This window comes from Haemorhous mexicanus, chromosome 13 (assembly GCF_027477595.1).
Source record: "Haemorhous mexicanus isolate bHaeMex1 chromosome 13, bHaeMex1.pri, whole genome shotgun sequence".
NCBI classification, from domain to species: Eukaryota; Metazoa; Chordata; class Aves; order Passeriformes; family Fringillidae; genus Haemorhous; species Haemorhous mexicanus.
Window position 1 is genome coordinate 14,814,097 of NC_082353.1, and position 139,902 is coordinate 14,953,998.

Here is a 139,902-nt window from a genome sequence, read left to right on the forward strand (position 1 = left end):
TATTTTAAGTCCTTGAGACTGTTGGAGATTTCTCTGACCTGAGAGAGGCTCAGCTGTTAGAGGAGAGCATTGTTACAGACCTGTCACAAAACAAAGCAAACCAACCTTGCTGCTCACTTCTTGCTGAGGAGAGGTGAACATTAAAGAAGTGACAGCATAAATTTACAGGTGGCTGTGGCCGCAGTAGCCAGAGTCCTGAGCTGCATTTATTGCAAGGAGGGAAGTGATGGAAAAGGTGCTGTGTCTCCAGAAAGGGAGGGGAGAACCAGTGCGGGTTGTTGGTGTTTTACTCTGGACAGTGTTGAGGGGTTCCAGCTGCGCCTTGAAGTGTGGCAGCAGGGATGTCTGGGGGGAAGCAAGCACATTTCACATTTTGGGAATTCAAATCCGACTTTGGGCTGTTAAAACAGCTGGTGAGCTGTGGCTTGTGAAGGAAGCTGCCTGCCCTCTGAGTGTGTGGGGAGTTGCTGTGGCCAATGTGCTGGTGGGCTCTGCAGGGTTGGGGCTGCAGCAGCCCTGTGTGCCTGTGCCGTGGGTGGAGCACTCTGGCCCAGGGGCAAGCCTGTGCCACTCACAGTAAACAGGTCATACCCAGAAAATGCTATCTGAACCTGAGCCATCCCCAAAGGAACAGTGCTGGAAAGAGCTGAGCTTTATTTCCAGCCTTCTAGGGAGGGATTTAGCTGCTTCAGCCCGGCAGGTATTTCTGCCTGCTGGTATTGCTGAGAGGTGGAGTGGGAGTGTCCAGGAACACCCTAATGCTTTGGAGGCAGGAGGATCCCTCTCTGAGCCGTGTGGACGACTGTACATGCAGGAAACTGCAAGCACAGGAAGAAAGCAGCTTTGGCTTGTGCTTTGGGCAGGCAATTACCTCTGTACATAGAGGCCAAAAAAAGGCTAATGAAAATCCCACCTTTTTAAATGCAGCAATTGGAAAGAGAGGCAGGCACAGAGAGCTCCACGTGCTGCTGAACCAGCCCGAGACACCCCCGTGCAACACCGTGGTGACAATCACCTTTTGTTCTTCACATCCCTCTCTCTTTTGGCTGTTGCTGCCACAACTCTGAACTGTTTTTCTGCTTCATTTCCCCATGCCCAGCTTTTCTCCTGCTCAGCAAACGTGCTGTGCACTGAAGGACTCCTGTGGACTTTGCACCCCTGAGGAAACCTTTTTGCCAGAGGAAACATCAGGGTGTTCATTTATGGCAGTGTGTAGCAGGAGCAAAAAGGAAAACACCTCTTAGGCAGGGTTTGATTGCCAGCTGAAAATAAGCGAAGTGCCTCTCAGTGACATGTGAGCACAAAAAAAGCTTTGCAGATGGAAATAAAGGCAATGCTTTTTCCTCTTCTCCTGCTCTGCCTTCCCTGCAGTGCCAGTGAGGCTTTGGCTTGTGGGCTGCAGAGCCATGCTGTTCCTGAGCCTGTTGGATCTGGAGGCACCGTGCTCTTTGGACTCTTACATATTTTCTGAAAATGGTGTCTAAAAGAGTAATGGGCACTTTGCAGAGCTCTAAATAGACCAGCTTCTGTCCTGAGGAGCTGGCAATGTACAGAGGTAAGTGCTAGGGATGGGAGAACGGCTGCATCATACAAACCAGCTGGGGAGGTGGCATGTGGCCCACCTGATCTGTATTTTTCCATCACATTCTCATTCAGCTGCTCCTTGCCAACTTCCAGCTCCGTCACACTTCTCAGAAGCTTCTACTCTGGGTTTATTTAGCATGCTATTTATTTCCTAATTATAGAACTGAAGTGACTGACCTCAGCCTTTCTGGGTACTGCTGTCCACCTTTTTGTCCCCTCTAGACCATAGACTCTGGTCTCGTCTAATGGCTGAAAGCCATTGCTAGAGACTTTATGACTCATTTTTTTTTTTGTTTTCCTCCCAAACCCCAGAGGGCTCAGACTGCTTGTACAGAGAGCATCACTGATCATTTCAGTGCAGATGGGCTATTGCATTCCCAAATTCTTTAGGCCAAAAGAGAAATGCCACTGGGCTGAGCACTTTACCAGGCTGTGTTCTGCTGCTTCTTTCCACAATTTCCCAGCAGCCAGCTCACTGCTTTTATCCCACATCCAGCCACAGCTGCTGCCCAGAGGAAGAGGTTTTGAAAACCACTCCCTGGCATCAGCAGTGCTGCTGGTCCTGCTTTTGGTTGCTCCATGACACTTGAACCTGGCTCCACAAACAAACTCGGTGGTCTGGGAGGAGGATCCATCTGTATCTCCCTGAAAGGAACCTGTACCACAGCACTACTGAATTTTCCAGGGAGTCTGGTTAGGTGAAATTCCTACTTACAGAATACCTTCTGCACCAAAAGCTTCCAAGCTGAGCAGACTTGTTCTCTGCAGCCACCTCTAATGCCACCTCTTGTTAGGGCTGTTTCTGCCCCTTTCACACAGTTTGGAAACTTAAGATACAGCTGCAGGAGCCAGGCAGTGCTTTGGTGTGGCTCCTGTCCCTAGAGCCACCTGCAGAAGCAGGGGAGTTTTGTGCAGGGACGATGGCATCAGAGCAGCAGGTGTTTAGCAGGCAGTGAGAGCAGGGAGAGGAGGCATCTCTGAGGGAAAGCAGGGCGGATTCAGATAAATGGATGTACTAGAACCAGAAGGATGTATGAGCTTCTCCTGGACAGTTTCCAAGATGTCTTGCTGAATAAAGGAAACCACTGGTCTTTTGTTTAATCCCAAGTGGTCTGTCTGACATTTGCCACTATTGCCTCAGTGTGTTGCTGAGGTTGGAGTCTGGAAAGGCTGTGATTGTCCCACCTCAGAAAGCTGGCAAAGGAGTCTGCTAAGGCCATGGTTTTATGGGTTTTTTTTCCAGTGGCTGCTTGCAAAATGCTTTCTGTGGAAAGTTTCCATAGAAGTAGTGGTGCCTGAGGAGAATGCAGGGTTGCAATCCTGCAATCTGAAATGCTCCGTGAACTGAACAATGAGATTAGCAGCCCCTTGTAAAAATCCAAACTTTATTATTGCCTGAGGAATGGGGAAGGGCCTTTTCCTAGAGAGCAATATTCATGGAAATAAATTGAGTGGAGGCAGAAGATTGATTTTGTGCCAGAATAGTGGGAATTGGGATAGATTTGGGAGGAAGGGAGGGAGGGAGAACACAACAGTGTTTGGATGATGGTGAGTACAAAAGAAATGGTTACAGTTGTGATTTGGGAGAATGAGTGATGGTGTTTGGGAGCAGAGAGTCAGAGCTCTGTTTCCTGGAGGTGGAGAAGGAAAGCAGGGGTGAGAGGAAACAGGCTTGATGCTGGTGCAGGGAGGAGGGTTGTGGGTGAGGCTGGTGGGATCCATGGGAGCCACGGTTTGGCAAGGCGGGTAGGTGAGCAGGAAGCTGCAAAGAGCAGTGGGGTGGCTGGGATGAAGGGCTAATCCAGAGCATCTCCATCTGCCTGATGGCTTCCTGGAGATGCACTAGCAGTCAGCCAAGCAGTGAAGGTCTGGCACCGTGGCCAGGGGTGAGCTGGGGGTGACCACCCTTTTCCATGCACAGGCACCTGGAAGGCTGCAGATCAGTGTCCCAAGAAAACAAAGCAGCTGCAGAGCTACTGCACTCCATTCCTCTTACTGACCTTACCTGGCTTTGCAGAAGCAGCACTTCTCTTTCTACCATCTCTGAGTTAAAGTATTGCATGGGCTGGAGGAAATAAACAGTGCTGCTGATGCTGTGTAATGACCCCATCTCCAGGCTGACTCCACCTTGGCTCATTGTGGGCTCCACCTTGCAAAACTGATGTCTCAACTTTTAGGAAATGACGTCTGATTTGCCACGTCTCCTCAGAGCGGACCAGCTTTAAGATCCTGACCTCTGGAGTTCCCATGAAATCCATCCTGGGATTTGGCAGTAATGCTGCAGGAGGATTTTGTCGGAGTTATGCAGAGCTGGACATATGGGGAGTGTGGCAGGATGGGAGGATGCGTGGCTGAGTGATGATGGTGAAGGTCCTTCCTTCCTTCCAGCTCAGGAAAGAGCTACCGCCCCGGTGGAGGCTAGAGGGTGCTGTGCTGCAGGGAATGGGTGTCCTCCTCCTTCCCTGCTCAGCATCCCTTCAGAGCCAGGTAGAAATTTGCAGGAAATGCTGCCTCCGAACTGGGATGAAGACTAAGGTGCTGGCTGGAGTTAGGAACACTTTCCAGGGCTCTTTTAAAGACCAGAATAGTTCATTAGTTCATTATTTAGCACCCAGAAGGTGACATACAGAAAAGAAGGGTGGCTTTTCTCAGATGGGTGTAAAAACAAAAAGTGGGTAAAAGGAGTGAGAAAATGAAGAACAGCTCAGAAGATAAGGAAGCTGAGTGGAATAAAAGCAAAGAATAGGAGGATGAAGAAAGAAAATAAAAGGATAAAGAAAGAAAATAGAAGATGAAGCCAATGCAGAGGATCACATCCACTGCTGTGTCTAATTAAGGGCTTCAGATCTGCTGAATGATGAAAGGGAGATTTACTTGAGAGAAAAATAAAGGAGCACTTCTTGCTTGCGGCAGCTTAGGCTGCAAAGCCCCTGGCTGATGGGGCAGGATCAGCTCCTGTTTACCCAGCTGAGGTGTGGCTAATCCTGAGCACCACAAAGAGCAGAGCTGAGGAGTGAGAAGAGGCCGGGGGGAGATGGGAGACAGGGCTGTGTTTGTACAGCAGCTGACAGGCAGCTGCAAGCCCAGGCAAAAACACTACATGCTCCTGAACAAGCAGCTCTGTGAGCAGAGGGCTGCTCCCTGGAAAGCCTGCCAGGAACCACAGGCAGCAGGAGCAAACGTGCCTCCTGCGTGGGGCTGCACGCGCTCTGCAAAACACAGCCCTGCTGCCAGGCCTGCGGTCGGGGGTCACTGTCCTCACAGCTGGCAGAGCTGCTCTCCTCTCCCTGCTTGCAGCAGGCGGGGCAGATGTGCAGGTGTAGCTGGAGCAGGAGGAAGCACAGGTAGATATGTTTTTATGTTCTCAGGTCTTGCAGAAAGCAACCTAGCAAAAGTGAGAAGATGCAGTCAGACAACAGAGGAGGAAGACTGCAAATAAACCCCATTCACAGCTAAAGGGACTGCACTTCCCTCTGGGCCGTGGGCAGGTTCTGGAGTTCTTTCAGGTGGGTGGTGTGTACAGCACAGTGTCAAGAAGCCAGCCCTGCTCACAGAAATAAGCCACATCAGATCCTGATGCCAATGACCTCCATTCTATTTCCTACCTCAGTCCTGAGGTGGGTTAGCAAGGAGTGGAAGAGAGCTTCCTAAATTGGACACAGATTACCACACAAGCCCCTAATAACTGCTCTGGCCCCACCACAAATGCTAAAGGATGTGTTGGGGCTGCATCCGTAGGTCCTGAGGGACATCTTAAAGAGGTACAAACAAACCTGTCCCAGAGCATGGAACAAAGGGAATCCTGCAGTAAGCTGCAAAGCCCTGTTAGGAGCTGAGGGGCTGTTGAACCCACATGTTTTCACTCTGTGTCTACTCTGGATGTCTGCAGTGAGAGTCACTGGTTTTACTGCTGGGGCTCTCAGGGCAGCAGCCCATTGCCAGCTGGGGATGTAGAGGGACTCAGCATTGGAGCTGCAGCTGCTTAACTCTCCAAGAACACTGGATGAATGCAGAATAGGTGGGATCTATTATTATTAACTGATCTGTGGGGCAGAACATGGAGGTGAAAGAGAACAGTAAAATGTGAAAATGCCTGGAGGGGGAGTTGATGGCAGAAGGCAAATGGGTTCACGCTCTAATAAAGGCTCTGTTGGAGGCTGGACAAAGTAGTTGATGTGATGGGAGATCCCACTGAGAAGGAGGGGTGGTTGCAGAGGACATATGGAGTATGACTAACAATGCCTGTTGTAAAAACATGTTGGTATAAACCTCCTGTCAGGAAGGGAGAAACACTTGGGAGTCTTTACAAGGGTCACACAACTAAGCGCTAGGAAAGATCCCTCGGAGGAAATTTGTGAAGCAGGTAGGGGAGATGGGTGTATACCCCTGCCTATCAGCTCACTCTTGTTTCTTCTAGGGAGCTCTTCACCACTCCAAACAGTGTGTATGGGAACTGTATGGAGACATCTGTGGATGTGCAGAGCTATCAGCTGGCTCCTTGCCTGGAAGTTGTTGTCGCTGCTGAGAAAGGAGGTAGCACATCCCCAGGCAGAGTGCTCAGAGAGGACACAGCTGCCTGGCCATCCCGTGGCATCCCCTGCTCCAGCCTCGTGTCCCCTTGGGTGCGTGCTGCCCCTGGGACTGGCTACGTGCGCTTCTCCATGGCGGGGCTGGACACCCTGACCAGGCAAGAGCCCGGTGAGACTGTGGCGATGGCTCTGACAGATGGCTTTCATTGAGGACACATGGCTGCCTTGGAGCTTGTTTTTATTTCCTTTTGAGGGCAGGAGAAGCCATGGGAGAGGAGTAACTGAGTGACTGAGCCGGCTCTCCTGGACACAGAGCACGGTGCCAAACGAGCTCTTGCTGCGGTTTCCGCTGCGGCTCTGGAGGCTGCAGCCCAAGGGGCAGGAAGTGGTTGAGAAGGAGCTTCAACTGGTGTGCCAGCAGTGCAGGATTGATCCCGGATGGGAGAGAGACAGAATCATGAGGGGAAGGCTCTGATGGGTCACGGGATGAATGGGATGTTTGGCTCTTTGCCAGCACAGGAGCTCCTGCAGCAGCTCCAGCAGAAGGCACCGGTCACCAGGAACTTCCTTCCAGAGCAGAGGTCCTACAGGAGCCAACGTCCTGCATCAGTGGTCACCAGCCCCTCCATCTAGGGGCACAAGTGGCTCCAGGTGGTCTCCAAGAGCTGCTTTGGCCTGGGGGAACCAAGGGAATAAGGAGCTGCTTTTGAGGTGTGGTCACCCTGGATTCCCTCTCTCTCACAGGGTCAGGTATGTGTGTGAGAGAGAGGAAGGTGTGCAGGGACTGATGCTTTCCTGCTACATCAGCCATGGTTGTGGTTACTGAAGTGTGTTTTAGAAGGCCACAAATATGCTTCTCTCCAGGAAGAAGAGAATCCTAGAGCTGTGGCAGTTCTCCCCTTGCCTGCCAGGTTCTGGGGGATCAGAGCAAGTGGGAGGTATGGAGAGGGTGGGACAGGCAGAGTTCAAACCTTCTCATTATGCTTCGAGATACGGAGATCAAAAGACAAGTTTACAAATTAATAAGGCCTCCACCTGGGCAGAGCCTCTCTCGGCATAGATGGGCGGGAGGGGAGCATGCAGTAATGAGCAAACTGCCTCTTCTCCACCAGCCGGTAGGACAGGTTCTGGGCTCTTGCAAACAAACCCTGTGGTCTAGCTCGTTAGAGTTCATTAGTGTTGTTCCATATTCATACAGCATTAGCGCCATCAGGCCTGTGTTTAATCAGACTCTGAGTTTGCCTTAAACCCTGCAGGCATTGGAGGACCTTCCATGAAGCGTGTGCCAGAAGCACGTGCACCAAAGTGATGGCTTGAGTAAGGAAGGGTCTTGTGAGCCTGGTAACAGGGTGAGGATCAGCAACCTGCCACAGAAACCCGGGTTATCAGAGGGACCTGGATAACAAAGCTATCAAGTACACAATTTAGTGCTTTGTGTCAGGGCAGGAGCTTGCAAAGAGCTTCCTGAAAAAGAACAAAAGAGCCATGGTTTATTTTCCTGTGGTATCTGCTCAGTGCTCAGGCAGGGTCAGGCTGCTTGAAGTTTCTAATCCATCAGGGATTAAGCACCCTGGTGCACCACGGAGTGTGGGCTCGTGTTACTCCCAAGCAACAGGCTACAGAGGGCAAGGCAAATCCGGGATGTGGACTGTGCCCCATCTGGCCTGGGCAGTGTTCTGAGATGAGCACCACAGGGAGCCACCACCACAAAGGGCTTTAATCCTGGCCTGAGGTTGATGCTAATCCATCATCAGTGAGAAGACAGGTATTTCCCAGGGTAATTCCTGCTGTAGCATTTACAAATGACCTTAGGAAGTGGTGCTGTTACCACTGGCTGATGAGGCCATGTGTGTTAAGAGGCCAAGCCTTCATGTCTAGCTTTTGGATGGACAAAATAAAGGAAGATATGTCCTTCCCTCGAGCCCTTCCAGCCCTTGGTTTCCCATCTGCCAAATGAAGATGAAGGCAACACCTTTTCTGCTGGAGATAAGCATGGATAAATCCTTAAAGACTGCAAAGGATTCAGAGAGGGGGGTTATATAAAGGTGCTTATATTAAGTACCTTACACAGACACACCAGCTCTAAGCTGGGTATAATCTTGTTTATTTAGGTTAGAGCAAAGGACTTGAAGTTAAACTGGCTGGAATCTCATCTGAGCTCCGACAAGATCAGCAGTGAGCAGCAGAGCGAAACCAGGGGATGGTGCTGCCCTTTGCCTTCTTCCTTTCAAATCAGAAAGTTTTAGAAATCCTGAAGGGCTCTCAGTGCCTTATGGAGCTTTCCATGCCCCCAAGGATATTCAGTAAATAGGTTTTTTATTAGTCCCGAAGTTCCCAATTCCTAAAAAGTAGAATCCCCAAGTGTACAGCCTATGTTTAAAGAAGCTATTACCCTTTTGCTGGAAAGGGCAGAGAGTGTGGAAGACTTTTGTTCCTCAAGAAACTAAACAGAAGTCTGGCTACATGCAGGAGTTGTCCCAGCCAGTGGATGTCTTGGGCAGCTGTTGGAAACCTTGTGCTGGTAGGCCAGTGAGCAGTGACGCTGGCTGGGGCTGCAGGAGGTTAGAGATGCTGGCACAAGCCCTTGGTTATCCTGTTAGAGGGATTAAGAGCAGGCTGGGGCTTAATCCACTGCTGTGGTGCCACAGATCATTTCTCCTTCCCACTTGGAGCGGCTAACACGTGTGGCAGGATGGATAGCTTGGTCCCACGGGGCAGGAAACTTTCCCAGGACCTGTGTTGTGGCCTGAACCACAACTTTGAACTCTAAAAAAGAGTCATGCCTGTGAAGGATGAGGGCTACCTCTGTCAGGGATTTTTCTGGGGGCTCTCAAAACTGGGGTGGGAGAGGAAAACCACTTTCAAGGAGTGTTGTGGGAGCATTTTGGGTGGGGAATCCCTCTGGGGTGTAACAACTGACTTTTGAGATAGACCTAAGCCAGTGAACTCCTTTACAGAACAGATAGTTGAAACAATAGGAGCTGCTACCCAAAACAAGATCCATTCAAGGGCTGAGCAGGGGGGTGGAGGGGCATCTTTGCTACCTGAGTGTGGTGGGGAGAGGTCCTGTGAGTTTCTGAGAGGGAGTGGAGGGAAGGAACATGAAACTGTGCTGATACCAAAGCTGTCACTGCACATTCATCAGCCATGAGATGCGCCCTGGTCAGTTTTATGGCAGATGGGGGCTTTATGCTTGGGCAAGCAATCACCTGTGCATTGTTCACCTCTCTTGCTCACAGGAAAACACCTTTGTATAAGCTGGAAAATAAATAGGATTGCATCAGAGAAATGCATGGCCCCATCTTCACCTATTTTCCTCTTTATTACCCCAGCTACGGGAACCAGGCTATCTGCTATCAGCACGGCTTGCAAAGGGTTATGCACAGCAGAATCTGGCAGATCTCTGCACAGAAGAAACCAAACCCAGTGGTAAATACTGCAACAGCAAGGCCTAAGTAGTCCCTGCAGAAGGGAGTGAAATTACGCCTGACCTTTGACCTACCCAGCTCTTTCAAGCAGAGCCGTCCCTTGCAAAAACTTGGCGGCTGTAGGAGCCCGGGTGTGGTGTTTGCCTGTGGGAGCTGTCTCTGCTTCTCGTTTGTTCCTGGCCTTGACAGGTTGTTCCTCTCTCTTCTCTGCTGCCCGTGTCCAGAGCTTCCTTCTGCCCCCTGGGACAGCAGAGACACTTCCCAAGTGTAGTTTCTCTTGGGATGCCCCTCTCCATAGCATCATTCAAAGAGCCGCTAGAACTTGCAAGCAGCACCGTCCCTGCGGAGAGCATTGCTCCATCTGGCCTCCACAACTCGCTTTTTAATATCCTTTCCCATGCACGCTCCTAGGACATTGGCATTCATGCCTCTGGGGACAGAAAGAAAACATTTTGCTTTCTGTTTTTAGAGAGGCTGATGCTTTTTGTGCAGCTCCCTCTGGGTCTTGCATTCTCTCTGAGACTAATCCAGGCAGTAGCCCCTCAAAAGGCTGAACAAACACCCTTGTCCTAGTTGCTTGTGCACAGCCCTGGGAATCTTGCCCTGAGCTCTCCTCCTCCTGACCTTGTTTTCCTCAGAACACCACAGCAGTAATTACCCTGAGGTTGAAGGGTTATTCGAAAGCAAGTCCTGTGTCTTGTGGGCTCCCTCCTTTCCAGCTGTTGTTTCTCCCTACTCTGGAGTTAAACTCTACCTGGAGTTTTCTTAGTGTTGTTACTAATTTAGGGAAACATCAGCAGCGAGGGTGGTGGGCGTGGGTGGGAATACGTGTCCAGTTCCACGTGTTTCTCATTTTCTGGTGCCCTGAGTAGTCACCAGCGCAGCAGGGCCACTGGATCTGCCACTGGGTCTCTCCCTAGGATGCTGCTTGTGCTCTGGGTGCTCTCATGGGCACTGCATCTGACAAAAGCATTAGCTGGGCACTGGAGTGGAGGTGGGAAGACTGGTCAAAGTGCATGGCATGCAGCTGGACTGCCCAGCTGATGGATGTCTGCGTGGCTGCATTGCCAAAGGCAGAAATGTAGCAACACTCTGCCAGAGTCAGCACATAAATATGAGCAGCCCAAGTGTCTGAAGTGGGTTAGTTAATGCTGAAATGGAGGGTTTTGCAAGAAGAAATAAAATCAGCTTCACCTTTAGGAGGAGGAGGGTTTGGAGTGGATTTCCATGACAGGGTCAAATGATCCAGCATTCCTGTGCTGTGCAGTGCTCTTTTCCAAAGAATTTGCTGCTGAATATGGATTTAGCCTGAATATGCTTTAGTCTTCCAGGGCTAAATATGTTTTTGCCTTTCAGGCCAGAGCTCCCCACAGGGCACCAGTTCCTCTAAAGAGTGTGGCTGGGCTTTTCCAGCTCTTGGTGGCCAGGCACAGCTCAAAAAGGAGCTAGTTTGTGGCCAAACCAGTGGAGTTGTGGCACAGTGCTCTGGGCAGAAGGCTGTTATGTCACTCCCAATCCCTTTCACATATTTGCAGGACCTGTCTGCAAGCTGATTTCCTTGATGCTAGTCAGAAGGAACTTGGGAAAACCCCATGCCGCTGGCATGCTGGATGACAAGGATGGCACAGGGCACTTTTGTTCACTGTCCATCGGAGGGGAAGCCCTCTCCAGCTTTCATCCCACCCAGGGAGAGAAAAGTGGGGTTTGTGCTGCAAAACAGCTCTCCCTTTGCCAAGGGCTGGCAGCCCCCAGTACATTCCGGTCCAACTCTGCACCCTCTGCCTGCCAGCCAGGGCCAGGAGCCATGGGCACTGCCAGGCTCGGGAAGTCCCTACCAGCCACCCGAGGGCCAAGATCTGGCATGGGGCGAGCCAGCGGTCCCCTCACTGAAGCATCATCAGCGTGGCCGTAGTGGCTCTCATTTCCAGAGACACCTTCGCTGCCGCGTTGCTGGACCCCCCCGTGCCGCCTGCACCCCGGGGCGCGGACCCTCGGCCGGGCTGTTCTGGGCCGGTCCCGCCCCGGGGGCGGGCGGCGGAGCACGTGGGGCCGCGCCGGGCCGGGCTGAGTCACTGCCCGCCCCGAGCCCCGCGGCGGAGCCGAGCCGAGCGGAGCCGAGCGCTGCGGAGCGGCTCGGGGGAGAGCGCACGGCGCGGCTCGGGACGCAACATGAGCGCGGCGAGGTTGTTTCGGGCGCTGCTCGCCGTGGCGGTGGCGTTCCCGCTGCTGCTGGTCGTGTCCGGTGAGTGCCGGGGGGACGGAGTGCCGGGCAGCAGGGCTGCCGGAGAACCGGGGATCAGGAGTGCCGGGGAGCCGGGATCCCGGGGATCTGGGGTGCCGGGGAACCAGGGCTCGGGGGATGCGGGGTGCGGGGAAACCTGGGTGCCAAGCGGGCTGGAATGCTGTGGATCCGGAGCGGTGGGGATTTGGAGTGCAGGGTTGTCCGGTGTGCAGGGATTCCGGGGTGCAGCCAGAGTGCAGAGGATCTGGAGTGCAGGGTTGCCTGGTGTGCAGGGGATCCGCGGTGCAGGAGAGGGTGAGTTTCAGGGGATACAGAATACAGGGGAGCCCGGAATGCCGGAGATGTGTAGTGCAAGGGATCCGGGGCGCAGGGGTTGTCCGGGGTGTAGGGGGTGTGTGTAGGGGTTGTCTGGTGTGTAGGGAAACCCGAGATGCCAGGGATCCGCGGGGCCGGGGACCCGGGACGTGTAGCGAGAGGAGCTGGGGGTGCAGGGTGAGTGGGTCCAGGCTGCGGTGCGGGTTGCAGGGCACGCAGTGCGAGTGGGACAGCGTGCAGACCCAGGGCTGCTGCTGCCGGAGCGGAGGATATCGGGTCCACGACCCCGTCCCTTCTTCCAAGGCGGGAGTCTCTCAGCCGGGCTGTCCTGTGCTTTCAGGCTCAGATAACCGTGCTGGCAATGTAAACAGCGTCCCTGGGACCGCCTGGTACGCGCCCAGCTGGCCTGGCCAGGGCAACCCCGGGGAGAAGCAGCTTCATCATAAGCCCGTGGGTCATGCGTGGGGCGCTTGGCTCCGACAGGGATGGATGAGACCAGGGAAAAGGGGAGCAAAGCCTAAGTGCAGGCTCCAGATCAGGGACAAAGGGCAGCAGGAGGGGGTGAGAAAGGCCTTGTTTATGTTTGCTCTCCCTGGATGGCTGAGGTGCCCTTTTTGCCCTCCCAAGACCTGACTTCCCCCAGCCCCGCTGGGATGAGCTGTCCCAGTATTCGGAGGATGTTATTTTTGCCTCCCAGCCAGGCTGTGGGTTCATATAAGCAAACATTTCCAAAAGCGGTGGTTGATCTTTGTTGCCTTAGTTCCTGAGTGTTCAGCCTGTGACAGCTCTGTCCTTGACTGGAGAAAAATGTGTGTATGGAGGATGAAGATGCTGAACAGCTCTGAAACCAGGCCTGAAACAGCCCAGAAACAGGAGCATCCAAAACTGCTTGCTACAGTGGAAAAAGTGACCTGTGTGCCTCACTGCTAGGCAGGGGGCTGGCTACCAACACCCACTATGTAAGGGATTATTCCTGGGAGGGGATAAAAGGGAGTCCAGTTACTTGCAATAACTGAAGTATAAAACTTGGACCCTTCCTGCCCCAGCCCTGGGAGGAGACCTTGGTGCTTTGCTGCCATGTCACACCCCAGACACTCCTGTGCTGGAGGCAGCACTGATGCTGGGGAGCATCAGTGCTCCTTGACACTCTGTGCCTGGTGAAGCAGCCATGTCCCACTATTGGGACAGACAGAAGTAGCTCAGTCTGTGTGGCCTTGACTGGCTGCTGGGAGAGATCCGTGGGATGGGGTGGATTGATGTGCCGAAGACCTGCGGAGCGGTGGAGGGGTGTGGAGCAAAGGCATCCCCACTATCAGCAGGAGCCCTCTCCTCCCATGCTGTAGCTCATGGCAGCGCATTGATGGAGCATGAGGTCATGCAGAACAGGCTGGGCAGCACAGGCAGTGATTTGAACTGGTGCCCAAGTTTTTCTGCCTCCTGAGGCTGGGCTAAGGGAGCTACAGCATCCTTATGGAAACCTCCACCTGATGCTGGCCTGCCTGCCACCAGTGTGTACCCTACACATGTGGAGTGTCAGGAAGAGTAGGATTAACTTGAAGGAGTCCTGCTATTAAAGGACTAATGAGTAGGAGCTCACTGAGTAGTAGCTTAGGCAAATGAGAACTGCGTTGTTTGGTGTTCGTCTGGGCAGTGAGCCCACAGCTCATCAACTTCCACCTTCTCCAGGTCATGCAGGCAGTGAAGGGTTATTCCTAGGTCTCCACCTGGGTTCAGCCCTTGTTCTGGCTTCTGCAGGGTAGCAGAGAAATGCTTGGCATCAAGAGATGTGCTGTCCTGTTTGACAAGGAGTTACTGAGGCTTTCAACCAGTCCTGAGGAAATCTGGTCTAGGTTTATGGAATGTTGTTGCCTTGCAGCTTTTAGGCAGAATAAATTGAGGGTGGGAGGAATTTCAGCCCAGCTCTTGCAATCTGATTCAGCCCAGCAATGGAGCGTAGAAGGTTGGAGGGTGCAGTGGGTTGACATCATTCACTTCCCTCCTCAGCAGGACAGGGTGGGGAAAAGAAGGAAAAGATCCAGAGTGGGTCCTTCCCATGGGCTGCAGTTATTCATTAACTGCTCTGGTGTGGGTCCTTTCCATGAGATACAGCCCATGAGGAAGAGACTGCTCCAGCCTGGAGTTGTCTGTGGGCTGCAGTGTGGATATCTGCTCCCCTGTGGTCCTGCACAGGCTTCAGGGAGACAGGTCTTCTCCATGGGCTGCAGTAGAATCCCTGCTCCTGCACCTGGATCACTTCCTTTCCCTCCTTACTCTGTGCCGGGGGTGTTTGCAGGGCTGTTTCTCTCACATTTTTCTCACTCCTCTTCTACAGCTGCTGTGCAGTATTTTTTACTTTATCTTGGATACATTATCACACAAGCCATGCTGGTGATGGGCACCAGTTTTGAGCAGCAGAGGGTCTCTTTTGGCATTGGCTGGGACTGGCTGTCTCCAGCATGAGAGCAGCTCCTGTTGTCTTCTTGCTGAGCCACCTTTGCAGCCCGCTGCCACCACCACCTTGCCACATAAACTACACCGTGGCAGATGCTGGAGGTGGATGAACAGGCAGGGAAGATGGTGCAGCCCCACCAGCTCCCTGGGGGAACCTTCCTGTGAGCCAGGGCTGCTTTGTGGGAGCTGCTCAGAGAATGATGGAGGTCTGGCAGGCGTCCTGCAGAGATGGACCTTGTGCTTCCTCCTTGCCTGACTCCAGCATCTGGGAACTGAGGAATGCGAGCTCCCCCTACAATGATTTTTCTTTTTGGTGTTCTTACAAGTACAAACTTACATTAGCAAAACCCAGCAATAGCACCAGCCCCATTCCCTTGAATCATTCTGTCCTTCTCGTGCCTGAGCAGGCCCCAGCCTGGCCACTCACATTTCCCAGCCAAGTGTCAGAAATATTTGATGCACCAAAACCCAGGTTTCTCCTGTCTTCACTTTGTCAAGCAGGTCCTTGCTGCTGGTTATGTTCCCAGTCTCAGCCATTGCTTTTGAATGCCAGCAGCCCTGATCAAGATCCAGTAGCCTGTCCCTGAGGTGCTCCCTTCCCTATGGGGTTTGCAGCAGACCAGTTCCTGCTGTTGGGCTGGGATGCCTTTTTGTGCGTGGGGCTCTGGTGGATGGCTGCCTTAGGGAAGGCCTGCAGTGACACCTGGCTTTACTTCCAGGTGACTTCTGTGACGTGAACCACTGTCAGAATGGGGGCACCTGCCTGACTGGGATTAATGAGGCCCCTTTCTTCTGCATCTGCCCTGAGGGCTATGTTGGGATTGACTGCAATGAGACAGAGAAAGGTGAGGAGCTGACCCTTTCCCAGGTGCTCCCCTTGTCCTGGCCCTGCACCACTGGCCCTGGTGTTCAGCCCTTCTGATGGCTGATGGACACATAGAGCACAGATCTGAGTAGGGATATGGTGATGGGATGAACTTGGGGGCAATGCAATGTCTGTGGGGAGTGGAAGCCCACTGGATGCTCTTATTTTCCACCTGTGCCTATATTAGAGTTGCTTTTCCCCTTCCCCAGGGCCCTGCCACCCCAATCCTTGCCACAACAATGGTGAGTGCCAGCTGGTCCCAAACCGGGGCGATGTCTTCACTGACTACATCTGCAAGTGCCCTGCGGGGTACGATGGGGTGCACTGCCAGAACAGTGAGTACAGCAGGGGGGCAGGCGGGGGAAGGTTGTACCCTGGCAGCTTGGGGACCCCTTGGGTGACAGCTAGGGGCTGTGAGTAGCTGTGACTGTGTGGGGCACCAGGCTTACAGGGATCATGGGCTGTTTTGGAGCTTGCAGGGTGGAGGGAAGGACCATGGTGTGTGCACAGGTTATGTCTGAACCTTGCTCTGCATCTCTGGAGGGACTTGGTGTCTCAAGTAATAACACAAGGGGTGCCTCAAGGCTCAGCCTGCTCCATGCAGGTTCCCAGCCTTGATGTGACTCTGTGTCCTGGTGCACCTGCATGGGGACTCTGTGGGGATACAGCATAGATGGATCCTTGCTTAGAGCTTCAACCTGTGCCACCCTCTCTTCAGGGACCCTGCCATGGCCCTTGTTCAGGGGATGACTCCCCCTGTTCTTGTTGCTCTGAATGAGGGGTCCCCTCTCAGGGACTCGTTTTGGGATTGCCTCCTGAGCTCTTCCTCTCTCTCTCCCAGACAAGAACGAGTGCTCCTCCCAGCCTTGCAAAAATGGAGGCACCTGCCTGGACCTGGATGGTGACTACACCTGCAAGTGTCCTTCTCCATTCTTGGGGAAGACCTGCCACAGTCGTAAGTCTTTGGCACCAGCTGTACTGAATTCCCTTTCCCTCCTGTTCCCTACTGTCTGTCCCTCATTGCCAAGAGGGATGTCACCAGCTGGTTTAGGGAATCGATCCTTAATGCCAGCGGGACTGGTCCTAATAGAGGGAACATCCTCAGGAAGGCGCTGTCTCCTCTCTGGAGTGCCCCAGCAAAGTCCTTTCTCCTCCAGACCTCTGTGCTGTGAGGGGGACTGATGGATGGTGTGGTTTTGTCTGAGGGATGAGGAGGAGAGGACCCCTTGGGGACAGCCAGAACCTAGGGCTGGCCTCCCTCTCCTGTTCTGCCCCCAGACAAGAAACAAATGACCCCTAGTTCTGCTCCCTGGTTACTGTCTCTCTTTGATCCTGATCTCCCCTCTGCCCCCAGGCTGTGCTGTTCTCCTAGGCATGGAAGGAGGAGCCATCTCTGATGCCCAGCTCTCAGCATCCTCTGTCTATTACGGCTTCCTTGGCCTCCAGCGCTGGGGGCCAGAGCTCGCCCGCCTCAACAACCACGGCATTGTCAATGCTTGGACCTCCAGCAACTACGACAAGAGCCCCTGGATCCAGGTACCTGCAGCAGGACTGGAATGCCAGCACAGAGAGCAGCCCAGCAGCCATGGCTGGTCTTGCAGTGCTGCTGTCATGGGATTTCACTGCTCCTGGTGGCAAGTGTGGGGCTAAATTGCTGCATCAAGCTGCCACCCAGGGGTATCTTGGGATATGCCTGGAGGAGGGAAGTCCATTGGAGGAAGGTGGGACATGGGTTGATGATCCCCTTTGCTCTGCCCACCTTGGGATGCAAGGCTGGAGGGATGGAGGGCTTCCTCCCTAAGGAAGCTCCAGTGCCCTGGGCAGCCCCTTTCCTTGTCCCAATGCGCACGCTCCCACCCAGACTTGGTGGTCCTGGTGGGTGCAAGGGCTGTGCACCCCATCCTCACTGCACCCCGCTCATCCTCTTCTCCCCCCCACAGGCCAACCTGCTGCGGAAGATGCGGCTGAGCGGGATCATCACGCAGGGCGCGCGCCGCGTGGGGCAGCAGGAGTTTGTCCGTGCCTACAAAGTCGCCTACAGCCTCGATGGGAGGGAGTTCACCTTCTTCAAGGATGAGAAGAAGGATGTAGACAAGGTGGGCTGTGATGCTCTGTGTAGGGGGTGTCCCAGCTCCCCTCATCCTGTGGTGCTGTGGGTGCTGAAGTGGCTGTGAGCTGCATCCCTGTGTGTGGGAAAGTGCTTTTGACCTGGGGCAAAGCTGCGTTGGGAACCGATGGGAACTCTCCTAGCAGTGAGATGGCACAAGCGGTTCCAGTGCCAAGCAATACTCTCTGCCTCTGTTTAATTGACCATAATAAGCATAACCGAAGAAGCAGCACTGCCTGATTTAGGTCATTCAGATAGTATCTTTATCACTGACACCCTGTGGGAACTGGGCTTGGTCTGGGAGTGCTACTGAGCAGCTTGGGTAGCTCAGTGTTGTATCTGCAGCAAGAACCAGCTGACAGTGTGTCTCTCAAAGTGGGAATACTTGTAGATTGCCATGCTCTCCACTTGCAGTTTTTTATGGCAAGCGTCTTCTGCTGGCTTTCTGAGCATCAAGGGAATGGTTGGGAGTATCTGCTTTGCTTTAAAAAAAATAGAAGAATTCCTCTTGTTTCTGCAGCAGTGGAAAAAGTGTGTGAAGGCAATTTAATTCTATTTATTATGTTAAAAAGGAACAAGTGAGCCACCTCTCTGCTTGTCATGATTTGACAAGCATTGTAGTAGTGGGAGTGGGTGTTGCTGCATGTGTGGCTCTGTGGGGGTGAGGATGAAGCAAGGAATATTGCAAAGCTCTGTTGGGAGTGTTGGAGCTCCTCCAAGGTCCTGCACTGTTCCAGGGCACAAAACCAGAGCCCAGCTTCCCCCTCTGTGCTCTTTTGCCATTGGCAGTGCCACGATCTCTCTGTCTGCTCTGCAAGGGATTTGCTGCAGGAGACTGTGGGAGAACTGGGGCACTGAGCCCTGGTCCCTGTTGCAGGTTTTTGAGGGGAACGTGGACTATGGCACCATGAGGACCAACATGTTCAACCCTCCCATCACGGCCCAGTTCATCCGCATCTACCCTGTGATGTGCCGCCGCGCCTGCACGCTGCGCTTCGAGCTCATCGGCTGCGAGATGAACGGTAAATGCCAGTGCTGTCCCCTCAAGGGGCTGCAGGGCAGGGGGTGACATGGGGCAGGGCATCACCCCTTGGCCTGCTTCTGATCCCTCAGGACAGGGGATTTGTCAGTGCTTGCTTTTCCTCACGCTGATGCCTGGGAATACCCAGGGGTGTGTTTGGGGAGCACAAGCCGTTAATCCCATTGGCTCAGCCAGCTCGAGCTGCATTCTCACGCTGCTAACACCTTCCCAAGGCAGGAGTTTTTACTGTGCCCCGTCTCCCCGTGGTTCTGAGCTGTGAAGCCCCTGCTTTTCCTGCTGGAGAGCTTGAAAAGCAGCAGAGGATCAAAGTCCTCTGGGAAATGTAAGGGATCATCAGCCTGAGCCCTTTCCCTGTGCCTCCTGCATTCCTGCCCTGCAGCACATCCCTGGGAACTGAGTGGGACTCGCGTGTCAGTGTGGGAGTGGGATGTTGTGGGGGCTTGGGTCCTGTCCTGCTGCTGCGTGGGTGTGGTGCCATCCGTGCTTTTGGCTGGGGATATCTTTGCGTTGCTCTTTCCACATCCTTCTCTGCTTCCTGCCAAAGCTTTCTGTATTCCAGGGCTGGGCTGGGCTGGGCTGTGCTGTGCTGTGCTGTGCTGTGGGGACATCTACTCATCCTTGCAGCAGGAGGCACTGTAAGCCAGGGAATATCTGGGAGCTAAAAATCCCGGGAAAAGACCACCCTGCTCATCTGCTGAGCATTTCCCTGCCTAGCCCTGGTGCCGCTCTGGGCAGTGGAATGAGATTGTGGGGATGGCTTCTGACAGGTCTGAGGGGTTTTGCTTGCAGCAGTGCTGTTGTCTCTTTCCTTTTCACTGCCTGTGTCAACTGTTGTGTTACAGTGTATTTCAACACGGCAGGTTGCTCGGAGCCTCTGGGCATGAAATCCCGCCTCATCTCCGACCAGCAGATCACAGCCTCCAGCGTCTTCAAGACCTGGGGCATCGATGCCTTTACCTGGCACCCTCATTACGCTCGCCTGGACATGACAGGCAAAACCAACGCCTGGACAGCCCTGAACAACGACCAGTCCGAGTGGCTGCAGGTGGGTCTCTGGTCTCTATAACCTCATGTCTCCTCACCAGCTCCTCAGCTGTGCCTAGGGCCATCTCCTGTTTCAGGGTAGCTGGAGCAGCTGGGTTCGTGTGACAAGAGCCTTGTTGTGGGTCACAAAGTTCAGCAATGCTCTCCCCCAGTGGGGATAACAGGGGCAGGTCAGGATGGGACCACAGCTACAGGTATTAACAGCAGTCCTGGAGCTCTGGCTCAGAATCAGCCCATAGGAACATGGTAGTGTCGTATCTGCACCTTCTTGAGGGGTGCATCAAGTCTGCAGCACCCCAGTTCTGTCTCACCCCCTGAGGAAGTGCCATCCCAGCCTGGAGTGACCATCCCAACACACTTTGGCTGCCCAGAACACCATGTTTCTGTTTTGCAGGAAAAAATCAGGCTTGCTTTTCTCTTCTCAGTCTGGAATAGAAACAAATAGTTTTGAAATTTCCTTCTCAGTTTCCCTTGCTCCCCTGTTTTTGTACTTTTCACATGATTCCATGACATAATAGGACAAAGCAGTTTAGATATTTGTCCCGCTTTTTATTTGGGAAATGATTAAAAGCAGCTGTCTCACAACTCTAAATAAACCAGCTTATCGAGACATTGCCTGATGACGGGGTCAGGATGACACGCTGAGCTGGGCTATTGCACCACAGGCTGCTTGTTTGTATATATGTGTATAGATTTACATGTACACTCAGGATTTATGTGTATTGTATCGCTGGAATTGCCCTCTATGAGCATGAAAACAGAGCTAAATTAATGAGGCTTTCAGCTCCCTTGGTGGTTTACCCTGTGTGCCTGCAGCAGTAAACACAGTGTGGCAGAGTAAAGAGAATAGAAACTGTCTCGCTTAGAACCCAAATGTCAGATTGTGTTCTATTTTCTCAGCCAGAATTACTTTCCAGTGGAAATGCATTTCCTCTGTGAATCCTGTATTTTTTTTGAGTTGAGATTTTTTGCTGTCCTTCCCACACTGGTGTTTCCGGCACAAAATGTGGAGGTGGCAGGGGTGGGCAAGGGAGCTGAGATGAATTTGTGCCCACTTTTGGTTGCTTTGAGTAACGCTGTGAGTGTTGAAGGATCAAATATTTCACAGTCATGTTTTATGATTTGTCTGGCATGGGGGTCAAGTGGTGTTTTCTCCATTCTTGACCCTCGGGGGCCAGCTCTTCCTGGCTGCCTCTGGAGCATGAAGGGTGCTGTAGGGTGGGAGTGCTGCTCCTGCAAGGAGTTGTGACTAGCCTTATCTCTGCCAGATTGACCTTCGGGACCAGAAGAAGGTGACAGGCATCATCACACAAGGAGCCCGTGACTTTGGGCACATCCAGTATGTGGCAGCTTACAAGGTGGCCTACAGTGACAACGGCACGTCCTGGACCCTGTACCGGGATGCCCAGACAAACAGCACCAAGGTGGGTGTGGGGAGGGCAAGGCGATTTCCCAGGGGGGGATGAGATCACAGAATCACAAAAATATGCTGAGTTGGAAGGTAACCACAAGGATCATTGAGTCCGACTCCTGGCCCTGCGCAGGAGTCCCCAAGAGTCACACCATGTGCCTGAGAGTGTTGTGCAAAGGCTCCTTGAACTCTGTCAGTCGGTGCTGTGACCGCTGCCCTGGGGTACTGGCAGCACTGATTGCCCACCTTTCTCTTCTAGATCTTCCATGGCAACAGTGACAACTACTCACACAAGAAGAACGTGTTCGACGTGCCCTTCTACGCCCGCTATGTGCGCATCCTGCCCGTGGCCTGGAACAACCGCATCACCCTGCGCGTGGAGCTGCTGGGCTGCGATGAGTAGGCACGGGGAAGAAGGACGGGGCTGCTCTTCCCCGCTGCCCAGCCTGCACCCTGCCTGCCCCTGCCCACTCCTGCTCTGACCTCACACCCCCCTCTCCATGTCCCCACACTCAGGAGGCGGCCAAGAGGGCTCCCCTGCCCCGCGGTGGTGCTGGGGCTGCAGCACTGCGCTTTACGGGGCCCTTGAAGGTGGGATGTGGGGATGGCTCCTGCCCTCTTGCTGCTCCAGCCAGGGCTGACACCCCCTCCTGCAACTGGGGCTTTCTTGGGGACACCATCCTGCAAATGAGGCCTTGCTGGGGAACCCTGTCCTGCAACCAGGGCTTGGCTTTTTCTTCTCAGCTAAACCTGGGGACAAATTTTCTCCTACCTGCTTCTGCTTCCAGCAGAGAGACTACACCCTGTGGCAATCCCTTGCCTGAGCTGTGTCTTGGGGCTCAGCCATTTTCAGGGTCTTAGGGCAGGCTCCTCTGGTTTGCAGCCTCCAATGTCCCTCCTGCTCCCTGCTTGTCTGCAAGCAGGGGCTGTGAAAATCCTCTGATAAATCTCAGCTGTTGTCCCCTGCCCATTTTGCCAGGCCCTGAGTCTCCTTGCCTGCAATGTCAGCACCACGTAGTGCGAGTGGAGTGATGAGACAGTTCCTGTCAAGAGGCACCAGGTCCCCACTGATAGTGGCTCTACCTGCTGGGTACTCTGGCAGGCACCACAGTGGGCATTTTGGCAGGCACTGCCCATTCCCCTTCCTGGGATGCCGGCTCCAGCAGCCTCCCAGTCTCAGCATTGCCATCATCCCCAGTTTACTGCAGTTTGGTGTGCTTGGCTGTCCCTTGTCCTCAGAGCCCAGTGGTGACCAGTGGGACTACGATCTGGTAGTGGGGAGAGTTGGTTTGTAGCCAGAAGGATGTGAAGAAAAGATGGGAAAGGTGGTAATTAAACCACCCAAATGCAGGGGGCAGAGAGCTGTGCCATGACCCTTTTTGTAACCTGACTCTTTTCCCTTTACATGGGGTGGAGGGGAGCCTCTTGCAATGCTCGAGCCCTTGGGATTTGCAGTAGGAGATGAGTGAGTCCCAGGTGGGAGCACGGGCAGGCTGTCCTGGGCTGGCAGCAGTGCTTCCCCTGCCGGCTGGGATGTGAAGCAGCCATGGGGCTGGGCTGGCAGTGGGTTTGCTTTGGCAAGGGCTGAGGGAACCCGAGTGGGATGGCAGCGATGGCCCCACTCTGGGGTGTCTCTGACAGTATTAAAACCAGCTGAAACTTTTGGGGGTGTTGGTTTGTCTGATCTGTGCCTCCCCAAGACCATCTCCCAAAGCTTGGCTGGTCTGGTGATCTTCCAGGATTCCCTCTGAGCCCCTTGACTCCTCCACCCTGGGGTGGCCAGCTGCTGTGCTGGCCCTGCACCTCTCCTGCCTTCACAGACCCTCCCAGCTCCCTTCCCTGCCTGAAAAACAGGGTATCTCAGGGCTTTGTGTGCATCTTTCCCACCGTCCCCACCCTGCCGCAGCTGCTGGAGACTGCTCGCAGCTGGCCAGGCGCAGCGGGATGGGACTTGGGGAGGGGAAGCCTCTATCAGCACCCACACCCTGTGTCTCCTCCTTTGGCTTTGATCCTGGAGCAAATCCCCCAACTTGGAGCTAGATCAGCTCTTACACCCAAGCATGCTCCCAGGGCTGGAGGGGGCTGTGAATTTTGCAAGAGCTGCCTGTGGGGATGTTCCCAACAGAGCCCTCTTGGGGAGGGCTGGGGCATGGATGCTGCTGGAGCAGGATCTGCCTGCCCTGAGGGTGTGATCCCATGTAAGGAGGGGGCATTGTGGTAAACAGGACAGAGGAGCTTTGCTTGTGTCCAGGATCTGCCACACCGGGCAGGGACCCCTGAAGTTGGCATGAATAGCCAAGCGTCTTACCACAGCTCTCTGTCCCTGCAGCTCTGGACAATCTTCCTGCACCTCCCTGTGGCCAGCAGTGCCCTGCTCAGCCAGGCATCTCCTCCTTGGGCCTTGTCTATGGGAGGTGGGCTCTTGCCTTGCCCTGGGAGTACCAGATGTGGGCATCAGAGGAGCTGGGGATCTGCTTGCGAAGACTGGGCTGAATTCATTGTGTCTGTGGCTGCAGCTGCTTGGTGACAAATAGCAGCCACAGACAGAGACAGGGACAGGGGGGACGGTCTGCCCAGTTCACCTCCAGACATGCCACCCTTATCATCGGGAAGCTGAGGCAGAGATAAGAGCAGTTCGCTTCGAGTCCAGCCAAGACAGCCATGAGCCAGGGATATGGCAGAGGCTCCATGAGGAGGGTGATGGGAGCAGATGCTGCACAGCAGAGTGGGGGAAGTGTCCTCAGCCCCCTGCTGCTGCTCCCCCTGCCCATTGCTGCCCCCCAAGCAAGCCCCTCTGACGGATTCTGAGTGCCTTCCCAGCCTTGTGGCATTTCCTTCATCCCCCAGAGCCCCAGGATGGGGGGTCTGGGAGAGCCATAGTGCCCTCCCCACCATGCACAACCCCTCAGGGCTTGTCCCTATCCCTCGGATGCTCTTCCCGGACATGGCTGGGTTGCAGGGACAGCAGGAAGGCTGGGATGGCCGGCAGGCTGTGGCACCCTGCTGACTGCTGCCAGCCTCTGGCAGCTGGTTCCTCAGGAAGCAGCCATCAGGGAGAGCATCCTCTCACCACCACCCGGAAAGCCCAGCACAGATCACAAGATCCTCCATCCCACCAGGAATGTGAGTGTTCCTGCTGGAATCATCCTGTGCAAGCAGCATTTCATGGACAAATCTCTGGTGAGGCCACAGCAGAGCTCTCAGGTGCTGGCTTTGAGGTGGGGAGGATGGGGATGACACTTTTATGGCTCCCATTCAGCCAAGTGCTCAGCCAGCCCTAGACACGTGCCCTAAACATGTGCTCCTGGGTCAGAGCTTCCCTGACCCTGCACAGCTTTGCTCAACCTGAAACCTGTGGTCACACCCAGGTACATCTGTGGGAATAAAAAACAAAGGAGATGAGAGGTGGGAAGGAATGAAGGAGATCCCTTCTTCCTCAGGGTCTGCTGGTGGCCAGATCCTTCCTCACGCCTCTGCCCCCTAGGAGGTGATGGAGAAATTGCCGGCCACAACCAGACAAGAGTGGTCAAAGGTGAGGCAGGAGCTGTTGCTGAAAAGAGGTGCCAGAAAACATCCCTGTCCCCTTCTCTGCTGCTGCTCCCCTGCTCAGGCCGGGCAGAGAGAGGATGGCTGTTGGCAGGTGCTGTGGCGCAGGCAGTGCAGGACACTGTGGGGCTTGTTCCTCTGTTCTGGAACAATGGGAGAGCCATGCCAGGGAGCAGCGTGCCCCAACAGGGCTGTCTGTTTTCTGTACAGCCCGGGGGTGGAGGGAACCATCCCGATTGCTGGATCACCAGAACAACTTGGGCAAGCAGCTGCAGCGGGGCACTGACGGCCAGGATGCAGCTGGGACACCATCCCACCACCTCCTCCGGCTAAGTGGCAGGGCTGGGGGTAGCAGCGACCCTCGGCCAGGATGCAGGCAGCGCAGTGGCCCCATGCCGGAAGATGTAATTGTCCCTGCATTGTGGGCTGCGGGACAGGCTGCTCCGGGCAGGCGAGCAGGCGGCGCGCCCGGCCGTCACACTCCCGCGTCCCGGGGCAGCCCGGCTCCGCCGCGTCCCGCCTCGGCGAGGGCTGGCAGGGCTGGGGGTGTGCAGGCAAAAGGAGAACAAGGAAGAGCAGTGCCTCCAGACCCTGGGTCCCGCAGCCATCCCTGGTCGGGGCTTCCCACGGGGAGCGCGGGCTGTCTTGCCGGCGCTGGCGGCTGATAACGCCGTTTCCTTGCTGGCTGCTCGCTATCAGCGTGGCGGCGGCGGGCAGGCAGGATCACACCCCGAGCGCTCCGTGCTGGGCGCTGTCCTGTCGGGAAGGGCTCCCGGCCCCCTTCACCCACAGCCAGCCTCGGGCCGTTTATTTTTACACGGGTTGTTTTCTTTCCGGCTTGAAGCCATCCTGCACGGCGGCAAGAGCTGGACCGGGGCCCCCACGCCTCATTTCCTTGCCGTAAAATAACAAAGTGGGGGGTGAAGCGGCGCACTGGACTGGGACGGCGGGTCGATGGGTCAGGGCACACGCCGCATCGTGGTTCCTCTGTTTGTCCCTTCTGTCTATCCCCTGACCGGCATCCCCTGGCGGTGCCGCCGCCGTGCTGCCCTTCCTGAGGACTCGATCCTACTGGAGCTATATCTGCCTGCCTGTGTGCCAGTGGGAGCTGGCATGGAGGGCATCACCCAGGTTTAGGGATGATGCCCTCCCAGATGGGTGCAACTGGGCACCCCGGAGTTTGTGCCCTGGTTTCTGTACCTCTGCTTTGTCCCCACAGCATCAAGCAGACCCTGAAGAGGCTGAACCCTGCAGCTCAGCTGTCTCTCCTGAATTCCAGAGCAGACAGGCACTGGGCACAGATCACTCTGTGCCACAGCCCACCTGTCCTGAGCTGCTTGTGCCTGCACTGCTCCTGCCACATGTGTGTTTGCGCCTCCTTTGTTTGGAGACTGTGGCCAGTCCCCTCCACTGGCATGTGGCACAAAGGATATCTCTTCTTCCCTGGCACTGTGGCTTCACCGGGGCTTTGCTTGGGACATCACAGGATCCCACCAGCCCCAACAGGGCATGTTTGTCCCCAGTGCTGCCCCTTCCAAGTCGAGGGCAGTGCAGGCAGCTGGCACACCCCAGATAAGGTGTGTGAACAGCATGTGGGCAGTGTGAGGACACACGGTGAGGCCATCACCCAGGCATGGTGGGCAGGCGGGGTCCGGGGGCACCCACCCCAGCTCCGGGCTGCGAGCAGGGGGTTGGGAAAGGCGTGTGTTTCCCTTTAAGAGGCAGGCCCTGGAGCTGCTTCCTCTCAGCCTTGCAAGAGCCCTAAACACAGTGCATCTGCCTGCAGCCTGCCTGCACGCCTGCCCGCAGCCTGCCCGCAACCAGCGTGAGTAGGGCTTGGTCCCAGTGCTGGGACTGGGGAGGGCTGGCACCCCGGGGCGATGGGCACCCTGCTTGCCGCGAAGGGCAGGGGGGGATGGCACTGCCGTGGAGGGAGCCGGGCATCACTGCTATAGGTGCCAGGCATTGCTGTGCTGGGCATCGCACGATGCTCACGGCGCTGCAGCCGAGAACGCTGGGCACATTGCACGTCACTGCAACGCTGGGTTCTGGGGGAGGTCACCAGGTACTGGGGGGCAGGGGAGCAGGGCTGGTGCCCTGCAGACGGAGGTGTGAAGCTGCCGTGCTTCGAGCCCACCCTGTGTCGCGTGGGCAGCACGTGTCCCGGCAGTGTCCCCGCGTCTCCGGCGCCAGCAGCGCCGCAGCTCCCGGGGCTGTGCCGGCGCTCCAGCGGGTGCACCCCGCGCCCTCGGGCACCGGCTCTGCTGGCCCCACTGGGCGACAAGTGTGGCTGCACCCCATGGTGAGCAGAAGCACTGACTTCAGGGGAGAGTCTGGGATTGAGCAACCTGTGGTGGGAGCAGCTGGTTTCACGTCCCGGACCCTGGAGAGCACCACCGAACCCTGTGTTGGACCCTTCCGGCTTGAGCATCTGCTCTCCCACAGCCCCCTGGCCCGGGGTACGTTTGCAGGCACTGGCAGACTTTTCTAAGCGGGGCACAGATGTCAGACACCCCCCTCGCCCCCGGTGTTGGAAGGAGTCTGCCGGAGGCTTGCCGGGTGCCGGGCCCCCTCTGCCGGCTCCGGGAATGCTCACAAGCAGCCAATTCTGCTGGTAGCACCCTGGGTGAGACCCGTGCAGGGCACCCTTGAGTGTCCTGGCCCCCAGAACTCGGGACAGTGCACATTTCTGGTGTCGTGGGGTAGCCAGGCTACTCCCCACCGATGGAACGTGCTTTGGCAGCCAAATGTGTTGCATGGGTCGGTGCCAGCCATGTCTGTGATGCAGAGCGGCAGCCCTGAGTTGGACTAAGGGTCCTTGGCCAGGACGGTGAGTGCAGCTGGGCTTTGTCCGGAGCCGGGGCAGAGGAGGCAGCCCGAGCTCTCTCCCCCACTCCTTGGTCGAGTTGCACGCTCGGCTGCCTCTGTAAACCGAGCTTGCTGCTTTACTGTGGGGCTCAGCCACTTCTCTCTCCCTGCACCCCTATGTGACCTTTTCCCAGTACTCCCCGTCCAAAGGACACCCTGGGACCACATCTCTCCAGCTGCCCGGTCCCCAGCTTGCTCTCAGGCCAGGTGCTCTCCCCAGTGGGCACCCCCACAATGGGGCAGCAGTGGGGAATGTGGAGGTGTGCGGTGTGAGCCAAGCGGGAGGATGAGGAAGGAGGGGACTGGGAGCACAGGCAGGAGGGCGGGTCTGGGGGCATGGCTCAGGCTGCCTGCACTCTCCCCTGCGGGCATACAAGCTGCTCTGCTGACTCTTCCCACCCTCTCCTTGCACTCCTGGTATGATTAGCACCACTGCCAGGCAGTGCTGGCTTTCTCCTGGCTATTTGGGGGTGTCACAGCAGTCTTTTCCCCCTCTGCAGCCCGGGCTTGCTTCCCAGCTATGCTGCTGCTCCCACTCCTCCTGAAGGCCACCCTGCTGCGCCTGGCCAGTGGCTCCTACCACCCCTTCTACAACGGCTTCTACTACAACCACATCATGAATGACAATGGCGACGAGCAGGACAAAGGTACATTGGGGACACTGGGGGCTGGCAGGTTGTCACAGGAGGCTGAAGGATCCCCCTGCCTCTGGGTGGGGTAGAGACCCATCACTTGGTGGGATGTAGGGCCCAGAGGAGCTGGTGGGAATGCTTCAGGAATACTTGAAGGATGCTCATGGTAGAAGAGGTGGTGGCTGGAGGGAAGGTTTGGGGATGCCCAGCCCTAGATCCTGACCTGCCCATCGCACCTTCCTACTTCCCCCCAGTGGATTACTTCAGTGGATCCAAACTAGTGGTGGAAGCCTCCAGGGACCCTGTCTACAGCTACAATGGTGCCAATGTCACCCTGCCCTGCCGCTACCGCTATGAGCCTGACCTGGGACCTAAGCGCAAAATCCGCATCAAGTGGTCCAAGCTGCGGGACGACTACACCAAAGAGCAGGATGTGATGGTGGCCATTGGCAAGACCTACGTGGCCTTCGGGGACTTCAAGGGCCGTGCCCACATCCGCAAGGCTGGTGAGGCCAGCTGGCACGAGGCCTCACTGCTCATCAGCGACGTGCGCTTGAAGGACGATGGCAAATACCGCTGCGAGGTCATCGATGGGCTGGAGGATGAGAGCGACGTTGTGGACCTCCGGCTGCAAGGTGGGGGCATGCTGGGGACCACACAAGCCTCTGTGCCAAGCCAGTGAGCCTGGCCTTCCTGTGGTACCTTCTCCTTTGGGGACAGAGCAAGGCAGGGGGGTTGGAGATCTTGATCATGGCAGAAAGGGGCTGGGATGCTTGGTGTGATGGGACAGTGGCTTGGGGCTGTGTGGCTCTGGCCTTAGGAGTGAGTGAGCCCAGAGGTGTTTGCCCAGCTGGGACACCAAGGGTGCTGTTGGAGTCAGAGTTGGGAGTGACCCCACGGCTGCAGCAGTTCCTGCCTTTACCCGCCCATCTTCCCACTGTGCTGCATTACATGGAGCTGTCCCCTCCCCTCCCAGCTCTGGATATCCTGATACATCTTGTGCTGATCCTTGGTGACTGGTCCAGCCTCTCTTGCTCACTTGTCATGAGGGACCTGACTCAGCCCTGACACTGCTTTGGAGCTCAGAGCTGTGGAAATGTCCCCATTGCTTGTCCCTGCCCCACCCCCTTGGTCCCTGGCCCTGCCTCCCGCAGTGACTCGTCCCTACCAGTCCTTGTGACTGTGTCCAAAGGGGTGATGCCCGTGGTTCTGTTGTCCATCCATTCCTACAAGAGAGGTTCATTCATGCCCATGCTGGTGGTCCATGTGTCCCCTGGGACCATGGGGATGCTGACCCTTGTATCCCTGTTCCTGAAGCCTGTGCATCTCCATGACAATGATCTCTCCATCCCGGCAGGGGTGGTCCATGCCTCCCTGGGACCACTGTCTGTGTGTTCCCAGGACTGTGGTCTATACAACCCGTGGTGCTGGTCCCTGCATCCCCATTACAGTCTGTGCATCCCCGTGATATATATATTATAGTCTATGCATCCCCATATATGCAGGTGCTGTCCCCGTGAGGGGGTCCTTGTGTCCCCAGGACCAAGCCCGTGTGTCCCTGTGCCACCAGATGTCGCTGGCAACTCGCTGCTGGCGCCTGCATGTCCAGAGCGGCCCCATCCCTGCATGCCTGAGCCTTGTCTCCGCCACACGGAGGGGGTCCCTGTCCCAGAGCCTGAATTTGACACGGGTCAGGGACCCCTGTGACTCCTGCTGGGGCTGGGCTCGGGTTGGTTGGGCTGCCCCCGGAGCCATCTGAGTGTCCCATCTGCCTCCAGGCATCGTGTTCCCCTACCAGCCTCCCCGCGGGCAGTACAGACTCAATTTCCACGAAGCCGAGAAAGTGTGCCAGGACCAAGGTGCCATCCTCGCCAACTTTAACCAGCTCTTCCAGGCGTGGAGCGAGGGGCTGGACTGGTGCAACGCGGGCTGGCTGGCCGATGGCACAGTGCAGTACCCCATCCGCCTGCCCCGCAAGCGCTGCGGGGGCGTGCACCTCGCCCCGGGCATCCGCAGCTACGGCCCGCGGCACCGGCACCTGCACCGCTTTGATGCCTTCTGCTTCTCCTCCGCGCTAAAAGGTGCGTTCTGGGCCAGGCGTGGGGTTGGGATGCTCGGAAGGTGCTGTGTCCCTCACTCTTAGGGCCTGGGTGCGGTTGTTCCCGGCATTCCAGATGGGGATGCTCGGGATGGTGCTCCCCTCTCACGCTCCGCTCTCCCTCCTAGGAGAGGTTTTCTACATGGACCGCCCGGCTGGGATGACGCTGGAGGAGGCCAAGCAGAGCTGCCAGGATGCAGGGGCCGAGATCGCCCGGGTGGGGCAGCTCTACTCCGCCTGGAAGTTCGTGGGGCTGGACCGCTGCAATGCCGGCTGGCTGGCAGATGGCAGTGTCCGCTACCCCATTGTCACACCCCGGGCCAACTGCGGCCCCGCGGAGCCCGGTGTCCGCAGCTTCGGCTTCCCCAGAAAGGGCAGGTTTGGAGTCTTCTGCTACAGAGAGAGATAAGGAGCCGGGAGGGATCCTTCTTGGATGAAAGACGTTTCCATCCTGCCAGTGCCCACTGTTGGGCATTTCCAAGGGCTGTTCTGGGGGTGACTGGGGGGAGGTGGGATGGGGGGAGGTTTCTTTTTGTTTTATTTTGTTTTGTTTCCTTCCTTTATATTTTCCACATTTTGCTCAGCAGCTGGCACTTGCAGCTGCTTGGGGTGGCTGCCAGCTGGGCAGTGTGGGACAGTCCCTGTCATGGGATGTGCGCAAGGATGATCCCCATGGGCTACTGCTGCCGCCTCACTTGGCCGTGCCACCCCATGGGTGGTGACCCCTTCCTGCACTGGCAGCTTGTCACTGACACCCACCTGCCCTTCCAGGCTGGTTCTGCCTCCCAGTTCATGAGGCAAGGCCTTGAGGGAGTGAGACAAGGCTGGATTTGGCCAGAGCAGAGAGCAGGTATCTCCATTGCATCCTGGCTCCTCTTCCAGCCCCATCCATGTCCTGATGAAGGATGCCATTGTGCCTGTCCCTGCCAGAGCACAAGTGCCTTATCTCTATGTGCCCCTTGCCTGATCTCCATTTGAGCTCTGGTGCCTTCTTCTCTGAGCATTGGCTATGGAAAGATGTATTTTTCTGGACATCTTCTAATAAAATGGTGGAGAAAGCCCTGAGTGACATGGCTGTGTCCCCATCTCTGTCCCAACACAAGAGAAATGTCTGCTGTGGAGAAAGGATTTGGGGATCCCTGGCTGTCTCATCCTTGGCTGAGCATCATCTCATTAGTGCTGGCTCAGCTCAGCTCCTGCAAGGGCCTCGTGTTCCCTCATTAGGGAGTGTTAATTAACCCCCTGGGTGTCAGGACTGAAAGCTGCAAGGTGAAGCAGTTCCTACTGGTCATAGGTTTTAGATGGGTTTTTGGCATCTAGATGGGTTTTTAGGCATCATGCAGGTTAACCCCCTCCCAAACTGAGAGCTGAACGGGGAGGGCAGTATCCTACTCCCGGGTCCTTCACTGAGGTCTTGGGACACCTCTCCCACCTCCGTGGTCCCTTAGGTGCTCCCTGGGGCCGAGCCATTCCTGTATATGTTGGAGAACCCTCTTTGGGTTCCCCTTCCTTCTTTTTTGCCTTGCCATGGGAGACCCCTCTCTTCCCAGCTCACCAGACATCCCTCTTCCCTATAAAAAAACCAACACCGACCAAGTGCCCGTTCCGATTTCACTTTCTTTATTATTTATCATTCTTTCAAAATAGGATATGTTCAAAAATATAAATAGGTGCAGGGAACGCTGGTGCCCCGCACGGTCCCCTGGAAAGAGCACGTTGTCCCAGGACGAGTGCTGTGCTGCAGAGGGGGCAGTGGGGAAGCAGAGAGGGCCCACAGCCCCCAGCACCTGGGTCCTGGGTCTCACCATCTCCTTGATCCCTCCTCCCACAGCTCCTTCCACCACAGCCCCCCGGCCCTCCCCACCCGTCCTGATGTGCTGCAGCAGTAGAAGGATTCTGGAAAAAAAAAAATAAAATAAAACCCCAAAAGGTGCTGTTCACCCTGGAGATTAAATAACAGAAATAATTACATTGTTCGTGGATAAAATCAGGAAAAAATAATCATCTTTATTATTTAACTTAACCCCCTGCCCTTTGCAAACCCACCCCCCTCCCTGTCCCCAAAGGCACGAAGATAATTGGAACCGGACGGTTAGTAAAAATGCTGAGATCTAATTCGTTTTGCTTTGGTGCTTGGAAAAACAATTTTTTTTTTTTTATATATATACACAAAGTTGGGTTTGTCTTTAATATAATTTTTTTTCCTTATATGACAAAAAAGCAACAAGAAGAAGAAGAAATCGACTCTGTTAATATAACTGTTCCGTTAAAAATCTCTCTTTCTCGCTTTCCCCCTCGGTCTCTCGCCCCTCTCTAATGGGTGCGTCTGTGCACGGCGCTGCCGCTGGGTTTCGACCGGCTCCTGGGGCTTCTCTTGTATAGCCTGCGCTGGTAGCTGGAGGCTGTGGAGAAGAAGAAAAGGCACCTTGTTGGCAGGAGCCTGGACAGAGAAGCTGCTTGTCCCACGCTGGCAGCCCCGGCCCCTGGCTCCTGGAAAAACACGGGCAGCCGCAGGCAGCGCTGCCCGGGGGCGGCAGCGTGTGTCCCGGCGCCAGCCCGCCCGCACACGCACAATCGGCCCTTCTCTCGCCCTGCCCCGGCCCTGCTTCACCCTCGGGAGAAGGTGCCTGTGGCTCGGAGAGAGCCTGGGCGGGAGCATCATCTCCACGGCTGCTTGTCCCATCCCTTCCCTGTGCCTGGCCAGGAGGGCAGCTTGTACCCATCTCACCCACTGCCCCATAAATCCCTAAATCCCCAAGCACAATATGCATTAGTAGTGGGATGTGCTCAGGGCACAGGAGAGGAAACAGCCCGGCCTGGCTGGCAGGGACAAGGTTTCTGCCTGATTTTTGCTGCCAGTCTCCCTCGAAGATGGCGTGCTCTGGTGTGATAATTGCAGGAGGGTTTTGGTGGAAGCAGCAAAAGCTGGTTGGGAGCAGACCAGGTCTCTTGATTGCTGGCAGTTCATGCTGGGAACAGCCTGCAGCTCTCCAGACCCAAAGCAGAGCCACAGGAATCAGCATCTTGGTCTGCACCAGGCAGCCGCCCTTGGACACCTCCTCCATCCCTCCTCCTTTCATCTCCTCCCTGGGCAGAGGTTTGTCCCTTAAGCCTGTATCGGCTTTCCCTGGCTGTAGGACCATTGCTTAATCTGCCTTATCTGGAACTGCCCAGCAGGACCTGGCAAGGAGGCCACTGGACAGATGTGGTTTGTCTGGGGCCAACAAGATTCTTGGGAAGCTGCAGGCAATCAGGGATGGGACAGGGGTGTAGGCAAGCCTGGGCGTGGGCTGGGACACCAGTGGAAGAAGGCTGACTGCCATCAGCTGGAGGCCTGACAGAAGGAGAGTCAGGAACCCAGCCCTGTGCCTTGGCTTCTATCTGCTGCAGGACTCCTGTCTGCTCCTAGCGCAGGGGGACACCAGGGAAGGGCTTGGGGACACCATAGCTCTCCCATCCTGCTCTCTCTGTTGATGCAGGTTGTGCCAAAACTCACCCTTTCAGAAGCCATTTATTTTTCCTTCTCTGAGTAGCCTGGGCCATTGGTAAGCTCCTTGTTGCCCTTTCCTGACTCTGGAGCTGCCCCTACCGTTGGTGGGTCTCCAGGGCAGTCCTGCAAGCCAAGCTCCATGGTCCCCACCTGCCCCCAGAAGACATCAGCTCCCATGTCCCCATTCCAGAGGAAACTCCCAAGAAGTCAAGGGAACCACGGTGTCCCCCTCTGCCTGGCTCAGAGCTATCCTGCACCGCGATGATGCCCCACATTCCCAGCTCCTTCCAGCTGCAGGGAGGCACCAGCCCTAGCCCAGACGTACGGTTTAGGCAGGATATCCGTGGCTGCTCCCACTGCCCGTCGGGCTGGCAGCGGATGGTGGGCACGTGCCGCTGGATGTAGCCTGGCTCGCACTGGTACCGCACCATGGCGTTGATCTCGTAGCGCTCCTTCTTCCGGCCGAAGGTCCTGGCGTTCTCCACGGCAGGGGGGTCCCCACAGGCCACTGTGGGAGATGGGCAGATGTTGTATTGCAGTAAATAGTTTATTTAGTTGTTGTTTCGCACTGGGTTATTAGAGGTTTGCACTGAGTTGTCTTTATATTGCACTGAATAGTTTCTGCTATATCACATGGTTTGTTCTTCCCCCTCTCCTATCACACGGTTTCTCCCTCACCCACCCCTGTCCCCAGTACCCCCTGGTGATCTATTCCCTGGTCACTCCCTCTCCTCGCCCCTCCTTACTGGTATCCCATTGGCCGTGGTCCTCTTCCTCCTCCCCCCATTCCCCCGGGATAAAAGTCTCCTGCCATGAGCCATGAGGTCTCTTCCCATGCGGGTTTTTCCATCTGGTGGTTTTCAAGTCAATAAACAGAGGACATTCGTCCCCACGTGGAGAAGAGCACCTCTTGTCTTTTGCTTTCATCTATGTAAGACCGTGTGGGCTGGGGTCCATAGCTGGCTGATTGGACCCAACAGCCTGTCCAGACACGGTTCTTGCAGGCAGAGGCTGGAGGGTGAGTGAGAGAGCACCAGCCTGGCTGAGCAGGCAGCTCACACCCAGGGCAGGCTGGGCGGGCAGAGCCTCATCACTCTTCCACAAATAAAACCTTAGCTCCCTTTGAGATTGCCTCTGTCCACAACGCTTAGGGGCAGGGGGATATGGAAATCCTGTGATTTGAAATTAAGCAGGGGTCTGCCTCAGTGCTCCACGCCTGCCTCCTGGAGAAGCTGTGAGAGCTGAGTATCGCAACAGCTGTCTGTGTCTGTGGGAGGGCACAGAGCTGGTGTCTGGGAGTGATGCTGCAGCCAGGGTATGACTCTGTCTGAGGATGTTGAATCTTAATGGCTTGTCCTATTTAGTTTCAAGTCCTTGTGAAACTTTCTCCTCAAGCCTTGGCCAACTTCTGTTTCTAATTCCTTCTATCTCTTTGATCACCCTTTGCACTAACAAAACCCCCATTCCTGGGCACTGGGCTCTCTGCTCCAGACCCACAGCCACCTACTGAGTCCCCCGTCCTTGCCAGTATGGCACAGGGTGCTGACCTGTTCCTTTCTTGCAGGTGAAAGGGAGGTGATAGTTGCAGGGAACATCATTCCATTCGCCTTTCTCGTGCCAGATCATCACAACGCAGTCCTCGCCCGCCGAAAAGAAGTTATCAGGTTGGTTGGGCCGCCAGTTCTCGTATTGCTGCCGAGAGAGAACAGTCCTTCAGCTAAGGTTGGGCCCTGGTCTCTCCTACTCCCTCCCTCATCCTCACCCCACCTCTCTCACACCTCTCTCCAGCAGAGCCTGTGGGCTGCCAGCACTGCCCCTACACCAGTTATTTCTGTTGTGATGCTGCCCGGGACCCGACCAGCATTTCTAGAGGCTTGGAAAAACCATGAGCCCTACAAAGTTTAGGGGTGCCTCTACTCAATGCCCGACCCATGTAAGCCATGGGGCCCTTCCCACCACCCTGAAAAGCTGGTGCCTGCTCGTGCTGTGGGCTCCAGGCTCACCAGGGAGTGCCCGTCAGACCAGCGGAAGTCGTTCTCCACAGCTCTGTCACTGAGGCCGATCCACTGGTAGTCCTGTGCATGACCTGGAAGAGCAGGAGGGGGAGAAAAGAGTCATGGCTGTCCTACACATTGCTGGAAGCATTTCTTTGCCATCTCAGCTGTCCCTGGCCCTGGAGCCTCTGGGTCATTCAGCTGCCTCCCAGTCAATATTCCCCAACGCCCTTTTCCCTCACATCATGTTTGTCCAGCTCCCTCCCCACTCAACTGCCATGAACATGTGTGCACCCATACAAGGATGAGGCTTTGCTAGGATTCATATCAGCACCAGTGGGGCAAGTGGTGGTTTTTACACCACTTTGGATAAATCTGCATGTAGATTCAGAGTCCAGTGGTTGGACCCATGCCCAGTCTTAGGCTGCCCTCAGCACTCACTGTTCACAAATTCTTGTTCCTCTGGAGTGATGATACTGCTCAGGTGGGCTTGATGTTGTCGACATCTGGTCTCTGCATCCATCCAAGTCTCCCTCTCTTCAAAATGCCTGTAGCAGTGGCCCTGGAACTTAGTCCAGCCTTCCTCACAGTTTTCCAAGTCTGAAACACACAGAGGAAGGATGAAAAGGAGTTGGTGCATGTGTCTGAAAGCTTTCAACTCACCTCTTAGCAGCTCATGCTCCCATGGCATAGGACAGCATGGTCACTTTCACTAGAAAGCACACCCTGACACCTTTGCCTGTAGGAATTCCCTGGGAAAGTTGTCAGAAGGCATCCAAGACACACAGAGAGGGCAGCCTGTGTGGAAGCCCCTGTGTCTGCAGTGACACAACCAGTGCTACTGGAAAGCTTGAATGATACAGACATTCCTGAGAAATTCAATCCCTGTGTAATGTTCCTGGTCTGTTTCTGAGGAACTGACCAAGCAAGAACACCTCTCTTTCCACTTGTGCTGGCCTGCAGAGTTCTCTTGCTTCGGAAAAAACCCTCCAAACCCCATACCCAGATGTCCAGAATCAATGCATATGTCTTGAAAGTGAAAGAGGGGACCATCAGAGGTGGTTCCATCACTTGATGTGATTTTGGAGCTCTGGAGGAGAAACAAACCAACCAAGATGGGTGAAAAGAAATGGGGACAGAAACTTACCACAGTGGAGAGAGAGAAGTAAGTCTCAATGAAAAAGCTTGGAAGCTGCTAAAGAAGTACAAACACTTCTCAGCTTTTCAGAAGATCTTTTACCATCTGAGAAATATTGAGGAACTTAACACACTTAGTAAGAAAAATAAAACCACAGATGGGGGAAAGTAGAGACAAATGGACAAACCACCAGAAAAGACCTTCAGCAGTTCCCACGCAATGCAACACCACACATCTGTCTGCTACATGTGACTGAAGGAAACAAAAAATGAAATGTGTTTAATCTCAGCCTTTCAGATGCCTGATCTACCATCCTTTCTCAGGCCCTTGCTGCTCTGAGAGTCGTGGGCTTCCATGAGCCCTCATGCCTCCCTCCCTTTTCAGTAAGGTTTCCTCCACTCAGTTTCTTTCTTTGTTAGACTTGGTAGGTTAAAGCACTTGTCACTTTCAGTAACACCAATTCCTCCTAATCCACCTTTCTGGTGTTCTTCCAGCTGGAGATTGCAGGCACTCCATAGATGTTGGAGTGGTTGGTATTTGAGACAAAGCATGTCTTGCCTTCTTCAACAGATCAAATGGGTTATCTGGAAGCAGGTAAAGCTCAGAGGATTCTTGGGTTTTGCAGGTAGATCTCTTGCAGAAAGTTAATGGGGAACTCGCTCTGTCTTTTGAGATTAAGACTTTTTCCCATTATCTTTAATGTTTAATCCCTTGTCATCACAGACTGGGGATGGGACAGCACATGATAAAGAATCTCAGCAGGCCATTTTCTAGGCTTTCTTACATAATTTTTTCTTACAGGTAAATATGACAGCAATTTTCTTGGAAAAGAATGATGAAAATCTTGTTCCCTGGTGAGAACACTTTCATGGTCTGTGTGCATTGTTCACCTATAGTGTCCCTAGACACTGTTTTTGGACACCAACAGCAAGGGTGGTCAGTCTCATGGGAATATGAAGATTTACTTTTCCAACAAGTTTTGGGGCACTGGCTTCCTCTTGCATCTCCCAGGCACCAGAGCCCATAATTCAGAGAAAAGAAAAAATTAAGACTGGCTTGGATGAAACAAGGTCATAAGCAGTTACAGGGTGGAGAGTCTCTGGCTGGATTACAAGGATCTTCAAGAAAAAGTATCATGGGTGGGTAAATCGAGAGCTGGTGAGGTTGCACTGGAAAATTGATGTTGAGACAGCACAATTCCTGCCCAGAAGGTTCAATGATCCCGAGCCTTCTCCTTATGGTCTACTCCATATGTTGGTATTGGAAGCAGAAAGAGATGTGGAGAAAGGGAAGGAGAAAATCCAACATCTATTATCATTACTCATGCCAAGGTGAAGAAGATACTCCAACCTTATTTCTTTTTTGTTTGATCAAGGCAGGAGAGCTTCCCCTCAGCTAAGCTGGTAAAAGTTTGGACTTTCATCAGCTTTAAGGAGAAAACTCTTTTTCTTTCCTTGTAGAAATAAAAAGAAATATTATTGCACTAATTTTGATGGAAATACAGGTTGCTTCCCATTTTCTCAAAGATACATTCCCTGCTGATTTTGCCACAGGAAGCTATGTTGTGGAGATGACAAAAATGTCATGCTCTGTCAAATCAGTGGAGATTCCTGGAGTGAATGATGCTTCTCTCAGCTGCGTCTTCCCCGAGAGAAACACAATAATTTTTCATGGCTCAGTTGAAGCATCCCTCCACGAAGTTCCAGTCTAGCAGAGAAAGTTTGCCTGGGGTGAAGATGTACTCAGAAAGTTCCCTACTGTTACAGATGAACAGAATGACCCTTGACCCAAAGAGACAGCAACGTCCATGATCAACATTGTTATGATCTGTGTGGAGCTCACCAGAGACACTCAAAAAAGAGAAGGCTGAAGAAGACACCAGAAACTCCTGCTTAGGAATCTTAGAGGAATCATGGTGCTGTGAGGAGCAAACTTATCAAATTGGATACTCAAGAGGCTCAAAGCTTTTCCCTGGTGTGTTTTAAGCTGCTGTTAGAGGTTAGCTCACTGAGATGAGGGCAGCACTGATGGGAGCACTGGGGATCAGCTTTTTTGGGGGGGTAGTGTGGGAACAAGGAGGTGCAGCAGTTAGTAGGATTAGCTGAAGCCAGGGAGGCCGTACCGATCTCACACAGGTCCCCTCCGTAGCTGGGAAGGCAAAAGCATTTGAAAGAGTCGATGCCATCGACGCAGGTGGCTCCATTCACACAGGGGCTTGAGTGGCACACATCAGTGTCTGCAAGAAATCAAGGGCTTCCATTAGGGCTCTGGGAGGCAACTCCACCAACAGGAGAACTTGTTTCCTTGCTTGTGTAGAAGGAAATATGAGCTGTTTTGGGGGGGCTTGGGAGGGCTGTGTTTCATAACATAGTGCCACTGCTGCTGCTGGAAGAATGAAGGCAAGAGACCCAACCCACCCTACAAGGAGGACATTGGTTTTCTGATGGTTGAACACCACTCTGAAGATATCAGAATAAAGCTCAGCAGGATGTATCCAACACACAGCACTGGCTGTGGTAATTCTTCCTTGTCTGCTGCCTTTGCCTGATGCATCAAGCATGTAAACTTGTGTCTGTGTCTCCTCCAGCTAAAGGTCTATGAGAAGGAATGTGGAATTCTTCCATAAGTCAGAAACATCCTCAAATAGATCTCTGTCTCCTAAGCAGCGTTCCTGGTTGTCTGTCCTCACTAACAGTTTCTTCCTAACCATAATTTAGATGAAGTTCTGGGTCAAGAAATCTCTTCTCAGTGAAGATGAAGAAAGTGCAGAGAAGAAAAAAAGGGGGCTCAAAGGTGGTTCAGAGCCCCTCAGCTTTTTCTCTTTGAGGATCTTAGACCTGGCTATGGGTGCTTATTCCTTGGTGAGGGATACTGGAGTGCAGTGACATTTTCTCGAGATCTGTCCCCACTAGGTGCTCTTCTGGTTGTGATGAGGATGGAAGAAGCTGGTACATCCTTTCTAGCTATGGACTTCATCTTGGTGGAGAGAGCTTTGGAATCAGAAGAAGAGTCATTCAGAACAAAAAGATTTCAGATACATTCAACTCAGAAGCAAGGAGGAAGACTAAGGAAGGAAATGGGAACACATCCACACAGGCTGGATTAAATGATGGCTGGTTAGATCCTCATGTGAGACAGTGTTTCTTTCACACTCAGGAGAAATGTAAGGCTTTCAAAGTGATGACTCCATGCTCTTCTTGTGGATGACAGGGTAGCAAGGAAAGATTCAAAGATGATAAACATTCTGGCTGTGGAAATAGCAGAGCAGAGCAGTGACTCCCCAAGATCTGTGTTCATCTTCTGACTGGGGTGTATTTGGTTGGATGTTGTTTTCTTGGAGCTGAGGCTCAGCTGCTCAGTGTCCCCAGGCACAAGAGAACACATGGGCGTTATACTCCCTGTGGCTGTCTAGTGACTCAGTGGCCAAGGTCTGATACGTCATCTAAAAGCTGACATGTTCTGTAATGTGCCTAAGTGATGGAAAAAATCCTTTCTGACCTTGGAGGGTAAATCTGTGTGTGCTTTGGAGCAAGGAGATTGTCATCTTTACTCTAGGCTGTATCACCGTGAGCAGTGAAATCATTCCTCAGATGGCTGATGAGCCTCTTACTCCAGTTTTGCAGTTCTTTTCTGAGAAGGAATTTTTCACTCTGAATTGCCCTTCTAAATCTCATGGATGCTTTTTGGATTTCTTTGTTCACTGCAAAATGAAGGTAATCCCTGTTTCCATGATACTAGTAAATACTTTGAGACTTTCCAGAACAAAATGGGAGTCACAAGCCTAGAGGAAGAATAGAGGAGCTGAACTTGGCTGAGTGTTGCTTATTAGTCACACTTGGAGTTCCTAGAAGATAGAGAGCACAGAGAAAAACGAGGTATCCTGAGGGGTGATTGCAACTCAAGAGGCCCTTTGGGCTTCTTCAACAGCAGTGGCAGCAGAAGTTCATGTTTGATTCCAGTGGGCTCCAGCTGAACACGTAAGGAAAGGCTTTCCTTCATTCGTCAGGCTCCATGAAGTGGAAAGAACACTGCAGAGGAGGGAGGGAAGCACTCACAAGAGCTAAAGCTGAATGTTTAGCAGTGGATAATGAGCCTTCAGCTGTCTTCGGCCATGTGGAATAAAACTTGGCGTGTCCAAGATCTCTTCTGGGATGCCGGAGACCTGGTGTGTGCTTCCCTGGTCTTGGAGGAGGGGGGAGCAGGCACACATGTGCAAAGTCATTGCCACAAATTTCCAGCTGGGAAATAAATCTGGAACAGAGTTTCTTTTTACAGATATTGCATATAATATGGTTGCACATATTATATATGCAGTAAAAACAAATCTCTGATTATAATATATATGTTACATATCTTTCCATACATATACATATGTATTTTTGTATATAACATATAGAGAAAAGGGTGTTCTTGTAGGTAATGTTGGAGAAACAAACATCAAATACAAGTGAGACATAGACAGGTTGCTTTTTCCCAAAATTGTGCTTCAAAGGGTGAGAGAGAAGAAGTTTTAAAGACGTGATGATCATAAACACCAAACTGCCCTTCAGCCTGTTGGGCTGCTGAGGCAGTGACCCTCTCTCCATCTAGATGTAGAATCACCTCACCAAGCTGATATTGAAAAACTCAAATATATCTGTCAGGCTGGAGAAAGTGCTGCTGATTCTGATCCTCCCAGAAAATCTGGATCTCAGAGGTATTCAAGAATGGTCTAAATGGTAAATTTGGCTGTGACGTCGCCTCTGGAAATCCTGGCAAATTGGTTTGTGGGTGTTTCTAAGATAAGGCACGTAAGCCACAAGTATGATTTACAGGAGGTGAGAACTCCATAAAAAAATCCATCTATCACACAACACTTAGTGTTTGTTTGGTTTCTTTTCCACAGCCTTTTATATGCTATAAATGTGTCTACTTCCACACTGTTCAGAGCTAGATGAGGTTGGCAAATCTCTGCACACCTCTTCAGGCAGCTGCAGAGCCTGCAGCATGCTCGGACAGCTCGGAGCCCCCACCTCACAGCACTGGCTGCCAGGTACCTTGACACTCAAGGATTTAGACACGAGCTATTTATTTGCTTGGCTGAGCAGTCATCCAAAAAGTCAGCTCTGCTTTGCGATGCAGCTCAAGTGCTTATCAGCTGACAAGGAGACAAGACCACTGCTATTATTACCCCGAGCTAACAAAGGACAGCGATAGTCGATAGTCGAGGAATGCAGAAGGGAGGCAGCCCTGGCTTTCAAGAGCTGCAGCTGTAAAACAAAGACGGGGAGAAAATGCCTCACGGTGCCAAGAATAGGAAACCCAGTTAGAACGTGTTATTAACTCACTTCTTGAGGATAATGCAGAATTAGCAATTCTTCTAAAGAGGATTCATACTGCACTTAATATTGCCCAGAAGCTGCAAAAATTCCTCAATTTTACTGTCACAACAGTTTCTATTTTTTGCTACCAACAGGACTCCAGATCTAGCTTTTAGATGCCTTTTCTTTTTTAATAAACCAATTACAACAAAATGGACAATGTAAACCAGGTCTTGCATCTGGAAGATGTAAACTGTTGGCTGGAGAAAGCAAGGGGAGTTACACAGCTGCAACACAGAGTTTGAGTTTGTTCCACCATTTTCTTCCTAGGACTTCTTCTCCATTGCCAGATATACGCTATATTTAGTCAGAATAATTTTCTTTCTGTGCAACTAAAAGCAAGAGAAATATTCTTGTCATAACTGCCCATGGTAGGGGGAGTTTCGAGCTGGATCATCTTTAAGGTCCTTTCCAACCCTGACCATCTCATGATTCTATGATTCTCCTAATGCCTTTGAAAAAAATTTTTGTACTAGATCATAGAAATTGGAAAGAGAAACCTGGAAGAAAGGAAAGAAAAACAGTTTGGCCCTGGTTTTGCTAAGAAGGCAATGTAAAAGTGAACATGCGGTGTCAGTGGTGAGAAGGAAATGCTTTTGAAATTCTTCATCTCAAGCTGAGACAACAATACCAGAAACAATGCTACCGTTTCCTAAAACAGTGCAGTCTGTGCATTTCTCTCCATGGCTGCCTATATGGAAGATGAGCAAGAATATCCATTAAACAAGGTCATCTTTGTGCTTAAAACATCTACCAAGGAGAAGCAGCTGGTGAACAGAGAGGATGCTATCACCCAAACTCTGAACAAACTGTAGTTTCCCTGAAGCTGTGAGTAACAGATTCAGTAATATATTCTATGATATTTCTATATCCTCCTTTTTTGTTCTACAGAGCAGGAAAGGTCAGAGAGAAGGGCAAGGCATTTTCAGGATGCCCAACAGTGCCTGTTGTGCCCCTCACCTTTTCCTTATCGGCCTCCTTGTAAGTGCAATTATCCAAACAGGGAATCAGAGACCAACTAGATAATTATCTCCTAGAGACTGGGTGAAAAAAAATCCAGCTACAAATTAAATTTGCTTTTCAGAGTCTGCTGGGAAGTTTGAACTACTGATCTGGTAGATCAAACATCAAAGAAAAACATTGGAGCAATTGTAGGGTGAATCCTAGAAGAAAAGAATGGGATGAGTTGGGGAAACCAGTTCTCTCACATTTTAAGTTAAATGCTAGTATTGAACATCACGTAGCCAGCTACTGACTTACAATGAGCAATTAAGTAATTAAAATAATTAACTAGTATAATTGAACCAAAGCCTCCATGCAGCAGAAGGGGCAGGCATAGCTGTAGCCTTAAAAACCCCATTTTACTAGAGACCAGGAGTTTCCAGGACTTGTGGATCTGCTGGAACCTTCAATTTGTCCAACACTCTCGTGGAAAAAGAGCTCAGGAAATTTGGATATCTTCAAAATATAATGCATAAAAGTAAATGGGCATGGAAATAACACTAGTCCAAGACTGTAGGCTAGGTTTTGTTTAAGCAAATTAACTTCTGATGCAAAGCAGACAGTGTCTTCAGGAGACACCAAATCACCTGCTCAGCCACAAAGGGTCTGTGCCTCTCAGCCAGGGCTGGGACCTCCATCTCTTTCTTGAGAGCATCATTTGCATTCCACATTGGGTGAAACATTCTGAATCAGGGGAATATTTTCTTGACTTTTTTTCTGGATGATTTTCTCTGGACCAACAAAACTCAATCCCTTGGACTTCCAGGTTGTGAAGAATGAGGAAAACCCATTAAGACCCTTCCTCATTTGTAGTCTAACCTTCTACTGTGTGGGGCCATAGGCAACGGACTTCAAGGACTTGTTTCACCAGAGACAAGCAAAATTTCACATAAAAAGATGCCATTTCAGCACATTTCTCTTTCCCCCCACAACTGGAGTGAAATTTTCAAGTCATTGGCTGGTCTGAGAGCTCCAAACCGCATCCTTTCACTGAAGTGCCAGCATGTTTTTTCAGCTAATAATTATTTGTCTTCAAATGCTACCAGAAGCAAAAAGACCCGCTGAGTTGGCAAAACCCTGGGTGAGGAAGCCAAGCCTATGGACAATTCTTTCAGCTTGTGGGGTTCCTGTCTTCATGGAGGAACCAAATGCTGACTAAAGACATGTACATGCACAGCCTTCAATTTGGTTAAACACCAAAACATACTGGCACTCCAAGTGTTAATCTTTGGCCTTCTGTCTCTGGCTTTTAGAGAAACTTTTAGGCTCCAGCAGAGCAGAATAATATCATTCTTCTTAAATCATCCCACTAAATAGACTGCTGGATCTAACTGGAACCCTCCAACAACAGGGCCAGAGGGCAAAATCCACATTTCTTCCTGTTCCTCACTCTAAGCTCCTGTAAAGCTGAACCAGCTTCACCAGTGCTTTTATGTCAGTGAAAATCCACTGCTCTGTGTGGGCACCCGTTGCACCCTACAAACCCTGAGCACAGCACAAAGCCTGCAGATGGCAGCTGATAGTTTTTGCAAGAGCTATATTTCAAGGAAGGGAAGCTTCAAGTGAAAAGGCAACCACAACATGGAAAACAGCATTTTGGGATCCAGCCTATGGTTCTTCCATGTAGACTTCCCATATTCACAATCCCCAGAGCTCTGTAAAAAGTAACAACCCAAAAAAGGAAACCTAGGATTCCTTTTCTTTCTTCTTTTCTATTTTTCTTTTCTTTTGTCATCTCTTTGCTGTAATTCTCTAGAAGAGGTTTGCCTTGTTTTAAGGGTGTTCTGAGTTCAACAAACTTTTTTGCCACTTGGGTGAGCTTCCTTCATACCCTGACCAGGACTGCATTTAGGTCTGTAGAGACATTGTAATAAAGTTTACCAATAAAAACAGAAGTTTTACCCTAGAACATCTTCCCTGGTGGGACTGCCAGCCATACACATGTGTTCAAGCCCATTTCTAATTTATAAAGTGTACAATTAAACTTCATGCGGTGGTTGCTTACCTCTTGCTGTCTCCTGCTAAGAAACCCCAGCTGCTACATTGTCCTCTCTGTTACTTGCAAATACACATATTCCAATTTCAGAACATTTTTCAAGATTCTTCACACATGAGCTGCTGAACACATGGTTTTCTTTCAAAATACTTCACAAAAATGTTGGCTAACAAATGGTCTGAGGAATCTGGCAATCGCCTTGTGGTTAATTTTTAAAAAGAAAAAGCAGTGGAATAAAATCCATATTTTGGGGCCAATATTTTTTTTTTTTAATATTTTTACTAAGCTTCACTCTCTTCCTTCCTTCCCCTCAATGCTGCCTTTTCTGGCCTATTTTTGTCACTGGGTTTGGACGTGGCGGTGGGCATGGCCCAAAAGCAGAGCCTGCTTTTGCAAGAAGGGTTTTTGGGCCCATAACTCCTGTACCACGCTGTGCTGTGCCAGGCTGTTCCAGTGCTGTGGGAATGACCCTGCTGATCTGCCCTCAGCCACTCCTGCAGCACGCCCAGGGCAGCTGCTCAGCACAGACAGAAGGGATTGCAGGTGTGCTGTGGGCAGGGCTGAACAAAGGTTTGTGATCACCTGTGCTTGCAGAGGGACAGAGCAGAGGGAAATGCAGTGACTCATTGGGAACACCTAGGGGATGGAAATGACGTTAGAAACCAGGCTGAGCTTCACAAACCCTGCACTTACTGATTCCAGAGTTAGCCATGCTGAATGGTGCAAATTGACCCAAAAGCAGCAGATAAGGAGGTAATGTGGGAACGGGTAGAACTGATGACACTTCTGCCAGAAGGAAGTGAGGAAATCTCTTTGTACATCCATTTTGTACCACACTTAAGCAATGTGTAGCCCTACAAGAACATGTGGCCCTTTGAGAACTGAGGACATGCAGGACATTCATACAACAGCACAAGCACTGATGGCTTCCAACGAGGCTTGTCCCCAGGTGCCAGCTCCTGATGGCAGCAAAGGGAGACCAAGCTGTGTCCAGGGATGCTGCAGGACATCCTGTGTTACCAAGGGCATCTCCCTTGGCCAAGAGGCACAATGTTTTGAATTTTGTTTTTTTTCTCACTGGAGTTCACTGATGCTTTCACAGCATGAGAACTCTTCTCAGGAAATGCTCATCAGAATGCCAGGAGAGTGTTTTCACCATCAATGGTTAATCAGGCTTAAATATTCTGTCTGTTTGTGCTTGGCAACATGGGGGCCCAACCAAAGACAGAGCACTAAAACACTAAAAAGGCAGGGTAGAGGGAAGGGAATTTATCAACAGAGCTGACAAAAGCTAGTGATGCTCTGAGCATTATCTCACACATTTATCCCGTTGTAGCTGCAGAGAGCAGCATAAGACACAGACCAAAGGGTGGCCACATGCTGAGCAATACCTGGGGCTAGGCAGCAAGTCAGCCCACCACGGAAAGAGAAACAGAACAGGACTGACACTACCAACCCATCTTCTCCAACTTCTCAGCTGCCTGCAGGGTAGAAAACTCTGGACATGTAGAGGTGGCACTGAGGGACATGGGTTAGTGGTGGACTTGGCAGTGCTGGGTTAATGGTTGGACTCTGTGATCATAAATGTCTTTTTCAACTTAAACAATTCTATGATTCTGTGATCATGACCTGTGGAAAACCCCATGTTTATGGCTTTCCATCAGAACAATGTTCTGCTCAAGCCTGCTTCTGTGTTAATGTTCTGTGTTGTATAAAAACCAAAAAAGTGACAGTTATGCCCCCTCCTTCCCATCCACAAAGCTTTCCCTTCCATATGAGACACATTACCTTCTGTAGTGGGTCCTAATGCGTCAATTGCTTCTTGTGAGACTTGGGGCAGGGTGGCAGTGGTGGTGGCCAGCAGATGGGGATTGTCTGGAGCAACATCTGTCTCTGTCTCTTGTTCTGACACCACAGGAGGGGAAGGCTCCATTTCAAGCTGAGCCTCTTCAGGGTTCCTGAGTCCCTGTGTTGGTTCAACATCTGGAGTCCTGGTACTAATTACAATGTCTGGGACAGAGGTTTCCCCTGAAATGCCTGCGATAGAGTGTGTCACAGCTCCAGATGTTGTGTCAGGAATCTCCCTCTCCTCAGGAGTACCAAAGAGCTCCCCGCTGGCCAAAGATGTGGCAACTGTTTTGATGTTAGCAGCAGGCAATGCAGATGCTTCCCCACTGGTTTCATGGGCTGTGGATGCTTCTATGCTGAGCTCAGGAAATGTCTCTCCACGGGCTTCTTGACTTGTGGGTGTTCCTACTCTAATTTCAGGAAATGCAGAAGTTTCCCCACTGACTTCTTGAACTGTGGATGTTTCTATGAAAATTTCAGGGTGGGCAGAGGTTTCTCTCCTGGCTTCTTGACTTGTTGGTGTTTCTATGCTGAACTCAGGGAATGCAGATGTCTCCCCACTGATGTCATGGACTGTAGAGGTTTCTATGCTAATCTCAGGAAATGTAGATGTTTCACCTTGAGCTTCTTCACCTGTGGATGTTTCTATTCTAATTTCAGGAAATGCAGGTATTTCACCACTGGTTTCATGGATTGTCGAAGTTTCTATGCTAATTTCAGGAAAAGAGGACAAATCTCCACTGATTTCATGGACCGTTGAAGTTTCTATGCTGATTTCAGGAAACGCAGACATTTCCCCACTGGTTTCATGGACCGTCGAAGTTTCTATGCTAATTTCTGGGTAGGCAGATGTTTCACCCCTGGCTTCTTGATTTGTGTATGTTTCTATTCTAATTTCAGGAAATGCAGAACTTTCTCCACTAATTTCATGCACTGTTGAAGTTTCTATGCTGATTTCAGGAAAGGCAGATGTTTCTCCACTGGTTTTGTGGACTGTCGAAGTTTCTATGCTAATTTCAGGATAGCCAGATATTTCACCCCTGGCCTCTTGGCTTGTAAATGTTTCTATTCTAATTTCAGGAAATGCAGACGTTTCCCCACTGATGTCTTGACTTGTGGATGTTTCTATTCTAATTTCAGGAAATGCAGATGTTTCCCCACTGATTTCTTGTATTGTGGACGTTTCTGTGCTACTTTCAGGAAACGCAGAGGTTTCCCCACTTGCTTCTTGACCAGTGGATGCTTCTATGATAATTTCAGGATACCCTGATGTTTCACCCCTGGCTTCCTGACTTGTGGATGTTTCTGTGAAAATTTCAGGAAATGCAGAGGTTTCCCCACTAATTTCTTGAATTGTTGATGTTTCTGTGTTAAATTCGGGAAATGCAGATGTCTCCCCACTGATTTCATGAATCGTGGATGTTTCTGTACCAGTTTCAGGAAATGCAGATGTTTCACCACTGATTTCATAAGCTGTTGATGTTTCTAGAGCACTTTCTGGCAGTGCAGATGTTTCCCCACTTAGTTCACCAGATCCAGAGCCTTCACCACTTGTCCCCAAACTGTAGGGAAAGGTGACAGTTTCCCCACCTAGTTCCTGTGACACCGTTGGTCTTGTCACCACTTCTACTAAACCAGAAGTGACTAAAGTGATTCCTGGAAGCCCTGAGGCCTCCCCACTGATATCAGCCACTGTTGAAGACTGTCCACTTAGATCTGTGGCTCCAGAAAAGTCTCCACTGATGTATGGGATTCCAGATGGCTCTCCACTCAAGTCTCCTGAAGGAAAACCACTGGTCTCCACAGCTCCAGACCCTTCTCCAGATAGTCCTCTGTCTCCAGAAGTAAATCCACTGATTTCTGTCATCCCAGATGGTCCTTCTCCCACTTCTTGTGCCACTGATGTCTGTGTTACAACTTCCACCAAAGTAGTATCCACAAGAGACACCGTGGGAAAGCCAGAGGTGAGTCCACTTTCCTCTCCAGACAGCAGACCACTGGTGACATCAACTCCAGAGATGTCTCCGCTGCTGTCCGTCACTCCACTCGGGTATCCGCTCATCTCCAGCACTCCAGAAACACTCCCACCAAAGTCTACATGCCCAGAAGGCTCACCACTGATGTCTAAACTCCCAGACACCGTGCCTGATCCATCTTCATCACCTGAAGGCAATCCACTGGTTTCCAAAGTCTGTTTTGCTTCTGCTCCTGTAACTGGTGAGGTTGTTGTCACTTCCTCCAGAGTGACATCTACGAAGGTAACGCCAGAGGCCTCGCTGCTTCCCTCAATACCAGATGTAAGGCCACTTAAGTCAACCAGGCCACTGGTCTCATGTGTTCCAGATGTTTCTCCACTGCCATCCAGTCCTGAGGGAAAGCCACTAAGTTCAGACCCTCCCGAGGACAGCCCGCTGAGCTCGGGTACCCCAGAGGGCTCTCCGCTGGGCTCAGCTCCTGAGGGCAAGCCTTGGGTTCTACCACTGCTGTCCCACTCAGAGGATGGCAACCCTGACAGATCTCCTTCACCGCTGACTCCGATGGACCCTTTTCCCTCCTCTTGCCGTTCTGTCACTGCTGTTACAACTTCCACTAATGTGGTATCCACGAGGGAGACGGTAGGAAAACCAGAGGTGACTCCACTTTCCTCTCCAGATGACACGCCACTGACTAGCTCAGTGCCAGAGATTTCTCCGCTCGCTCCAAAAGGCAGCCCGCTGCTTTCCACTTCAGATGGCATCCCACTAATTTCTGGTATCCTTGAAATAGACACCGATGTCTCCTCCTCTGCAGAAGGCAGGCCACTGATATCACCAACACCAGAAGACGCACCACTCAGATCTCCTGAGGGCAGCCCACTTTCTCCAGGTGGGAAGCCACTGGCATGCAAGTCTACCGACGGTAATCCGCTCTCTCCAATGCCTGAGTGGTCTCCACTAAGTTCAAAACCTCCAGAAGTTGGTTCTCCACTTGTATCTGGAACTCCAGGAACCCACCCAGATGCCAAAGATTCACCACTGACTGGATGCTCTCCAGATTCAGTCACCTCCCCTGACACTTCGCTGACGGAAGCATTGGTACTGGTTTCCTCTGGTACTATGGTAGCTGGAGGAAAAGCAGATGGAGCCACTGGAAAAGAAAGAACAGACAAAGAGAAGGAGTTGGGAAAATTATTTATACTTTGTGAGGGTCCCAACCCTACACCACCAGCCCAGCACGACACAGGCTACAAGGAAGCTCTGAACGTACCTGAGAGCAGTGACACATCGGTTGGAAAGACCTCTGTGCCCCAGACTGTCTGATTCTCAGGCTGAGTGGCAGACTCTGTCTCCATGGTCACCTCCTCCCCCGAGGGCACCCCCTCCACTCCAGGGATCACTTGTGTTGCCAGCACATCTTCAAAGAACGGGGTGACCCCCTCCTCCTCCACAGGAGGCAGAGCTGGAACAAAAAGACATAGGAAGGAGTTTCCAAAAATTCACAATCCAAGATGCTGGTGAATTGCCTCGCTCAAACCGGCACCCCAACATGCCCAGACTCCCTTTTGACATCCCTTTCCCCGAGGAGACAGGTTTCTTCGCCCTGCGGGGGCGGGAGGTACCTCTGAAGCAGAAGGCGTGGTGCCGGGACAGCGGGTCGGGGAAGCCCGTCTGGTTGTGGTGCTGGTACACGGTCCTGACGCCCGGCGCGTCGCCCCCGCAGGCGGGCCGGGGGCTGACGATGGGGTAGCGCAGGCTGCCGTCGGCCAGCCAGCCCGCGTAGCACCTGTCCAGGCCCTGCTTCCAGGCGGCGTGCAGCTGGCCGACAGAGGCCAGCGTGGCGTTCTGGCCCTCGCAGTACCGCTGGGCTTCGGGGAAGGTGAACTGCTCCGGCTGGGTTGCGAAGAACACCTCGCCTGAGGGATGGGAGGGAAAACACGGTGAATCCCTGCATCCCGGCCATCTACAGGCGGAGGTGAAGGTGTGGGGCACAGTTTTGCTCCACAGCAGTGCCCAGGGGCAGGGGAGGATGTACCCTTGAGCCTGTCGATGTAGCAGTACACGTCGTAGGTCTCCGAGGCTGGGCGCATGCCGTATGACCGCACGCCTGGAGTGTTCTCTTTGTCTCCTATGCAGTTATTTCGGGGATTCACAATGGGATACCTACCAAAAAAAGGAAGAGAAGAGGTAATCCAAGATAACCTTAGATAGCCAGGACTGAAGAACCTCAGTGTGCTTGGGAGAGGGACATGACTCTTCCCTGTCTGAGCCCGCAGTGTGACTTGGAGACAAGTCCACTTACAGCTTGTGACAGTAAATACAAATTTCCTGCTTCTCTTCCTACACACCAGGAGGGCTCACTGGTGCAAGATGTGTACATAGGCTAGGAAATGAGGAAAAGAAGTGGGCAAAAACACATCTATTGACCACTGAATATCATGGCCTAGAGAAAATTTTGTTTTTGATGAGGAGAGAAGCAGGACACACCAGAGTAAAGCCTCAAGGGCTAAATGGCCATTTTGGAGGGTGTCTTCCCCAGGTCAGTGTAACTTTACCTGACTGTCTGGTCCCGCAGCCAGCCAGCATCACACTGGTCGAAGCCAGCCTCGTAGGCAGCCTGGAGCTGCTGGGGGGTGGCGATCACAGCGCTGTTCTCCAGGCAGGCCTTCTGGGCTTGGACAAAGGAGAAGGCATATCTGCTGGTGGCTGCACGGTAGTGAAACACCACACCTGCAGGAAAAGAAGCTGTGGTGAGACAGAGGGTACAGGACTCCCCTGCACTGAGATATGTGACCAGAAATGGTCTTCCAAAAGCCAGTGCAAGGACCAGGCCCTCTCAAACCCCTTTTGATGGAAATGCCTCACTCATGGAGCCCTGATGCCATTTAGGATGATGTTCTGGGGATCTCTTTAGCCCTCCTCTAAGGTCTTCTTCCCTTGACGTTCCCCTTCCCTGGAGTCAGGTGGATATGGGAGAGCAGAGAGTGACCACTGCAGCCCAAGCATCAGCCAGCAGAGCCCTGGTCAGCACATGATGGGGTGGCCCACAGCCTTCTCTCCCCTCCTGCCCTACTGTGATGGAGGTGCTCAGCTCGTCCCTGACCTCTAGCAGGCCTGTGCACCTCCAGGGACCTGGATGCCCTCTGAGAGGGCAGAAACTCAGGCTGTTTTCGGTGAATGGTTACCTCTAGAATGAACTGGCCTTCAGGCTTCTGGGAGTCCTGGTGTCTTACCTGTGGGGGAGATGGGCTGCTCGGGAAGGTGGCCGGCACCGGGGGCAGCTGTCACTCGCACAAGCTGATCTTCCTCTGTGAACACCGAGGCAGACTCCAGTCCTGGTGTGGCAGTCACCCCCACAACCTCTTCCACTGAGCTCACCTCTGCTGTTTCGGTGGTGCTAGCAGTGCCAAAGGCTAAGGTGGTGATGGCAGTGCCTAAATCTATGGTGGTGGCCTCTTCAGGGACAGTCCACGCCACTGTGCCATCCTCCCTGGTCACATTTTCCTCCTCTGTGGCAGCTGTCTCTGGTGTGAGAGCAGTGGTGAAGAGATCGGGCAGGGCAGTGAAGCCCTCGCCCAGCCTGGTGGCCGTGGGGGTGATCTCAATGGGCTCCAGGGTGGCGATGCTGCCGCGGGCCTCCTCCTCCGTGGCATTGTGTGACAAGGGCAGCTCCACCTCGGTCTGGGTGACAGTCTGGACAGTGAAGGCGCTGCCCAGCTCGCTCCCTATTTCGTCGATGAACTGCCCTGGGACCAGGCTCTCAATGTCATCCCCTACATCAGGACACAAAGCAGCAATCAGAGAGGATAATGTTAGTCTGATGAGGTGAGCTGCACTGGTGCTGCCTCCAAGGAGCAGCTGGGTATCTCTGGTATGAGAGGATTAGGGAAATCGTGACAGTTTGATAAAAGAAATGGTTTTCCTTCCTCCACTGTGGCTCCGAACAACGCCTCAGCACGGAGGGCATGTGACGAGGCACTGAGCCGCCTCAGGCTCCAAATTGGTCAATCAGCAGGGACACTGCCCTCGCTCCTGCCAGTTCCCCTTCCCGGGAACACCTTGCCCATATCCAAGTCTGCACTGACCTCTAGTGCCTGCTGCAAGGAAATTAGGTTGGACGGGGGGAAGTCGGGGAGCTCGGGCAACTTCCCTGGCAGATCTGTCTGAGCCGCGGGAGAAAGACAGCTGGATCCTCACACTCGGTGCGTGAGACCGCAGCAGGATCACGATCACCTTCTGCTCTGCCCAGGCGGTGACTTGAGAGCTCATCCCGTATAAGCATCCTAATCTCTGCCAGGACAGCCAAGGCCACTTGCTGTACCAAATACACTGAAACAGCTCCCACCTTTCCCCTTCCAAATCACTTTCTTGCTCAAGTCACACCCCTTGGGTCTAGGACAACGTGCTTAACATGGCACTGAGCAGCTGACAAGGACACTGGTTGGTAGAGCAGCATGAAACAGAACTGTGAGGGCAGGAAAGGGAGGGATGGATCACATCTTGGATGTGCAGCAAGGCTGGTCTTGGCTGGGGAGGGAAAAAGGATGAGACAATGCCTGAATTTTCCTCTAATAATGCTTTCCCTGCTCTATTTCCAATTCCATTGTACTGCTGGTTCATTTTAGGCAGTACCTTTCAGATCTCAAGGGTTTCAGAGATTTCTATAAAGATGCTCAGAAAAGGACTGACCTTATGCACCAGTTTCAGAGGCAAACCCTGAGATAACCAGGAGGCTGTGGCTTGGTGGACCAGTCTTTAGCTTGTCCACATAACTGGGTACCTCCAAGGATCTGGGAGATGTATTTGGGAACAACAGATCTGATCATAAGGGTTTCAACACATATTTAAAATAATGTTATTTTTTCAACTGTGGTAATCCTACTTGAATGTTGGCCTCTGGTTGCCCAAAATATCACTGTGCTTTCCCCTCTTCTTGCTTCAGGGAGAAGTGTGCAGTTAGAAGAAAGGGGGAGCAGCTAGGATGGTCTTCACTTCCTGGGTGCAATTTTAATCCATGATTCCCAGAGACTGCATCAGTCTCAGATTTATCCCAGCATGGGAATTCAGTCACTCATCTGTACCACACCACATCTCATCACTACACACATCTTCAGGGTCAGACCTGTTCTGTTTCTCCTTCACTTCCTTCTCTAGCATTCAAAGTCTTTTATATGAAGCACCTGAGCTCTGCTTCGTGTCTCCAGGAGAGCTTTGAAAGCAGGAGGGTGTGGGAGGACTGGACAGATGTGAACTGTGCTACCCCCACCTCTGCAGAGCCCCCCATGTACAGGTCAAGCAGCCTCTCTAGATCTGCTTTCTACCTCAACACAAGCAGAGGACTTAGTGCTTTGCCAAACCTGCTTTCTCCCCTCTCTTTCCTTTTTAAAAAACTCAACATAAAAGAACCAAGAGGTTGTCTCTGGCCAGGGAGCTCCTCTGTATTGTAAAAGCAGGGTACCCCTGACAAAGGGGAGAGAATGACTGCATCTGACTCCATTGATATCAGAAGGCTAATTAATTACTAATTATACTATATTATTCTATATTATATTACACTATATTACATTAGATCCAAACTGAATCTGCACAAGTACCCAACTGTACTCAACTGCCCAGAATCTTGTGACTGTCTGCTGACCAACAGTCTGCACACATGCTTGGCCCTGACAGGCCAAGGAAACAAAACACCATCACTTTGTATAGTATAATAGAATAGTATAATATAATATAGTATAATAGAATAGAATATAATATAGTATAATTGAATAGTATAATATAATATAGAATAACCTAACCTAGATGTGTTAGGTTATTCATTAACCTAACACATCTAAACCACAAAAATATAAAACTTTAGAATGCAATCTCCACATTGCATTCTACTTTGGCACAGCTTGGGAGCAGCCAATGAGGTAAGAATTGTTTTGATCACTCTTTTCTCTGCTTCTCTGCCTGCTCCCCTCAGGTTCAGAGGGTGTGAATGCCACACCTGGGCGCTGGTTGCAGAGGCACTGCTTGGTGCCACGGCCCCACGGCAAGATGGAGGAATTTGGGCGTGCCCTGTCCTTCTTCTTCCTAGCCTCCATCTTCTGGGTGATGTTGTCATTTTTAGATAAGTTTAGAGTAGAAGCTCACTGTCTAACATAGATGATAGGTATTGGGAAGTTATGGTAAATAATGTACACTTAGTTTTTAGTATAAAAAGATAACACCACCTCTGAGGTGGGCAGTGTGCCACAACCCAACCTGCCAGGCAGATTTCGGCAGGTTGGAGAAAGAACGTTATAGATCAGAACGAGAGCAGAAAAGTCCTGACTCCTGCTCCGACTGCCGGGCGGGAAAAAGAAGCTCGTACGCATCTCAGAGTCACCCTGAGCAGCAGAGATTCAGAGACTCACCGCTGTAGCAGATGGCGTCGTAGCGCGAGTCGGGGTGCGGGTAGCCCGTCTGGTTGACGTACAGGTACACCGTCCTCACGCCCACCAGGTTGCCCCCGCAGTTGGGGCGCGCTCGGGAGATGGGGTAGCGCACGCTGCGGTCGGCCAGCCAGCCCGCGCTGCACATGTCCATGCCGTCCTTCCAGGCCAGGTACAGCTCCCCCGTGGTGGCCAAGCGCGCTCCCAAACTGCGGCATTTGTCAAAAGCTTCTTGGAAGGTGAACTTCTCCGGGGCAGTGGCGTAGAAGACTTTGCCTGTAATCACATCATCCATTAGCACAGGAATTACCTGTATTTTTGTATTATTATGTATAGTTATTCTTATCCCAATTCCCTTTCTGTGTCCCTCCCACTCATAAGACTTTGGATAAGATGAAGACTCCTGTGTATTAGGGCTGAAATGCAAGCCCATGTGGGTGACTTTGAAAAGACCAGAAGAAAGTGAGCCTTACAGACCAAATGCAGATTTGAGCAAAACACACTGCGCCAGCTGGAGCCACAGGGTAAGGGGGAGATAAAGGACAATTTCAGTTCTGTTGTGCTGAGTATTTCAATGTCATAAACAGAAAAGATTGGTGTATCTGGATGTCACACACTCAAATGGCTGACCAGGCAGGATGGCGTGGACTCTGGTGGAGGTTAGATGGACTCCACCCTCTGTGCTGCATTAGTCATTCGACATTAAAATTGTCCAAGGTCTAATAAAAAGACTGTAGAGAACATCTGGGCTGGCTAGGGTATGTGCTTTTTCAGATTTAACCTGTCTTTTCTCTATTTGCTCTTGTCCGGTCTAGGCATGGTCAGGGCTTTGGCTGCTTCTGTGTCTAGTAACAATAAAAGCCCCAAATCACCTTGCATTTGCTCTGCATAGCAGTAAACATCATAGGTTTCATCTGGCTCACGGACACCGTAGGTCCTCACTCCTGGAAATTCATCCTTGTCGCCATAACAGCGCTCCCGGGGCCAGTGGATGGGATACCTGAGGGAGAGATTGTGGATAAGGAGGGGAGGCAGGACCCTGGCAGTCACAGAAGGCTGGGAGGGAGCTGCAGAGCACTGCCCAGTGTGGTGATTTGTGGCTTTTCCCAGGTTATGGGAAAGGATGATCTGCTGTCCTGCCCTCACTCTGATGGTCCTTGGAACCCTGACCAAAGACATCAGGACAAGGTGCCTCCCCAGTGAGGGATGCACAGCTCAGTCTGGTTGAGCCAAATTTGTGCATCTTGGCACAGCATTGGTTTTGTTCAGGGAGGATGGAGGATCAGGATGAAGACGTTGTCCACCCAGTTGTCACCACCAGCCCAGGACAGTGGTCACTCTGCTTCCCTACTGGAGGTTCCCCTCTAGCAGAGAATGCAATCCACCACCCCCCTCTGCACACCAGCAGCTACAACAGCTGAGATTTAGCAACCATTTTCAGTTGGTGGCTTCATTAGACGAGTCCTTCCCTAACAATGCTGCTGTGGCTTTCCCTTCCCCTACGTGGCTTCTCACCTGACAGTCTGATCAGCCAGCCAGCCAGCATCACACTGCTCGTACCCATCCTCGTAGGCAGCCTGCAGCTGCTCAGGGGTAGCAATGACAGCACTGTTCTGGATACAGGCCTGCTTTGCCTTCTCAAAGTTCAGGGTGTACCTTGTGGAGATTGCTCTGTAGTGGAATACGATGCCTGGAAAAGACAATGGACATCACTTACACTCACCAGCCCCCTGCCTTCCAGATAAAGCACAAGAAAAAGGCAAAATTAAACCTCATCCTGTAGAGTCCTGCAGTGGAAGCTGTCTCTCTGTCTTATACAGAAAGCAACAACCACAAGAAAGGGAGGGATTGTACAAAACTTTCATTATTTCATCCACCTATTACTAGGACAGGCTTTGCAATATGGCAATGGAAGTTTTTCCAGAACAGCCCAATTCTCCAGATGAGGGCATCCCATCTCCTAAAATGTTTGGAAAAAATTAAAGGTCTGATAAGGGCCGTGTTCCAGCTTTACCCACTTGAGTAATAGCCCAGTGTATCCAGTGCCACCTCCTGCCAAGGATGTCGTCTTGCTGCCTCTGTAATTCACCTTTTGCCAGAGGAGACATTTTCTTGCCATATTCTGCCATGAGTCATTTTATTGGTTTGTTTAGTCTGGTCCTAGCCTGCTGAAATAAATGCTTGGACCGTGGCTTCTCCACTCATCACCTTATCTGTGACCTGGGAGAAAGGGCTTATTCCTACGAGGAAAACACTGCATTCTCTGCCTGTGTGCCTGTCCTGGGCTGACTGTATGATGCTTTTATCCTCAATTGTCTTGTTCTGTTCATGCTGAATAATAAGTTTTGCACCTTTAAGACTTGTTCCAGAGAGTGAAGGGGGGAGAGGAGAGGCGTGCAGTTTGTTTTCACACACTGCACTCCTCCACATTCCTGCTCCTGGACTGTGCTGTCTGTGGATGGACAGACAGCAGGACAGAGCTCTCCTTTGTTTTAGTTCGTTTTAGCTAGCTGAGGCAAAGAAGTTCCCTGGACTGTGGTTTTTTTTTTCTTTTCTTTGGACTTGTTTAACCTGCTGTGGACTGAACACCCAGAAGTGCACCAGCAGCTTGCACCTGTGACCCACTGGGCTGGGGCTGGGCTGTGGCATTTCCAGCACCAGAGGGACTGATAAGAGACTGATAAGAGACTGAGTGAGCTGAGCTACAGCCCACAGAAGGGACTTTCTGAGTTTGTCATCTCTTTTGGGGCAGCAAGGGGTTTTATTGTTTAGGTTTTATTGTTTAATAAACAGGTTTTTCCCACTTTTCTCCAAGGAGGTATTTTTCTCCCGGACTGGTTGGGGCAAGGAGCCAATTGAATGTGCTTTTCTAGAGGAGGCTCTTTGGGCTTTCTCTCCAAAATTTGCCCTGAACCAGGAGAGTGCCTCTTCCTCCCTTCTGCCCAGGCCAAGCAGCAAGACACTGAGAGAAGAGAGCAAGGCCAGCATCCCACCTTTCACCAGGACCTCTATGGTGTCCTGTCTGTCCTCGATGCCGTACATCACTTCGCAGCGGTAGATCCCGGTGTGGTTGGACCTCAGCGCCTTGATCTCCAGCGTGGCGTCCGTGGGGATGGCGGGGTAGTTGGGCAAGGAGATCACCTCCCTGTACTCGCTGTTGAGCCGGATCTTGCCGCCCGTGGCCACCAGCAAGACAACCTCGGTGCCGTTGGAGAGCTTGCTCCACTTGATGCGTGGGGTCAGCATGACGCTGGTGTCCTGCTCCTCTGGGATGTTGAAGTAACACGGGATGTTCAGGGAGCTTCCCAGGATAACACGCAGGGGAGACTGCTCAGGTATCTTGACTTCCAGGCCATCACTACTGTCTGCCAGTTCCCAAACAGAGCAATGGTTACATCAGTGACACATGTAATACAAAATATGCCATGTTTCCATATGATCCAGGGCCTATATCTGCTGTGCAAACCTGTACCCACACACTCAGACATGATCTTTTTGTCTAGTCTACAAAGGGAAGTTGTGGCAATGACCATTGCACCATGGCTGCTTTTGAGATTTGGACCAGTGCTGGATTTGGGAATGAAGGGGACAAAGGGCTCTGCTGCAGCCTAGCTGCTGCCCACACTACGAGTTCACACCTGGTCATGTTTTAAAAGGGAAATGCTGAAATTCTCTTTGTTTCCCCACAAATCTGCAGCTATCTCCCTGGCTTCCCAAGCACCAGAGCAGTGAGGCTGTGTCACAGCAGCCATCCAAACAGAGGATCCTTGTGTGTACACAGCACAGAGCTTGGGCACATTTATTGCTAGGGGCTGCCTGTCCTTGGGGATGGGACCAGAGTTCAGCATGTGGCTCAGCCCTGCTTTGCCACGCCCTGGACACGTACCTGAGAGCTCCACAGAGTCGGCTGCAGTGATGACTTGCAAACACACAAACACTAATAGCAAAGTGGTCATAATTTACCTGCAAGAAACAACACAGGGAGAAAGGATTTGTGTATGTCCACAGGAGCTGAGTGCTGTGCATGCTGCTGCAAGGCAGTGCAATGCTGCCCCTAAAGCCTCCTACACTCCTCACACCAGCAGGGAAAGCCTGTCCTGGGGAAGTATTCTGCCCCAAAGTGCAGCTTGCTTTGGGGCATCAGTCCATGGGATAAATAAATCAGATGCTCTGCTATGTACAACAGTCAGAAGTGCTACTATACACCACTTAATATACTGCTTTCCCACTCCCTCTCTTGTGATTCAGCCTTGCCTATGGAGCAGAAAGACAATTTTACAACAGGCCTTCACACACCTGTTAAGTATTTACTCATTAGGGACCATTACATCCACTAAGCCTTTGTCTCAGAACAGGAGCTGTTCCTCACTGGGCATCCCAAATCAAGCCAGCACTGGCTTTCAGGCCAGATGGTTGGAAGAATTTTCTATTCCTTAAAATTCTCTGAAGGGAAAATTGCCCTCTGCATGGGGGAAAAGTAAAATGTTACAACTCTTTTTACACAGACAGCCGGCATATTCTCAAGTGCAAATTGATCCAGAGCTAATACAAGAAATCCACAGGATACAGTTCTGGGCATCTTAAATCTGCCCTAAAAATATCTTCTTGGGATCCCTCAATTAGTCAGAGCAACCTGCTCCTTCTGAAGGCTTCAGGAAAAGAAAGGATTGTCCTGCTGACACTGAGTGACAGAAGCAATATAGGGAGGCCAGCTAATTTAATCCTAACTGGATTACCATGCAGTATAATATCATGCTGTGTTAAATCATCCCAAGGACTCAAGTTGGTTTCAATATTTCAAATAAAAAACAGGTCCTCTGGCAACCCAGCACAGTTTGGCATCACTTTTCAGCCCTGACTCAGAAGGAAGGACCACACCTACTGAATCACTGGTGTTTCCTTTGAGGTCTGATTATTGGCTGTTTCACTCCTGTGATCTAGAAAGATTCCAGATGACTTCAGCTGACAGGTAACATTCCAGGTATATGCCTTCTGGACTTGTAGAAAACTCCATTACATACCCTCACTGGCACAAGAAAAGGTCAAAAATAAACCCCATCCTGTACAGTTGAGCATTAACCTTTCACCTATGAAAAAGCTGATCTCCATGCTCTCATTCATTTTAATCTGACACACCACAAAACCTTATCTTTAGTGAACAGAGACAGCTCTACTGGCAGAAAATAGGAGAGAACAGGGATGGAACACATTGGCAGAGGAGTGGTGGAGACTTCAGTTTGCAGCTGTAGGGCTGAACAAGATCAAACGGAGATATCCCATTTTCTCTGTGCATGGGAATAAAATTCCAGGTAAGTGCTAACCTCAGGGAGAACTCTGGGAGCTGTACATGTGTTTGGGTGCCTCTCTGGTGAGGGGTGATGTCTGCACAAACAATGTATTACAAACCTCTTCTGCAGATGACAACTGACTTCACCATTTCCCTGCAGGGATGGGCAGTGCAGAGCCACTGCCCTGTGCAGAGGAGGTCAAAGAGTCTGGCAGCCAACCCTGGGCTGTGGGCTGTGCCCACAGGATGGGCTCTGGGGGCAATGAAGGGCCTCCTCAGTAAAGCAAGGGGAATTGGAAACACCATCTGCTACTGACAAACAGCCTGGAATCAGCTGGGCCAAGCAGTACCCAGGAGTCCTTAAAGAGCTGAGTGAGCTGCTGGCCCACTGATGCTCGTTCATAATCTCTGCTGGGGCAGGTCCCAAGCACTGAAGCTCTGAGTCCACAGTCAGCCAAGATACACAATGATGAGCCTCACAAATACGTGCTAGTTTGATTGACATAAATTCCAGGCAAAATCATGGAAAATCTGATACAGAGTTCAGTTCATTAAGCACTGAAGAATGGATGTAATAGTAATCTTAGTTAAGGCACTTGTGTATAAAACAGGTGCTTCCAGCCTTTTATTATTTGGCATGATTCTAAGCTTGTTTGATAAAGCTGCCTGCATGGCTGCAATACAATGTAATTAGATTTTGATAAGGTTTGAATTTTTCAGGGTTCTATGTTATGAAGATGTGTAATGCCAGTAGTACATCCATTAAAACGGCTTAGCAGAAGCCAGGCTGGTGGGTCCCTAATGGGATCCATCTGAGAGGCCTTGAGGGAAATATTTCTAATGGGCATCCACAGGGGTTGGTATTAGATCCAATGGGTTTCCACATAGACTGTATTTTAATAGAATCAAATATAAAATTGTACAAGAAATGCATGCCTGACAATGGGATGTTGAATCCTAGAAATAAGTCGCTCAGGAGAGATACTGCTATTATCCAAGGGTAAGCCAAACAGGAATTCCTCTCTGTGCACCAGAGGTGAACAATGGGAGTACTTTTCACACTCCTGGGCTGTCATGAAAATATCAGAAAAAGGTGGTGGAGAAATATCCACCAGCAAGGATCTGAGGGCTGGACAGAATGCTATATGGGGGAAGACTAAAAAGCAGGAAGCTTGAACCTAATTATTGTAACAAATAAAAAAAGAAAAACGGAGAAGTTGACAACTGTGCACAAATAGTTTCAAGCAGAGATTGCTGGTGCTAAAGGGCTCTTTAATCTAGCAGAAATTCATGACCAGAACTAATAGCTTGGAGACATATGTTGAGTAAAATCAAATGGGAAACAAAGCCCACATTCTGCACAGTGGGTATGGATCACTGAAACTGGCACCAAAGGAAGTGATGGAGTCTCTGTCAGGGTGGATCCTGCAGGGCAAAAGGGATTTGGGTAGAGGACACCATCCTAATCACTAGTAAAATACCTGTTTGAGCATTAAATAAAAGCTCTTACTTCTCCAGACTGCCTAGATGAGATACCTTTCACTGACTTGCATTTTTCCAGAATCAAAGTAAGCTGAATAGCTCTGAGTGTCATGAGATAAACTCAGCCAAGAGAGGCAGGCAGCTTTAGGCCTGGATTACCTTCTAAAGAATAGAAGTATCCTAGATCAAGGAGACACAGATGTTTAAATACAGCAGGAGCTGGCTGCTGAAAAGACTTCTAGGGTTTGTGGCTACAAGAAACAGGTATGGTTCTGAGTTGATATTTCTGTGTACACTGGCAGTGATAGGAGGAGAGCAGGTTCATCTGCCCATCAGGTAGGCATCACACAACAGAATGCCCTAACCAGAAGAAATTTCCTTTGTCCCAAAAGCTAAGACAAGCTCATGTACTCTTGGTCTTATTCAGACTTTATGCCGATCTTCCACAAGGGAAAACAGCCTCATATGACAACAGCTGAGACCAGCGGTATCTTTGCAGTTTGGTTTAGCTATGGAGGAAAAAACCCAACCTCCTCCTATCCCACAGAAGCCCAGAGGAAATGGATTTTCCTTGTGAGCAGTGGTTAACAAATCAGAATAACAATGTTTTGGGTGTATTCCGCGAAAGTGTTGAGTCCCTGCCAGCGAGAAACCCAACCTACTCCTCAGGGTGCTGTTTGCAGTGTTGATCTTCATTTTTCATTCCCCTGCAGCATGCCAAGGAGATCCAGCCCTGAGTCTGCAGGCAGCTCTGGTTGGGATTCAGTGCTCTGGGAATGCCTTTGATCAATGTCCTGTTGTTAGAGCAGTGGTTCCATGCTGCAATGCCTCTGCTGCCTGGGGTCTCCAGGGGGATGTCCAGGCACAGGCTAATGGGTAAACAGCTTCTTGAAGAAGCAGCTCTGGAAGCAAGTGAGTAAAGAGGAAGGTCTGTGTGAGCAGATGTGGATAGCATGGGTGATGGAGACCTGCTCTGCCTTGACAAGGGAAATGGGGAGGTTGTTCCTGTCATGCTAAAGCAGCATCTAAACAGATTGACTGCTGGGGCAGAGCAGGGTGAGTAGCTCAAGCGTGGAAGCTGTCTCTTACTGAGCTGTAGGTTCAGGCTGGGTGGGCTGTGCCCAGGGCACAGGAGGGTGCAGGTCAGTGTGTGGGAGTGTCAGTGTGTGCTCACTCAGATGGAATCTGGCACAGAGGAACAGCGCTCAAGGATAAGTAAAGGCTCGGTGTCACTGTCAGATTTTCTGAAAAATCCCTTTGCCAGGATTTCTTCTCCTGGGAAGATGAGAAGCCTCAGAGAAAAACCAATATTATCTCATTTGCTTCTCCCTGTTTTGCTGCTTTGGAATATGGCTGGAGATTGTTTACCAACAGGTGCATGTTTGATTAGTTTCATGTGAACTATTTTACTTAATGACCAATCACCATCAGCTGTGTCAGACTCTGAGGAGTCAGTCACGAGTTTTTCATGATCATTCTTGTAAACCTTCTGATGTATCCTTTCTCTACTCTTTAGTATAGTTTTAGCATAGCATTCTTTATGATCATATAAGTACATAAAAATCATAAATTAGCCTTCTAAGAAGATGGAGTCAGAGTCACTCATGTCTCACCTCGTCCTGGGGACCCTTGCAAATGCCACAGCTCTGGAGCAGCCTAAGCAGTGGCAGGAACATCCCCTGCTCAGGATCTTACTGGTTGGTCCCAGCTGCAGCTGAATGGCTAAGGAGAGAAGCCTTGGAAACATGCTGGGAATACATGCCCCTACCCTATGTGTCATAAATAACACAGGCCTCTGGATAGATCCTCCTTTGATTACTTTGAAAGTCATTGAGGTATTCTGGCTACTAGAATAAAGTGAGCTCCTACACCCACAGGAACTGCTAGGTCACTGCTGGCAGACTCCAACTCAGTTGCAGGGTCTTCTCTTCTGGCAGAAGTCACCCTGAAGAGAAGTTGTTCTGCACACACTTTGGTGGAGCTGAAGAGAGAAGTTTGTCCAGGCTCTGGTGGGGAGCACTGTGAGGGGTAATTTTCGCAGCACAGAGCCTCCCAGACAGGCAGCAATGATCACACCATGCTTTCTGCCAGGTTCATGCCACAGAAACACCTCCCATCCCTGCAGACTGCTCTCCTGCAAAACTCCATTTGCACTTTCTGAGAGAGCAGCTGGGGCAGGCAGGTTTTGTGGTGAGAAGAGGGGAGGAGGCAGGAGGAGTTACACAAGGTCACGGCTGTGCCTCTGTCCCTGTGTGGGGTTCTGAGCAGTCTGGAGCAACAAGAATCCGACCAAAGTGCCACAAAAATTCCAGCCATCCTACCAGCTCTAACCAGTGCCCAAGACAGAAACAAGGCCCTCTCCAATCCACCCTGGGCCAGAAAGAATTCAGGAAAGAACCCTTGACTTTCTGAGAAGGACAGGGTTGGGAATTGCTGCTGTGCTCAGGATCTCCCCATCCCAGAGCACAACTGTCCCTTTCACTGAAGTTTATTGCCACTCTATTTTCCTCCCAAGACTGTGCTTCTGTGTCAGGTTGTGTGCAGTGTCCTAAATTGGCTGCATATAATATGTTTATTTGAGAATCCAAGTGTGTGTGGGGGGAGTGTGTACCTATGTGCAGACAGCTTTAATCCCCTGCTCTTCCAACCACATCCCCAGCTTTTCAAAGGGCTGAAGAATGTAGAGGGAGCAAGAAAAGGAAAAGTCACTACAGTGGAGGTTCAACAAAGTACCTACACAGTCAGACTGTACAGTGGAAAATAGCCAGATGGCCCATTCACAGCACAGTCAAAGATGTTTGCTTGCTGGAAAGTATTTTCTGTTCTAGCCTATTTTAATTGAGTCCCATCTGCAGTTTTTCCTGTGGCCTTTGCTTGCTCCAGACCATGTTAATCACCCTTGTTGCAATTGTTTACTTTTTTTTTTTTTTTTTTTTGGTAGGGGCAGAGGTGTCATTTTAAGCTTCCTTTCTCAGTTTTGGAAAGCCTTTAGTACACTTCCATTTTACTTCTGGCACCTAAAAAACTGTCACTCATTACCTGGAAGATATGCCTGGACATAAATGCATGTCCAAAACCAATATTTCCTCTAAAATTATGGATATAAAGAGGCTCCTGAGCAAGAGTTAAGCTCGGCTCTGTTTATTTAGCCTTGGATTCTCTTTCTTCAACTGGTTTTCCATCCCCAGTTTATTCCCCATCAGGGATGGACCTTGGTTTCTCTAGGACATGTGGTCACCTCCATCCAGCTTTATCTCCATCCAGCATTATTATTTTCAGGCAGCAGCACTTGAGACCAGGGGTTTGATGAGGTCTGAGGAGACCCCACCACCCAGCAGGGGCATCAGGAGAGCACATCCTATGCTCTTGTAGGTTTTGGAATCAAACAGTGGTTTATCCTCTCCTCTGTGAACCTACAGACTGCTCCTCTGTGATCTCTGCAAACAAACACCTCATTGTCCCTCTGTGTGTTCTCAGCCTCTGTGCTGGAATCAGGGTTTTCCAGTTAAAAACCCCAGCCAGGTCCAGGAAATGGGGGGAAGGAAGAGGAGGTGGGTGAAGTGAGTGAGGCAGGCAAAATCAGTTTTATTTCTTCTTCTTCTTCTTTTCTTTTTAACTAAGGCAAAACTTTGGAACAGAATTATGGCAATAAATGCACTCCTGTGATTTTTCATGTTTTTTCAGCTGTAAAGAAAATAAGAGAAATATTCCATTCTGTCTGGCTTCCTAACCATTCTGCAAGGTCTTTATGTGCAGAGCAGCTTGGATGCTGCTCCTGCCTGCTCAGTTTCTGAAACTATCCCTGCAACAATAAAGTATTTTTTTCTTTCCCCAATCAAAAAGACACATGGCAGCAACTGCTCAGATATTTTATCATGGAGGCATGTGGTCCTGACAGCCCTGCAGGATTGCACCAGGGGATGGCAAACTGGTGGCACTGAGGCACTTTAGGTGCACCAAAGAGAGAACATTTATTGAAGATGAGGGATAATGTGAGGTTTCACCTCAAGCCTCAGCTGGCTCCTGTCCTCAAGCACCCCTTGGCACTGCAGGTATGGACATGGTCAGACACAGCCCTGGTGGTGGTACCAGGGTGCCTTTAGCCATGACATGAGCTCCAGAGCTCCTCTCTGTCCTCCCACACAAACAGCCAAAGCTGGTGCTTGCTCTACCCTTCCCAGTGTCTTTATGGCTTCTCTTCCAATAAAACAGTTGCAGTCTATAATTTATCTGATTATACTGCTCACACACTACAGGAAAAGCCAAAGTGCTCAAGGCTGTAGGCTCATGCTTTCAATGAGAAAGGTTCCAGAGGAAATCTTGACAAAACCTAAACAGTCCCGTGCTAGGTTCAGTTAGTGATCCAAGCTCAGACAGATGGGCTGGAACAAAAATCCTACAAAACACAAAAGGTTTCCCCAAGCGTTTATCTGATATCTGCCACAGAACTGCTCCCATCTTCCCCTGATGTACACTGGTTCTACATTATCTCTCCACTATTTCAGTACCAAGTTAAACACACAGGCTCCAGGACACCAGGAGCTCATGCCACCAGTCATTCCAAAACCATCCCTCTTGCAAGAAAACCAGAACTGTCTGCCACTAGCAACACCCACCATGGTAATTTTCCTATCCTTCAAGGACAGAGAAGTTGTAGAACACCCACTGTGGTAAGCAGATGACAGCTGGAGCCTTTCAGGCAAGGTGTGGGATCAGCACCAAGCCCTGGGCTGCCATGGCTCCAAGTGTCTGCTTGATATGGAAAGCCAGAGCTACACTCACACAGGCACTGGAGCCTCTGAATTCAAGGGAACAATGAGCCTTTGAGACCAGTCGAAGCTCCCACTCAAAATCCTCTCTAGTCCAAGAGGAGGAACTGAAAGTTCTTAAAGAGCAGTTAATCTCCTTATAAAATAGGTGTCTCAGCTGAGAACCTTTAAAGAGGAGTTCAGCCTTTTCTGTCAGCTAGCAAGAGAGACTGGAGCACTGATAGACATCTAATTTTTAGAAATTGGTGGGTGATTATGCACTCCATAAAGTCTCCTTATATCCTGTACACTTTTTTTCTGGAGGTGCTGTCAGCCTAAAGTGAAACTCCCCCAGACATGGGAAGCAAAACCAGCACAACATAAAAGAAGAGAAACCAGATTCTCCCCAGATGTGAAGTGTGAAGATGGCAGCTTGGGCCATGATCCAAGGAAGTCAATAAGAGTCCTTCAACTGACAACTTTTCCAATCCAACTTCACTGGCTCACTATAAATCCCATGAAAATCACAAAAGCTGTTGTTTCTGTGCACCAGGGATCCGAGCTGCCAAAGCCCAGTATGGAGGAGGTGGAAGAAAAGATTGAGGGACCTGGAAAATCCTCAGAGGGAGCTTGTGTAGGACAGGTAAAGCTCATCTGAGTGGCAGCATCCACTTGGTCCCACACAGGATGTCCTATTGCTCTGCTGGAGCATGTGGATGATGCACAGGCTGCTCTGGAGATTTTCCCTAGTGCACAATTTGACTTCTCACTTGTTTCAGGAGAAGCCTAAAACCTCATTTGTACAAAGATGTAGCCTTAACAATGAGAAATCATCCCTCTCTGGCTGCAGAACAAGATGTGAATATGAGTACAGAACAGCAAATCTCTGCAGCACTTCTGTGCTGGCAGAAGATTCCAAAGAACCATGGAATGGTTTGGGATGGAACAGAACCTTAAAGGGTTCAGGGACAGCCCTTCTGCTCTGACCCAGCTCAGCCCTTCAGAAGGTTGGCTTTCAGAAGGTACTGAAGTTTGAAACCATTTTTTATTAGAGAATCTGTAGGCATGGAGACCTAAATCTTCACAAGCTCTGCTTGTTACTGCCCAGATCTGGCAACTGTTAATACTCTGCTACCCAAAATCACCTTGGATGCTCCAAAGAAGTACCATGTGGAAGTTCACCTAACAGGGCACTCAGTGGCACTGGAAGAGACACTGCAAAGCTGGTTCCTGCCAACTTCACCATGATTTTTCCAGGAGGACAGAAAACATCATGCTAGCTTGGAAAAACAACCTCAGGGGGCTGAAGGTGAGAGCCACAGGACCCTGTGTGTGGCTGTAGGGTCTCTCTACACACTGTGTCACACTGGTGACGTGTTGTGACCCCATACCCCCATTGCATTAATATTATTAATTAATTAATGGGAATGGACACCTCTCACAAGATACGAAACTGCAGCAACCTCTGGCTAAGGACACTTTCTGCTGATGTGCTTCACACATCAGACTCCACCATGATCTTGGGTGAGGCTGTCCCTGCTGGGAATGCACACAGCTGGTGATATTAAACCTCCTCACGGACCCAAGAAAGATAGAGGAGCAATCACATCCTATCTGTGACTTAGAGAGTACAGCATGCTGCTGGTGCTTAACAGCAGTAAAAGCAACCTTTCATCCAGCTTGGAGGAAGAGCTTCCAGATTCATCACAGTCTTAGTATCTGCCTCTTTTTGCTCCCCATTTTCTCTTTCCAAAGTTGGCACCTGAAAGTTTTCTCTGCATTAATTCCAGACATTGTGTAAACACTGTGCTTAGATTTACTTAAATGAGGCTGTTTCAGCCCCAGTTTTCCTCCCAAGTGGATTTCCTGTCTCATAAATTCAAGACATGAACAGTTTAGTTTTGCTGGGAAGGTGGAATCTCAAACTGATCCTCCCTTTGGGATGACCTGGAAGACAAAAGGGCAAATGGCATGGGAGAGGGCCTGGGGTTTTCTGGTTACTGGCTGAAAGAGGGGAGCCATCCTGCCATGTGCTGTTCAGGATGCAGTGCCAGTGCTCCAAGAGACTGTTACTATATGCCATAAATAATCTTTTGAAATCTACCAATTTCTTGGCATATTTTTTTTCCTTCATAACTCCAGAAGATGGAGAACAATCTTTTCTTACTGAGCAGATCACTGGCATTTTCATTGGAGAAGCAAGGGATTACAATTTTCCCCTGTACCCAGATTCTAAAAGTATTTGTGACTCCTTAGAAAGGCACATGCACATGAAATGTTCCCACACACTCTTTGTGCAAGGCAAGCAGAGGAAGTCCTAGGAGTAAAAGAGCTTTTCCTCCCAGCCTCTATGCCCTGGGACTTCAGGTAATTTTTCTGGCAGCAATGTGAACCCCCAACCACAATGAAACTGTGCATTTTGCTGGTGCTGCTGAAGGATCTCACACCCTCTGGTTTCAAAAGAAGGGTCTTTGCCAGAGCATTGGGGTGGGTTTTCACCAAAGTGGTCTGTTGTCTGGGAATTATATGATCACTGTCAGTTCTGAAGGTACTGGGCTCACTCTGCCTTCCAGCTTATGGAGAGGGCACACAGCACAAAGAGACCACAAGCTCCACATTCAGACTATAAATGAGGGTTTTGCTGCCTTGGCTGTGTTGAACAAGACTCTCCTACTTCTCCATTTCCTCTGCCAGCAAACCTCTGACAACTAAATTGAGCACAAAACATCCATGCCAGCTTGTATTTCTCCAGGAGGTTGAATGGTACAGGAAGGATTAAGGAAGAGAAGCAGCTTTTCACTCCCATCTCTGGTTCTAGGAAAACTTAATCAATGGCTGGGCATTGCACCCTCTGAAACTGCCTCATGCATGACAGCAGGAGAATGGTTCGCTGTCTCCTCTCATTTCCTCCTCAACCAGCTCTCCCAGACCACTTTGTCCCCCTCTTGACAGCTTCAGCAGTGGTGAAAGGTTTTGTGGGCCATGGACAAAGCGCTGCCTCTTGGTCCTGTCCAGGGATGGAGCCAAGCGGCCGATGGGTGCTGAGCAGGGGCAGTGCCCGAGGCTGCTGCCTGGCTCTGCAAACCAGGGACTTTCCTGGAAGTGTGGGTGGCTTAAGGCCCTGCTGAAACCTCACCAGATAATCTCTTCTTTCATGTTTTCCCTTTATATTCATCCCCAGTCACTCTCCCAGCCATTGCCATCTCATGGCACCTGACAGTCATAGAAAGATAGAATGGTTTGGGTTTGATGGGATGATAAAGATCTTCCAGTGCCAACCCCTCTGCTGTGGACAGGGACACCTTTCACTAGACCACTTTGCTCAAGGCCCTGTCCAACGTGGCCTTGAACACTTCCAGCCATGGGGCATCCACAGCTTTTCTGGGCAACCTCTACTGGTGTCTCACCACCCTCACAGGAAATAATTTATTCTTAATATCTAATGTAAACTCCCCCCTGTCAGATTGAGTACATTTCCTGTTGTCCTGTCACTACATGTTCCTGTCCTAAGTCCCTCTCCAGCTCTCTTGCAGCCCCTTTAGGCACTGGGAGGTGCTCTAAGGTCTCCCTGGAGCCTTCCCTTCTCCAGGCTGAACACTCCCAGCTCTCTTAGCCTGTCTCCAGACCTCCGAGCATCTTCATAGCATTGCATCCCTGCACAGTTCCTTCCTTTTTTTGTGTGCTCAAACTGTTCCCGTTCCAGGAGACTGTTCTGGTGTGCAGTTTCACTCTAAGCTAAGACACACAGTGTGTGTTTAATTTAACTGGCTCAGTCAATAAGTTCTGTGTTTAATTTAGTGCTGCTCCGTTCCTTTTGGGGAACAGAGTGCAGCCAACTGTCCTGTGCTGCACCAGCCATTCCAAGGGGATTTCACAGTGCAGGGAGCACCGAGGGATGCTCAGCTCTCCGTGCTAGGGGCGCTTCCATTGGGCACGGACACTCATCCACTGCTCCTATTCACTTGTCAGGTCACTTTGTCCAAACAGTAATTCCTGCCTTTGGTTCAGACTGTCCTTTTCTTCTTGGGAAGAAACCAACGGGGACTCCAGGCAGAAAATAAATCTCTCCTTGTGTTTTTCTACTGTGGTGATGCTTTAGAGGGAAGCCAAATTGTACAGAGGAGAAGAAACCACGACAAGAAAGAAGATAAGGACAAAATGGTTCACAGCCAAACTAGCTTGTTTTGGGGCTGCCACAGAGAGGGACCATCCATCAGAGATCTCAAAAGTTTTAAGTCCTATTTTATGAGACTGGCAAGGGAGCTAGAAAGAAAGGAGTGATGTGATGGAAAAGATGCTTTAGAAATTGTCCTCCCTGCAGTGGATGTTGTTCTCTGGGTGATGTATTCACCCACCCAGGAGGAAAGGTAATGGAACTCTGCATCATGAGAGAGAGAATAAATGGCAGAAGAGTTTCAGTCCCTTGCCTTGAGATTCTCATCTTGGCTCAGGCCAAAACTTCACCAAGAAAACCCTTCAAACAAATACTTCCTGAAAAAAGCAACAAAAATAAAAGGATAAGATTTTAAGTCCAAAACTCAACCACAGTCTTTTCCTTTTTTTTCCAAAGGAGATCTTAGTGTCTTCTTGAAACTCTGCCCATGCTAAAAGGTCTGTTCCCTTCAAACACATGGTGAAACTACCCTAAAGAACAGGCACACTGCACTGGAAATACAGCCAAACTCTGTGACCTGAATGTACATTTTGTATATAGACATCCTTTAATCTTATAAATCTTATAAATGGGTTTAGGTATGGTATAATTTGGTAGAAAACTGTGTGGATGTGACATTGAAAGAGAGAGCATGAGGAAGACAATTACCCTCTCCAAAATGGGTTTCAGTCTAGGGTCAGTGAATGAATATCAATAATCTTTTCATTCCAGCTCACATCTCTGGGCTCCCCTGAATAACCCCAGCACAGGCAGATGACAGGCTCTGCCTTAGAGATCTTGGAACCTAGAAAGGTGCTGCTGGCCAAGAATAGACAGCCCAAAAGTGAATTTGGGGAGACCACGGGAATCTTGAATAAAAGCAAGGCTCTAACATGAAATATAAAATTATTCTGTAAGGTGTAGACTGTGAAGGGAAAGAAATGAACCCTTAACACAAGCCACAGACATTTGGAGAGCTGCTGCTGCTGCTAAGCCCAAATTTGCAGTTTGCTAAGCAAAGTCTGTATGTCATACCTTCAAAAAGAGAAAGTGAGGTATGGAGAAAACCCAAACAGCCATTAGATGGGAAAAACTAGTTTTCTGAGAGGTAAATAAATAAATTCCTATGTATGAGATGTGGCTGAGGAAGAACTCCAAAATGTTGTCCAGTGTTTGCTGAAGTGTTCTGTAAGGGCAACAGAAAATGTTTTTCCAGAGATTTGTGGAACACCTTAAAACCAACAGTGCCCACATTTTGAGGCACAGAAAGGCACCAACACAGATCCCCTTGTAGGCAGAATAACTGCCTAGCAAAGTGTTTAAAATATGCACATATGGTCCAGCATTGATGGAGGAGATGTAGGCTTTAAAATGGACCCTGGAGCACATTATGCTGGTATTTAAACCCAAATATGCAACAATACTAAGGGAAACTGTATGAAAGGAAATTTGTTTTGTACTATTGGTGTAAAAGACCAATTCAAAGGCAAGTAATAATCATGATTTATTTTAACCTGTCTTGTCATTCTTCCAATAAGACAGGCAGGTAAATGTTCTTGTGGCTAGATCCAGTTACCAATGGAATCAGTAGTAAAGGTGCCATTTACCTCTGAGGCTGGGAACATTAATCCCAAATTCTTCTATTAAAACCTAGTCTAGACAAGTAACTGCTTGCAAGTCCTGAAAAGACAGCAGGGAGAGCCCTCAAAAGGATGTCTAAATCCCCAAAAGCTGGCACAGAGAACACTGCTTTCAGACAGAAGGAGAATTGATTCCTTAAGACAATATAGCAAGGAAAATGCTCTGTGGCTTTTACACACAGTGTGAGAATTGGATTAAATCATACATATAACGTTTAGGCACTGTCACACAGGAGCCTGCTGAGCATGGAAATTCCATAGCTGCAGCTGAAGAGCATTCACAGAATTAGTGGACATTGATGCACCCTGAAATAAACCACACAATAGGAGAGATGCTCAGGAAAATAGCTGACAGCTAAATGTTCAAACCAAAAATATTTTCTCTAACATTTAGGATCAGCATTCCTGCAAGCACGGTTGAATGAGTCATGCTTTCAGTTAATGATTTTTAATGAAAGTATAATGGGAAGGTGAGGGCCTACAGTAAGATTCATTTTGGCCCCTTAAGTTTGGTCCATACAGACTCCAGCCAATATCTGGAGTCCCCTGAACCTCCTGTGGGCATTGGGAATGTACAAAATCCATGCTGGACATCCTCTCCCCTCAGGCTGTGAGCCCTGTGCTTCCTCTCTGCACAACTCAGTGAATCTCATTCCTACCATAAGGAGGTTGCAAAAACTAAAAGCAAGTATTTTGGAAAGCAGGAGACACCAGACCCACTGGCCATTAACAAATTTAACAGATTGCTTCTATATGGTGCTTTCAAAGATCTTGAGTACAAGTTTTGATGCATTAGCAAAGGGTATGGTGCTCTATGAGATGCTGTGAGATTTCTGGGAATGTCAAAACTGTGTAGTAAAACTCTGATGGTCTGCCCAATTATGCATGGTATTTCAGAATTTAGAGATGCAAATGGATGAGCAAGGCACATAATGGAATTTGCAGAATTGCTTCTCTCTGTCTTTGGGTACTCTGCTGTAAAACTGGCTTTGAATCCCTAAAGCAACTTCTGGGAAAGGACTGATTTTATAAGGGACATAAATCCAATCAGCTATCAGAGCATCTAATGACCCTCGTGCCCAACCAGTTTAGTAATATTATTGTTTAATTATACCCAACAGCACAGAAGAGAGAGGCATCTCTGATGGGTGAGGTACTGCATGCAGATTTACAGAAAAACAGTCAGTTGCACTTGACGTTAGAGAACAGAAAGCAATCCAGTTGGAGAATAGAAGAAACTGGAAATGAGCTGTGCCAGGGTTGAAGAGAAGGTGCCAGCCAATGTATTTATCTTCACTTTTGCCAATACACACAATGGAGAAATGAGGAAAGCTTGAGTGTTAAACTGAGACTGCAGTGTGAGAAAATTTCCATTCCAAGCATAAAAAAACCCCAGCCTTCTTGTCTTTTCTGCTAGACTGTGATACTGAAGTTGCTAAAACACCCTTTCTCCAGGAACACCTGGACAGATGAGATGTCATGGAATATGCAGGAGGAGTGGAGAACCTTAGCATCTAGGAAAGAACGAGCATAACATTCACAAAGTACATGTGTTTATGTCTGTTCAATCTGCTTATCCAAGTAGGAGGCCAAGGGCAATTGTAGGCAAATAACCAAAACAAGACCAGAAGTGAGGTATCCTGTGTGGATTTAAAAGCTGAAAAAGGACAGTGTGATATTCAGCAGAGGCCAGCTCACTTGAGGACTTATTTCTCAGGAAGGCTTCAGAGACCAGACTGAACTTGAAGCCATATTTCTCAGAGGGGTGATGGTGCCTGGGCGAGATATTTCAGGTGTGTTTTATGCGCCAGTATTGAAGGTGACCTGAAATGAAGATCTTGGTTGTCTCTGAGTTCTTGATGTAACCCACGTTCCTGCCTGGATATGGCAAAAGAATGGTCCAAAACACATTCATGTGCTGGTGGGTACAAAGGAAGGTGCATTCCCATATCATATCATATCATATTCCCATATCATTCCCATATCTCTGCGCAGATATGGGAATGATTTTGCAGATGAAATGGGTACAGCACTGCAGAGGGGATCAAGGGCATGCTGGGGTTGGTCTGGAGCATTTCAAAATGCTAGACAGATTCTGAGCTGAGCAATGAAGACCCTTCTGTCCTCTCAACATTATTGGTGATGCAGAATTCTTTCATGTCTCCTGGGACAGGCAGGAAGCCACACAACAGGACTAGCAGGTGACCTCTGCTGTAAGCAGCATCAAGGGTTTTTTTTCCAGGAGACAAACTGCAGGGAATCTGGGAATTCTGAAGGCACAAGGATTTTGTCCTGACTCTGGAAAAGTGGCTCCTGGTTATGAAAGACACAAGGAAGGGTCACATTCCCACAGGCTGGCTGGCTCAGCAAAGGGGTGATCCCTTTTCCTGCTGACACACAGTGATGGTTGCAGGGTAGCCTTAGCTCTGTGGCCACTGACCACCCTGCTTCTTGAGAAAAGGCCCAAGTGTCAGTGGTGAAGGGCTAAGCAGGGAGCCCAATGCCCCTCTCTCCACAGGGCTGGTGTAGTAGGCAACATTAGCAGAGTAATAACCCTGCAGCCTGATGGGATCACTTACACATCAATTACTAGGAGGCAGCAGGGTATTATTTATACAATAAGTGCTATACAAAACAGCAGAGCAATATTTAGAGGGCAAATACTATGGACAGGAAAGCTACAATTTGTTCTGCACCAGCAGGATGTTCTGGGCACTCCAAAGTGCCAGGCAGGATGAGGGTGATACTTACATGCCAACTACTGTATGAGGACAGGTTATTATTTAAACCCAGGATACAATGGTAGGGAAAGTGTATTATTTACTAACCAGACCAAATGCAATAGCAGCAGTGGCAGTAACTGCATGGTATAATTTACAACAGAGGAAAAGACATAATTTGCAGACCAGTTATTACAGATTGGGAGGGTGTTTGTTGTGGTAGAGCACTGAAGTATTACTTTGAAGCTGAGCACTACAGAGGTACAGGGTATTATTTATACACCAAACACCAGAGAAACTATTTTTTTGGGGTAAGTAACAGTGACAGTTAATCATTTATATGAAAGCCATTCTGTAATTTCCAATATGTAACCTGCATAACTATTTCAACCTTGAAACTGTGGTATAGATGATGTAATGTTAATTATACTGAGATCTTCAGCTGCTCTACCACAGCACTGCTAAGCTGGAATAATCTTCTGCACTCAGCAGACTTAGGCCAGCAAAACTACTGAATCTGCCCTGCCCTGTGCAAAGCCTGTGGTGCCTGGGGATTTCCAGGGGTGTTTATCCCTGACCCTGTGCAGGGTCCCAGCAGGTTTTGCTGTGGATTACAGGTTATTCAATCACCAGCACTCCTCTCTCAGCAGAGGTGCAAATGATGGATGGGAGCTTCAGCTGGAAGGGATCAGCAACATTTTCATCTGTTTATCAGCTGCTGGCCTTTGCATTTTTTTTCCACACACCTTTCTCTTCCAGTCTGTGATCTAACCTCAGGCAGGACATGTTCCTTGGTTATTTCCTTTTAGTTTCCCCTACAGATTTTTGTGTCCTGTCAAATTATTCCTATTAAGTCAAATCTGTATGTCCTACAGACATGAGAAATTATTCCTTTTATCTTTCAGTGGTTGTCTACACTACTAAATAAACAAACAATAGAGTGTTCAAGTCTTCTGCCCACTGCTAACCAAGGGTACTGGAGAATCCAAAGGCACATGGAAATTGCCAGACCAGATGAAACCAATGGTGTGTGCTCAGATCAGCATCCTGTCTTAGACAAGACCTATTTTACCAGCTTCAGAGTGAAGTTCTCATGATCGAAAAATAGGGAGTAAATTGCTGAGGAGGAAGTTTCTTTGAACACGAGGCATTTAGTGGTTCCCTTCTGCCTTGAAGCATGAGTATTTACATTCCATATTCTCCCACTAATGTACACTAGGTTTATTTGGCATGGCTTAATAGACAATTTTACTCCTCTTGGGCCTAACCCATGAGCACTACCCTGCCAGAAGAGATTTCCTGTCCTGATCACTTCATCCCCATGTCATGAGGTGGCTTCTCTTGCCTTTTTGTCTCTTGCCACTTGATGTGGGCTCTGTTGAAGCGAGTCCCTTTCCTCCAGGCCCTGCCCTGCCCAGTGCTGGGCACAGAGGCAGGCTGGGTTCATCTCCCCCACACCAAGGTGTCTCAGGAGATCCCTGGCTCCCAGGTGGCTCCCTGGTAACCTGGTGGCAACCAGGACTATCCAGGTGTTCAAGGGTCATGTGGTGCCTCACTAATATCAGAGCAAGCACTGGGATCAAGCTGCCAGACCTGACTCTCATGGGACATCACCTAAGCCAAGTTCTTCACAGCAATCACTGCTCCTTTCCATCAGAAGCCCCCATGCAATCAGGACACAGGAACTGAGCAGTGAGGTAGGACTATTCATTCACCTGAGTTAATTTTGGGTCTTGTCCAAAATTTTCTCTGCTTAACTGCCCCAGATATCCTCTGGCTTGATCCATAAAGTGTATTCTATGGAAAAGCCATTAGTTGCATAAAGCCTTGGTTAACATAAAGAGCAACTACAAAGGTGAAAACCCAGAGGATTATGCTTGTCAGAGGTCTTTAATTACACTGCTTTCATCTCTTGCTCCCTTCTCTCAGCAGAACTCTTTCTGTAGCTCTCCTCCTGCCCAGCTCCCTAGCGCAGCAAGTTTCCCCCTCAGCCAGCCTCAGGAACTGCCAGAACTATGGAAACCCACAGGCAAAGCCAGCTTCCAGGCCACTTCCATGCAGTGTGTACAGCAGGAATGGGGTCCTGGTGGTCTCTGGACATTACTGTGTGACCAACACGCTCCATCTCCCTTATCCTTGCTTGGTCACAGCAGCAATGACACAGCTCCAGCTGCCTCCATCCATGTGCTGGAGCCTTTGGGAGCGTTGGATCACTACAGCTGATGGCACAGTAGTGGGGCTTGTAAAGCAGGGGAAGGAAGTGGGAGCAGGGTGCTGCATGGGGCTGCTACTTAACACCTCAGGGCATTTCAACAGCTAAAGCACACGGAGGGCCTTGGGGTGCCCCAGAGGAGTGGTTCTGGTGCTTCTCATCCTTCCCCCACCCCTCTGCCCTCCGCTCTGTACGGATCAATCATCGGCGAGGGGGAGATGTTATGCAAGGGAGACGTGGAAATTTTTCTTAAAAAAGGAATGTCCAGTGAAAAGCACATGGAAGGGAAAAAAATCTCGGCGTGAAGCGTCTCAAAAAAGACTGCGCGAGTAGCGCGACAAAACCCCCTGCCTATTCATCAGGCCAACAAAAAGCTTCTTTAGATTTATACTGTGAGCCCATTGAGAGGGAGGGGAGGGAGGCAGCTCACACACCGCCCTTGTGCACACAGCAGAGCCCGCAGACCTGCCCCGCACACACAGGCTGGGCTGTTCTGCCTGCTCACAAGGAAGCTCTGAGTTCTTAAAAGTAAACTGTAAGGTTTCCGTTGTTGCACTGGGCTCAAGTAATTTTTTTTTTTTTTTTTTTAAATATATAACAGCTCCCTCTCTTTACCGTCCCTCTCTCCTCCACTCTTTAAACAGCCCCGGCTGCTCTGGGCTGCTCGGCAGCCGTCGTGCGCTGGCTCCCTATGTGGTCCAGAGCCGCTATGAACACGGCTTTTGTTAGGGATGCTGGGAAGCTGCCTGAGAGCGGCACACACAGCCCGGCTTGTTCCACACGTGGAGGCTGCAGAGGGCTCGGGAAGGGGGGGAAAGGAGGAGGAGGAGGCAGAGGAGAGCAACTTGGGTTAGGATGTCTTGTGGTAGAGCGGCTGAGCCACCACTGGCAAGAGAAAGGGGGAAGCAAGGAGATGGAGGAGGGTGGTGGTGGAAAAGATGCCTCAGGCAGCTAAGAAAGGTCCTGTTGATTTTTAAAATGGGACCAGCTGGCCCTCCACCAGCCCACGTTGCCGCCGGGTGTCAGTCAGCATGGGAAGGCAGTGAAGTCACCGGGTCCGTGCAACTTGCAGAGGATCTGCCCCGGAGAGGGAAGAGGAAAGTAAAGACTAGAAACGGAGTGGATTATGGAGTTCTGGAGCTCCTAATCATTATGTGCATTCCTGGGTGAGACCAGAGCACTTAACAATGATCTAACCTTTCTTTCCATGTACATTCATTTATTTCTGTCTTTAAAGTGATACCATCCATTCTCTTTTCCTTTAAACCCCTTAATGTTCCTCACTTATTGGGAGTGTTTTACAGTGATGAGCTGCAGTTTGCTCTGATGGAATCTAAGTCTGCTGTATTTTGTTTAGTGCCCTCTTTTCCTTAGTAAGTTTTCCCCTCTACCTCTTTCACACCTTCAATTTCCTATCCTGTCTGCTCTCTTTGCCCATCCATCCTCCAGGCCTTGTGCTGCTGTCAAACCTGGCTACTGTACACGGAGGTGATTATATGAAACATTAAACAGCAGCTCAAGTGGAACAGATGGAGCGCCCCTCCAAAGACTTCCCAGGCTGCAGAAAGAGCTCAGCCTCTGTCCCAGCCAGTGATGGTGGAAGGTGATGCCTCCCCTTCTCCACTCTGACAGCAACTTGAAACATCTCAGAAAGGGGCAACATCCCCTTTGACCTGTCAGGGTAGATACAGTCTCTCCAAGCCAGCAGGAAAATATAACATCAAACAACCAAAGCAAAGAAAGGAATAGTTCAGCTTCCAATAGTGCCTTTGCAAGATTTGAAACCCCACAAATTTCTGTCCCCAAACCACTGGCCCCTCTGCTCAGGCAACATCCTTTACCGGGAGCTTACAGATGGAAACTAAAGTCGTGAGGAATGCTAAGAAATTCCTCTCTCCCAACTATTTCATTGTGGGATGTTTCCCCCTTTCCACATCTGGCAAAGCTATTTTAGAAACCAAGGAAAGCTTAACAAACTGACGTCTTTTTAGCCGAACAACTCAAAAGGGAAAGGTTAAAATGCACTTTTTATTCTGTGTGCAGAGCTCTACTGAGCACAAGATGTAAATGAGAAGTCTTAAAGAGTAGCAAACGCAGGGAAAGAAGTAATTTCTGATTGAAATTCTGACAAATAAAACTTTTTTTTTTTTGCTCGCTCTTCTTCTGGAGAAGAGCTCAGTTCCCTGAAAATTATTGCTAAAAATATACTTCATGTGTGAATGGCTTTGGAAAACGGGCAGGTACTGAGGAACACCCGGAGCAGCTCACTGGAAACAGCCCAGGGGGCTCTGCCAGCCGCCAGCCCTGACATCCTCACGTAACGGGAGAGCTGTCAAACCCTCGAGCACCCTGCTTCTTTTCATTCTCTTTCTGAATTTGTCAGCCCCTCCAGCACCCCTCCAGCTCAGGGCTCACCCTTTGCCTGCCCTGTGGCAGAGCAATGACACCGAGCAAAGCCAAGACCACAGGAAACCCCAGTGCTGGTTGGGACACTCTCCACAAATCAGCAGGACAGCAGCCTCTGTCCCCAGAGCTTGGGGACAGGAGCAGACACATCACCTGAGCTCCAGCAGCAGCTGAAATCCACCACAACCACTGATGGCTCGGAGGGAAGACAGGGATAACCCTGTCTCTGCTCTCCCACCTCATGGTTCTGAGTGTAGCATCTCTGAATCCATCCTTGCTTCCCCTCCCTTCCCCGAGCCAGCCAACAAGCTTGGCACACAGCTGTTGCCCCTGGCTGGGGGTCGGCACCCCATAAGGTGTGGGGTGCTGCTGAAGCCCTGCACGGGCTCCCCTTCACAGCTTGCAGGAGGGAGAAGCTCCGGCTCAATCAATTTTACAACTTATCTCACATTTCTCTGCTGGTTGCTCAGCAGGGAAACAACCAATCCACTGAGAGCCTACTTCTGTAGAGCGCTTAGGAAAGTTAAGGAAAAGACACCAAGGAGAGAGAAGGGAGGAAAGTGTGATACGTTACCTTTAACAGTTCAGTGCAGTGCTTCCAGAATCTAAGTCCCATACACCTGGCAGAGAAATGAGGTCTTTGTCGGTGTTCAAGAAGTAAAGAGCTTGCCACTTCTTGCTGTTACTGTATGTCTTCTTCACAATCTCCAGATGAGTTTTCCTGCGTTTTAGGTTTTTTGGTTTTTTTTTTTCCTTCCCCGGCTCCCCAGAAGAAATCAAAATTCCCTATGTTGTATTTCAGGTCCTTTCAGGCAGTGGCAGCAGCAGCAAGCTTGAAGAGTAAGTACTCTGTGTGAATGGCAAAAAAGAGAGAGAGGGTTTCAGACCACATTAGCTGCCACTGGCTGCAAAAGAGACCATCAAACTCCTGTCAGCCTCCTTAGATACCTCTTGAAGAGCTGGCACTCTAAGTGTATTGGATCCTCCTCTGGATTTTAGAGTAAAGGTAGGCAGGCATCCAGGGGGCAGGGGGAAATAGGAGGGCTTATGGACCAAAAAGGAAGCCCAGCCTCTTGGAAAGAAGGAGGGAAAAAAAAAAAAAACCCAAACCAAACACCCAACCCAGAAAAGAAAAGAAAGGGGAAAAAAAACATTACTGAAAAAAATACTGTAAATGGAGAAAGCCAAATGGGGAGTGGGGGATTAAATTTAGCCCTCTGGTTTGGAAGCAAACTGGCTGGGGCACCACAAGTGGTTGAGAGAGAAGAAATAGTTTGTGTAATAAAAAGAGAACGTGGTTTATGCAAACTAAAATAAGATGAAGCTAATTAAGGAACCTGAGCAAAGGATGTGTGTCTGCAGAGCAGTCAATATCACTGCAGTCTGAACAGAAAGGAGCTGGTCCACTGGGAAGCCCAAAACCAGCAGCAAACAGGACAGTTCAGGGAACTTCTGCATGGCCCCAATTGCTGCTGAGGTAGGGAGGCAGATGATGGAGGGAAGGAAGGGATGCTCCTGGAAAAGGGAATCACCTGGAGCATCAGTAACTGATAAGTGATACAAAGGCAGAGAAAGGAGGCATTTGGGAATACGTTTGCTTAAAGGTTATTTGGGGTGAACTGGAGAGAAATGGAGAGCCCGTACACAACCCAGTAATGGTGGAGCCTGAAGAGACTACCCCAAAACTGAGGAGGATTTCATAACTGAATCCTTGGCAGCAGTGAAGTTGTGAGAAAGTGCTGAGAGAACTGTAATGCGTTTTCTTTTTCTTTTTTTAATTCTGTGGGGCTGCTGGTACCTTTGAGACGAATAAAAAGCTGTGACTGGAGAGGAGGAAATGGGTCTGTGACTGCAGACCTACCCCTTGGCTTGTGCAGGGGCCAGATGACAGCTGGGAGCAGGTGGGAAACAGCTGAGGTGTTCCCAGTTGAGAAAAGCACTTTTGTTTGAAAAATGTGTTGTTTCTAACATGGAAGAGAGCACCACCAGTCTAAAGTAAAGGTAAAGTCTGAAACTGAGCACAGGCAGGTCCCCCTGTGCACCAAAACCACATGGCTGCCCTCAGTATCTCTCCTTCCATTTCTCTTTTAATATGATCTTTAATATCTGTACTTCCCACTCTTTTCCCAAGATCCTGCTTTTCTGTCTGATTTGTGATATAATAGTTTCTCTCCTCTCCATAAATGATTTTGGTCCCATGCCTCACTTCAAAACTTGCTTCCTTGACTGCCTCACTTTTTAACCTGAGGCTCATAACCACCAGCCCTGCATCCATCACCCTGACAGGTAATGCTCCCAGACCACAGAGCATGGAGCCTCACTTCTTCCTGCAAGTACCTTATTCCATCTCAGAGATTCAATACCAAATTCTGGTTGTGAATTTCCGTTTGGATCATCCCCCCAGGCCTTTTTCCCCCAGCAGTGCAGCACTAGATGCCAATTTCAGAACTTTCCAGGTGCCCATGTGTTAAATGTGCAAAGGGCAGTGAGGGAAGGCTTTGGAGAGGACACTGGAAAGGACAGTGTCTTTGCCACCTGAAACACTGCTTTTGTGCAGCCCAGGACATGTTTGGTTTTCTGGGCTGCAAGTGCACATTGCTGGGTCATTCTGAGCTCCTTATCCCCCAACACCAAGTCCTGCTGCTCAGTGAGAGTAAACTCTCAATCTGTTCTCTACCCAGCCTGTATTTGTGCTTGCTTCCCTCACCTCACAAACCTGTCAGTCTGTACAAATGCTGTCTGCTCATATCAAATTTAATTCTTCATCTGCTGAGATAAACCAGGGCCCTACTCAAAGGGCATTGGATCCATCCAAGGGCTGCCATCACCTGCAGGTGCTGGGTGGGCTGGGACAGCCGGGGCTGTGCTGGATCATCACCTGCCTCCCCCCTGCACTAGCTGGGGTGTTTCCTCAGGGACAGCACAGTGTAGCTATGGCAATGAAGGGAGACAGGCAAAACACACTGCAGATGGGGCATGACAGCTCATGCTCCAGGCAGGACTCGGTATTTCCAGCTGGGTATAAAAGACACATAGACAGGATCTATAAAATGTGACCTGGCTGATTTTGCTCAGACTCACGTACGTGAGACACTCCGAAACATCTCATGCCTGACCACAGCCCTTTCTCCCCGTAACATAAAGATCTTTTGGGAAATGTACATGTTTAGTTGTTTTGCTGTGGAATAACTGAGCCCTCTGTACCCTCTGCTGCTGCCGTGGTTTGGCAAAGAAAACCTCATTTGAACCTTTGGTGAGCTTAAGCCAGGGAACAGAGAAAATTCCACTTCAGAGCTGACCAGTTAGGAAAATGTGATGCTTCACACATAGTGGTTTCTTAGCAGCTTCAGGAAAGGGATAGAAACTGCTCAGTACCTGCTGGCTGTCCCAGTTTTTTGTCTGCATCAGGAAGGATTGGAAAAACAGCTAAATATGTTCAGAGAAATTGTGATTCATAAACTGCTCTTGTGTTTGTTTGTTCTTTAAGCTGAGGAGAGGCCAGGTCAAAAAAAAGTCACATAGATGACTTTTGTATTTTGTTTAAAGAAGGAAAGCAACAGTTCATGGCTTTTTGAAATACAGGTAACACATTGCAAAAGTGCTTGCAGTTAGGTAAGATTTTTACATGTCATTATAAAGTTAAAAGGAGGCTTATGTCTATTCCCAGTCAAGTTTAGCCTTCAGGGAGCATGAATATTTGAACAGAGAACAAACCCTGTGGCCAAGTAAAAGTAGATAATAGCTTTTCTGTGAAAACTATTGAATATCCAGAATTTATATAGTGGAAGCAGCCACTGAATGAAAATGGCCAGAAAAGGGAAAAACACCAGACAGAAAAAGGTTGTGTCAATTAAGGTGATAGTCGCAGTTTTTCAAAAACAATCAAAAGTGGGCTAGGGTAGGTTTTCAGTCAAGAGGGAGAGGGAAAGAAAAAAATAAAGAGAATAATAGTAGAATAAAGAATTAACCTTTCAAACTGCTTTTAAAAATTGTGCTAATCAAACCGCTCATGGTTGTGAACTGTTGCTCCTTTCCTACAACTACCAGAGCAGTCATCTCACAGCCCTCAGCTTGTCATACTCTCAGAATGAAAAGGAAGATATTGTGTCCCAAAAACGCTTACAATTTCTGGAATTATTGTGTTCTATTAAAAGATAATTTGGCATTTTTAAAAAACCACCGGGGACACAAGAAGGGGCTGTGGGATCCCAGCTGCTCTGTGTACAGGTAGAGTGGGGTGCACAATTTCAGTCTGTGCACGATTTCAGTCTATGAACACGCTTCAGGTTCTGAAGATTTAGATTGGACTCATGTCCGAAAAGTATTGTTCATGCTTTTGCAGTCAGTTGTCTGACATTGCAACAGACACTTCTTGATCAGCTGCCACAATTTCCTTCAGCAATCGATGTTTGAGCTCTCCCTGCCCTGCGGTGCTGCTGAAGCTCTAACACCACGCTGAAGGCACACAGAACCAAAGTGCCTTGCTCAAGGGTATGGGTGAAGGCAGTCTTAGGGCCAGAACATCTCCATTCCCAGCCCTCTTCCCTCTTTCAAAGCCAGCAAAGCCCTTATCTGCTGCAGCAGCTCAAGAGTGTGTTTGCTGCCCTGCTAAGCTGTTTTTTATGGGAAGTGATGCTCTGTAGAGCTGAAGCTACCACCTCAAATTTGGGTTCTGCATTTCTCCAAGCCAAAATCCCATGATGGGGAAAGCATGGTGTAATATAGAATTGTCCATGTCATTGCTTTAGTCACAATGAGGTGGATCATTGTATAGCTTTACTTTGGAGTCCCACTGGAGGGATGAAAAGGGACAAGGCTGGCGCACCTCAAGATAAAAATTAGGAGAGGCCTAAAACCTCCCAGGAGAGGCTTTGTCTACTAAAATTTTATCCTGAAAGCATGGAAATGGACTGAAAAGAAATGAGTCAACATCTAGGGGTAAAAAGGACACAGAGGAACCTCCCCACCAAACACAGCACCTGTGCCCCTTTATTCCAGTGTGAATATCAGCCTTGTGGGTGCAGGTGGAAAACTCACCCCATATTTAAAGAGCCAACCCCATACACACACACACACACATCTTCTCTCAGGCCTGTTTGCATCCCGGATTGGAAACGGTGCCCTTCCTGAACCTCCTGTGCTGGACAAAGCACCTATTGAAGCAGCAGTGGCCAGGAGCTCTGCTGAATGAGCTGCCTTCTGCTCCCAGCCCGTGCCAGCGCGGGCAGACGTAAACAGCGGGGCTCGCCCCCACCCCAACATTGTGGCTTCTTCATCCCCTGTCTAAAATAGAATCCTGGGCTGGCGGGTGGGATGGTGCACACAGACCCAGGTTTGTTTGGTGGTGAATTTTTTAAAAATTGTTTTCTTCATTTTACTTCTCTTGTGCCCTTGGTGTCTTTCCGATTGCGCAACGGGGCTGTAGGAAGGGAGAGAGGATGGATTAGTTTTGTTAAAGACTGGACAACACCAGATCACCAAGATGAGGCTTCTTATGCTTATCCTAGCTGCCCAGCATCTCATCTTCACCCTTGGATGGCCAAAGGGAAGGTCTGGAGGTGATGGGCACCACCAGCTTAAAATATGTGGTGTCAGGGCTCACACCAGCATTTGGGCTGGGGCTTGGCACACAGGGGGCATGGCTGGTGTTCTGGGGCTGCTCATCCCTCTGTTCTTCTGGAGGGCTCCCCAAGGATACTTGCTCTTGTGTTTTGAGGTGCAGGTAAGGGCTGGCATCTCGTAGGTGAGGGGAGAGGGCAGTGGCGAGGTGTCAGCCTGGGTGGCACAGGGCTGTTAATGGGATGAGACATGGCCTCACAGTCCACGGTGCACAAGGGACTTGCTGTCCCTCTCGCTGCCCAGCTCCATGCTCACAGTGTGAGACACATGTCCAGCCTTCCTGGCCATCCCTGGGTGACAGTGAAACAGCTTTTGTACAGGAGGCACAGTGTGGATTGCTCCCTTGGCCAGGGCGAGGCTGCGCACAGCTCCCTGCCCTCACACACAACTCACGGCTGTCCCTTTCTCCATTTTTCCCCACTTGCCACATTCATGCCCTCACCTCACCTTGTTAATCAGCTGCTTGGACTGAGCCTAACTTCGCCCCCCTCCCAGCCTCCCTGATGGAGACTTGCAGGCTCAGCAAGGAAACGTGGGGGTGGGCACGACGCGGAATGTTTGTACAATGAATAAATGAAAACAGCGCTAATTTTATGTTCCTCCTGACTTGGGACGGAGCAACACGGGAATACAGCCCCTTTTGTAAGGGCATGGGACATCTCCTCTGTTTGCCTTTCTCCCAGAATGCCTCTCCTCACCCTGCACAGTACAAACAGGTCGCTGTTGACCTTGGAAGCCTGGGAGGGGTTACGTCAAGCCAGGCAGGTTTGCTGGGCTGGGTATTTACGGTCTTGCACCCCTTGCTCTGGCAGGGCTGACGTACACTGAGCACTCCCAGCCCCCTGCCCGGCTCCCACGGGGGGCTGCCCACCTCTGCCTGTGGCAGCAGGGAAGTCTGGAGGTCTCCCTGAGCCCTCAGTGTCACTTTAATTTCAGAAATTTGCTGTTCAGGGGAAGCTCTTCAGAGAGTTTCTCCTGTAGCTTTTGTTTGCTCTTTTTGTGGAACAAGGTTTTTCATGGCATTTGTGTTGTTCCAGTGGAAAGTGTTTGCTTGTCTGAGGTCAGCAAGGAAGAGGCAGGGAGTGGATGTGGGAGTGCAAAGAGCAGGAAGCAAAGAGGCTCTGGTAGCAGGTGTAGCTTCATCTGTCTCCTTCCAAAAGCTTCTCTGGGCTTGGTGGGATGTGCCAGGTGCTTTGGAGGTGGGAGAGGTCACTGGAGAGACTTTTGACCTGAGCACACCAATGCTCCTTCAGAAGGAAATATTGGGCTGATTTGTTGATGGTGAAAAGAAAGCTCAACAGAAACACCAGCAGGAACCTAACCCATGGGAAGGGCTGCTCTGGGTATGGCTTGTCCTATGGACAGGCTTTGCTGAAAAACAGGAGGGATGAACCTGTGCTTCTCAGTGCTGAGGTGCTTCCCACCCAGAGTCACTTATTTCTGGTGGGGTAAAGGCTTTCTCCTGAAAGCTGGAAGAAACACCCTCTGTATTTCCTACCCTGAAGGTCATGGCCACTGTGCTGGTAATTTAAAGCCCCTGCAGAGGACCAGGCCAGGGCACTTGGTGGCAAAGAGCTTTCCAGGAATACTCCAGGCTGAGCAGCTTCAGCTTAGGAATAAAGGGATTGCAGGGAGACTTGGCTCTGCTGGCATGCAACAGCCCAGAGGTCATTTTTTAAGCAGACTGTCCAAGAACATTCACAGCAGGCAGTGGGCTTTTCTTACAAACTGGTTTTCAGCCCTCAGCAAGAAGTGTATACTCATCTCTTGGCCTCTTCTGTCATCTCATTAACACAAGAATCCCCTTGAGCCTCTTAACCCTCTCAGTCCTGCCCAGAATATCCATTTTCCCTTTCCCATTTATATCTCACTTCTTAATTTGCAAGTGAAAGAGGTTTCATTCTGGTAGACAAGAAAATGTTGTTAAAAAGTCAATCTCAAAACCAAAACCCCAGTAAAAGCTTCACTCAGCTGGGCAGTAATTACACAGACCCACATTTAACAGATGTGGATGTAAGATCAGTGCTGGATGTTGCTATCTGCAGCTGCTGGAGCTGCCAGAACTCAGCTGCAAACCTGTACAAATGGAAAAGAGTGTGGAGGGGTTCTTGAGGCATGACACATGGAAACCTCGATAAATTATCCAACCTCAGGGTTGGCAGTGAGTAGGAAGCTTGTTCCTTCCACTTCTCTTGCATTTATTATTAGTCTTTCTCTTTCTTTTTCAGTTTAACGATGAAATCTCATCCTCTGGTTCCATCATTTCACTCTTAGTTTTCCAGTCTTCAGCAAATGTGTCTTTGTGTTTGCGGCAGAAGAGAGGACATTTCTCTTTTTGGATTGTAGGTTGGGTAGGTAGAGCTGGAGTTTTAGGTCAAAAGGCCCAGAAATATCCTCAGGGTTACTCCTAATAGCACACCTCTACTTTTTCTGCCAGTGGAATGTATAACCTGCCTCACCTTTTAGCTCTGAGTATTCAGGGGGGCAGGTAAACCTTCCATTAACTAGATCATGGTTAGAGAGGAGGTTGTGACCCCTCTCATCCTTTCCCCAGCACTGGACTGGGGTTCTCAGAGAAGCATCCAGAGTCAGGGAGTTGCTCCTCTGGGTCTCCATTATTAAACACAGCTCCAGCCAGCCTCCTCCTTTTCCTTAGCTCCGTGTTGCTGGGCCCTTCCCTCAGGCTGATGTCTCTTTCTGCCCTCTCCTGAGTTCCTAGGTGCAAAAGATGAGCAACAGAGGTTTGAGCCTGGGTTGAGGCTCATGTGGTGTGGCTGGTAAGAAAAGCTTGCTTTGGCTTGTGCTGGTTTTAGGAGAGAACATTTTGAACTGCCCCAGGCTTTTGCATCCGTGCTGGGATCAGACCTGCATTCCCTGCCAGTGCTGGCCCCAGCAAGGGGAGAAGTCCTCAGAACACCTTCCCAGAAATCTGTACATTGCTACTTCACTGCCTGCTGCTGCTTTCTTAAAAACCCTGCTGGGACCGTGCTTGGAGCTCTAAACAGGTCTCCCTTTGACAACTGCTGCCTCCTGGCATCTGTACATTTTTGGGAAACATCCCCCACTAGCCTGCAGCTCCAAGGAGGCATTTCTGTGCCTCTCTCCAGAGGTTCCTGGGGCCTGAATCTGGGTCAGGGTTGGACAGGTCCACCTGAGGAGTTGCTACAGTGGAGAGGAAAGCAGAGGACAAAAGTCCAAATTCCCCCATCTTTATCAGAGCAGCTCTGCAGATCAAGGGCCCTCTGGAAATGTTACTCCTCAGCTGGGATGCTGAGATCCCAGAGTCAATATTTGTGAAGTGGGACAGGCCCTGCCAGATGCAGCATTCCCAGAAACAAGCCTCTGTGCACGGGGCTGGGGCAGCTGCTGGGGCTCAGCCTGGGGCACCCCACACTGCTGCAGAAGTCCCTGGCCAGTCCTGCCTTGAGGGCTGGGGCAGGCAGAGGGTGGCTCTATTCACAGCCCTAATCTGCCCCTTTGAGGTTTGGGTGAGGTTTAGCCTGCTCTTCAGAGAAGCAGGCAGCAAGCATTGCCCTGATGCTGAAGAGTTTCAGCAGAGTGAGTTGGCTTTGATGCTGCAACAGAGCTGTATGAGAGCCTGGGGCAAGAGCCTTGATACCTGCTCAGGAATGGTGCTGCTCCAGCACAGCTCCCGTGCCAAAACCGTGTCAAAACTGCTCCCTCTGAGGGACAAGTTAGTGGTGATTGACTCCCACAGCCCTGGGACAGCTGGGAGTGGGCAAGAAGGTGAGACTTGATGTAATGACGCTGATGTCAGGCTGCAAGGGTAACGTCACTGTCCCCAGGAGGGGACCTGCCACCTCAGAGAGGATGGGCTGGGAGCCCAAACATGATGTAACACCAGGACTCTTCAGGTGAGCCTTCAGACCTGGGGCAGTCACAGCACCAAGACCAGCTGCTACCAGAGAACACAGCACATCCATCCTTCCTTCCTTCCTTCCTTCCTTCCTTCCTTCCTTCCTTCCTTCCTTCCTTCCTTCCTTCCTTCCTTCCTTCCTTCCTTCCTTCCTTCCTTCCTTCCTTCCTTCCTTCCTTCCTTCCTTCCTTCCTTCCTTCCTTCCTTCCTTCCTTCCTTCCTTCCTTCCTTCCTTCCTTCCTTCCTTCCTCCCTCCCTCCCTCCCTCCCTCTCTCCCTCCTTCCTTCCTTCCTCCCTCCCTCCCTCCCTCCCTCCTTAAATATGGGGGTAGTGTTCCCTTAAGTGGTAAGTGCTTGGTATTGGTGTTGGAAAAAAAATAAAATATATAAGAATATTTTCTTGCATGGAAGGAGTGGCATCCATGCTTTGTCTTGGGCTTCACCCTCTGTCCCCTCTTTTCCCAAGCACTCTTAGAAAAGGCTGGATACATGTCCTGGGTGGCAAGGAAAAGCCAGATCCATTGCATGGGAAAGTGGAACCGAGCAGCAGCTGAGGCTGCAGAGGTGGAAGCAGAGTTAGACCAAGGAAATCCCCACACCAGGGAGCGAGGGCTGTGGGGATGTGCTACCCTACCCCTTTCCTCTGCTTTCCTCAGCCCCCACACGAAGCACAAACATTCAGCAGACAGCCTGTCCTTTGGCTTGGGACTACTCAGGTGGGAAATAGTCTTTCAGGGCTTTTGATTTGTTTTACCCTTTCCTTTGTTGGGTCCTTTTACAGGAACCCAAAAGTAGCTGTTTTGAAAAGACAGCAGAGGCTGTGTGGACCTTTGGTAACTTTTTTGACGACTGTGAGACCTGCCAAACAGCCTGAGAGAAAGGATCTTACTGTGTTGATTTGTTTTCTTTGGTTTATGGGGGAAAAAAAATATTTCACACATAATTAGCACAGCCACAGAGAGATTGTATTAAGGGCGCTTTACTGGAAATTTCAAGGGACAGAACAAGGGAAACCTGTGTTAACACTAGCAGCCAGGAGAAGGACCTTGCCTGCAAAACCGTGGGGAAGGACAATGTGGAGTGTTCAAGCTGCAAGAAAGAAACTGTTCAGGAGGGCAGCCTGTGCATCAGGGGCTGGGATTAAACTGAGCTACTGCAGGCCACGATGCTCCTGCTGCCCTGCCCCAGCCCCACCAGGGCTGCAGGCTGGGTGGTCAGCCCTGGGGGAGATCCACTGCCATGGATGGAGGAGAGCAAGGGCCAAGAGCCCAACTTACTGCTCAGTATCAAAATCCTTGGTGTCTCCTTCAGCTAAAGCCACCCAATTTCAGTTTTATCCCTGTGCCAGTGTGAAAAACCAGCCAGTCCTTCTATCTTGAAGACCTCTTCAACCTAAGAGTTCTCGCCTGCTTCCTCCATCAGCTGAACCCTCTCCAAAGAGAACAGGAGTTCTTTCAATGCAAAAACTTCCAAGACAAGCCCAAGTTGCTCAGCCTTGTCCATACTCTGGTGAAAAGCCCACCACAGGCCTCTCTTTCCCTGGGTGTTTCCATGAAACCAATCCCTGGGAGCTCTGCATTCCCTGGAGTTGGGAGTTTCTTGGTGGACATTGCTTATGTTCAAAAAGAGAGTTATGTGAGTGAAGTATGGTCTTACCCAGGTGGCATTTTTTGATCCCTGGAGCTCAGTGAGATGCCTGAAAATGAAGTTTCTGTTTTACTCGACTTTGAGGGCCGCTGATTCAGGAGCAGAGGACTGATGTGCCCATGGGACCCACACTGGTACCTTATTGCACAGCACCTTCTGTTGAACTGTCTGAGCTCTCCACCCACACTGAGGTGTCACTTTAACTTCAGACACACAGAAGAACCATTATTTTAAAGCAGAGATGTGAAGTGCACAGCCTGCCCAAGGCCATGTTAAAAATCTCTGCTTCACACGTATTTAGCTGCCCACAAATCAACCTACAGTGCCCTGGTACAATTGTTCCCAGGCAGGGGAAGCAGCATTTAGACTCTCCTGCTCACAAATCCTGCTGTTTCCTATGAAAATAATGTGCTTGCTGCTGGCTAGTTTGTCTTCCTTATTGTTTCTGCTTGTTTGGTTTTTAAAGCTTACATCACTCTGTGGCCAGCAATGTCTTGGGTGTCATACAAGAGCCACTCTTTCCCAGGTTACCTGAGGGCAATGCCAGCACTGAACAGCAGCTCTACAGAAGGCAGGAATATACTGTGGCCATTTATTTCCTGCTGTGCTTAGGAGAGGAGTGAGGCATATTTGTGGTGGTTGCTATTAGACATCAGGGAGGAGCAGTGCCTGGTGGTTGGCAGAGGGGTGGGCAGGGGCTCCTGGGTTATAGTCACAGCAATGCCACTGACTTTGAGGGGCAAAATGACATGACCTGGGCTCCCCATCCTCGACAGGGACATCAGTGTATTTAACTGTTCCACAAGTGAGCTGGCAGCACCTGGATTATTCAGTAATTCAACAGCAGCTCAATTGTTTGGGTGTCACCTCAGGTGCCACCGAGTGTTCTCTGGCTGTATGGTGGTGCTTGGCACAGCACACACACTTAGGGGTGCTGAGCAGGGAGGGCTGTGGAAGTAAAGCAGTGCAAAAAGCCCCTCTACACTACATTCAAGTTCTGCCTATCCCTTTTTCTGGGGAGCTCATCTGTCCTCTTCTCCTTTCGGACTTTAAATGTTCTCCTGTACAATATTCCCTGCTGGAATATCTCTTAGGCTTTCCTGAAGATTCTGACATCTCTCCAGTCTGAAAGGTCATTTTTTTGTGCACATCCCTGACTCCCAGTTCATGTTCCCTCTGCTTTTCCATGTGCCAGCTTTACAGCAGAAGGCAAAAATACACTGAGGCTGTTTATTTCCTGCTCTGCTTAGGAGAGGAGTGAAGCCTGTTTGTGGTGGCTGCTATTAGCCATTGGGGAGGAGCAGTGCCTGGTGGTTAGTGCAGGGACTGGAAAGGTTCCCAAAAGGGCTTAGGCAGGAGGATCTGCCCAGGGAACCCTCCTGTCACAGCTGAAGGTGCTGCACTGGTGCTTCTGGGGCTGAGAATGGACCTGAGGAACATGGCATGCATCAAACCCCTGCTGGCCAAGGAGAGCTGGGCACTGGGAAAATGATTAAGCAAATGAGTGTTTATTCCCATTACTAAGCTGTTGCCTGTAACTCGGGTTGCTGATTAATTGGGAAGCAGTACCAGGAGTCAGGGCAGGCCCTGGGACAGTGTTTACAGCACTCCTCCTTGGCACAGGGTGAAGGTGGCCAAGAATAACCCTCTGTTAGCCACCAGCAAGGTGTGCTGGTTGGATTTTTCCATTTGCCCTGCGTGTGGCTCTCATCTTTGTCCCCTGACTCATGCCAGCCCTGGAAAAGCCCCGGCTCCAGTTGTCCCCAAAGAGGCTTCTCTATTTAACACTGCTCAGGTTATGGGGAGCTGGTTGGGGCGGGAGGAAGGACAGCACCCACCTCTGGGAGCCCCAGAGACACTCAGGCTCCTTCTGTCTCTTCACTGCCACTCTTCCCTCATTTAGAGCCACTCTGTTTACACCCCAGTCTGGCTGCAGAGGTGAAGGGTTGGCTCACGGTGGCCTCGGGGCAGGAGACAAAAGATGGAGGAGGGAAGCAGGGCTGATGGCAGAGGCAGCCAGGTCGGCAGGGATTTTCCTTTGATGTGTGTCTGGCAGCACTGTTCCACGCTGCTGCAGCCTCTGCAATTATGGCCCTCTCTTCCTTGCCAATTTTCCGTGTCCGTTAGTGCTGAGGTTGGTTTGTGACATTAATTCTTTCTCTGCTGACGTGGGCAAATAAGCTACTGGTGTGTCTCTGATTTAGAAAAGCCAGGGGTCCAGCACTTCTGCCACAGCCATGCAGAGTGTGGCACACCACAGACAGAAGAGTGCAAGCACCAGAGCAAAACAGGGCAGCACGAGTGGTGGGAAAGGGGGAGCTGGAAACCCAGTGCCCCAAAGCATCCTCCCTCCCCACTGCCTGGGAACTGCTGCTCCACAGCCCAGGGGTCCTTCCCACAGACCCCACAAGCCACAGTGCTGCTCTCAGGCATCCCCTGCCTCCATGAATACCTGGGCCAGGTGCATGATCCCTGCCCTCAGCACAGCAAAAGAAATAACATGAGATTTAAGAGGCTGGAGGAAGAAGAGATTGGTCTGGTATAACAGCTTCTGGCTTTCTGGACAGCAATATATTTGCCTCCCCCACCCTGGGTCCAACCTCTTCATGGGGCCTTTCTGCACTGCAGGGAGCTCCTGCTGAGGGAATTCAGGGTGTAAAGATGGAAAAAGAGGTTTCCTTTCTAGGTGTGAGCATGAGCTGCAGGGGAGTGAAGGAACTGGTTAATAAGAGCTGAATCCTCAATGAGAGGCTTGACAGAGCTCAGAGCAGGCTGACCTCAAACACACTCAGACAGAATCTTCTGTCCTGGGGTGGTTGCTAGCGCTGTCTTCTGAGAGGTTGCCAACCTGCTGCTGTTGTAGTCTCAGAGATTCTGACTGCAGGGCCTGTGGCTGCCTTCATATTTCACTTCACACATCAGACACCTCTGCACAAGCTCCAGCACCCAACGGGACCAAAAAATACCAGCAGAGAGAAAGCAAGAGTAAGAGAAAAAGAGATTTTAAGGCTTGATCAGAAATGCATTTCCCCTCACTGGGTTGGCAGTGGGAAGGAGCACCTGCCTGGGTTGGCACTGGGAGAAGCACCTGCCTGGCCAGGTGTATGTCTGGGATGAAGGGCTGGAGGTGCAGCAGGCAGCAGAGTTTGGGCAGGTCTGTATTACTGCACTCACACATTAAATTAAGGTGGCCCTGCCTTAATTTAGGTGGCCCTGACTGTCAAAGCCCCAGACTGCAGTGATGTGACTGTGGGCTCAGTGGTGTGCTGGGATGTCTCTCCTGGTGACACTGGGAACCTCCCAGCTCCCTGGGGTGAGCCTGCATCCTTACTGGGGGGACAGGGCTGGGTCCACAGCCCTGAAAGCTGGACACCTGGAGCTGGGCTCCTTCCAGCAATTGTGGTAACTCATTTAAAGCTACCTGTGATAACTGTGCACACAGGGCCTGAGAGCAGCCTCTTCACAGAGACTCATGAAAAACTGACTCAATGGCTTTAAAGGATGGGACCAATGCTGCAAATAGCCCTGGGGCTGAAAATGGGAGTCTTCTTCCCAGTCCAGTGCTTAGTTCACTAAACAATCCACTTCAGACTATTGAAAAGCCTCTCTTTGAGACCAAGGATAGCATTAGTGCTTCAGCAGAAAAGCCTGCTGAGCTCTAATCAGCTGTACAGAAGGATTTTATGGAGGACGTTTTTTCTCCAGGCCCTGCTCCAGCTGCTAGGCATTTGTTCCAGCAACTCATCAGTGAATCTTCCTAAACACATCAGTGAGTCTGTTACAAAAGATATCATGATATGTCCTGGCTGGAAGAGGAGGTAAAGTCCCCACTTTAGAATAGTCAGGAGAGGAACTTAAAGCAGTAGGATGCTCTGGCATGAAAATGGCCAAAGTTTCTGAAGCTCTCAGGCAGAAATCTACAGAGATTTTAGGGCAGTCTCTTTAAATAGTGCCTGTGTGGGGAAAGCAGCAGAAATATTATGGGAATGCAAAAAGTGGCCCCAACACAGCACTCAGGGTTTGAAGGTACCAATGAGGACATAAACCCAGGGCTCCTGCCAGTGATGGCAGGATGAAGTCCTTTGGGAGGAGGTTAAGATTAATCAGAAAAACAGCATAGAATTGCATGGAGATGGGTTTCTGGGTGATAAAACAAAAACACTGAGGACTGTGTAGGCTTAGAGTACAAACTGGATTGGCTCTGCCTGTTGGCCATGATTTTCTTTCAGGCCCTGGGCAAGAATTTAACATACCCTACTGGTCTTAGGGGTGGCACAGATAGAGCTGCAATCTTCAGGAAAAAAAAAAAAAAAAAAAAAGGACATCTATGTTTCTATGTTTGATTTAAAACAGTTTGTTAAGCCAATGAGCAATTTGCATAACTCTGTGATTTGAGGAGAGACGAGGCAGCTCTGGTCATCTTGTCCTGGCTGCCAGTGCCCTGGAGCTGGTGACCACAGGCATCTGGCAGGGAACAGCGACTGAAGACCTGGACTTGTGGAAGAACTGGAAGTCCTGCAGCTCTCTGTGCACAGAGCACTCTTGTCTAGCAAGGCTCAGAGTGGGCCCTGCACTTTGCTGCATGCTCCTCAGCTTAGCTGGACAGCTGTTTTCTACCTGTCACCCTTCCTAAATCAACAGGCTCCTTTGCTTGCTGCTTTTGTATTTTTCCCCGTAGAACTCAACAGACATATGCTGTTCAATCCTTTAATGGAATTCAGTGGTAGTTAAACTGTTATCTGGGGTTAAATGTGAACTCTGAGAGCAGCCTTGAGCTTGGGCAGTGCAGAGGTCAGGCTACAGCCACCCATGGCATCTAATGGACACACCACTGCTTCTCCTGCTTCAGCAAAGCTGAAAGCTTGGTGAGGTGGTTGGAGGTGTGAGGGATGCTGCTCTCCAGTTCCCTCCCCTCCTGTGTTACCACACTGGGATCTTCAGAGCAAGGTCACTGATGGCATTGGGAGATCACAGAATCACAGAGCCACTAAGGCTGGAAAGACCTCCAAGATGATCAATTCCAACCATTAACCCAGAAATGCCACGTCCACCATTAGGCCGTGTCCCTTAGTGCCCCATCTACAGAATGTTTAAATATCCCCAGGGATGGAGACTTAACCCCTTCCCTGGGCAGCCAGTTCCAACACTTGATAGTCCTTTTGGTGAAGAAATTTTTCCTGCTATCCAACACCAGGAGCCTGACTGACAGCAAATCACTGTCAATGAATGACATCATGCAACAATAAATGACTCCAAGGAGTGGCATGAGTCAGACTGCAAGTTGCATTAAGTGCTTTGTACTTAGGGGCAGTTGTAAATTGCAGTGCTGCTCCCTCCACCCTGGTAGGAGGAAGGATGTCTGTGTCATGCAGTGTTGACCTGTTCAGTTCCCTGCATTGCCTCTGAGTGGACATTGTGGCCTTTGTCCTCTCAGGAACTGGATTTCCTGTTACAGAAGAGGAGTGGCAGCACTGCCCTAGCACAGGTATGTGATAGTAATGCCTTGGAAGAGCAGAGCCATGGGAGTAATGAAAACTGAGCAATGAATTCAGAACTGACTGCCTACTGCCCAGTGAGGCTGAAGAGGGAACCAGGTCAATGATTTATCACCTGTGCAGCAATGCAGCACCTTACCTTTCCCCTCCCCTTGCCCAGACAGAGGGGACAAGCTTTTCACAGTGTGTTTCTGTGACAGAGAAGGGTGACTTGCACAGGCCCCTGGACTCCTTGATAACTGCAGAGACATGGAAGGGGTAGTTGTGGCATTAAATGGCAGGAAAATCGTGAAGCTAAAAGTTCTTGGTGATGCTGTTTTGAGTAGAGGGCAGTGACACTTCCAGAGACCCCCTTGGAGTTAGATGATCTCTCATCCAGCTTACCAGAGAGTTTGTGGGACCCATTTCAGGTCGGGAGAAAGGGCCATAAATAATGAGCTGAAAGAGCTAATTCAGATCCAAAGCATTAAAACTTCAAAGACCCCCATCTAAGGATGCTAAAAAGCAAGGAACCAGTGTGGCTGCATTCACTCGTGTGATTACCTGCAAATGAAGGCAGCAGCTCTGACTCATGTGCTTATGGAGAAGAATTATAAAGAGATCTGTATTCCCAATTATTCCCCAGGCTGGAGGACAGGAACTGGGAGATAATGGGCAAATCAGATTCAGAGGTAGAAAAAAGCTGTTTCTCTTTCTCTGCATGGCTGCATGAAGCCCACAAACATGAGATTTGAATTTTCTTATCTCCTACATAGCATCAGCTTAAGAAAATATGGGCATGACTCCACTGCCAATATTCAAACACAGGAGCTGTCTTGGCAAGCTTTTGCAGTGTCACACCACAAACAGGGCTGAAGGCACTTGCTGCTGGTGGGGGGAATGAGGGGACACCCTGAACTGAACCTTGATCCCAAAACCGATTCTGAGGCCACTCAGCTGCTGAGCTGGGGAATAATTTCATAAATAAAGGCAAATTAAATTTGGTTTCACACAATTCCCTCCAGTTTCTCTCCTGCTTACTGGCGGAGAGGAAATGCTTTTCAGATGCCAGCTGGTGACACTGCTTCATTATAAATTGCTCATGTCCCGTTTTTAAATAGTGACTGCAAAATATTCATCAGCTCTCAAATCAGGCTGTCTGTCCTCTCTGGGGCATCTACTGCTTCTTGGGCTTCGAGTTTGGTAAGAGTTGTCTAAAGATTTAACACCTTTGCCTGCAGACAGGCTTGGAAATCCTGAGGCTGTCCAAGTGACCCCTCCACTGTCCTTGTAATGCACTGGATCAGCTGTGGGAATAGGGCCAGCTGGAGACCTTTTCCCAATGCAGCTCTGCAAGGACCAGGTCGTGCATTCCCTGCGCTCTCCCTGCTCCCACTGCAGGGGTCAGTGACCCCTCGAGGTTCATGCCCTCTGAGAGCACCACAGCCCCGTGTTAAATACCACAGCAGGGCTGTGGGTGTGCAGGGTGTCTGCAGAGCCCCCACAGGAGGAGGAGGAGGAGGAGGACTGGGAGCGAGCACTCCCTGGTACTTTTCCATCCTCCTCCTCACAGGCTGCTGGCTGCCTCGGTGGGAGCTGCTTGTAGGGCTGAAACCAAGAAGTGCCCGTGACGTGGCAAACCCTCCTGTGCCAGAAACCACCTTTTGGGAGCCTTTTCTCCCTCACAGTCATCTGTGTTTTCATTTCTCTGTCTCAGCTCTGCAGGGAAGGGAAGGCAGCCAGCAAGCTGGTGGGGATGGAGATGTCAACTGCATGGGGAGAGGCAGGAATTTAGCAGTCCCTGGGCAAACTCAGCACTTCTGACAAGCTGGCTGCCATTTGCACACCTTTGTGGATTCCAGCCCCTCAAAGGTGCTGCTGGTTTAACTCCTCCAATGCCAGGCTACCACAGTCACAGGGGTGACTATGGCCTTTTCAATCTCAAAGGGCATCACCTTTCATCTGCTAGTGACACAAGGTTTACAAAGATAGTGACAAAGTAGGAGGTTGGGAAGCTCCCCGAGGGCAGGGGCAAGCTCTGTGGCTCATTTCTGAGCCTTTCTGAGTGGTTGAGACAGTTTTTGGCCTGTGTTTGGGCAGCATTTCAGAAGCAATATGTGTCTTTGGTCAGAGGTATTTTATTTCATAATGCACCCTCCCATGCTGTAAAATCAATAGAAGTAAAAAGTCACCTGTCAAAGCAAAATTGAAAAGAGGTCTTCAGAAACCATGTTAGCCTCAAGACCTGGAGATTTTTTAACCTAGTCCTAAGGACAATGGTGACATTATAGATGGGAGCACTGATGTTTGTCAAGACCCTTGTAGAACCCTGCTTGACCAAGCTGGCAGAGTCCCATAGTAGACATTTCACAGGCAACAAGCACCTCAAGGAGGAGAGAGGATGTCATCTAATTCTTCAGCCAACTTCAGTGCACCTGTTAACTGCCACTGGCTTACGAGGTTTGTCCCAGTGCAGGTGCAGGCTGTGGTGTATGGATGGCCACCACTTCAGGGCTTTACCCCTTCACAGTTCCCTCAGTGGCTTGCATGGCAGAGTTTCTTGTCCCTGTGTGAGGACAAAGGCTGTGCTTGAGGCACAGAGCTGGATCCTGTGCCCACCTCCACTGCAGTCCTCTGTAAGGTCTTGGTCCATCCCTTCCATGCAGCTCTGTAATGGCTTTTAGCACAGACACCATCCCAACCTCTGCATTTACATGATGAGGCAGGAGAGAATGACAGGACCAGGCTGCCAAAAGGGAGCCACATTTCCTGGAGAAGAGCAAGCAAACCAAACCACCAGTGTCCCATTTCACCAGAGCACGCTGACACCAGCTTACACACACCACAAGTGACAATAAACAACAGGAAAAATACAGTCAAAACCAGTCCTGGATGGAAAACCCAACCATGAACAACACTGTGTTTTGTATTCTGTTTGCACTTGTGATTTGCTGGGGTTTTTAAAAAACATGATGTTCCTTTGGGTGGACAACAGAAAGCTGTTTGAGGAAAGTGGAGCTCACCCAGCTCCACAAACCCCTGGGGCCAGCATCCCCATGACCCAGTCCCCTCCACTCACCTTATCCTTTATCCACCTGGGTCTGTCAGTCACTTCTGCTCTGTCACCATTTTCCTCCTCTTCACGACTCAGAGCACTCCATGGTCTATGGCTGGAACAAGTGAGGACCTGTGTCTGCTCCAGCTGGAGCCAACTGCTGTGTGTGAAGGGATTGAATGCAAAAATTAGAAATGAAAAGGAGATTGGGGCAAGGTAGCCAAAGAAAACACACATGGCAAGCGCATGGGGAGAAGCAAAACTTGTAAGATCCCTGGAACTGGGCAGCACTTGGAGTGCTCTGGTGGATGCCAGGGAGACACTGTGGCCTGGTTTTGCTCCTGGGGGCTGTTCTGCCAAGCTCACAGGACAAGGTCTGGCTACATCAGGGCAGGTGGCAGCACTCTTTGCTCCAGGGATGCTTTGGAGAGCAAAGATGGGCTGGGATTTATGAGCAGTCCTCAGGGGGTGGTGTAGCTCTGGGTGTTGCTGTGGGAGCAGAGAGCATTGTGTCTTTCCCATAGTTTGGTTCATTGCAGAGCTTCCTCCCAGCTTGCCATTCCTCCCTGTTTCCTGTGCAAAATCTTGCACAAATCCAGCTTCTCTTTCTGCCTCAGTTCACCTGGAGAGGAGATGCAGCTTGGGATTGAATTGATGGAAAGGGCTGTTCAGCCTTCTGGCATCCCCACCACAAACCCTAGCATGGGACCAGGCCCTCAGCATGTTATCATTCATATTTTTAAAGAGTTATTGAATCACCCCAGCCAGCCCATGGGCAATCTGTCTGATGCATCCTTCACTCACCTGGCATCCACATTTGGCAATTGGCCACCAGAGTCCAGCACTCTGGTTGTATAAAGCCCATTTTCTAAACCAAGACAATAATGATGTGCTTCTCCATAAACATTTCCTGCACAGGTAGATCTTTGTGATGCTCTGTGCACTGCACTCACAAATATTTTTGCAGGTTCCCAAAGGCTGGAGGAGTGTTTGTGAATAACAAGCATGACCCTGAACACCAGCAAATGGACCCTGGTGCCTTCAGGGGGGGAAGAGTTGTCTCCTGCACAGCCAGCAGAAGTACTGGGAGAGGAACACAGCTTTTCTTTAGAGCAGCATCCTCTGTTTTGCCACAGGCTATGTCCAAAAGCCATTACAATTTGGTAGTATTTTTGGTTGCAGGAGTTGAGAAATCCCAATTTTGATCCCAGTGACAACATGCTTAAAAACCAGCAGCTGTGGAGTTTGGTGTTGCCTGGCTAGGTGATTTGGCAAAAAGATCAAGGTCACTCTGTGTGCTCCAGAGTTCTCCATGTGCTTCTCCCACCAGGCTGAGCTTATCTTTGAACATACTGACCAATGAAAATCTTCTGTCCCAGTTCTGCCCAGACTACCTGCACTGACAATTAGAGGTATCCATCCAAGAGTCTAAGAATGTCTTCAGATAGTTGACATATGGTGAAAAGATTTCAAATTTCTCCTGAAAATCAGCTTCATAGCAATTATGGGGACACTGGAAGCGTGTTCATGCAAGCCTGTAGGGCACTGGAATTGAGAGGTGAATTGGCTGTGAAATGCAATCAGCCATGCTCCAGTGAGCAAGTGGAGCCACACTGTTTTGTCCTGGCTGAAGATCTGATCACTAGGACACAGCTAATATACTGTAGAGAGCAAGAAATTCAGATTCCAACAAGGAAAAAAAACCCCACAACGGAATCATATGCCCAAATCCACGACAGGGAAATGCATATTTGTGTTTATTTTCCATTTTGCACTTATTGGTAGGGAACCGGCTACAAATATGTTTCAGGAGCAGAAACCAAGGGTCACTTACATCAGTGTAGTGTAATCTCAGAAGAGGGGTCGTGGGAAGAAGGTGCTGCTTCCTCAGGCTTATGTGGACATACAGAATTCAGCCAGAGTTTACATGGGCTGCAGCCCTGCTGCCTGCTTGCTGCTATGGTCTCTATTACAATGGTCAGTATCAAAAGAGGAGAGTAGGAGAAAAAAAAAAAAAAGCCCAAGGGAACATAGTCTGAGTGTGAGAAGTGAAAATGTTAACACAGGCCAAGAAAGCTTTTTCTCCTGCTGAAAATCTGTTGTGCTCACTCTGGAGCAGGGAGCTGGCACAGGGGCTGGAGCCGTGTTCTGTGGCTGAGCCTCCCTGAATGGCCCTTTTCAGCCTGCAGTTTCTGAAGAAAAAGGGGAAGGAGCCAAAACCAGGGTGGAGGAACATATAAATACTATGTGTAAGCAATGATATTTTTTATTTGGAAGCAGAGCAATATAGTTGAGACTCACCTTGGATAACTCGCAGTGGGGGTTGGAGAACTCCTCCCACCTCCACCCACTACCAAAAAAAAAAATTGGTTTTAGGAGACTTTTGGGAACTGCCTGTGCAGTGCAGACATGCTTCCAGCAGCTCCTTTTGCTCCCAGACACTGGGGTGAGTTTTGCCACCTCTAGAGGTGATGAACACACTCCCAAATTCCCATGGGTGAGGATTGCAGGGAGTATTAATGAATATGTGAGGTGGGACTCATGTACAGCGTAGCAAGAACATCCAGCTGGGGATCTGTCACACTGTCACAGAAATACTGTCCTGCTGATGCAAGTCCCTGCTGGGGACCTGCTCTAGTCTTGCAAGGGACACCTTCATCTGATGTTGCATACAGAGAATATGACTTGGGTAAATAGAAAGAAAAAAGAATCAACCTTCAACCCTCCCCACCCTCAGCTGTTCTTGAGCCATTTCTTCCCAGAAAAATTATGAGCAGAGTGCTTTGTTATGAAATAACCAATTTATGTATTTATGGAGGATTTACATGCTTAAGCTCCATAGAAAGTCTCAGGGAATTGTGCAGGAACAGAGCAAACACCACGAGTGCCATGGTATGAGTCCATAAGAGTGGTGTTGTGTGCTGGAGGAGCTGTGCAAGGGAGTTATGATGTTTTCCCAGATCCAAAATCCCACAGAGCTTTGCAGTGTCCAGTGTGAGGCTGTCCAGCTCAGTAGAGAGTGATATTAGTATTAGAGTTTTAAAAATTTTTCCTCATGTTGAAAGGTCCATTCTTAATTCATTTAGGTGGCAGGTATAATTTAAAAAAAACAGCCTTGGAAGGTTAATAATAGAAGAGATATTTTTCATGTCGTGTCAGTATTTTGGGTCTATGCTCTGTGACAAATATCTGAAAGTGCTGAAGCCAAATAAAGATTTTGTTTGCTTTTAAGTCTTCTTCTTTGGACCAAGAACAATCTTCTTTTTCTCAGTGTGGACATGGAGAGTGGAGCAGTGCAGGTGGCTGTCCCTAGGCTCAGTGGAGAATGGCTCCTTCAGCAAAGCAAAAGGGGGAAAAGAAGGGGGGAAATGGTGGAGTGGGCTCATATGATGCACTAGCAGATGGAGGACAGGGAATAGATAGAAGCTGTCTGCTTCCCCTCAGTGGGAGAGCCTATCTGGGCAGGAGGAAGGAGGGGGCAGGAGGGGCACAGGGCTGGCAGATGGTCAGTCTGGGGAGGGGCGCGGGTGGCCCAGGCAAAGGAGGCTGGAGGGGCTGTGTCAGGCACAGGATGGAGTTCCCTGCTTGCTCAGGAAGTGTGCAGTGTGTGTCCCCTTCCTGCACTGAAGTGACATATCCTGTTCACAATGCCAGCAGCTAAGGGATTTCACCCATCCTCCTGAGGCTGCTCCGTGCCTCGCTGGGCACAGAGGTGCTGATGTGGGAGGGCAGAGCACTGGCATTTCTTGCTGTAGAAGAGATAGGAAAAGCTTTGGTCACTGGAAGAAGCATTGCTGGGTCCTCTTGAAGCCCAGAACAACCTGAGTTGTTGTCTTACACACTGGTCCAAACTCTGACCTCAGCTACCCCATGAAAGAAATCCCTCCCTCCAAAAGAACCGTGCAGCTTTATGGGGGTGTTGCTCATGAGTCTTCCAGAAGAAGCCTTGCTGTGGCCCATCCCCTTCTTTGAGAAAACCCTTGCTCTTCACCAGTTCTCAGTGCCCCCTCCCACTGCCCCAGCATATCCACAAAGGATCTGCTGGAAGGGAACCATCCTGTAAAGTTGCCTCACCCAAAGGATACGGTGGGTTTGGATCTTCCTGCCATTAACATCTGTGGGAAAAACATTAGTGTATCACAGAGGGAAGTACTTCTGAGGTCAGTGGATGGAGTGAGGATAAAAGCTATAGAAACATCTGTATTGGCATGGAGCCTTACTAGTGAAAACATTTCAATCCAGCAGTATCCACAATTCCTTCAGACCTTCCAGAAGGACAGGGACCATTGCACACAGGGATCTGTAGTTCCTTTGAGCTGCTAATGTCCAGTCTTCAGGGAGAGGAACGTGTGAAGTTTCATCTGAAGGGATGGCTCCTGAGATAGGATCACATTTAATTCACCACATCTGAATGCTTGCATCATTTTCTTTCCTTGAAAACAGAAAGAAAATCCTGCCTCCTTTCCCCTTGACTCCCCTCACCTTGGGATGATGCTTTGCTACCCTCAGTCACCACAGGACAATCTCCCAGTGCAGGAGCATTCCTGGTTCAGGTTCATTCCCTGTATCCCATGCACTGGGTGTGCTGGGTGGATCATGGAGCACAGCAGTGCAGCAATCATCCTGACAGTGACATGGTAAATCCCAGAGCTGGATGCAATGGGATTTGCAGCCCAGAGCCAGCAGCAGAGAGGTGTCATTTCTCTGTCTCACCCCCAGGCATGGCTGGAGCAGCACCAGCAGCACAGAGCATCGTGCCCAGATGGGTGATGCAGGCACCCACTTAAGAATTCCATGTCAGGCTGGTCAGATCACCTCAGTGTAAAAATTATTCAGGGGGTTTTATAGCATTTTTCAAATAAACATGCAGGGCAGACTATTTTCATTACTTTCCCAGTCTCCTGTAAAATTTGTCAACAGAGTGCTTGAGGAAGAAATTAACTGTGTGTGTCTGGGGTGGAGAGCTCAGCAACGAGGTCTTCTGTCCCTCAGTGCTGGCATTGCTGCTGTACAGAGTCCCCATGCCCCTTTCTCAATGCAGGAGCCAAGAAAATGCTCTAGGTCAGGCATTAACAGCCTTCTGAGGCCAGGGCTGTCTAAGTACGTTAAAATATATCAATACCAGTGAGGCTAGGAGGGATAGATTTTTCCGTGGCTGGTAGGAACGAAACAGTGCTTCCCATGGGCACTTCCCTGGGGATGGAGATGAAACTCTCCCAGGAAGAAACTTCAGTCCTGTCCTGGTGGCCTTCAAAGGGAGCATTTCATCTCGGTGTGTGTCCACGGAGCGCGGCTGAGTGGCCGGGTTTACAGAGGGTGAAATCATTAACACTCCATCAGCATGAATGAATGCCCCACTTCTGCAGGGCCGAGGTGCTAGCGAGCCAGCTGAGACCTGAAAAGGCTCAAACATCCCCCAGCACATCGGGGCAGCTCGTGCTCAAAGGAGATTTTATGGAACATTTTACACAATGTTGAAAAACACCCATTAATTAGCAACGCCTATTTCTCTTTGTCCCTTAGGTGACAGAGATGCAGTCTCAGGATCTTCCTTTTCATTTCTCCCATTTCCTTTCCCAAGAACCCTTTTTTCTTTCATGTGTTTTCATTGTTGCCAAAAACACCAACAGTGCTTCCTAAATGTGGGAATAAAAGCTTGTGCTGTGGTTGCCATTCCTGGCATGTTGGGAGATGCTCCAGAAGCCTCCCTTGGTGAGCTGGGACATGCACTGATCTCCTGCAGCCAGCCAAAAGGACTGTCCAAGGCAGCGATGGCAACACAGAGGAGTGCAGTCCCACAGCCATCCACGGCTGGGATCAGACCCCTACTGCATCCTTTCCCACACCAGCCAGCAGAACCACCCCTGAGCCATTGACTCTCAGGCTTTCCTTTAGCTGGAAAGCTTCATTTTTATTTTCATCAAACCAAACCTCATTTCTAAAGCTGTGAGTCCTCAACAAGACCCTCAGAAGAGCTCTAGCAGGAACAAAGCAGACTGCATGAAGAATGGCTCTTGAAAGCCCTTCTGTCACATCCATGCTTTACTTTGCCACTCTGAGCCAGCATTTGGCCTTACACCTCTGCTTTTCCCAGCCCAACCAAGAGTGGAAGAACTGCAGTTCCTCAGGATTTAGTAACTAATGTGACTAAGGAATAAAAACAGTGATTCATGTATTTATTTCTGAGCTTGAGCTCTCTGTTTGAATTGCTGCTATTTACAGGTGGTGGAACGTTGTTTCTGGGTGAAAATATTTGCAAACCCCTGTATTCATTAAGCATTACCCGTCCTCTGATCACATGTCCTCACCATAGAGGTGCTATTTTTTCCTGTTGCTCTTTTAAACTGATTTCCTGTTCTTAATTCAGAAAGGGGAAAAAACCAAAGTCAACGCACCCTCAAGAACAAAACCAAACCCAAATCAAAATCAAAACTTGGTGCTGCTATTCAGCTCTTGAGTGGCAGAGCATAAGGAGCAAACAGGAAAGAGCCATTGGATACTTCTTAACCCAAAATCACAGAAGAGACGATCTATTATGGGTGATTTGGAGTTGCAAGTGTTCTTAAAGAAGTTGGGGTCACTTCACTAGCAATTTGATAAAAATGCCATGCTCTGGCAAATGATGACATAAAGAGGAGATTGTTGCTGCTGTGGGAATTCCCAGCAAGTCAGACTCCAAGCTTTTCCAGTCGTGCGATATTGAAATAACAAAATCTAGCTTTCCCTTTCTGACTGATGTATCTTCTTTTTCCATGAGCACCTGATGTGGTGGTAATCCCTACCTCTGATGTAACCCAGTCATTGCACTTTTCGGGCTACCAAGGTTTTAAAAAAAAAAAAAACAAACCGAAACTGAACTGCGGTAACTCCAAATGTTTTTTTCCATTAAAGCTGCTTGGCACAGTGATTTCCCTTCTGTCTCACCCTTTGGACAGCTGCCTCACACTTTATCCACATTTAGGTTCAGGACGTCAAGATGTCTGAGCCCAAGTGGTTTGGGAGTAAACAGGGCTAATGGAAATACCTCTGGACAAAGCCTCTATATTTAAAAGGTAACTATATATATTGTGTGTACAGACTATTAATGGGGCTTTTGGCCACACAAATGAATTCAGTCCCTGGGCTTGAGAGCACATTTGGTTATTAGTCATCTCCCTGACATCTCCAAGATGAGTCCTGCTAGGAAGGGCTGTATGGGAGCTACAGCTTGTGTCCAAGAGGGCACAGACCTTAGCCAGATTAACCACAAACCCACTGGGATGGGTGATTTAGACACAGGGCTGTTAAGGAAGAACAGATTTGTTCCAGCTCCTTTTGATGTCACCAAATAATTCTTGTCATTAGTTGACATGGATGCTACAGTCTGTGTGGGAAAAAAAAAAATCAGATTTATTGAATCCTTTTGTCTCCTCTGATTTTACAGTTGTGCTTTTGTTCCTGTCTCTCTCATTGGTATTTCCTTGGCAGCTCATGAGGGATTTCTTTTTTTGAATGATTGAGCTCATATTGCGCCAAAAGAGAAAGGAGAGACAACCATTCTCCAAAGCTCAGGAAATGTGACATCACCCAAAATGCAGACCCAGCCTTTTGGCGGCCAGGTGGTAAAATGAAATATTCTCAGCCATCTCAGCATCTCCACTGCAAGGAAATTAGAAACAGAAACTTGGGATGACAGCTCTTGGCAGCTCTATTCAACTCTGGTTTGGGACGCTAAAAAAGCCAGCTCGGTAAGGCTGCTAGAGAGAATAATAAAAGGGCCTAAATTTTGCCAGAATTGTGGATTTCTGCCCTGCTGCTGAGCAGAAGCTGATTGGTGACTCACACGTCGCTTGACAGAGTCTGGCACTGCTGGTACCTCGTGGGCCTGGGGAATTGTGGAGCTGCTGCTCTCCCAGCCAAGCCCACCGCCTCATCTCGGCAGCTCTGGCACGGCAGCGACAGCGCTCGCACACCGAGGGGCACGGGAAGCTGGCAGGAGAAGGGGCATTTTACTCTGCATCCAGACAGGCTGCAGAGCATGGGAGAGAACTCACATCCAACAGCAAGAGCCATAGTTAGGCTAATTTTGGGAAGAGCGTGTTTCCCTTTCAGCCATGGGCATCAGCAATGGTTCTCAACAGGGCTAAACACTTTGGGAAAGTAAAATGTGGCCAGAAGCCTTGCAGTGGGCTAACAGGCTGCTAGGGCTGTGGGAAGCAGAGCTTTGTCTCCAAAAAGTACGTCTCTGCTCATTGATAGAAAGAACAATTTCTGCCCTTGTCACTTGACATTTTATGGGCTTGGTCTATTCAGGGAGGTCTGGTGGGGAAACCACCAGTTCTGGTCATAAAACATTTGCCTCTTTGCTTTTTAATGTCTTTATGCTTTGATTAGTTTGACACAAGCTCTTTATGTCAGGGTGGATTTGGCAGTTTTATGCTGCTGTGTGGTACCTGCCATGTGCAGAACAGGCAGGAAGCTTCTGAGCACCGAGCTGATGTGTGACAGCAGAGTCCTGCAGGCTGAAATCTGTTCCAGATAGGTGCCAAAGGTGCTCCAATAACCCGACCTACCTGGTCCTCCACACCAGGGACAGCACAGATGGCCACAGAAGGCAGTCAGGTGTTCAAATACGTGGTATAATTCTGTTGCAACCTCTGGGTATTACAAGCCCATCTCCTCAGAGAGGTTTCAGGTGTGGTGTTTCAAAGAGCCTTCATGACCTCTTAGTAGAGATATTAATATATGCTCTCCCAGCACAAGGGTCGTCTTGAACTGGGAACTCCAACCAGAACAGAAATAAGAAATTACCCACATATACCTGAAGTGTGCTGGAGTCACCCAGCCCCTTCTCAAAGCTGTGTGCCACCTGGAGAAGAAAAGTCTTAGAAGAGAAGAATGGTCCCAAGCATCGTTGATGGCAGCACCATAAACAACCCAGTGAGCACAGCGAGGGTGCTACAGCTTCCCCACACAGTATCACCCTTATAGAGTGGAGTAAATGCTCTTTGCTGCAGCAGCATCACACAACAAAAAAGCCAGAATATCAAAAGCCAAGCGTGTGGCCAGAGTAGGACAGCTGGGCTGGCCACCAGTGCTAAAGACTTCTCTCCACCCATGCCTGGATGCAAGTGCAGAAAGTCTCAAAGCCATTTGGAGCTTGCTGGGTACCAGACTCTGCTGAGCAGTAGCAGCCTGCAGTCCTGCAGGCCAGAGTGCATGCTAAAGGACTGAGCCATGGTGCAAAGGACTCATCTCCAGCTCCACAGCTGCTTTTGAAATAACCTGGCTCCCGTATTGCTACACTGTGCCCTGTTGGACTGTTTGGCTGAATCCCTGCATGTGGAATTAATGGGAAAGTGGAAGGAACAGCCACAGTGAGCTTCACTCCATGGTTAACCTGTAGTCACAACTACTGCATCCTGCTGGTGCTGTCATGGCTGTTTGTCAGGGATGGCAAAGATGGTAGACATGGGTAGCAAGCACCTTCTTTGTACTCCCTTCAGCTCCTGTCTTTTTTGCTTATTTTCACTTGATCTGCAGAGTAAATTCTTTTCTCAGTGGTATCTGTGATTGCTTTATTTTGAATTAACCTGGGGGTGACTGCTTCTGTTTGTTTTTAGAGGGCAGCCTATATGGAAATGTTCTTTTCCTCCTCCACCCCAGGGCCAGGTTCAGTGAGGGGGAAAAATATTGAGAAAGGCAGAGAGAGGGAAAAAATCAAAAGCCTAGCTCTTAGCTCCCACACATGCGAGGAGACCCAAGAACCAGGTAGAGCCTTCTTGTGCTGAGTCCTTAAAAGCTTCATTGTGATTCCTTTGCAAGAACATATTTATTTTGTTTCCTGAGCCGTATGAGCAGGGCATTGTATCTGCTGGATTAAGGCAGCTCTGTGCTGCTCGGAGAACTATGAAATCCCTTCTCTGTCAGGCTGATGTGAAAGGATCCCATTCATCTGGGCACTCCCGCCCGGTGGGGTCTGCTTAGCATTCATCCCAAAGTGCGACAGAGCTCCCACTGCTGTCTCTGGCTCACGCCGCTCCTTCCCTGCTCTCCCACATCCCCGCTGCCCCACATGCGCTGCTAGCCAAGAAAAGAGAATGGGGAACCTTTGCTCCGTGTCTGCTCGCGGGCGGCTCTCTCCTCATTGCCATGCAGCGGGCATTTGCCCCAGTACCCTACTTCACACCAGAACAGGCTCCTGGCCCCGCCGTGGGCCGGCGACGTGCGGCGCAGCGGAGCCAAGAGATGCGGGAGGGAGCCCGGTGACGAGGCGTGAATCAGCAGCATCCCTGCCACGGCAGGCAGGGCACGGCCGGGAACGGCGCTGCGGGCTGGGGGGCAAGGAGGAAAGGGAGCACGAGTGTGTGAGAGTGTGTCTGGGTGTGCGCGACTGTGCGAGAGTGTGCACAGGTGTGCGAGTGTGCACGAGTGTGAGTAGTGCGCAAGAGTGTGCGCGAGTATGGGAGTGTGAGTGAGTGTGCACAAGTGTGCGCGAATGCGAGTAGTGTGCAAGAGTGTGCGAGAGTGTGCAAGAGTGTGTGTGAGTGTGTGAGAGGGTGTACGAGTGTGAGTAGTGTGCAAGAGTGTGCGAGAGTGTGCACGAGTGTGAGTAGTGCGCAAGAGTGTGCGCGAGTGTGGGAGAGTGTGAGTGAGTGTGCGAGAGTGTGCGTGAGTGTGAGTAGTGCACAAGAGTGCAAGAGTGTGCAAGAGTGTGTGAGAGTGTGCGAGAGGGTGCACGAGTGTGAGTAGTGTGCGAGAGTGTGCAAGAGTGTGCAAGAGTGTGTGAGAGTGTGCGAGAGGGTGCACGAGTGTGAGTAGTGTGCGAGAGTGTGCGAGAGTGTGCACGAGTGTGAGTAGTGCGCAAGAGTGTGCGCGAGTGTGGGAGAGTGTGAGTGAGTGTGCACAAGTGTGCGCGAGTGTGAGTAGTGTGCAAGTGTGCGAGAGTGTGAGTGAGTGTGCGAGAGGGTGCACGAGTGTGAGTAGTGTGCAAGAGAGTGCACAAGGGTGTGAGAGTGTGCACAAATGTGAGTAGCACTATATGGGGCGCTATATCGCACCTATTACATGGGGCGCTATATGGCACTTATTACATCAGGCGATATATCACATTTATTACATGGCAGCGATACATTGCAATCAGTACACGGGGCGATATATTGCAATTATTACATGGGCACGATATATTGCACTTATTACATGGCAGTGATATATTGCATTTATTACATGGGGCACTATAAACTGCACTTATCACATGGGGCGCTATACATACTGCATTTATATCACATGGGGCGCTATGTACTGCATTACTCACATGGGGGCGCTGTATACTGCACTTATCAGATGGGCATATTGAATTTATTACATAGGGTGATATAATCAATTTATTACATGGGCGATATATATATTAATAATGTTATGTAATAATATATATTATTACATGGGGTGATCTATTGCATTTATTACATGGGGCGACATAGTCAATTTATTACATGGGCACTATATACTGCACTTATCACATGGGGCGCTATAGATACTGCATTTATCACATGCAAGGGTGTGCGAGAGTGTGAGTAGTGAGTGTGAGTAGTGTGCAAGAGTGTGTGAGAGTGTGCGTGAGTGTGAGTGAGGTAGGGCGAGTGTGTCTGGGTGTGCGTGAGTGCGCACGATTGTGTGTGAGTGTGCACAAGTGTGCACAAATGTGCGTGAGTGTGCCTGGGTGTGTCTGGGTGTGCCTGGGTGTGTCTGGGTGTGTCTGGGTGTGTCTGGGCATATCTGGACATGCCTGGGTGTGTCTAGACATGTCTGGGCGTGTCTTGAATGGCAACTGGACGTTGAGTTTTGTTCATAGTTTGGATTCCTGATATGGAGCCAGGTACCATTTATTTGCTCTAACTTCTCTAACATCTGTCTAAGGTCTGACCTTTTTTTTTTTAATTTTGGCAACTACTGGTCAAAGACAATGTTGGGGGAAAATTGTGACGACAGCTCTTGAGAATTACACATTGTCCAACACAGACACTAAACAATGTTTCCTTCTTGCTTACACCTTACTCAGATGAAATTGGACCTTGGCCTGAACATCTGTACCTAAAAAAGCTCCCAAAACACTTGTACCTAAGAGATAAGGATGACTCTAAGCCAGCCCAGCCCACGCAGTCTGTGACTCTGAAAGAGCAGCTGATGCTCAGAGCTGTTTCTCCACATGATGGTCATTTCTGTGTATGCATGAATTTTCAGCCTTGTGCACTGAAATTTAGCATCGAGAAATGGGTTGGGCAGCTTGGACTGGACCTTTACACATCAGGCAGGCTCTGCTTTTGCAGGTCAGCAGTGGCAGATGGAGTTGGAGGCACAAATTCCAGTCAGGAGCTGATGTCTCATCCTCTGCCCCGACCCTGGATGGGATGGGGTATAGAGCATCCTCCAAGAGCTTGTTCCATCTCTATGTGCGGCCCTTGCAGCAGAAGGAAGTATCTAAAGTCTCCTTGGGAAATGAAGAGCCTACCGACAGCACAGGAAGCCTGCCAACCTCACAGTGTGTGGCCACATTGGACCTCAGCTTTGCCCATCTATAACACCATTTATTGTTTTTAGAGGGAAAAATACACGTTTGTGAGCACAAGATTTCCCAAGCTGACTGCTTCTTTGGAGAGGGGGAGAAATGGGTCTCTGGTGTGGCTGGAAGGCACCACTTTGCTGCCTTCTGGGCCCCTCCAGAGGCATCACATTTCACTCAGGTTGTCATTTCTGGTTACACATCCAGCCCTTTCTATTAACAGTAGGCAAGAGACAAGTGCTCCATTCTTCCCACCACAGGACTCGCACGGGTGTGCAGGGGGAAACCAGCTCCTGAAGAAAGGACTACTGAGGAGGGACAATCCTATTGCACCCTCCTGGCGATGGCTTGGCCACATCCTGCTCAGGAGAGCGCTCCTGTGAGCCAGGAGTGGCAGAAACTCCGTGTGATACCTGAGTGCTGACCTCACTGGAGACATGACGCAATCACAGAGCTCCAGAGAGAAAGCCCTGGGGGCTGGCAGCTTAAACACTGCTGCCTTGTGCCTGGAACAACACTTCCAGTCTTCCAGCCTTAAGAAGCTCCAGTCTGTTGGCAGGATGCTGCTCAGGGCTCGCCGGAGGCCGTGGGACTTGGGGAGGCTGAGTGCTGGCTGCAGTGGGAGACCCAGACTCCACTGATGCCTCTGGAGACCCCTCCCAATTGTCTCTCTGAAGCAGTGAGCAGGGATTTTTGTTGTCCTGCAGTGAGCAGGGATTTGGTGTTTGCAGTGGCGTCTTTGCAGGATCAGCTGTTGAGTGCAGCAGAAGCAGTATCTGCCACTTCCACGTGGTGTTGTGTCCCTCATCCATTGTGGTTCCCTGAAATCAGTGGAGTCACATCTAAGGAGCCAGCACACCTGTGGGTGTTTGAACACATGCTTTACACACTGACATGTGACTTCAGCATGTCACTTCTGGCTGTCACTGTATCACCTGGGGCCAGCACACAACCTCAGTGCCACCAGCTCTGTTGAATCCCAAGCACATTTTTTTGGTGACACTCCCTGGGTTCATATGGGTAGGAGCAGGTTCACAGGCAGGCTTGTCCAGCTCCCTGGGAAGGAGAATACAGCCTCAGATACAAAGATGGTGAATTTCTTTCTGAGGAGGAGATAAAATCTTTATATTTAAGAGGACTCCTTCAAGAAAAAAAGAGGTCAAGAAATAAAGGGCTTCATGACACTATAAAAGACAGCAGTCTCATGACAGCTCGTTTCATGTGGCATTTGCTAAATAGAAGCCAGCTCTCTCTAAGAATGGGTTTTCCTGAGAAATTCCTACACTAATGTATGCAATCTGCCTGTGGAAGGGGTGTTGTGCATCCTCTTGGGGCCTCATCCAGCATGAGTGTAAATCTGACACAGTTCCCTGGGGCTCATCTGAGCTCATCAACTCCAGAAGGAAAAGTTCAGGCTTCTACATGCTCTGCGCATCAGCTGGGCTGTGCTGGCCAAGCTTCACACATGTATGGTGGGGAGCTAGGCATGCAAACCACACCAGATATATTTCCTGAGTGTAATTAGTGCTTAAAAAGTCAGCAACCTTGCTTCTCAGCATTGCCAGACTCCTGTTCCTCCAGCCACACATGTGTGATCCAGCTAGGGAAGAGGTTTTAATGGTACTAAGAAGCAGTGATCCATCCAGCTGGACCAGCTCAGAGATGAAGGCCCTGATGTGGTCCTAGTTCTAGTTTGGATCTTTGGGCTGCAGGCAGGGAGGATCAAAGAGTTTCAAGAGCGAAGGCTGTGTTAGTCAGCTCCAAGTCTACTGAGCAATCCATGCTTTAGCTGGCAGGCGTGAGCCCCAGCGGGGAGCACCGTGCCTGGGACTGACCACCCAGCCAGGATCAGGTGCAATGCAAATGCTGACTGGCATTCAGAGGAGCAGGCTCCAGCAGAGGTTCTTTAGTATGGTTCTGTATGATTCACACACTGGCAACTGTGAATCCGTCCTGCCTTGTGTGATCTGAGGCAGTCTGCCGTCCCTTGTCATCACAGGAAAGATGGGCTGGGAGACAGACCAGCTCAGAAGGGGACTTAGAGACAGAAAGTCTTTGATGAGAGAAAAGAAGCATCCAAATGACACTTTTCTCAGTAATTTCTGCTAATTATAAAGCCATTGACTGCTATTCCCAAAGCCGCCCTGCGTGAAGGAGCCTAATCACTGATGACAATTTTTTGGCATTTTTCAGACTTGTCACTGACAAGAACAAACACCAGACACTCCACCCAATGGCAACATCTGCCTTGACAAAATGAAGTCTCCACATTACTCTCAGCTCCACCATTCACTCTGTCAAATTCTCTGTTTGCCCCACTAATCACACCATGGTGTTACCTTGGGGTAGCTCAGGTCTCAGTTGTTTACAGAGCATCCTTCTCACAAACAATACAAACATCTCCTCCTTCCAAAAGTCTCTTAGTGGCCTGCAGTGTCCAGGAGAGGAGCAGACAAGAGCCCATTTGTGGGCTGTGCTATACTGATTGGAGATTTGGATTTCTAAGCTCCTCAGTTTTGTTTATGGAACCGCCTGACCCCTTTTGACACTGCTGGTGTGGATCTGGAGACTCTGCAGACAGCTTTAATCCCCAGGATAAAACCAGCAAAGAAACAGTGAACAGGGAAAAGAAGGAACTGCTTGTCCAGGAACTGGCCTGTAGGAACCTGGGACAAACTGGGCCTTACCTTGCCAGACCTAGGCCCAGTTTAAAGCTTCACCTAAGTGTCACTGCCAGCCAGCCCTTTCAGCCAGATGTGGGAGCAGTCTCAGCTGTGAGCCAAGTCTCCTGTGCTGAACATCCAAAGGTGCTGGCTAAGCCCCTTCCCTCTGCAGACATAATCCTAATTGCCAATGCTTGGCAGCCACTCCGTCATGAGCAATAAGGGAAATTCATATTTTGTGTTTTAAATGTGTTTATTAGCCAAGAAGTTATCACCTGAAAGTGGACGCTAGGGCATGTCCAGAAACCTCTTTCCCTAAGGTTCCCCCAACAATGCAGGCACTGTAAGGCCTCATGGCAGCTTGGTACCAGCTCCACGGCTGCTAAAGTGTGCAGCAGCCCAGCAAAATCCAAGGGTCTTTTTTTAATGTCACAGAGCAACTTTTTTGAATGACTAGCTCAGAAGGAAAGTTTTTTGAAAAGCTTTATGGTCACTGGAGGAAATTTGTGAGTTGCAATGTGCGGCTGTTTGATGATGGAGAGCATGTAAAACGTCCTCTTGGGACGAGGCTGGCACGCTGGCTCTTTCTGCCTGTGACCTAGTGCACATTCAAGCTCTGGTCTCAGAGTGTGAATATCCCACTCATCTGACTTCTCCACACCCCCAGCTAATTACAACTCTGCATTTCCTTAAAGAACCCCAGGTGCAAACATACAGATTAGAGGTGGTTACAGGAATAGGCTGGTTGGCTCACAGAGCTGAAAGGTTATTGTTGTTTCCACAGGGGTTTCACACAGTGTGCATGTGTCCATCCATATATATATATATTTATTTATATTTCAATTATATTTATGTTATTATTTCAATTAGAACCATCCATCTCTTCATAATGCCTGATTTCATTCTGCACCAGATTAAGCCCTGGTTGAATGCCAGCTCCGAAATGGCATGAATGAGTCCTCACAGCACGGGGAAACTTTCATCATGAAGGTCTTGAAATAAATGTCACCACCACTCTCATCTCTTTCTCTGAAGGGCTCTTTGCCCCATCCCTCCTTCCTGCTCACTGAGGACACTATGGCTGTGTATTGACTTGTGAAGAAAGAGACTCTTCTTTAGGTCCCATACGTGCCCTTCAGCAGGAGGGAGGTGGGGAGCCATGGACAGTTTGTATTCATCTGCCCCTTGCGAGGCTGTGACAAGGGTCTTGTCTTCCCTGACCAAATAAAAATAACTGAAAGCCATTATGCCCTTCAGCTCAGATTCAGGAGTGAAGAGGAGGCATTATGGGTTTTTGGCAAGGCCAGTTAACCTGAGCCAACCCTTGGCACTATTCATGTGTCCCTTCCCTGAGATAAACACATACTTTTAGTTAGAAAAGGTGAGATCAGTGACTGTCAGGATCATACCTGACTCATCACAGGGGTACAACCAGAACTAAACCTCAACAAAATACCTATTTAATTTAAAAACAAAATCAGGCATCTGTTTAGCCAACTGCAAACTGCTGAGGTGTCTTAAAGACTACACATGAAACCATCATAGCAGATCACTTTAGTCATCCAGCATAAGAATTTGGAAGGAAATATCTCTCAGCTTTCCTTGGGGCCTCTACTATCAACACTGCCCACAGCTGACTGGGGGAGTTTTAGCTGCCATGAGAGGATCTTGTGGGGTGCAGAGGGTGAGGGTGTCACAGCCCAATGCTTTGCATTCTCATCTTGGGGCATTTGGTATTCTAGACACATTCTTAGGAAGGAGTGACACGAGGATGCCCAAATGAGGAGCGTGTGAATCATCGTGTGGAAAGCCACATCTGAGCAATAATCAAATTCCTGAGGATTCCTATCTTCAGCCCTCTCAGATGCACCCCTTCCAGGAGGAGAAAGTATAATTCAAAACAAGACAGTTTGAAGTCTGTTCTTTAAGGGTCCAGAAACCATTTTACAGCTTCCGTCATTCTCACATGCTGCAGTTATTGCCTTAGTAAATATATCAGTGGGGAAGCATAAACTGCTTTAAAGTCAAGGAAATTCCAACAACTGGATGAGCTGCTGTGAGCACTGGTGGAATGAATCCCAGGTTCCTGAGGGCTAGGGTGATTCAGGCTTTGCATTCTCATGGTTTGTGACTCCACCAGATTTCCTTGATGCAATTATTTTCTTGCGACTCTGCAGTCTACAAATTCTAAATATAACCTTGCACATAAAATAATACCCTCATTTCTGAACCAGTCCCTTGCCAAAAGTCCTGCCAAACAGTTGCTTTTTATATTACATTAGTCATGAACGGTGGCTGACAACAAATTCCTCTTTGCAGACCCCTCCCAGAAATCTTGTGGAAAAGTCCTTTTTTTTTAATAATTCCAGCCTAGCTGAGCATATCGGGCAGGAAAATATTAACATTTTCCAGAAGTGGATGATGCCTCATGCTCCCTTTAACAGTTGTTGCTGGTCCTTTAACAGATGTGTGGGAGAGATGCAAGTGACTGAGCTGGAAAGCGGCGACATTGCTCAACAGCAGTAAAGACACATGAGGCCAAGCTTTGAAAATAGCTTTTATAGTCTAGGAAGGATGAGGGAGTGAACCTAGAGATGTTCTGTGTTAGTGGCAAGGTGACATGCTGAATCTGAGGCTCAGACTCCCACCATCTCATCCTTTCTGTTTTCACAGCTCAGGTGCTGAGTGAGGTGAAGGCTGTAAATCAAGCAGAAGATTGAAAGAGTTCTTCAGGGCTCCCCCACCCAGGGATGGAAGAGACATTCAGTGCTGAGAGGTGGAAGAGCCATCCCTCTGCCATGGGCAGAGCTGTGGGTGTCTGCTTAGGTCAGTGCTAGAGAAGCTTCACCTTCATCACCTGGCTTCACCCATTCCTGCTCCTCAGAATAAGGCAGGAGCCATGGCTGCAACCATCTCTGCACTTATCAAAGGAAACAGGCTCAGATGATTGGAATAGAATAGACTAGACTAGACTAGACTAGACTAGACTAGACTAGAATAGAATATTTCAGTTGAAAGGGACCTAAAATGATCATCTAGCCCAAATTCCTACCACAGGTAAAAGCAAGCCCCTATCCCTTTGCCATTTTCTGAAAGGGACAACAGCTGCAGCCCTTAGGATATCATTCCTCATAAGCATGTGCACTACAGGGACTCCAGGACCTCTCTGCCTCCCTGCCATTTAACACTGACCCAACACCTCACATCACCTCAAAGCCAAGGTAGTGGGATTTGGAGCCAAGCACGGAGTGGCACTGTGCAATAGGGTGTCCATGGAAAACCAGGCTGGAATTTGGTCTTTGTTTAAGCACTGCTATGGGGAGGGAAAGGGAGAGGAGGTGCAGAGTGTGGTACCACTGCGATTTTCTTAGAGGCAAAGCCAGTTGAAGTTCACATCCTCCAGCTCCTCCCTCCTCTCTGAAGTGAGGCAGTTGGCCACCCTGTTCCATTGTGCCAGCTTGTGTCTAACTGGGTCAGGAATCTGTGTTTAAAAATAGCTTTTGAGAACAAACACAAGCTTTCTTTTGAACCTTGGAAATTTCACTGCTCTTGAGCACATAGCAGGTGCTCATCAACAGAAGTTTGAGTGAGGGAAGGAGAAAGCAGAGGGAGTAGAACCTCCCTTGGCTAGTTTTCCACTGAAATATGGATTCAAACCCAGGCAACAGGGGCTCTGGAGGGAGCACTCATGCTGCCTAGCATTAGCAGGAAGCCAATCCCACTAAAAGCTAACCCACCTTTTCTCAGCAAACACAGGGATCACCAAATCTCAGCCCTGCTCTTGCACCCTGTTCCTGAGCCACCTGCCATGGTGGTGTGGGTGGCCAAAGGAGCCTGCAAAGCAAGTGCTGGTGTCCTTCCACTGCCAGCTGGAGGGATGGGGCTCTCGTGCCCGATGATGCCCTGCAGAGCCCATGGATAGCTGGTGGGATGAGGAGCCAGCAACATTGGGCCAGAGCTGCCATCACTATGGCTACTCTTCAGGGACCCAAAGAGCACATTCCTTGTCCTTGAACTCCAAAGTGTGTCAATTTTAACCCTGCTCTCCATGGCAACACAGACTAAGCAATGCCATCTCTGCCTCACGTACACCCTTGTTGTTCTTGTGAAGGGTTTGCTCAGAGCTGACCACCTGAACCAGTGGCTCACAGCTGAGCCAAGCCTTTCCCACCCTCTACATTTCCTATTTTCCACCCTCTACATCTCCTGGATGAAATTCTTTTAAGAACAGCTGGTTCCTTTTTGGCCTTGGTATTAGAATTAATAAATCAAACTTGGATACAGCTCTTGAAACCTTCCCCCAAGATGCCTTTTAATTAAAGCAGTGGAAAGAAAAGACCAGTCTAAATGTTGTAGCATTTTTAATTAGTGAAACCTTTATTTTATTTGCTAAACAACAAGATTACATTTAAGTCCATTAAAATGAGTCCTTCATTGAAAGGCTTTACAGTGTGTGTGAAAGGGAGATTTAAAGGATATTAATAAGGGCTTAAACATCTTAAACAGGCAAAAACAATTGAAGAATGATATTTTTTTAATGGAAGAACTTAAATAACCTTTTATTCCCACCACAACAAGTGTGTATGTTTGTGTGCTGATGCCTTTGAAGTTTCCTCAAACAAACATGCACCTGCCTTCATCCAGACCCACCCATTCTTTTATCCCTGCTGCCACAGGGAACTGCAGTCCTTTCCCAATAATTCCTGAATAAAAGTGTGTTTCTCAGACAGGAAATACATGCTACAATCATAAACACTTCACCTGCAAGTCCTCTTATTTATGGTCCCAAGAGTTGTTTATTGCAGGGGAGGACCCTCTCTCCTCAGCGCTGTTTAGGAAAGAGATTTATAATTTCTGTTAAAATTACTTAACATTTTCAGAATCACCTACATTTTTTACAGCTATCAGAGATATAAAAGTAACCAGATCAATTCCTCTAAGTCCAAGAGAGTGGCAAATGTTTCCTTCTTGGACAAACTTTTGGGTGTTGTCTGCTAATGGGTCTCACTGGTTCTGACTTAGCAGAGCAGAGAGTACTCACAGGCTTTGTTCCTTGGCAATGCACCCCAGGTTTTAATGAGCAATGTTCACAGGCTCTTCTTAACCTGCTGACTGAGGAATCTGCTCAGAGAAGGCAGACTTTGCCTTCACAGAGATGTAGCTAAGCTAACCTACTGTACCTGCCTCTCCATGAACATCTCTCAGATGCACTAATTCTGTCATAGCTTTGCCATTGTGGAGAGACATATCAGGGTTAGCTGGCCACACACCTGAATGTCCTGTCCATGATGACTTGTTTTCTTTCTGGTTTTTTTTTTTTTTTGTTTGTTTGTTTTGCAGACATTCTTTTATGGCCTCTTGTTAGTGCACATGAAAGTGCAGAGACCTATGTGCTGTCTGTACATTACAACAAAGCAACAGAAGCTAAAAGGGGTCTCAGGCACCCAGAAGAGCTTTTCCATGGTCAGATGATTGAGAGGAAAGGATGCTGCTGGAAGTACTTTTGACACTGTCAAAAGTTGCCTGTTCGTGGTCAAAACATTTGGCCTGATTTTAGGACTCCATTTCCTGTCTTCTCTCAGAGACCATGTCCATGGTCATCATCTACAGGAGGTTCTTTCAGCTTCAGATCATGTTCAAGCTAAAGCACTCTCCTGCTTTCCAAACCCAGCAGCAAAAATGAAATCAAGCCAGGTTTAATCCATCCATCCCTTCCTGGATAAAGGGGACAGCAGTGGAGGGGTCCTGGGGCACATCTCTCAGCATGATACAACCCTAACCCTTCCCCCACCCTTCAAAAGACCTTGTGATAGTCAAAAAGCACTGATTACTATAAAAAACCCAAACCCTGCAGGAAAGCAGGGAGGGGGAGTTTATGGCCATTGACCTTTTAACTCAGGTAGGTTTATAAAGAGCTGTCTTTCTGTTGCACCACTGGGATTGTACAAGTTTCTTGGCCATGAATGGGAGCTTTGTAGGATTCTACTGTGTGGTCATTCACGGGCAATCTGTTGGTCTTTTTAGAGACATTTAATAAAAAAAGAAAACCTATCTAAGCTACAGGAGGAGGGGGGTAGGCTGAGTATCAGCTAGCGGCCCAATCAATGAGGGAATGTGTTTGGGTCTCCTCCCGGAAGAGAAAGCTTGTTTTAGGAATTTAGCCTGGCACTCACAGGGCTCTGTTTGTATAGCCCTTTCATTTTAAAACACAGGCAGGCAAGTAAGAAGAGATGGATTGGAGCAGGCATGGGGAGAAGAGACAGGGAGGGAAGGGGAACCAAGTGGGGGGAAAAAAGAGCAACTGTTAGAATTGAGAAGAGGGCAATAGTAAGGATGAAGGCAGGAGCAATGATATGCTCTCATTCTGTGGGCACCACACGGTTCCCCAGCTGATGGAAATGGAGTAGTAACCCCCAGGGTTAGGAGAACCCTGGTCCATGTGTGGTGGTGGTACACAATGGTGGGCCAAGGTAACAACAGCTTTGGCTGAACATCCAGCACCAAAACTCCATCAATCAACATCCTTCATCAGGAATGGCACGATGAGGAGTAAAATCCGGGGGGTTTTGCTGATTGTGTAAGAACAAAGCACAGTGGGGCACTGCCAGGATTGGGATGGCTGGACTCTAACATACTGTAGATACATGGGATAAATTCCTTTCAAGTTTCCCCTGGTACTTGATGGAAGAAGGGCACTAACTCTGCACTAGCAGCCTCCAATGAAGCTGTCTCACCAACCCAGCCAGCAGCTCTGCTTGGACACTGTGCTTTCCCTTTTGAGTTGTTGCCATGAAAATCTGAAACGACTCTCCCCCTTTTTCAGTGATGAGGGAAAACTTCTCTCAGGTAGCATGACAAAACCCATTTGGCTCTTTATATGACAAAGGCAATATAAGTGCCAGGCTCAGCCATTAGCTAAACTCATTTTCTCCATGTGTGTGTGCTTTTATACATATATAACATGGATATATAAATCTTTACCTAACTCATCAAAATGTTGGTCTGTGTAATTTTCACCTTGCAACATGCAGCTTGTTAAATTCTCTGCATCACCCTGTAGCAATAAAAAAGGCTTTCACGTGTGCTGCCCTATCTCTGCTGGTAGCCCTTGCTATCTATAATCTATTGGCCTTTCCTCCTCAAGAAAATTTAAGAGTTAATTTGTGAATAGTTACTAAGAACATTTAAGGATAAAATAAGTATGTAGCCTGGGGATAAGAAATGTTCACTGTTCTTCACTGGTGCTCTCAAAGAGCTTAAAGAAAATATCTCCCACCAGCCGGTCTACAAAGTGTGTGACTTGTACATCTGTAAACCTGGAAAGTCAACAACCATATATGATGCTAATATTTGCCAGCCAGAACCCACAACTCACATACAGAGACCTTTGCTCTGTCCTGGCTAAGTTGAGGACTGGACTTCAGTTGTGACTTGGAGGAAAAAAAAAAACAGCCTTGTGAAGGAAAACTTTTCATTAGCATAAAGCCAAAAGCACCAGCTGGATGTGCCTGTACACCAGGGCACTTCAGGGGCAACAAGGAGGGGACTGGGGGGTGTCCCACAACACTCGCAGATAGTCCCTAAATTAGACCAGCTCCTGAGCGGGCCAACAAATGGTGGAGAGCCTGGGCTGGAGACCAGTAGCTGTGAGGTCTCTGTACCCACAGTGTTGAGAAAGTGATGCCTGCTTTGGGAAAGCAATGCTTCTTCATCCCTGAGGAGTTCTGAGGAGGAACAGGGGGGAGATGAAGTCAAATCCTCTGGGTCCTGCTGCACTTCTAGGCCTGGGGCTATGTGTCCCTCCTGAAATGCTTAATTCCTAGATATTCCTTGGGAAAATGCTGGTGTCTCTTTTTCAGAGTTCCTGAGGAGCTGAACCAGAGGCCAAAGCAAACCAGGGTTTGCTATCAATGCCTCCATTGAGGGCTGGGGCAGGCAGAGCACACAGCTGCAGGGCATGGATGCTGAAATGAGGGGCCCTGCCCAGCCTGTGGATCTGCAGGATAAGAAAGTACCGGGAGGGAGGATGGGGGTGTGGGGAAGGATGGAGAGGTTGCCACTGGAAGTGTGGAAATTGCACAGATTTGGACTTTCCACTCTGAAGTTCTTATAAGGTGCGAATTTTGGCAGTGCTTTGTGGTTCTATGGTAACCTGAGGAGGCTGGAGCCAGGGTGTCTGGGGAGAAAGATGGCAGTGGTGGGTTTTAGAGTCCTGGTAGCTGTCCCCTCACTCGTGAACAGGGAGTCTCTGCAATGATGCAGCCCACAAGGAAACACCAGAGACTCTGCCAAGACTGTCTGCCCCCGAATCATGGGTGGTTCAGCCCTGGGTGCAATGCTGCCTTCAGCATCACCTTTTACCCCTGCTCACAGAGTTCACCAGCAGAAACACCTCTGTGACCAGCCAGCAGCTTCTGACAGCTGCACACACACACACAGGGCAGCACTTCATCCCTCTCCTGGCTGCCTGGGCAGTGAAGCAGCAGGACAAAAGCAGATGTGGGTGATTTTGATATCAAACCCCTACTGCTCTCCTGCTTAGATAAGGGCTCTGGAACTTGTGTACATTAAATACTCATCCAAATATCCCAGCCTCAGAGTTCCATGGGGCAGAACCTACCCTGACCCTCCAGCCAAGAGCTCTGTCCCCAGAGGAAGGGAAAACAGAGAGAGGTGCACAAGAGACAGGGACAAGGTCCTGTCAGGTCAGTGTGCCTGGCTGCAAGGATGATAATCAAAGCAACAGGGGTCTCTGGAGGGAGGGAGCCCAGCAGGATCATCCCTTCTGCACACACAAGCTTCAGGAGCACAGTAGTCACATCTCTGTTGTGAGAACTGAACAAGCTCATCTGGCTTTTCCTCTGCTTTCCCCTGGGACCACTCCCCCCCACAAAAAACAAAACAAAACAAAACAAAACAAAACAAAAAAAACCAAAACAAACCAAAAAACAAAAAAACAAACAAAAAACACCAAACCCCAAACCAACAAAACAACCCAAAGAACCTAACAAAAGAGAGGACCAGGAGGAGATTGTACTTCATCTTGAGCAAGAAGAATAGTCTGGCCAGGAGACAAGCACATATCCTGCACTAATCACCATCACCTAACCAGTGCTGGATGTGGTGCCCAGTGTCTCCAGGCAGGGGTGCTGCACAGAGAACATCAGCACATGCTGTGCTGTAAAGGCAGCTCAGGGTCCTCTTTCCAGCACCTTCTGGAGTTTATGTCTTTAAAAAGCTGATCAGACAGCTGTTTCTGAATGGCCAGAGCACTGAGATAATTGTTGCCACAGTGTGAACAGGTGAGGTGTGGGCTTGAGGGACTGTGCCCAGGGAAGGTCAAGAATAGCCCAGATTCCCCCAGCCTGACATGGTGGGACAGGCCTGGAAACAGAAACATCCTCTCCATTTGTACTGAGGCTTGGAAATGCTTATGCTGCTTGAAGAGCAACCCGTCAGGGCTCTGTTGCTGCTCTCCCAGCAGCAGTGACATGTTTCAGTGCACAGGTTTCAGCCCTGTGTGCTGCCCTGCAGGTTGTTGGGTGGTGAGAGGAGTCTGTGCTGTGCAAACAGGCTCAGGCTGGCCTGGGGAAGGGACAGAGGGCCTTGCATTGCTGGGACAGACTACAGCCCAGGCTATGGCTCATCCAAAGCTTGGCCAGCCCAGTGAAAGCTGGAAAGAGCCCTGGGATGACAGAAGGAGTTCTCAACTCTCCCTCTGACTATGGCTTTTGTGAGTCACGTTGTGTTTGCATAAACTGGACCTGGTTGCTAGCTGCAGGTTTTCCTGCCCATAACCACTGTGCCCTTAAAGACCTTCAGCTGTGCCATTATAGAAATTATTATGGTGACTCCATCTCTACCTTACTGCAGACACATTCTGGATGGAGCAGTCAGAATGTGGTGACACTAAGGGAATAAGATTATTTGGGCAATTTTTCTTCTTTTGACAGCTCTTGAACTATGAGAGATTCCAGTAAGAGCAATTACTGGCAGAATGGACGTGGAAAGGGTGATTTTTCTAAAGCAGATATTGGAGAGGGTGTTTGGAGTGAGGGATTGAGAAAGAAATTTGACCTGTGTCCCATCAGAGCAAGCAATGCAGCTTTGTCACCACAGAGGAGCTGCAGACCCCAGCCTGGGAAGGGAAGGAGTTCAAGAACTCATTTTGAATAAACACACACTGTGCAGAAATCTGGGCTTTCTTCTCCAGCAATGGGCAAGCAAAAAGGCAAAAGACTTCAGCAGCCCACAGGCTGACAGGTTTCTGCCCATTTCGATGGAGTGAAGGGAAGATCTTGGCCAACACTCTCCAAACTGTGGGTGTGCCAGGATGTTCTCAGGTTCTGCCAACATTCATAGCCTGACTCATCCTGCAGGAGCCTATTGGGTGGAAAGTGCCCTGTCTGCAACCTCCATGGCAGAGCTGAGTGACAGGAGCCTTTGGGTAAGGCCTGGCAGGGACTTCATGGAAGAATCCTTGACCTTCAAAGCCTGCAGCTCCAGACAGAAAGCCTCATTCCACCCTGCCTTACTCACACCTTTGCCTTTCCCACACAGCGGAGGTCAGATGTGCCACACTGACCCCCCTCCCCATCAGAGCTGCAAGTTTTGTTCTAGGCCATGTTGGCATTGCTGTGCCAGGTTCAGATTTTCTTATACAGCTCAGATTCACCTGCCACACCTTCCCTGGGACAATCTCTCCAGAGCCCAGCAGTGGTGCAAGCTGGCACCACACCTGCTTACAGTAGGAAAGCACAACTGCCAGAGGACTGAGCACTGGGAAAGGCTGGACTGTCTTGGAGGGAAAAAAAAATATAAAAGCCATGTTGGGCATTTGTGGCTTGGAAAAGAAATGTCAGAGCAACAAAAGAAAATGCAGATATGCTGCATCTGCATGGTAACAGGCTAGTTAGGAGGCAGCCCCACCTGAATTCTTGCAGCTTAGCATTTCTCTTGCAGTTTATCAGTTCAGAATTTTCTCATTATTGGCTCATCTTTAGGAGAAAATACTGCTCTTGCTTGGCATTTGATCTTCCTTCAGAAATACTGTTTTTATCACTATTCTTTCAGCAAGTTTTCCTAAGAAACTGGAGACCTTCAAGCTCAGCTGGAGTTTTGCCACAGTCTTCTACTCAATCCTGGTGTAACTCAAGGGCTGAGAACAAGGCTGAAGGCAGCAGCATCTCTCCCTGGAGGTGCTCTCCTGCACTGCAGCAGCTGTGATTAGAGCAGTGCAGAGTCACTGTCACACTCACACCAGGCACTGGCATCTGTCAAGAGAGGGCTGGAGGGGTATGGCCTTTAAGGCAGGCATGGTATGCAGGATTAACCCAAAACCCCTCCTGGTAAAGGGCAGTGGAGAGAGAGAAGCCACTCTGGGATGGGGAGCTCACCAAACAGGCAGATGCGCCTTTCCCTGCTCATGTATATCCTAACAGAAATCTTTGGATTCCCAGTTTGTTTCAATGAGGTGGGTCCAGAGAGGCCAGCATTAAGCACCTAACAGCCAGCACATTTTGCAGCTCTCTGCCCCAGTGGGGATCCAGCCTCTTGCCAGCTAAACTCAAACACCCACACCTGGCAGGTGAGGGGATGCTGAGCTACAGCTGCTGCTTTGTCAGCAAAAGCATTCCCACCTTCCCACCCATGTTCCTGCTGCCCTGGGCTGTTACACCAGGCAGGGCTTGGCCCCAAGGACACAGCAACCTTGCTGGGCTGAGCCACAGGTAGGCACATGCATGCAAAGCTGTGATTGCTCTCATTCCTGAAGTGTGCTTTCCCCCACTAGGCATGCAAGGCTGAGGAAAGCTCATATCCAGCAGGACAAATCTGGAGTGGAGTGGGTTTCAGCAGCCCCAGCACAAGCTGAGGAAATGGAATGAATTTCAGACATTTCTGGAATTTCAGCTGCTCCACCAAGCAGCTGTGCCCTGCCACAGGTGCTCAGTGCTGAGGGCTGGCAGGAAGGAAGCTGAGAGCTCAGCACAGGGAGAACAGAGGTGGAAAGGCCAGGGGCAGGCTGGTCCCATTCCAGTGCCAGCTGCAGCCTCCTGCCCATCTTACTGCCACCCTGCCAGCACCCCAGGGCTCTGCCAGGTCCCTCTGAAACACTGGAGGGGACCAGGTAGGAAGAGACAATCTTTGTCCCTGGCTGATAACACAGCATTTCTCAGAGATCTCCCCATAGCCAAGCTTTACATTTTGCACTTGGGGCCATCTGAGCCCAAGGCAGGTGCTGGCTGAGACCCCCTGGCAGGCTGTCCTGGGGCTGCAGCCACCTGTGTGTGACAGCAGGCACGAAAGCTTGGTGGCCCATGACAGGAGATATTTCTCTAAGGGGTGGAACAGGCAAAAAGAATTTAGATCAGTCCTCGTCGAGATTTTCAGTGGTGTAATAAAAGTCCCTGTGTCCTGGATGCCAGGGAGGTCTGGGGGAGGGAGAAGAGAGGGTGAAAGGGAATTAAATGGGCCTTTCAGAAGCAAAGAGAGCACTTAAATCTTCTCTAGCCCATTGAGTGCAGATGCTGCTGAAGCCTCCCTGCCATGATAGCCAGCAGAGCTCACCCATATTGTCTTTTGACAGTCCCAGGGGAGGGCTGAGCTGGCAGAGAGGAGCAGGGCAGGAGGGGAAGGGTGTGTGCTGGCTGGAGGAACAGGCACCAGTTTATCCATGCAGGATGAAACCAGGAGCACTGGGATAGCATGTACCTCACCTTGGGATGAAACACAGAGTTTATTTCAGCTTCACCCTCCTGAGAGAGACATTAGCTACAAGGTGGGGTGCTGGGGAGAGCACCAAACTGTGAATTGAAATCATCTGAAAGTCACCCTCACATGTGCTCACCAATGATGCCAGAAGGGAACCAACGTCTGGAAGGTGGGGCAGGGTACAACTGGGAAAAACAAGGAGCTGTTCTGTTCCATGTTCACTGAAAACAGCACTCGAGGCAGCTCCAGCTTCCTACAGGACAGAGGACACAGCTGGGCAGAGCATCCCTCACCTGAGCCCTCACCTGAGCCTGCCCACCCCAGCACCAGGGCTCTGTAGGAACAGGCTCACCAGTGCTCCTTCCTTCTGTGTGAGGATTTAGGTGACAGGGGAGGGAAGAGAATTTCTGTCAAACTCTGGTGTAGAGCCAGGGAACATTGTCCTGAAGGAGATGAGGAGGGTAATAGGAATAACTAAAAATAAAAACCTTTGGATTCTAAGAACTTAAAAGAAAGATAGTTTTTAAACACTTAGTAGCTGCAGCTGGGGGTCAGCAATGCTGCCTACCTGAGGCCGTGTGAACTAAGAACATTAATTGAGCCTCCTGGGTATGTAAGCCTCTTATCTACTTACACACAGTGCTTTATCTGGGTGGGAAAAAAATGAGATTATTAGCTCCTTTTAATGAACAGCAGTAGGATGTGCGTGTGCACTCTCTGTGCTGGAAGATCCTTTCCTCTCTCTCTCTGTTTTTTTTTTAATAACTATTAGCTTTTTAGCATATGAGCCAGGACTTCAAAAGGGGTGTAGGTGTCAGAGGAAGGGAGATGGCTCCTATTCATCTTTTCGGGGCTGAAGGTGTTCTCAAAGCTTCTGCTCTGCTCCTTAATCCTACAGGTGCTTCTCAGTTTCTCAGATCTGATAACTCAAAGGTGTGGGGCTCTCCCTGCCTTGCTTAAGTGAGTCCCTGTTTGGCAAGGCAGCCTTTGAAGCTGCTGGCACCTCCTGGTGCCTGTGCTCTGTCTGGGGTGCACAGTGTGGATGGGCCAGGGCTCCTGGCAGGCACAGGGACCTCGAGGATGGAAGTGGAAGGTGGAGGTTACACTTGGGGTGATTTAAATGACACTCAGAGGCCATGGAAGAGACTCTGTGAGACCCAGGTTTTTGTGTTGGGGGATAGCAGACACTGCTCTGGGTTGTGCTCATGGCTTTGGGTCAGGCTTGGCTGCAGGGGCTGGCTGGGAGTTACCCACAGTTTTGCTCTGTTTTTAGGAGACAAATCCGTGTGAGATCAGCACCACGCTGGTGCCACCCCCCTGCTGCCCCCTGCCTCCTGCCACCAACAGAGTGGGGGGCCCTGCTGGCTCACAAGCCCCAGGGGCCTGGAGAAGGAAGCTGATATGGGAGAGCCTATCTGCAGGAGCAGGATGTTAAACCCTCAGCATGGAGTTTCCCAAGGCAGACTGACTCCAGCAAGGGGCTCCAGGGAGCCCTGCCTCCCCTCCTGTCGCCAGCCCTGCCTGTCACCCTGCCACTGCTGTGCCTCTGACGTGATCCCTGCTCTGGGTGTCCTTCTGATCTGAGGGTGACTTCCACCAGCTGCTGCCCTTTCCTTTAATGCCTCAGAGAACTGTGTTTGCTTTTCAGATTCCCTTTCCTGATTGTTTTAAAAGACAGATGCCCTCTGCTCCCTCTCCCGTTAAAAGCCATGGCTTTTCTTGCTCCTAGTGGGCTGTAAACATCTTTCCTGTTACAAACCTGCCCTTTCAGTTGCTCTCTGGCTCTAAGCAGTGCTGTTTTTCCCTTTGTAAGCTGATTCTCATTTATTACCCTCTTATCCATAAGCTGCTATGGTGGGCAAGCAGAGATGGGGTAATTTCCCCTCTTCTAAGCTCCACTTCCTAACTAAATTACACCTGGATCTACCAGTGACATTAAGGGTGCTGTACTTGAGAGAGGATTCAGGCCTGGATGAGGGTTTGAGAGCACTGCAGGGCTTTCTCCTTGCCCTCTTGTTGTGTTTGTACCTGGAGGCTATTGGGAACTTCAGCTGTGGGGAATCCACAGTGGTCTGTGGCTTGGCCCAAATGATTTCTAAGCAAGGGCAGGGTGAGAGGGAGGAGCAAAGCAGGTCCCAAAGCAGGGTTTTATAACTCTCCCTCCTCACATCTAGACTGAAGCCGAGGAACTGGTCAGTCCCTCTCCCTGCAAGAGCCAAGTGTGCCATAAAGATGGAGCCTGAGGCAGGGGCAGGCACCTTGCAGCTCTGATTCCTCACCCTCATCCTGTCCTAAAAGGCTGATTCTTCTCCAAATGATTCCACAAACTTCCAGCCCCATTCCCAGCTTGAGTTTTCAAAACTGCCTCTCCCACTGCACGTCAGGGCTCATCTAACATCTTCTTTGCACCTCTCACTCCTTGTCCCAGCCTAGCTGCTTCTGCCTGTAGGAGGCAGGGGTAGGGGGAAAAACCCTGTAATTGAGACCCTCAAAGTGGTTTGCAAAGCTCTTCTGTCCCTGCTGTGATGCTGCTTGTTCTGGTGGAGGGAAAACTGGGCCAGGGATGGGGTCATGTGTATTTCAGGCATGGGAGAGCAGAAGCAGTTTGTAGGATCCCCAGTGCACAGCCACTGCTCTGCTCAGCCCCTGCAGTATAAAACAGGCTGTGGCTGGCAGAGGTTGCTTTGTGCTGGACAATACCAGCCCTGGGATGGTGATGATGGTTCAGGTGGGGGGGCCATGAAGTGGAGAGGGAGCTTTTAAAACCCTGCAGGGCTTGGCATGAGGCAAAGGAATACAGCAGGGAGAAGGCTCCCTTCCAAACTTATATATGTTATTAAAAAAAAAAAAAAAAAAAGAGGAAAAAACCCCAAAAGCTGGAGCTAAAAAGGCAGCTTGAGGAACGGAGCTGCTGGAGTTTTCCGAGAAGGCTCCCAAGATGCACAATGGGAACATCTGTGCCTGGGCTGGCGCCTTGGAAGGGTCTCAGCCCGCAGAGCGGGGCTGGCGTCAGCCGGCTCAGCCCTGCCTCGATGCCTCCCCTCCCCAGAGCCTCGCCCGGCTCCTCCCGCTGCCCCTCCTGCCTCGCAGCCAGCCGTAAATCCCCTGTCCCACCTCTGCTCCTCCGCCACGGGCTCTGGGCAGCCCAGCATCCCGCAGCAGGGGCAGGGGAGAAGGAGGTTTGGCCCTGGGAACAACTGTGCTCTGTGCTGCCCGTGAAAGGCAGCTTCATAAGGCTCCTCTCAAAACGTCCCCTTATTGGGACCTGCTCTGGGGACACGGGCACAGCCCAAGGCACACAGGGCCTTGGCAGTGCTGTTCTCCTGCTTTTGGGGCTCCCTCCAGGACATTTAGGCTGCTGATGCTGAAGGCAAACATAATTTCTTCTCCATTTTTCCAGCTTGATCTATCAAAAGACCCCTAAAAAACAGCAATATAAAATAACGATACAGTCTTGGCACAGCTCCTGGCCTTTGCTGCTCCAGTCCTGATGTCTGGGTGGCTCTGCAGGACATGGAGCAATGTGAATCCCCGTGAATGGACAGCACTCAGGGGTTGCCTGGGGCAGGGCAGAGATGAGCAGAGACGAGAAACCATTTTTGGAGAAAATTTTTCACCCTATGTTGCAGGTTAATGCCATCTTAAAATGACAGCTGCTGCTCTGTGTAGCCCTGGCTTTGATGGTTTTCATCCCTCTGCTGTTTTAAGAGACCAGGAGATTAACAGGGACTCCAGCATGTCCCACAGTGCCACCACTGAGTGTGACTTGGCCCCTGGAAGTTGCCACTCACAGCTGAGATGCCCATCTTATAAAGGCAGGGGTGGTTTCCAATAAAAGGGAAAAAAAGGGGTCTCCACCCTGGCCAGGTAAAGGCCAAATGCAACCAGACCCCAATGCTGCCCTGGAGCACCTCTGGCTCCAGGGTCCATGGGTGGTTGTGCATCCCTGTCCCACCACACCCTCCTGCCCATGGCAGGCACTCCCCTGACAGACACAGCTAATGGTACTTTATGCCCCTGCTTTTACCTTCCTAAATGAATTCCTACCCTCTGAGTAACACTAATGGGTGATAGCTTGTCTTCCTCCTGTCTGGTGCTCAGGAACTAAAGCTGTACATGTTTTTTGGTGACAGTTAATGGATGGTTAGTGGCTGTTTTACTCAAATGCATTCACGATGGAATTGCCTCTTTGTCCATTTTCTCCTCCTGTTTTGGGGCTGTCACCATAACAGCAGCAGAATTTTAAAATACTAATGGATTGAGAAAGACCTGGGGTATGGGAGAGAGGCCAGTGCTTGCAGAATGTTATCAGACTTCAAAGACCCCAAAACACACAGGGATTTAACTGAGTGATGTAAGTGGTCTTCAAGCTGCTTTTGTGCTTGTGAGCTTCCTAAATTCATCCTGGGAAGCCGGGGCAGAGCCGGGCCCCCTCCCATCCCATCCCAGCCTCTGAGGGGATAATTCAGGAACCAGCAGCCCGAGGGCACCATCTAGTGAACAGCCGGGACTGCAAGAACCTGAAATGGGCAGAAATGGAGTGAAAATTGGAACTGGGGGCTCCCCGGGGGTCAGTTCAGGGGGCTGGGGAGTCACGCTTTGTGCTTTCCCTCTACTCCTGTTATTTTAAATTTTTTTTCCATCAGGTTCCCCCAGAGAAGAGCCTTCACCACACTGCACCCTTTGTGGCAGGGATGTTGGCCTGGAGCACACCACACTTGCTGCTCTGCCCTGGCCAGTGGTGATGGAAAGATGATGGCATTATGTTTTCTTGTTAGGTGGGGAAAAAAAAAGGGTTATTTCTAATGGTTTGTGAGGGGATGCAGGCGTGCAGGAGTGGAGTGGGGGAGGCAGCTCTGTTGTGGGGCAGGTCTGAGCTGGAGGCATGAGCTGTGTTTTCAGCTGAGGTAAAACCACCCTTTAAGAGGAAAATCTAAAAGAGCTCCAACATCCCCCCCATCATCCCCAGGGTGAGCTGAGAGGGCAAAAGGAGAGGCTGAAAGACCACAGATTTGGTGCACAGCTTCAAGGTCCCTGAAATGATGAAGGAAGTAGGGATGAAGGAGACACCACACCACTCCCCTGCTGTCCCCAGGGCCAGGGGGCTGAGCTGGTCCTCTCCCCACACTGTCTTACTGGGAATTGCAATTCCTTACTGGGAATTGCACACCTTGCCAGGAGAAGGCTGTCCTGGAATCTGCTGTTCCTCTAGGAAGATGGGTTTCCGCAGCCCAAGAGCAATTCCCTTTGATATCTGTTGCCACTGTTGCCAGCCTGACTCCTGCAGCGTGTCCCTGCTCCCACTGATTCCAGACCAACCCCAGTCCCCCCACCCATAAAATCAGTGGTTATTTTGTGATCTGGCTTTCAGAGAGGCTGTGGTTAAGGCATGGGCTTATGCTCACGTATTCAACCTTGGAGATGCTGGAGGAGAGAATCCCAGGGCAGGAACAAGGAAAGGTGATGTCTCCAAGCAAGATCACAGCAGTGACCAACACCTCAGCTCCTTTTCCTGGCAGTGCTGGGGAACACCCCCCATTCCCCTAGTGCTGCACCCCACCATTCCCTCCTGCTCTAAAGGTGGCACCTTCAGCATCTCGTGGCCCCCACGAGCTGTTGGCATCCAGCCCCAGGTGACCCCGTGAGTGCTGTGGGGTGCCTGTGGTGGGGTGACCCATTCTGGGGGGGCTGCCTGCACAGAGAATGGAGGGGTGTTATCCTTGGGGGCTTCTTTGTGTTTTTCTGCAGCAATCCTTGCCAAGCACCCAAAGGATTTGTGGAGAAGGCACTGAGGGGTACAGGGGTACTCAGGTCAGGCCACCCCCCTGTCCAGCTCACCCTTTGCAGCCCCCTCTGGGGCCAGCTCCCTGGGGAGCACGGAGCTGCTGGGAATTGTGCCTTTCCCTCTCGTATGCACACAGTCACGATGGTTAGTTAAGTGGCTTGTTTTTCATTAGGAAAAGACTGTTGCTAGGCCACCCTGCTCCCCGGCGTCGGTCGGGAAGGGGTTTTGCAGCCAATCCGGGAGGCTGTGCTGGGGTTTGCACACGCACACATCACGCACACCCCTGCTGCAGCCCAGGTGCTAAGCGGCTGCCAGATGTGCCTGTTCATTTCCACATCGCACCTATCCGCTCCTTCCGGCCAAGCCGCTTATTAAGGCTCCTGAGATAATTTAGAGTTGGCCGCGAGTTCTCTGCCTTCTAATTTACCCTCGGGGAGTAGAGGAGAGGTGGGGTGGGGGTGCTGATGGGGCGGGGTGCAGGGAGCATGGGTTCTGCCTCTGCTTTGGTCTCTGCTGCAATGCCCGAGTGAAGCCTCTGCTCTCTGGCTGCAAACAGGGTGAATCGTCCCTCTGTGTCCCCACAGTGAGGGGACAGACTGCCTCAGCTTAGGGCCTTGCTCCGGGCTGTTATTAGGTACCAGCCTTGCTCCATCCCACGACATTCCTGTTGTGATTTTTAGGGATGTCCTGTCCAACACCAGGTGTTGGTGAGCTCCTCCTAACTCTGTGATTCTGTGATTTGGGCTTTACGTGGCATTTCAGCCGTGTGTCCTGTGATGAGCAGGGCCAGCAGCAAAGCAAGCCAGGTGATTGATCGGTCAGGGGATGCTGCTCCCAGCTGCTGTGCTCTCCATGCACAGTCCCTGGCAGATTGGAGAGGAGCTGGACCGTGGTCAGGCACTGGGGATGCAGGGCAGGAGGGTCAGACACATCCATGCACAGGGCTCCTGGCACAGCTGCTGCTCTGCCATGGTGCAGTTCCAAGCATCCTATGGGTGTCCAACACCCTCCCAACAGAATCCCTGGTGCATGGCAAGGGAGGGAGTGAGCTGAGCCCAGGATGTGAGCAGGGTGGAGCCTTTCACAGCTGCAAATCTCTCACCGTGGCAGGAAAGGAACGGACACCAAAACTTGCAGGAAAAGGTGGACAATCCACTCAAGCCTCAGTTTTTGAGTGCCCCCCATGAAAATCCCCATGTAGCAGGAGGAAAGCTCAATAAAAGCAAGAGAAAGCATTGAATTGTGCCTGCTGCTCAAGGAGAAGCTGTTGCTAGACAGAAGTAAAAGCTGTTGCCATCGGCTCCCATTGGCTCAGCCCCACTCCAATGACGGCCTTATCGGTTACCTGCGCTCGCAGCTGGCTGGAAAAAACTCATTTGACAATGTTTTCCCTCTGATAAAAAAGCCCAGTCCTGGATTCATGGGTTTGGGTTAATCATTGTTCAGGGGTTGTTGAGATAACAGCTGAGTTTTCTGCAGATTCTTCAATTATCACAAATTTTAGCGTAAATGGTGAGCCAGCCCAGCTCTCCTTCTCCCACCTAAAGATGCTCAGCCTCCCAACACCAGCTCCAGCAGGCTGCCCGTGAGATGAGCCCGAGCGTGTGACGAGCTGGAGTTTGCTCAGCCATGGCAACTCCGAGCTGGCACAGAGGTGAATATTCACAAACACCTGTGAAAATCCCCATTAGCTCTGAGAGGCTGGAAATGGGGCCAATGTCACCACTTAGATTATTCAGAGCAAACACTGTTGGCAGGGAGCAGATTGCCACCACCTTTAATCATCCATGTGAGGTCTGCTCAGCAGCAGCCCTATTTTGGGGGGCTGCAGTACACAGTGTTGGGGTTTTCCATGCCCTTAAAATCTGATGGAAATAGAAATTAACCCTCAAATTTGTTTCTTACCTTCCCCAAGAGGTGGAGATCATGGCATAGAAGCAAAGCTTGCAGGGCATGACAGCACCAAAGGGCAGCTGGCCTTTGGCTGCCTGGATGCCTCCAAATTTGCCTCCAAAGCAGGAGGATATTTCAGCAGGAGGATTAAATCAGTGGACGGTCAATATTTTGGAAATGCTCTTTTTTCCCCTTAATTATGCCTTAGGCTGATGGCAAGGCAGACTGAGCCACAGGCTGGTAAAGCCTTCTCCAGGTTCACCCCAACACACCTGTCTCACATTGGTCATCACAGGGCTGCAAGGCAGTGAGACAGGGGGGCTGGAGAGGCAACAGGCTGGGGCTCAGGTGGAGAAATTACTTGGGAGCCATGGAGTGCCCCATATAAGCTCTCCACAAACTCATGTACACCCCAGAGAGATGTGGTTACACGGGCCAGGTTACATGGCTATGAGCAAAGCTCTGCTCTGTCCTTCCTCCAGGTCTGCTTTCCCAGGAGCAAAGACAGCACTGCTGCATCACTTTTGGAATGCCACCATCTACTGACAGTAGGATGCAGAGCTTTCACCTTTCCTACAGCTTTGCCTCCCTCCTGCTGTCCTGGGGGAGGTGGAGATGGCAGAGAGGAGGAAACAGACCTGCACCAGCCGTGCTCCTCCTGCACCCCTCTGTGTGCCCTGTGGGGTTCAGGCCCTGCTGATATTGCTGCACCCTGAGCTGGCACAGAGGGTGCTGCTGGCCCTGTTTTACACCCTGCTGCATCAGGAACACACCTGGGACAAACTGGAACAAACAGGATTTAAAGGCCTACCACGGGGTCACATTTCCTTTGCTCTCCAGACCACGAGCTCATGGCAGAGCCCAGGTTATGATGTCTGTTGAAGGATGGTTGTGCTTGGGCCACCGTGAGGACAGATTCTTAGACGTGTCTGACACGTTTCAAAGCATTTCTGAGCTGTTCCTGGCTTCCTCTGCCAGGCAGGGAGGAGTTAAGATGGGAAGTGCAAGATGTGTCTGGTAGTGGCACTGATGTGTGCGTCAGGTGTGCCTGCGTCACCCGGCTGCCTTGGCTGCTTCCCAAGGCTGGGGCTGAGCTCTCCTTACCTTCCACTGGCTGCTGGGAAAAGCCTGGGATGGTCTAGCCTGGCTGATGGGGTCATGGACTCCATTCCAGTGCTGGCTGTTGTACCTCCTGTGCTGTACTAGGTTCCCTAAGTCCCCAGGGTGCTGGCAGCCCTCCAGCCTGCTCTGCCACCTCCCTCTCACAGCCCAGGCAGTGGGACTGGGCTCAGGGGATGCCCCCGAAGGCTGCTGTTAAGGCACATTGTGAAAAAATATCAATTTTCTATAAACATGGCTGTTTGGTTCCCTTGTGAATCAGGTAACTCCCTCTGTCCAGCCCCAAACCCCTCTCTGGTGCTCACACACCCAGCTGGGGCACATTTCTGCAGCCATGGATCATTTCATGTCACCTACAGGCAGAGTCACTGCAGATGAGCAGTACCCTGTCCCCACACTGTGACAGGAGCCCACGTCACAGCTCACATTCCCACAGTGATCTTGCTCCCAGACCTTGGGCTCTGGCTGAGCACCCCCTGCCTTCACACTCTGGGGTGTCCCCAGAGCAGAAGGGACAAGCCTGTACCCCAAGGAACTACCTACTCCAGCCTCTCAAAGCACCTTTTCCAGTTGCAGGTGGGTTTGAAGCCCTAGAACATAGCACAGTACTTGGGCACCTGTTTGCCAACCTCATCCCTGCCCTCTCACTCCTGGAGAACTGCCAGATCAAATCATGCAGAATATACACAAGGGGTTTAGCCAGAACAGTTTTTAATTTAGAATTGGACAATCATGTGAATAATTTATTTAAAATGAAGTGCATTCTATGCTCTTGTCCAGGCTGGACATTGATTAGACCCAGACTTTCCTCCTGAACTTCACTGTGCAGTTGGATCCCTGTAAATCTATGGGCCTGATGGGATTCATCCAAGAATCCTCAAAGAGCTGCTGATGTCATTACAGAGATGCTCAACATTTTTTAAGCAGTCTTAGGAATCCAGAGATGTCCCATCTGACTGAAAGCTGGCAAATGCTGCCCCAGTTTTGGAGGGCAAGAAGGACACTGGAAAATACAGCCAGTCAGTCTCACTTCACTGACAGGTACAATGATGGGAAGTATTTTTCTGGGAGATATTGAAAACCACCTGGAGCACAATGGGCCCAGCCAGCATGGCTTCATCAGGGCAAAGTCCTGCTCAATGAACCTGATTTCCTACTACAGCAGGGTGCCCACCTAGCTGATCAAGGGACACCAGGTGATGAAATCTTTTTGGACTTTAGCAAAGCTTTTGATACCATATCCCAGTATCCTTCTGGAGAAAATATTCAGCTCACAGCTGGAGCTGAGCACTGGAACAGGCTCTCCAAGGAAGTGATCACAGCACCAAGCACATTTGAGTTCAAGGAGTGTTTGGATAAAGCTCTCAGGCACATGATGGGATTCTTTGGGTGTCCTGTGCAGGGCCAGGAGTTGGACTCAATGATCCTGATGGATCCCTTCCAACTCAGCATATTCTGATTCTGTGAAAGAAAGTGAGGGGCAAACTGGTTGTTTAATGGCCCAGATAGTTCTCACCCTTTGGACATCAGCAAAACACCTCAGTCCCTGCACAGGAAAACTTGCCCCTTGCTGTCTGGGAGGAGGACAACCCCACAGAAGGCATGGAGGGTGCTGGAAGCCTCCATTACAGGCCCACAGAGGCTCCTCCAGGCTGACACAGGACCCTACTCATCCCCAAGTGACAAATGAACACAGTGCAGTCACAGCCCTGATTTCTGTGTGACAGCTCAAGGCTGCAGACAGCATTTTTTGGGAGATTGCTTGTGTCCAGGTGTCACCATGTCTCCATCCCTGAGCAGAGCAGTGCTGGGCACGAGCCCCAGGGGAGGAGGTCAGCAGTCACCTCCACCTTTAACAGGCACCATGATGGCCCAAAACACACACTGTTCCCCATCACAGGCTGCTTGCTATCAGCTCTGTGGGCCAGTACTGGTCATCCAGGTACTGGCTGCTGTCTGCAGCAGGGTCTGTGATGGGGCTGGGGGGCCGGGGGGGTAGGCTGTGGGCCAGCTCCTTCTCCCACTGCACCTCCACCAGTCTGTACAGCTCCATGGCTGTCTGGGCGTCCTCCACCGACGAGTGTCCTTTGCAGCCCACCTGAGAAAAGGGGAAAAAGCCTCGTTAGATAAAAGGGGCAGCAAAAATCTCACAGGTCACGTTGTCTGCTTGCTTGGAAGGACAGAAGTGCTGTGGGTTTTGAAGACAGCAAAGGTGTGATGTAGCCAAGGCCATACAGGTATCTCTTCCACCCTTTTTGGAAGACACAGATCCTGTCTCCATTTTACTGAGATATTTAATGGTCAGACTGTGAGGTCCTTGGCTCTCCCAGCTTATTTATAGCCAGGAGCATGGGGTGAACAAGGCTCATCTCAACCTCATAGTGAACATACATGGAGGTGGGATGACCAAGCTGACCACAGAGGTCCATAGCTAACCCAAGGCTGTTTCCCATCTCAGGGTTCCTGGTGCTTACCTGGATCTTTTTATGGAGCAGGTGCCTGGCCAAGTTCTTGAGGGAGACATTGGCTCTGATGGGCAGCCCTGCCCTCTTCTTCAGTGCAGGGCTCTGGCTGGTGTCTCGAGTCCTGTCTTTCGGGTGGAAGTACTTCAGGGCTTGGAAGTCATTGTGGATGGCGTGTCCTACCACAATCTTGTCTTTCAAGATCTTCAAGATCTGGAAGAGTCACAGAGGGTTAGACTGACACTGCAGCAAAAGAAATACCAGGCAAAAAATAAGCCATTTTGTATTAAATTCAGCTCCTTGGCTTCTAGTTTTTAGGTTCCCAGAAGGAATAACAAGCAAGCAAACCAACCCACTGCACAGCTTCAGGCTCCCACTCCTGTGTTGTGCCTCTGCCTCAGAGCAGCCTAGCACAGGCCACCAAGAATCCTAATATGTGCCTGACAGATAACACACAGGCTTTTTGACTTTTTTTTAAAATTTCTTTTCCTCTGACCTCAGCCTGGGCAGCCTTGAAGGGAATTGCATTCTTCATGTGCTGCTTGGTGATGCCGCTCCAGCGTGTCCGGTAGTCCACAATGGGCAGCTCGGGCCGGACGTACTTGTCGTAGATGACATCCCCCTCGTAGTTCACCACGGAGCAGCGTGCCAGCTCGCTCAGCTTACCCTGAGGGCCCGTGCCCACCATCTCACAGTCGATGGCCACGTACTTGCCTGGGCGCAGCACCAGGGAGGATGTCTGCACCCTCCCGGAGCTGCCGTTCCACTGGGACAGCAGCACGGAGTGGTGCCTGGCTATGCTGTCTGGAGAGGCAGATGGAGACAGGGATGAGGACACGGTCTGCTTGGGCTTGGGGACCTTGTCACAGAGCGGTGCCGTGGTCTCGGTGAGTTCAGTGTGTGCCTCCAGCCCCGCCTCGGGGGTCTGACTACCCGGGTGCCTGTGGGGACTCAGCAGCCCCTTCTGCTCCAGCACCGCCCGGCGCGCCATGAACCGCTGGTGCTTACGGCTCTTCTTCTTGCTGCGAGC

At 50.2% G+C, this 139,902-nt stretch overlaps 4 protein-coding genes across 8 annotated transcripts in view; 2 read left to right on the plus strand and 2 right to left on the minus strand.

The window, feature by feature from the left end:
- The first annotated feature begins 11,616 nt into the window (after positions 1-11,616).
- MFGE8 (milk fat globule EGF and factor V/VIII domain containing) lies at positions 11,617-22,681 on the plus strand. Of its 2 annotated transcripts, none has more exons than XM_059858536.1 (10): positions 11,617-11,783; positions 15,269-15,394; positions 15,624-15,749; positions 16,256-16,369; positions 16,769-16,950; positions 17,355-17,510; positions 18,399-18,543; positions 19,406-19,608; positions 20,876-21,031; positions 21,278-22,681. In XM_059858536.1, the coding sequence occupies exons 1-10, from the start codon at positions 11,711-11,713 to the stop codon at positions 21,419-21,421; spliced, it is 1,425 nt and encodes a 474-aa protein (XP_059714519.1). In that variant the 5' UTR covers positions 11,617-11,710; the 3' UTR covers positions 21,422-22,681. The 2 variants fall into 2 exon arrangements, with proteins under 2 accessions (XP_059714519.1, XP_059714520.1); XM_059858537.1 differs by having other exon boundaries at positions 11,618-11,783; positions 19,424-19,608.
- A 3,563-nt stretch (positions 22,682-26,244) lies between these two features.
- Positions 26,245-31,227, plus strand: HAPLN3 (hyaluronan and proteoglycan link protein 3). Of its 2 annotated transcripts, XM_059858542.1 has the most exons (6): positions 26,302-26,389; positions 26,890-27,023; positions 27,933-28,079; positions 28,319-28,699; positions 29,843-30,145; positions 30,291-31,227. In XM_059858542.1, exons 3-6 carry the CDS (start codon positions 27,953-27,955, stop codon positions 30,569-30,571), a joined length of 1,092 nt encoding a protein of 363 aa, XP_059714525.1. In that variant the 5' UTR covers positions 26,302-26,389; positions 26,890-27,023; positions 27,933-27,952; the 3' UTR covers positions 30,572-31,227. The 2 variants fall into 2 exon arrangements, with proteins under 2 accessions (XP_059714524.1, XP_059714525.1); XM_059858541.1 differs by lacking the exon at positions 26,890-27,023 and having other exon boundaries at positions 26,245-26,389.
- Positions 31,228-32,133: 906 nt separating this feature from the next.
- On the minus strand, positions 32,134-99,862 carry ACAN (aggrecan). Of its 2 annotated transcripts, XM_059858540.1 has the most exons (18): positions 99,726-99,862; positions 80,605-80,877; positions 59,269-59,345; positions 58,376-58,747; positions 56,898-57,072; positions 56,255-56,382; positions 55,365-55,658; positions 52,200-52,739; positions 51,522-51,696; positions 51,002-51,129; positions 50,589-50,882; positions 50,237-50,428; positions 46,931-50,116; positions 36,088-36,246; positions 35,656-35,738; positions 35,200-35,344; positions 33,978-34,160; positions 32,134-32,564 (listed from the first exon to the last, which is right to left on the minus strand). In XM_059858540.1, exons 3-18 carry the CDS (start codon positions 59,336-59,338, stop codon positions 32,476-32,478), a joined length of 6,213 nt encoding a protein of 2,070 aa, XP_059714523.1. In that variant the 5' UTR covers positions 59,339-59,345; positions 80,605-80,877; positions 99,726-99,862; the 3' UTR covers positions 32,134-32,475. The 2 variants fall into 2 exon arrangements, with proteins under 2 accessions (XP_059714523.1, XP_059714522.1); XM_059858539.1 differs by lacking the exon at positions 80,605-80,877.
- A 37,242-nt stretch (positions 99,863-137,104) lies between these two features.
- Positions 137,105-139,902, minus strand: part of AEN (apoptosis enhancing nuclease) — a 3,554-nt gene continuing 756 nt past the window's right edge. For both annotated transcript variants that reach the window (XM_059858544.1, XM_059858543.1), the window contains exons 2-4: positions 139,369-139,902; positions 138,885-139,085; positions 137,105-138,508 (exon numbers count right to left, since the gene is read on the minus strand). The exon at positions 139,369-139,902 is cut by the window's right edge. In XM_059858544.1, coding sequence (XP_059714527.1) covers positions 138,305-138,508; positions 138,885-139,085; positions 139,369-139,902 — 939 coding nt within the window. In that variant the 3' untranslated portion in view covers positions 137,105-138,304. The remainder of the gene's footprint in view (positions 138,509-138,884; positions 139,086-139,368) is intronic.

Coding starts and splice junctions, on each gene's coding strand:
- MFGE8 (XM_059858536.1), top strand. CDS start 11,711: ATGAGCGCGGCGAGGTTGTTTCGGGCGCTGCTCGCCGTGGCGGTGGCG. Junction 11,784..15,268: donor GCTGCTGCTGGTCGTGTCCG/GTGAGTGCCGGG, acceptor CTTTACTTCCAG/GTGACTTCTGTGACGTGAAC. Junction 21,032..21,277: donor CCCAGACAAACAGCACCAAG/GTGGGTGTGGGG, acceptor TTTCTCTTCTAG/ATCTTCCATGGCAACAGTGA.
- HAPLN3 (XM_059858541.1), top strand. CDS start 27,953: ATGCTGCTGCTCCCACTCCTCCTGAAGGCCACCCTGCTGCGCCTGGCC. Junction 28,080..28,318: donor TGGCGACGAGCAGGACAAAG/GTACATTGGGGA, acceptor ACTTCCCCCCAG/TGGATTACTTCAGTGGATCC. Junction 30,146..30,290: donor CTTCTCCTCCGCGCTAAAAG/GTGCGTTCTGGG, acceptor TCTCCCTCCTAG/GAGAGGTTTTCTACATGGAC.
- ACAN (XM_059858539.1), bottom strand. CDS start 59,338: ATGACCACTTTGCTATTAGTGTTTGTGTGTTTGCAAGTCATCACTGCA. Junction 55,659..56,254: donor CTATGCAGAGCAAATGCAAG/GTGATTTGGGGC, acceptor ATGTGATTACAG/GCAAAGTCTTCTACGCCACT. Junction 50,429..50,588: donor CCACGCCTTCTGCTTCAGAG/GTACCTCCCGCC, acceptor TTTTTGTTCCAG/CTCTGCCTCCTGTGGAGGAG.